Source organism: Pelophylax lessonae (assembly GCF_965119305.1).
Source record: "Pelophylax lessonae genome assembly, chromosome: 4".
In the NCBI taxonomy this organism is placed as follows: Eukaryota; Metazoa; Chordata; class Amphibia; order Anura; family Ranidae; genus Pelophylax; species Pelophylax lessonae.
The window spans coordinates 55,323,223-55,467,401 of NC_138771.1; the positions used below are offsets into that span (position 1 = coordinate 55,323,223).

A 144,179-nucleotide genomic window follows, 5' to 3' on the forward strand; every position below is an offset into this window, starting at 1 on the left:
AGGGTGGCCCCCAGATCCCAGACCCCAATCACTATGTGAATGGGTATGGGGTACATAGTACCCCTACACATTAACCACATAAATGGAAGTGTATGTGAATAACGACAGGAGACGTTTATGAAATGTTCTTAAAGATCTTCATCCGGTCTTCTCCACTCTGCTCTTTGGATCTTCTCCTCTCCAGTCTTCTGCTGTCCAATCTTCTGCTCTCATGTTGCCTGCTCTTTTGCCCTAGGCTCTTCTTCTTCCTCCTGTCCTCCTCCGATGCTGTTGCCGTGCATTCTGCCCGTCTCTGGTCTCTGCATCTTAATATATATACATTACGACCATGCCCTCACAATGACGTCATCATGCGTTCACACCCCTAATGAATATATAGTAAGCTCAGGAGACCGGCAGAATCATCAGCAACAGCATTGGAGGAGGACAGGAGGAAGAAGAAGAGCCTAGGGCAAAAGAGCATAAGAACAGGGTAGGTATTAACTCGAGAGGATTTTAAGATTACCTGCACACCAAATGTTTCTCTATTATGACCTCATGTAGGTTATTCACATTGACTCCGTTGTATTTTATTTTCCAGATCATGTATTACATAGTTGCACTTTGGCCAAATTGACCCGTGAGGCTCTTCAATGCTGCTCAGACCTAGAGCAAATAAAGGAGACTGCAACGGCATTGCAAACCAAAATGCGTGATTTTGTGGACATGCTTGGCAAATTCTAAAAAAAAAATTTTAAAAGTTTTTAATGTTTGTATTGGGATGTTCCTGATGTTCAAAATTTTATATAATCTTTTATGCCAGTTTTATGACACTCAGATGTTAAAGAGTGTACCCAAGTTTGGGAAAAGCACTTTACAACACCCTAACCCTAACCCTGTGAATGTTTGATACTAAAACATTTTTACATTCAACAATGTGTGTTCAATTCTTTATTAGACTTTCGTTGGGGGGGTCGAGGTCTAAAGCTGTGTAAAGAAGCACTAAATGTATGATGGCTGGCCTATTCCCATATTTACATGTTAATGAAAGCATTTTGGACACTGCCATATGCAAGTTGTTGGAGGTGTCAATGAAATGTTAAAGATACCCCCAGTTTTAACGCATATCACAGTGCGATCTGACATTTCACACAGGATCGGATCACACAAGTTTGAACGACTGTGCGATCCTATCCTGATGCGGCTGAATAAATGCATCATGTGCGACTTTTGTGCGAGTGCAGTGCGAATTGAGCCATACAAACTGTATAGATGATTTTCGCATGAACATCTGATCGCATGTAATAAAGGAGCAGTGCGCTACGATATTACATGCCATCAGATGTGCAGTGTGAATTGAGACATATACACTTTGTATGGCTACATTCGCAATGAACACGCATACAAGTCGCACATGACCCTTTATTTCGGATGTATCTGGATTGGATCGCACAGTGCTTAACACTTGTGGAATACAATCCTGTGCAAAAAGTAAGTGGCGGGTCACCCTTATGCAATGCTGGAAGGCTGCAAAGTCGCAGACTTCCCACATCGCATAAGTGTGACTCAACACTCAAGGTACTAGCAGTCCTAAGATTCAATATGGCATTGATATTGCCAGTAGCAATCAGTGTAGGGAGATCAGTGTAATCTATAGTGTATTGCTTGTTCGTTGCTCTAGTTCACTTTCCATTACCTATATATATATATATATAACACTTTGAGATGAACAATGATCAAGTTTCACATAACACTGAAATATCCTAACATTGGTGGGCAGTGAGAAGGATGTCATAAATGAACACAACATAACAGGTGTAGGTACGTTGTTAATACCCTAATGTATTATATGAAATATATAGTATGGGCACCTTCTGGACAATGACCACCAATGTAAGATGACATTAGATGAACCTTGGGTGTGACCTAGTTCTCAATGTGAGAGGGTTTGTGGAAATTTTATGGGGTGCAGAAGGCCCTTGTATTTACACCACTGGCTAAAAAATAACACATGGCCATCATCACTTTGGAGCAGCTGGTGAGAGACTACAGCAAAGAAACCCAATGATGAATGTATTAACCCTTCCAAAGTCACACATATATAACACATGATTTACACCAAAAATTATGTTGGCCATATGTGCCCAAATGATTAGAATCCACAATACAGAATCATAGCAATTTTTGTTTAATGTGTTCTAAAATAATAGATCGCTGACATTTATCTTGTGTGTCAAATCTTTAACAACATTAATGTGTGTGTGACATTGATTGCTGCCATGACACAGCTCCTCTCCCCAAGAAATAGTCCAGATATTCCTGGCGGATCTGACGGGCCCTGTGTGATGCCAATCCTGACCGTCCAACTTGCATTGACGTCATGGACTCCACTTGGTCTGGAGGTTGGGCCTCTCCACTTGTACCTGGCATAGCAGGGTCTGTATCCAGTTGCTGCAAAACATAATTGTGTACATTCCTGCGTAGGAAGTTGTGCAAAATGCAGCAACACAAGACCACATTATCCACTTTGTACAGTGCCAGGTGTATGGACGTCAGGAATATCCGGAACCGGTTGGCCATTATCCCGAAGGCATTCTCCACAACTCTGCGAGCTCTGGACAACCGGTAGTTGTAAATCCTTTGGTCGGGGGTGAGGTTCCTCTGAGGATAGGGCTTCATGGGATGCTCCCCAAGCGCAAAAGCATCATCTGCGATAAACACAAAGCTCATACCCTCAACAGTTTGCTCCCTGGATGGCAGGTTCAGAGTGCCGTTCTTTAGACGACGAGCGAACTCCGTCTGCTCAATAACTCCCCCATCCGAATTGCGGCCATTTTTGCCAATATCCAAATAAATAAACTCATAGTTTGCATTAACTATGGCTAGCATGACTATACTAAAAAAACCTTTATAATTATAATAAAATGTGCCGGAATTCGGAGGGGGGACAATGCGGACGTGCTTCCCATCAATAGCACCCCCACAATTGGGAAAATTCCACTTCTCAAGAAATTGAGCAGAAATCTCCAGCCATTGCTCTGCGTTTGAAGGAAACTGTGGGGAAACAAAAAAAAAAAAAAAATTAGTGCTTGAGCACATCACATTATTAATTACACACACAGTTGTCTGTTAAATGCTTATGCAACTTGTTAAAAATATAAACAACAGGAAGGCAAACGTTTGGATTAGGGGATGTAACATATACATACATTTATTTTCAACCTCCTATTGTTCTTATATTGTAAAGGGCCATACACACTATAAGATTCTCTGAAGACTTTTTCCTGCAGATTTACCTTTTCTATGTAGTGCAAGGGCCTACCAGATTGCATAGGATTTGAAAGTGTTTGTTGGACCTCATATTATTTGGTTTAGGTAAATCGGAAGGATAAATTGTTCTGACAATCTTATAGTGTGTATGGCCCATTATACTCACCAGCTAGAGCAGAGATTTACAAACTATGGCCCTCCAGCTGTTGCAGAACTACACATCCCATGAGGCCTTGTAATTCTATGACATTCACAGACATGACTAGGCATGATGGAAATTGTAGTTCCTGAACAACTGGAGGGCCGTAGTTTGAAGACCTCAGAGCTTGAGCTTTGGTATATGCTGACTTTGAGATTTAGCATGTGGGTGGGGGATGGGTAAGTAAAACTGGGCATTTATACATCAATAAGGGCTTGTGGTCAGTGAAGGTTTAAACATCATTACATAAACATACACAATCATAGGTGGGAATGGATGGACTGATGTATTTTAGATAAATCATAAACTAGGTAATAAAACATTGGCCAAGGAATAATTGTTTGAGAAAAAGTAATAAAATGACCCAAATTAAAAATACTGTTAACAGGCAATGCGTTTAGGGACACATAGGAGAAAATGCTGGGGTGGTTAGTGGGTAATTTTACAAATGGTTAAGATAATCTACATCTTTACTACTATGTGCATGCGGACAGAGGGTAGTTACAAAATAATGGCCTGTGTCAATTGCTGTACATCCAAAAACCTAATAATTCTGGTGAAACAACTAATACATGTAATGTAAAAAATCAAACATACCTTGATATAGTCCTTCTGCAAGACCTTGATGATGGCAGAGCAGGTCTCAGGGATGATGACTCCAAGTGCTTGGGGGGAGATGCCTGTGGTGAACTTCAGATCCTGCAGGCTTCTCCCTGTCGCAAGATACCTCAACGTCGCAATTAACCTTTGCTCAGGAGTAATTGCAAGCCGCATACAAGTATCCTGCTTCAGAATATAGGGGGACACCAGGGCAAGAAGACGGTAAAAGATGGGATCCGTCATCCTCAAATAATTCCTGAAGTCATCAGGATTATTTTCCTGGAGCTCCCTCAGCAAGGACATATGAGAAAATTGATCACGGTTAAGCAACCAATTTTTCGTCCAGGAGGTCCGCTTCTTCTTCCTATTGCTCGTACGTCGTCTCAGAGCCAAAACTCCAACACTAAAGACAGCAACGGACGAATTCACGGTCGCCATAATGAATTCTCGAACGATGTCTTGGAAAATAGCGAAATGTCGTCAACCAAACAAATGCTACCGAAATCAGTGCGAGATGCCCAGAAGGGTCACGACCAAACACTCACTTCCTCTTTTGTAGCGGCAAACGTGCGTGGAACGTAGTGACGTCATTTTCTGGCGGCAGACAAATGTCCTGGGCAAGTTTTGAGCACTTTTCAACAGACAAACAACAAACACGCCAGCCGCGAACATTTGTAGGACGTTCTGTCGGCTGACGATCGGTACATGTGTACGGGCCTTTAGGTAACAAAATGTTTAGGCGTCAGTATCACTCCCTCTCCTTGCCTTTTACTTACATGAACCCTCATTCGATCCAGCACTGGGCCTGTCTGCAGCTCTTCTCTCCCTTCACTTCCTGGTCTCACTGGCTTTGCTGAGGCAGGGGGAGCTTTTGGCTCTTGCTCCTGTTAATCAAAGCTTTTGATAAGGGAGCGGGGCCCAGGACAGCTGTCTGAGTCTATAGACACAGACAGCTGTCTGTCTCTTTAGACGCAGACAGCGGGGCTCAGGAGAGAGCCCACATGAGTGCCCCATAGAAAGAGGTCTTCTACGGGGGCACTCACCAGAGAGGAGGAGCGCCAGCGGGTACCCAAGAAGAGGCAGTTCGGGACCCCGAGGAAAATTCTCTTGCAAAGTGAACAGCCTATTTGCTTTTAGTAAATCAACCCCATAGAGCACAGAAGAGGTCCATGCATCTGACACTCTTGAAAGTGCTGGATAATGAAGATTGTTCAGCAAGCTTAGCTCTTCAAGAGACTGCAGATCACAGAGCTGGAGGTGGGACAGCTGAGTTTTCATTATTTTATTTTATTTTATTTGCCTTTTGTAATGTTGTTTTCAGCAACAGAGTTACCTTAGCCCACGTTCACATTAGGTTGCTCCGACTTAGGGGGCGACCTGAAGTTGCGTGCAGTGCGACTTCGGCGCGACTTGCACGGACTTCACATAATGGAAGTCAATGCAAGTCGCCTCCAGGTCGCCCCAAAGTAGTACAGGACCCTTTTTCTATTTCGGAGCGACTTGTGTCGCTCCTATTAGAACCGGCCCTATACTACACTATGGGAGCGACGGTGCACGACATGTCAGGCTGACCAAATCGCCTGACAAGTCGTACCAGTGTGAATGGACACTAATGCAAAAAGCTTAGTGATAGTGATATACCTACATTTATTAGTGTGAGGATATGAATCTTATAAAAGTCACAATGGTAAACCCTACATCAATAAATGAAAATATATGCTCACTCTTTACTCACTATACTATGACGTGCTTCCACAGGAACAGTGGAGGTTGTGTATGATGACAAAAGCCACAGTAAGCAAAGCATTTCTTTTCTGTAAATTGAAGACAAGCATTATTCATAGCAGAGTGAATTTAGCATTATACTGCAATACCAAGACAAATCCTAACACTGACAGACACGAATAAATCATTCTGCATGACCTAATTAAAGAATTGCCACGTGTCAAGGAGCTCTTTTCTTTATGACAGATTCCATTTAAAGCTGAACCCCGGCACAAAAAAATTCCTCCCTCTCTGCACAGCTGGCATCAGAATGAGTTTTGCATTTACTGCTGTCTAGATTTTTTGCCTTTCTGGTATGGTGACATTATTCTAAGGCTCAGAAAACCCCAGTGGAAGCAAGGAGGAGGAGGGACCAAAATCATTTGCAGTCATATAGACACACTCTATGTTGGCTCTTAGAAGTCCAAAGCAGTGCTGTAGGCTGGAGGGTTGGTGTTGACAGGGGAGCAGATAATTCCTCTTGTCTGCCTCCTCCCCCCTCCACTGCCACATTTGGAACCTTTTGGGGGAGAGCAGGTACCTGGTTTTGACAGGCGAATAGCACAGCGGTGAACTGAGCCAGAAGTTTGCCCCCCCCCCCCTACCCCTACCCACTCCTTACACTGCAGCCTTCTGGGACACTTCACAGATCCCAGAAGACTGAGGCCCATTCAAAAAGTTCAGCGCTCTTCGTGTATACACAGTAGGAACCTGGCTGTGAAGCCGCAAGGTTTCCCCTAATCAAGATGGTGCCGCCAGCACCCACTAGCTGATTGAAGAATCGGCTTGGGTGAGGACACTGCTGGATGCCTGGACATGTAAGTGCCCTAATTTTAAAAAGCAGCAGCTACAGTATTTATAGCAGCTGACCTTTAATTATTATTTTTTTTATGGTGGGGGGGCTGGAGCTCCTCTTTAACCACTTACCGCAAAGTGACGTAGGACTACGTCGGCAAATTTTGCGGTAGTATACCGGGATGATGCCTCTAGCTAGAGACACCATCCCGGTACCGTGGTTTACAGCCGACGGTCGGCTTTCCAGGAGCCGCTCAAACGTTACCCGGGTGAGCGGGAGGCGACGTCCCCCCCCTCCCGCCGCCTTCCATGACTTTGCTCGGGGCTCCAGTCCCACCGGGAGCCCCGAGCACCCAGCCGGCATGTCCGCCGGCTAGATGGAGCCCCGATCAATGCCGGAAACGGCTTCGATCGGGTCTCCGATGACGTAACCCGGAGTATTTTTTCTAGGAAAAAATACTGGTTTTAACAAAAAATAAAATAAATAGGAAAAAAAAATAAAATAAATAGGAAAAAAAAATATATTTTAGCCGCCCCCATCACCATTAGCTCGCGCACAAAAAAAACGTATAAGGAAGTCGAGCCGCGAATGAAATCGCTGTTCAAACCACACATGTGAGGTATCGCCGCGATCGCCAGAGCGTGGGCAATAATTTAAAAAAAAAAGAGCTACACTCTAACTCTAAACTGGTAACCGTTAAAACAATTTAAATTGTCGCCTATTGAGATCTCTATTGACCGTAGTTTGTTGCCATCCCACGGGGGGGGGGCGCAATTTTAAACCATAACATGTTGGGTATCTATTTACTCGGCATGACATCATCTTTCACAATATACAAAAAAATGGGCTAACTTTACTGTTTAGTATTTTTTAAATGCAGTGAAATGTGATTTTTCAAAATTTTTCCAAAAAAATGGCGTTTTAAAGACGGCTGCGCAAATACCGCGTGACAAAAAATATTGCAATGACCGCCATTTTATTCTCCAGAGTCTTTGCTAAAAAAATATATATAATGTTTGGGGCTTCTAAGTAGTTTTCTAGGAAAAAATACTGGTTTTAACAAAAAGTGTCCGAAATAGGGCTGGGGCTAAAGTGGTTAAGCTGGCTAAACACAGTTAGGTATCAGGCTGGACAAAAAAAAAAAAAAAATTTACAGATTCCTCCATCCACAAAAATGAAGTTGATGAAGGAATCCCCCCCACCTGGACATTGTATTTTGATGCCATCACCGGTTGCGGTTGGAATACACTGATCAGAAGCTGCAGCTGATTGGACACAGCCACTGATCAAGAAAACATTTTCAACATGACCTTTAAACTGAAGTTGGTCAAACGATTGGCTTCTGTCAAGTGGGGACAGCCACACACTTGGCTCCTGTTGAACCAGCTAAAGTACAATCAGTGTATGGCCAGTTTAAACTGTGCCAGGCTGATTGAATGGAGTCCAAATTGGTGCAGTAGACAGTAAGAGGGGAGTTGCTCACCCCTCACATCAGAGTAGAACTTCTATGATGTGAGCAGGCAGTGGAAAAGTCAAATAAAATTCTAGGATGCATCACAAGAGGGATCACCAGCTGGTGGAAGGAGGTTGTGATTAAAGGCACTCCAAAGCAACCTGCAATAGGATCCATATGTACTAGAACTACCTGGGTGCCAGCCCGATCCGCAGACGCAATGAATGAAGATGAAGGATGAAGGTAGCGGCACTCCAAAGTGGAAAAAGAAACTTCATTATTGAACAAATCCAGATAAAAAGACAGTTCCAGGACAGCCAGTAAATTCATTTCACAGGTCAGTGCTTATTCATTACTGAATAAATAAGCACTGTTGTGTGAAACGAGTTTATTGGCTGTCCTGGAACTGTATGTTTTTTGTCTTGTTATCTGGATTTGTTCAATAAAGAAGTTTATTTTTCTACTTTGGAGTGCTGCTACCATCATCATTCATCTTCAAGGAGGTCCTGATTCACTTATATAGATCTTTAGTGCGACCTCAATTAGATTACTGTGTGCAGTTCTGGAGACATCACTTATAAAAAGATATTGATGAGATGGAAGGAGTCCAGAGACAGGTGACAAAAATGGTGAAAGGTTTGGGGGATAAAACATATCAAGAGTGAGTTCAAGAACTTAATATGTACAGTCTGGAGAAAAGAAGGGAAAGAGGAGAAATGATTGAAACCTTTAAATATATCAAGGGGGTGAATAAGGTTTAACCACTTGCCAACCGCTCACATTGAGCGTACTGCGGCAAAGTGGTTCGTTATCGTCCAGCGACGTAGACCTACGTCGCTGGACTCCTCCCCTTGTGGGCGGCGCCGGAGGCTCGCTCCCGCTGTATTCAGACACAGCGGGAGTCGGGCCAGGGGAGGAGAGGCAGTGATCACCGCCGCTCTTCCCCGATCGTCAGGATCGAGTGAGGAGATCCGCCCGCTTGTGTAAACAATGCGGGCGGATCTCCTATGTGACAGACAGGGACAGATTACAGGATTCAGCATAGCTGAACCTGCGATCTGTCCCTGTGTCACACAGTCCCCTCCCCCCACACACGTCAGTAAGCACCAGGCATACATTAACCCCTTGATCACCAATAAAGTTAACCCCTTCCCGCCAGTGTCATTATTACAGTAACAGTGCATATTTATAGCACTGATTACTGTAGTAATGTCACTGGTACCCCCAAAAGTGTCAAAAATGTCAGTTAGGGGTTCGATCTGTCCGCCGCAATGTTGCAGTCCCGCAAAAAAAAAAAAATTGCAGATCGCCATTACTAGTTAAAAAAAAAAAACAATAAAAATGACATAAATTTCCCGTAGTTAGTAGCTGCAATAACTTTTGCGCAAACTAATCAAAATACGCATATTGCGATTTTTTTTTACCAAACATATGTAGCAGAAAACAAATTGGTCTAAAATGGTAAAAAAAAAAATGATTTTTACATTTTTTGGGGGGGGGGGGGTTTCATATAAAAAAAAAATGTGAAAAATATTGTTATTTTTTCCAAATATTTTTGTTTATAGTGCAAAAAGTAAAAATCGCACAGGTGATCAAATACCACCAAAAAAAAGCTCTATATGTGGGGAAAAAAAGGATATAAATTTAGTTTGGGTACAGTGTCGCATGACCGTGCAATTGTCCATTAAAGTAATGCATTTTGGCCTAAATTTTGGATATTTTTTAACTGTCAAAGTAGAAAAATATTGTTATTTTTTCAATATTGTCGCTGTTTTTTCATTAATATCGCAAAAAATGAAAAGCGCAGAGGTGATTAAATACCACCAAAAGAAAGCTCTGTTTGTGGGAAAAAAAAGATGTAAATTTCGTTTGGGTATGGCGTTGAAAGACCGGGCAATTGTCAGTTAAAGTCGCACAGTGCCGAATCGCAAAAAGTGGCCTGGACGTAAAGCAGGAAAATCCTCCGGATCTAAAGTGGTTAAGAGAGCAATTTTTTCAATATGAAACCAAGATCAAGAACACGGGGACATGACATAAAACTAACTGGAGGAAAGTTCAAAACTAATCTTAGAAAGTATTATTTCACTGAAATGGTAGTTTATGCTTGGAATAAACTTCTAGCAGAGATAGTGGGTCAGTCACTTTATGTAGGTAGAGTGGACTCAAACATGCATGGGACAAACACAGATCTATACTCAGACACAAAAGTTTACAAAAAAAATAAAATAAAAAATACAAAACATGAAAAAAAAAAAAAAAAAAAACAACGTACATACTCGATGGACCACTAGGTCTTTTTTCTGCCATCACTTTTCTATATTTCTATGTTCTAGCACTGACACAACTATCAGATCTACATTGTTCTACTAAGAAGAACTGGGAGACTCCTTCTCCAGCAAGGCTGACATCATCCCATCAGCATTGGCTGTTTAGATCTAGAAAGGGGCAGGGAGAGGACCGGCTGGTATCAGGACGGAATCAGATGCTTAAAGTGGTTGTTAACCACTTGCCGACCGCCGCACGACTATTTACAGCGGCGGTCAGCCCCACACAGGCAAAGCGACGTAGGGCTACGTCGGTAGCCTGTGAGGCTCTAGGGAGCGAGCGCGCGCCGCCGGAGGCGTGCTCCCGCTCGGTCACGGACTCTCCCGCACTCGCGATCGTCCGTTACACCGGGAGAAAGGCAGGCGGCTAATGTAAACAAAGCCGCCTGTCATTCTCCCCTGTGAAAGAATGGAGATCATACGGTTCTGCTATGTAGGACCGTTGATCTCTGTTCTTACACCAGTAGCCACATCCAATCACAGTTAGAATCACGCACCTAGGGACCCCTCCCTCTCAAAAAAAAAGTTAACCCCTTCACTGCCAGTGTCATTTTTACAGTAACAGTGCATATGTATAGCACTGATTACTGTAGTAATGTCACTGGTAACCCCAAAAGTGTCAAAAATGTCAGTCAAGGGTCCGATCTGTCCGCCCCAATGTCGCAGTCCCGCAAAAAAAAAAAAATCGCAGGTCGCCGCCATTACTCGTTAAAAAAAAAAAACAACAAAAATGACAAAAATATTTCCCTTAATTAGTAAACGCAATAACTTTTGCGCAAACCAATCAAAATACGCTTTTTGCAATTTTTTTTACCAAACATATGTAGCATAAAACAAATTGGCCTAAAAAATTTTGATTTTTAAATTATTTTTTTGGGGAATTTCATTTAAAAAAATGTGAAAAATATTGTTATTTTTGGAAAATTGACGCTCTTTTTTTGTTTATAGCGCATGATCAAAAAATCGCACAGGTGATCAAATACCACCAAAAGAAAGCTCTGTTTGTGGGAAAAAAGGACATCAAATTCGTTTAGGTACAGCGTCGCACGACCGCGCAATTGTCCATTAAAATCACGCAGTGCCGAATCGCAAAATAGGCCCTGGTCAGGAAGGGGGTAAAATCTTCCGGGGCTTAAGTGGTTAAGCCACTTATTGTTGGTGCTACAATACCCGCTGTTATAGTAAATTATTTGCCCCAGTGTATGTGTTATGTAAAAAATATGTCTCTAAATACCTTATTTCATAGCACAACGTGACCAGCCTCCTCTCTTTATTTGACAGCAAAGTGGGCGGGGCTGAGAATCCCTCACTGACGTCAGCCAGGAAGGGGAGAGGAGAAGAGGAGAGGAAGAGAGGAAAGTAGAAGAGAGGTGGCCGGTAACGTGAGCGCCAAGCGGCGCTATAAAATAAGGTATATAGCGCCATATTTTTTACAAAACACATACACTGGGGCAAATCATTTATTATAACAGAGGGGATTGTAGCACCAACACTGAGTTATGATACCAGCAGGAAGGGAAGGCCGGTAAGTTATCGGAGCTGGCAGGGAGCGGGGAGAGGAGGACAGAGGAGAGCTGCGAATGATGAAGGCATGTAAACTGACCACGGTGGCAAGGCTCAGCAGCCATGATAAACCATGGACAGTTTACAGGGGGGGAGGGAAGAACCAGGCAGGATCAGCCAGGTATTTTATGTGATACAAGGGGCCAAATGACACAGCACAAGCACTGTGCTGTATAACATGCAATAAAGGAACGAGATCTATTTTATTTTTTTAGGGTTACAAACGCTTCAATCTAGTCTAGATCTTATTTATCTAGTCTACAGTGCCTTGCGAAAGTATTCGGCCCCCTTGAACTTTGCAACCTTTTGTCACATTTCAGGCTTTAAACAACAAGTGGGACACAATCATGAAGTGGAACGAAATTTATTGGATATTTCAAACTTTAACAAATAAAAAACTGAAAAATTGGGCGTGCAAAATTATTCAGCCCCCTTAAGTTAATACTTTGTAGCGCCACCTTTTGCTGCGTGGCAAAAGGTTGCAAAGTTCAAGGGGGCCGAATACTTTCGCAGGGCACTGTAGATCTCATTAAAGTCGTCAGAAATATGACAGATTGCTATGGGCTGCTGCCGTTGGCAGTGCCTGTAGTCATACCATGACACCAGCCTTCCCAGCTAAATTTATTTTTTTTCCTTTGTAATTGTTCCTCTATGTGAATAAAAAAAGGATACTTACTAGTCCATGGAGTCCGGTGTTCTCCTCTTTCAGCCCAAAATTCTTCCTTGGGGCTCTGCTTTTGCACCTCCATCTTGGATTAAAATCCCACACCTCCTCGGGCATGTTGCGGGTCTATAGGTCTTTGGTGGTCCTACGCATTCATGAGATTGCACAGATATCATTAAGCATAAGTCATGCTTGCCTAGTGTGGCAGAAGTAAAAATTACAAGAATAATAAAAAAGATATAAAAGAAACAATAAAAAAAAAAAAAACACATTTTTACCGGTTGCTTAAGAGGGAGGTGGTGGGGTCAGAGGAAAGGAAGTGCTTTTAATGGGTGAATGTCTGGAGGAAGACAATGAACTCTGCACCCCTTCTTTGTTTCGATGTGCAATGTTGCATTACTGATTATAATAACAGATAATAACATTAATAGATGATTAGAACTCATCTGGGTTGGAAAAGGAAATGGAAAAACGATTGAAATTTTTGGCAAAAGCTGTATATTAATTAATAGTTCATGCATACATTGGTGTATAAAATGATTATCTCATTTGTCGGTGTTATTGATGGTTATATTGTACTATAGTCAGCACATTGCAAGGACATAACATCATTGTTTTGAATCTGATTGCAACTTACTAAGAATGGAGAACTTGGAAGATGAAATGTGGACTTGGCAAACCAAAGTGTAGTCATGTCTTCACTTGTTTACCATAAATTATATTCAGTGTCGGTATATCATTACATACTGGATAGTAGGGTTCTAGACACCTGGAATACACATGGTTTATATCATTAGCTTAGGATTTCATGATCCTGAGATTCAAGCGTCTGAGCATTACAGCTCATGTTCTGCGTATTTTATGTGTCATTAAATGTTCATCATTCGGTATCCTCAAGGTGAAAAATGGAATGTATAAATAAAGCATTTATGGTACGCTGTTTTTCATTGTTCTAATTACTATAAAACAAGTAGACATAAGCAGTTATTAGAGACATTCCTATGTCATTAACAATCATGCAAGCCATTAGGTATCATGCACTTATTTTAGCTTACCTCGCTCCACGTGCTGAAAATACTTCTCACGTGAAGGCACATGTTTAGCGCACTTTATGTTATAATGGAGGAGAGCATTAGAAGAAGCCATGTCAGGAAGGACAAGATCTTATCACGTTATGCTGTATGATCACATTGGAAAAATACTCCAAAACTAAACATTTTATGCAACGAGCCAGAAATATTTTACTGAAAGGCACCTTAAACTTGTCATGTTATGGAGGTACAGCATAAACAGATTCTCATACAGTACCCGCAAGTCCCTCATAGTTATGGTATACATTTTGCAAATTATTTTGTTCTAAAATTTTATTTTTTTCCAATAGAAAGCCATTAGGGACACTTATAAAACACAGTTGAGGGTGAAAACAGGTCAATAGAATTGATTTAATAAAGGCAAATAGGCTGTTCACGTTGGAGAGGAATTTTCAGGTTGCAAAGAAATTTTCCCTTAGCTTAGTGAATGTGGTGAAAATTCACTTTGCAAAGAATAGCCAATCACATTCAAAGAAAATAAAAAACTGAGTATTTATTCTTGCACAATTGGATTATAGCAGTTTGCAGAGTTTCACCCATGCACTAAGCTAAAGAAAAATTATCTTGCAAAGTGAACTGCCTATTTGTCAACCCCAGTGGCTGTGGTTTGTGTACTTCTGTCCAAGTGCTTATAACCAGGGGGTTGATTTACAAATAGGCTGTTAACTTTGCAAATGAATCTTCCCTTAGCTTAGCGAGTGAGGGTAAGTTTTAGATGATTTCCATCATCCAATCATGTGCAAGCAAAAATATTGCCAGATCAATTTAAGTAATTTGTGCCACTTTTCTGGTGGTCTGGCTCTTTTAAAGGTCCAAGAGAAATGGATGGTACCATCCATTTTGCTGTACCTTGCATCCTTGTTAAATAAAGCCTTTCATCGTGAGCCATCGCTTGGCGTGCGGCCATTCCTCTTGTATCCTGTCTGCGGTGGCGATTCGAGGTCCTGCACCCATGGCTGGCTGTGAAGTTCCAACTGTCTGAGCGGTGTACATCCCTTTCTCTGTCTTTAAAAGGTCCTACACCAGATTATAATTGCCCCGATAACAGGTTTAACAAAACGTGCAGCAGAATCAGGTGGTTCTTAATAGCATCACTTTTACAAAGTGACACTATTACTGCACAAAATTAAAAACTAATTACCTCCAGTTCATAGTCCTTTAAATTCAACATAATTAGGGACCAACTGTAAGTTGGTGTGTAGAGATAAGCAGAGTGCCTGTCTCTGCACTCTGTCTCTGCACTCTGTCTCTGCACTCTGTAGCAGGGCAGCATGTTTGCCACTCCTATCCCCTCCTCTCAATCTGTCACTTGTCGTTAAAGCAGTAGTAAACACCACTTGTTCACTTGTACCTATAGGTAAGCCTATAATAAAGCTTACCTGTAGGTACAAGGAATATCTCCTAAATGCGCACCGTGTAGGAGATATTTACTACTTCTAAAGTAGGTGACGTCACCAGCACATGCCCATTGAAGGGACAGCATGCCACCCCTTCAGTATGCTGTGATTGTGGCTCCTGTGAGCATGTGCAGGAGTGACATCACTGCTGCTCGGCCATTCAGACGGCCAGGGCCTGTGAGCGCGGAAAGAAGACGGGTGAAGATGGAAGCCCTGTCCATGGTGACAGTGTGCCGCTGGAGGGGTTTGTTTTAAGGTAAGTCTTTCATATTGTGCTAGTATAAGATGAACTACTAACACATTATGACATTAACCTGCAGAGGCAAAGTTTTTCTTTTTTTTTTGTGGAAACTTTACTACTACTTTAAGCCTACAGCCTCCTAGTCCTAGCAACAAATGGCGCTGACAGTGGGCAGAGCCTGATGAGAATGCTGAGACACCAATTCCCCATCAGGTCTGCTCTCTCCTTCTGATTGACAGCACACAGTGGATGAATTCTACAGCCAATAGGAGGCTGTCTATTAGCTATGGATCTGCCCATTTTTAATCATAAGGGTAGCGGACCTGATACGGAACTAGTGTCTCTGAATCCCCACCAGGCTCCGCCCACACAGCTACAAAACTCTGCACTGTCTATGTGGCCGCTGCAGCGGTGGGGGTGAGCTCAGATGCACTGAGGAGCAGAGTGTCCATATGGAGTTTCTGGTCTCAGGGCACCTCAGCTAGTGGTGGTTGCCACAAACTCGCGTACCTCTTTCCATTAGTTCCAACTGAACAATTTGGACATAAGACAATTTGCCTTATCCATGTATTGGGACTGCGGTGGGCAAGACTGGCCAGCACAGCCCAATGTACTTGGTGTGAATTGGCCTAGTAGATGATAAACAACAAAAAAATTTTTTTAGTAGTCTTTGGAACAAGAATTTGATGGAAAATCTTCAAATTACAAATGTCAAACACAGGGGTGCTCAACCCTTGGCCTGCGGAGCCCTCTAATGTAGCCTGCAACCACAAACCAGGGAATCCCATGCCAGGGGTCAGGCAACCTGTTGATCATGATCTGGGCTTGCCAACCTGCCATCCCAGAGCATCAGTGTGCAGTGAGCCGACGCTGGCAGAGGAGAGAGCAGGAGCGGCATAAGCCAATGTTTACTCTGTAGCGCCGACTCCTGTCCCAGGTGGAGTGATAGCAAAAGCACTTCACCTGGGACCTTTCTAGCTGCCTGGAGAGCAATGCCAGCAGTAGCTGCAAAAGCAAAGGAGGTCAGTATAATAAATAACACATACACTGGGCATTATAGCTTTTGCATTGGGCATAATAGCACCTGTAAAAGGGTTAACAACTATTAGGCTGCTTTTATACTGATCCGTGGGTGCAGCGCAGTGCACCTGTGGATTATTTGTGGGTTAGCTGCACTGAGCCCCAGACTTGAATTATATCCTGCGGGTTTGGTGCGCTTTCTGAAAGTGCACCACACCCCCAAGATATAATAAAAGTCTATGGCAAAGTGCAGATAACCTGCAGGAAAGCCACAGGTGCACCATGCTGCGGGTAATCTGAAGTGCATCAATGTGAGAGCAGCCTTATAGGGGCTCAGGACAGTAAGGGCTCGTTTATGTTTGCAGTTTGGGAGGCGGTAAAAACTCAGAGTTCATTGTTGCCCGTGGCTGGTTACCAAATCATGTAAGTGGCCCTCAATCTTCAAAGGGTTGAGCACCAGACCAGGGGGTTTTCCCTCACTTTCCTCTCCCTAATGTTTGGATCTAGAAACTTCAAGTCCTGTAAACCTTTTTCTTTTTTATTATTATTTGTATTGTTTGCTCAGATTACAAAAATACATTAAATTAAGAAACTATCCAGCCTAGCCAACATACAGTGCAACCATAGGCCTGTTGCAAAATACAACCCTGCTATGTACCAACAAGCCAATAATTTCTGAAGGGCATACTTATGGGTTGTATTATAGTATAGGTTTAGAATTAGTTGATATACAGTAGGTACAGTTTTACCATACTATAGTTATGGTTTGTGCTATGGTAGAACAGGGGTCTCTAAACTTTCTAAGCAAAGGGCCAGTTTACTGTCCTTCGTGGTGGCTGGACTGTGACCAGTGGGAGTAGAAAATGCCCCAACATCAGTGCCCCATCATTGGTTTTATTGGGAGGCATAGTGCCCTACTGTCAGGGCTGCTGTTAGAAATCGTGGGGTCCTGTACAGACTACCTGGCAGGGCCCCCCCAAGAAAATATTAAAGATATATTTAGCTAAAATTACAACAAAATCACTGTTATCAGACACAAATATAACATACCTCGCATAATTCCTGCTAAATCTAAAAAAAAAACTATGTTAAATAAAAAAGAAGATGAGAAAAATATACAGGCTGGGCAGTTGGAGCTCAGTGATCAGAGAGACAGAGAGAGAGAAACAAAGTTACAATTTACAAATAAACTCCTGAGCAGAGATAAGTGCTGGGAGGGGGGCCCACACAGGGAGGGGGATTAGTGAGGGACGACTTTCTCTTTCTCAACAGATAAAAGCTGATAGCAGGGAGAGGGACAGAGATCAGATTCCGGTGCTGGAGGAAGATTTCTGTATTTGTTGTCCATCACTAATCCCCCTCTCTGTGTGGGCCCCCCTGTGTGCTCGGCCCCCCTACAAGAGGGCTGGTGGTCCCCCCCTATCAGCGGCCCTGCCTACTGTTGATATCAACAAGGAGAATAGTACCCCATTGATGATCTCAGTAGGTGGAATGGTGCTCCATCATTGGTGTCATTTATTGGAATAGTGACTCAAGGGCCAGAAAAGGGAAGCAAAGGGCCACATCTGGCCCCCTGGCTGCAGTTTGGAGACCACAGTGGTAGAAGTTTATAATTAGTTGCTAGAGGCACATTTTTAACATAGTCTTGATTTGTTTTATGGTAGAGATTTATAATTAATTGGTACAGGGCACATTTTAACCTATCGACAAAAGTTCCTCCAGTAGATAATGTCAGTTTCCACTGACCTGCCAGGCACCGTCCTGGAGATCTTCCTCAGTCTGGGTGGCACAATATTTTTTGTTTTTGGAAATTAAACATATTTCCCTAATTCAGGGACGCTTTGCTCCAGTTAGCTATTTAATCTTTTCAGCACAACATACATCAAGATGCTTTATTGCAAGCATGTGGGGAATGTCTGTTTGCGTAAAAGCTATGTTCATAAGATAATGTAAACATTTCTCCAAGATATGGAATGTTTTCCTTTAATAAGCAGATTCCTCGGTTATGCTACAGAGGCGGATTTCGCACAGCGGTGCCGTTACTTTAACTGTACAGTACGCCGCTTGTAAGGTCTGTACATCCAGTGCTGGAAACATTACTTTTCATTAATTTACTCCTGTTACAAGGAGGAGAAAGTCAATTAATTTCTCTATTTTAATTGGCTGACATCTCGCCCTTTACCAGTTGGAGAAAATGAAGGTTGCACACTGTGCCAGCTGGGATCAGCTGTGCCTTTGCAGCATGCCGTCAGTGTAGGCTTAATGAGTGGCTGCCTGTGCAGAAAATAAAGGGAACCCCAACATAATGACAGTTGCAGTCCAAAAGCAACATGATCCAAATGTACCTAGAAACTTTAATGCATCGTTTAATCTCGCAGTGCTCTCTGAGGAGCAATGCACGTTCAGATCACAGGGTAGAAGAGGCAGATTGTGGAATTTCCACTTTTTAGTGAATTCTTTGAATTAAGCTGTCTGACGGCTATGAAAGTGGCAAGAAGGGAGGATTTTTAATAAAAAAAACTAGTAGCCTGCAGGACATGCAGTGGTGTAGCGTGGGGGGTGCAGGGTGGGGGCGGCCGCACCGGGCGCAACATTTTGCGTATCCGCAGTGTCACTCTGTCTGTCTGACTCTGACATACACAGTTCACACACTGTCTGCGGCTGCCTCCATCTTAGGCTGGGAGAAAAATGGTGGGCTGGGGCGGGGCTGGACTGTGCCTCACCTGTCCATTGGTGTAGGGTGGGGTGGCGTTGCAAGCCAAGCCCTGCCTATGCCTCCTCTCCTCACTGCTCAGTCAGTTTAGCAGCGAGTGAGTCAGCAGCCTGGTGCTGTCACAGAGTGTTTTTTTTTTTTTAATCACCTGATTAGAGCCAGAGGCTCTAATAGGCTTCAAAAAAGGGTGGACCCGGGGCACAGAGCAGTGTACCCCGAGCCCACCCATTGTGTGACAATAGCAAATGAAAATTCACTATTGTCACACGGATCCTCCTCCTGATTGGCCGAAAGGCGAACGCATGCCATTGGCCAAGGTGGAGGCGGGAGGACTTGAGGAGACGTGGGGAACTGAGGAGAAGCCGCCGCTGCAGGTAAGTCTCACTGCATTGAAAGGGGCTGTAATGTTCTGGTACCTTTGGGTACCCTAATTACTCTTTCATAAGTGTATGCGCCCCACCATTCTCTTTTGGTAAGGTGCGCATACACCTTTAAGACTGATGCTGTCATCACTGAGCGCCGGACTGGATGGCTATTTAGATCGCCGGCTCTCACTCACATGTGTTCGTTCAAACTGCTTTGTGCCTTGATGCTAACCTGTCTTGAAGCTCACATGCTTGCAAGCATACCTCGCTGTCGGAACCACGCTGCGCTGATCCCTGTATCCCGCTACCGGATCATCCGCTCTTGCCGAACCTCTCCTCTGCTACATTGCTATTAGTGATAAGTACCCCACAGGGGAAACCTCTATAACCTTTATACTAAAGCTTACACTATCTAGCTCTGCATACTAAGGACTATTACTACATCTGCATTATCTAAGATTGCTAGCTCTTGAGCCTACTACCACCTGTTCTTGCACTGGGTTGATCTCTCTTGTATGTCCACCTGCTACTCTGTCATCTACTACCATACATGATTGCTAAACCTATCTGCATCCCATCTGCTACTATCTTACTTTCAAGAACATTTCCTTTCAAGTGTCTGTCATCTACCATCTCTACCCAACCTGTCTCTTCAGCCTATCATCACTGTGTTACTATATACATAAGTCACTCAGCCTATCATCACTGTGTTACTATATACATAAGTCACTCTAGGAAACATCTTATTGAGTGTGTGTATTTACTTGCTGAATTGAGATCATCCACACATGATGAGTCATTGAGAGTTGGGAATGGTGTCTCAGCGTTTCTCTACATGACTACTGAAGTGGAATATTTCTGCAGCTGAAAATCCACATCATACGTAAAACGCAGGAGCGTTACAGGGGCACGCTGGTCTGTCTGCATTGAATGGGGGCACGATAATCTCTCTGCATTGAAGGGGTGCACGCTGGTCTCTCTGCATTGAAGGGGGGCACGCTGGTCATTCTGCATAGAAAGGGGGCACGCTGGTCATTCTGCATTGAAAGGGGGCACGCTGGTCTCTCTGCATTGAAAAGGGGCACACTGGTCTCTCTGCGTTGAAAGGGGACACGCTGGTCTCTCTGCATTGAAAGGGGGCACGCTGGTCTCTCTGCATTGAAGGGGGGCACGCTGGTCTCTCTGCATTGAAAGGGGGCACGCTGGTCTCTCTGCATTGAAAGGGGGCACGCTGGTCATTCTGCATGGAAAGGGGGCACGCTGGTCTCTCTACATTGAATGGGGGCAGGCTGGTCATTCTGCATTGAAAGGGGGCACGCTGGTCTCTCTGCATTGAAAGGGGGCACGCTGGTCGTTCTGCATTGAAAGGGGGCACGCTGGTCACTCTGCATTGAATGGGAGCATGCTGGTCTCTCTGCATTGAATGGGGGCACGCTGGTCTCTCTGCATTGAAAGGGGGCACGCTGGTCTCTCTGCATTGAATGGGGGCACGCTGGTCTCTCTGCATTGAAAGGGGGCACGCTGGTCTCTCTGCATTGAATGGGGGCACGCTGGTCTCTCTGCATTGAAAGGGGGCACGCTGGTCTCTCTGCATTGAAGGGGGCACGCTGGTCTCTCTGCATTGAAAGGGGGCACGCTGGTCATTCTGCATGGAAAGGGGGCACGCTGGTCATTCTGCATGGAAAGGGGGCACGCTGGTCTCTCTACATTGAATGGGGGCACCCTGGTCATTCTGCATTGAAAGGGGGCACGCTGGTCTCTCTGCATTGAAAGGGGGCACGCTGGTCATTCTGCATTGAAAGGGGGCACGCTGGTCATTCTGCATTGAAAGGGGGCACGCTGGTCACTCTGCATTGAATGGGGGCACGCTGGTCTCTCTGCATTGAAAGGGGGCACGCTGGTCTCTCTGCATTGAAAGGGGGCACGCTGGTCATTCTGCATTGAAAGGGGGCACGCTGGTCTCTCTGCATTGAAAGGGGGCACGCTGGTCATTCTGCATTGAAAGGGGGCACGCTGGTCATTCTGCATTGAAAGGGGGCACGCTGGTCACTCTGCATTGAATGGGAGCACGCTGGTCTCTCTGCATTGAATGGGGGCACGCTGGTCTCTCTGCATTGAAAGGGGGCACGCTGGTCTCTCTGCATTGAAAGGGGGCACGCTGGTCATTCTGCATTGAAAGGGGGCACGCTGGTCTCTCTGCATTGAAAGGGGGCACGCTGGTCATTCTGCATTGAAAGGGGGCACGCTGGTCATTCTGCATTGAAAGGGGGCACGCTGGTCACTCTGCATTGAATGGGAGCACGCTGGTCTCTCTGCATTGAATGGGGGCACGCTGGTCTCTCTGCATTAAAAGGGGGCACGCTGGTCTCTCTGCATTGAAAGGGGGCACACTGGTCATTCAAACTTATATTTAGATGCATTTTACTTTATATACATCAGTATTTTCATAACAAACAATACATGTGCTTAGGGGGTAAGACTTTCTTTAACTAATCTAGTGTAAGAGACTCGAGTGCTAAAATCCCGTGGGTTAGGGGGCGCAAATTACTTGCCTTGCCCCGGGTGCTGACAACCCACGCTACGCCACTGAGGACATGGGATACACACCATTACACATTAGTAATGTGTTTAGTGCTGTAATCCCAGAAAAATATTAAACTTCAACTTTGGGTTTCAACTTTTGGTTGGTAACAAGGTTTTTATCGACTCTTGTCCTTTCCCATCCACTAAACCACTTCTGGACCAGAAGGATTTGCCCCCTTTATGAGCAGGCAATTTTTGGAGATTCGGCACTGCGTTAATTTAACGGACAATTGCGCGGTCGTGCGCCACTGTACCTAAAAAAAAAAATTGATGTCCTTTCTTTTCCACAGATAGAGCTTTCTTTTGGTGGTATTCGATCACCTGTGCAATTTTTATTTTTTTGCGCTATAAACAAAAAAAGAGCGGCAATTCTGAAAAAAAAAAAAAAAAACAATATTTTTCACATTCTGCTATATAACATTCCAAATCAAATTGTTTTTAACATTTTAGGCCAATTTATTTTCTGCTACATATTTTTGGTAAAAAAAAAAAAGAAAATCGTAATAAGCGTATTTTGATTGGTTTGCACAAAAGTTACCACGTCTACTAACTACGGGAAAGATTTATGTCATTTTTATTGTTTTTTTTTTTTACTAGTAATGGCGGCGATCTGTGATTTTTAGCGGGACTGCGACATTGCGGCGGACAGATCGGACCCCTAACTGACATTTTTGACACTTTTGGGAGAACCAGTGACATTACTACAGTAATCAGTGCTAACAATATGCACTGTTGCTGTAATAATTACACTGGTAGGGAAGGGGCTAACACTGTGGGTGATCAAGGGGTTAAATGTGTACCTAGGGGTGTGTTTTTAACTGTATGGGGGTTGGTCTTTTGAAATGATCATAGAGACCTGTGATCCTATATAGAAGGATCACAGGCGCTCTGTGATCATTCCAGGGAGAAGAACGGTCGGCTGTGTTTACAACATCTGACCGTCCTTCTCTCTCAGCGGGGAGCGATTGCGGATGGCTGGCAGCAATCGGAGCCGCCTGACCCATGCATCGGAGTCCCCGCTGCTGAGTGGGGGGCGGGAGCACGCCGCTGGCGGGATGCGCTCGCTCCCTAGCTGCAGGTGGCGACAGAGGCGTAACTAGAACCTTCAGGGCCCTGATGCAAGAAACCATGAAGGGCCCCTCAGACCCCTGGCCAGGGCCCTTCCCTTCAAGCCCAGGGCTCTTCCCACTAATCCTGGGGCTCTTTGCACTTGTTGCATGGCCTTTTATTACGGTCCCGCAGCAGGATTCTTTCACAAGTTCTGCAGTGGGCCCCCTTCCTGCAATCTTGGGGCCTCCCCACAGTGGTGCAATGCCAGGGCCCGGTTGCAAGTGTGACCCTTGCGATCCTGGAAGTTCACCCACTGGTTTGCTACCGGGCCCCCTGGAGCATGGGGCCCGGTAGCGATTGCAACCCCTGCAACCCCTGTAGTTACGCCCCTGGGTGGCGACCAACGTAGGGCTACGTCAATTCGCGCAGGAGGGCCAGCTTGCCGCAGTATATCTACGACGGGTGGTCAGAAAGAGGTTAAAGGGTAACTCCACCTTCATAGGGAAAAAAAAATCAGCAAATAAAGAAAAAAACAATATAGCGTATACACTGCACTCCCTCTCCATCATTTTCCCAGCAGTGTTCTCTTTCCAGCACTCCCTACACTGGTACTCCCCATTTACCATCCCTCTGAGCTCTGCTCCCTCCCCCATAGGGTGCAGTACCGTCTCCGCCGTGCTAGGTGGCAGCACCTCCCTTCTCGCTCTGTCTCCCCTCGGCTGGTCTCCGTGGTTTCCCCGGAAGCAGGCAGTAGGCCGGGCGGGAGACCGATGTCCGGCTGTCAGGCCCGGTGTTAGTGACATTGCCGGGGGTGGCCGGGCTCCTGTGTCCCCTCTTCTTTCTCCCCAATGCCCGAGCAGGGTCCGAGGATGAACGGCTTCTCTCTGGGGGAGCTGTGTTGGCTCTTCTGCTGCCCGCCGTGCCCGAGCCGTATCGCCGCCAAGCTGGCCTTCCTCCCCCCGGAGCCCACCTACACGGTGCGGGAGACGGAGGTGGCGGCGGCGGGGGGAGGTCAGCAGGCGGAGGGTGAGGCGGCGGTGGTGGGGGGAGGAGGAGGAGAGGCGGCGGTGCCCCCCCCGTGTAGTTTGCACCTGACGGAGCGGGCGGACTGGCAGTATTCTCAGCGGGAGTTGGATGCGGTGGAGGTTTTCCGGTGGAGGACGGAGAGGGGGAGCTGCCTGGGCTGTATGTTCGTCCGCTGTGCCCCGGGGAGCCGCTATACTCTGCTCTTCTCACACGGGAACGCCGTGGATTTGGGACAGATGTGTTCCTTCTACATCGGCCTGGGCTCCCGCATCAACTGCAACGTCTTCTCCTATGACTACTCCGGCTATGGGGTGAGCTCCGGCCGGCCCAGCGAGAAGAACCTCTACGCCGACATCGAGGCCGCCTGGCATGCCCTCCGCACCCGGTGTGTATACAGGGGGGGATCCGGGGGGAGGGGGTGTATACAAGGGGGATCCAGACAGGGGGGACGGGGTGTATACAAGGGGGATCCAGGGGGAGGGGTGTATACAGGGGGAGGGGTGTATACAAGGGGGGGATCCAGGGGGGAGGGGTGCATACAAGGGGGGGATCCAGGGGGGAGGGGTGTATACAAGGGGGGGGACACAGGGGGAGGGGTGTATACAGGAGAGGGGGACAAGGTGGGATCCAGGGTGGGAGGGGTGTAAACAGGGGGGGGGGGGAGTATACACAGGACCAGGGGGGATTGTGTAAACAGGGTATGACCGAAACCAGGGCATGTATACTGGAGGGGAGGGGGGACCGAACCCGGAGCGTGAAAGCCGGAGGGGAGGGGAGACCGCACCCGGGGCGTGTATACCAGAGGAGGGGAGACCGAACCCGGGGCGTGTATACCTGAGGAGGAGGGGGGGACCTAACCCAGGGCGTGTATACCTGAGGAGGAGGGGGGGACCTAACCCAGGGCGTGTATACCTGAGGAGGAGGGGGGGACCGAACCCGGGGCGTGTATACCTGAGGAGGAGGGGGGGACCTAACCCAGGGCGTGTATACCTGAGGAGGAGGGGGGACCGAACCTGGGGCGTGTATGCCAGCGGAGGGGGGGAACCGAACTCGGGGCGTGTATACCGGAGGAAGGGGGGACCAAACCCGGGGCGTGTATACCTGAGGAGGAGGAGGGGGGACTGAACCCGGGGTGTGTATACCTGAGGAGGAGGGGGGACTGAACCCGGGGCGTGTATACCTGAGGAGGAGGGGGGACTGAACCCGGGGCGTGTATACCTGAGGAGGAGGGGGGACTGAACCCGGGGCGTGTATACCTGAGGAGGAGGGGGGACTGAACCCGGGGTGTGTATACCTGAGGAGGAGGGGGGACTGAACCCGGGGCGTGTATACCTGAGGAGGAGGGGGGACTGAACCCGGGGCGTGTATACCTGAGGAGGAGGAGGAGGGGGGGACCGAACCCGGGGCGTGAAAGCCGGAGGGGAGGGGGGACCGCACCCGGGGCGTGTATACCAGAGGAGGGGAGACCGAACCCGGGGCGTGTATACCTGAGGAGGAGGGGGGGACCTAACCCAGGGCGTGTATACCTGAGGAGGAGGGGGGGACCTAACCCAGGGCGTGTATACCTGAGGAGGAGGGGGGGACCGAACCCGGGGCGTGTATACCTGAGGAGGAGGGGGGGACCTAACCCAGGGCGTGTATACCTGAGGAGGAGGGGGGACCGAACCTGGGGCGTGTATGCCAGCGGAGGGGGGGAACCGAACTCGGGGCGTGTATACCGGAGGAAGGGGGGACCAAACCCGGGGCGTGTATACCTGAGGAGGAGGAGGGGGGACTGAACCCGGGGTGTGTATACCTGAGGAGGAGGGGGGACTGAACCCGGGGCGTGTATACCTGAGGAGGAGGGGGGACTGAACCCGGGGCGTGTATACCTGAGGAGGAGGGGGGACTGAACCCGGGGTGTGTATACCTGAGGAGGAGGGGGGACTGAACCCGGGGCGTGTATACCTGAGGAGGAGGGGGGACTGAACCCGGGGCGTGTATACCTGAGGAGGAGGGGGGACTGAACCCGGGGCGTGTATACCTGAGGAGGAGGGGGGACTGAACCCGGGGCGTGTATACCTGAGGAGGAGGAGGGGGGGACCGAACCCGGGGCGTGTATACCTGAGGAGGAGGAGGGGGGGACCGAACCCGGGGCGTGTATACCTGAGGAGGAGGAGGAGGGGGGGACCGAACCCGGGGCGTGTATACCTGAGGAGGAGGAGGAGGGGGGGACCGAACCCGGGGCGTGTATACCTGAGGAGGAGGAGGGGGGGACCAAACCCGGGGCGTGTATACCTGAGGAGGAGGGGGGGACCGAACCCGGGGCGTGTATATCTGAGGAGGAGGGGGGGACCGAACCCGGGGCGTGTATACCTGAGGCGGAGGGGGGGGGACCGAACCCGGGGCGTGTATACCTGAGAAGGAGGGGGGGACCGAACCCGGGGCGTGTATATCTGAGGAGGAGGGGGGGACCGAACCCGGGGCGTGTATACCTGAGGCGGAGGGGGGGGGACCGAACCCGGGGCGTGTATGCCGGCGGAGGGTGGGGACCGAACCTGGGGCGTGTATACCTGAGAAGGAGGGGGGACCGAACCTGGGGCGTGTATGCCGGCGGAGAGGGGGGAACCGAACCCGGGGCGTGTATACCGGAGGAAGGGGGGGAGCATACCCGAGGCGTGTATACGGAGGGGGTGGGGTCCGTACCTGGGGCATGTATACAGGGCATGACCAAAGCCGGGGGGTTGGATCGAACCAGACTCGGGGTGTGTATATAGAAGGGGACTGGACCCAGGGTGTATATACCGGGGGGGGGAACCGGTGTGTGTATATATGGGGGGGTTCTGTTATATAGAGGGAAGGGGGGTATACAGGGATTCTTGGGACCGGTGTATATGGGGGAGAACCTGAAGAGACTGGTGTGTATATATAGAGGGGGGACATGACTGTACCAGGGTGTGTATACAGGGGGAACCCAGTGTGTATATCGAAGGAAGGGGGCGTGGATCAGAGTGTATATAGATGAGGGGGGGGGACCTGATGGGAGAAGCACGTACTTAGAGGGGGGACCTGACAGTACCAGGGGGGCAGGGGTGCAGGGAGGGGCCCAGAGTATATATAGAAAATGGGGACTGGGCCCAGTGTGTAATGGGGGTGGGGGTAGAGTGTGATGTAGCTGTGCTTCCAGGGTGGCGCTGATCATTATGGTGTCATTTCCTGTTGCAGCTCTAAAGTGGAACTTCAATCTCTCAATCAACATTGACTGATTTTATTCCTTATGCTGCTGCTATTAGTAAATGGATAGTAACGGATGTCATATTTACTTGTTTTATACTTTTTTTTTTATACATTTCTTCAGTTACTTCCTGGTTTCCTTTCCTAGGCAAATGATGTCATACATCCCAGGAGACTTTGGGGGGGGGGGGGGGGCTTTTTCAGCTAAGCACGCCCTCCTGCCTTCATGCCTGGGCTAAGGGCAGATGGATTCCAAGCAGTAAAGGCTATGTGAGTCATCTGCCCTTACTCAAGATGACCACAGCTAGAAATACTAGAGGGTGTTTTTTTTTAAAGTGATTTCACTACAAAATAAAGCAAAGAGAGATGGATGGGGGAGTTTGCTTTGAATACTATAAAACAATTGAATGGTGTTTTTGTGGTGCTCGGATGCAGTGTAGATGAATAAAGCAAAATCCCCAAATTTGGGTCATCACCAGAACAGGAACAGAGGACATCTGCCAATGGGGATTCTAGTTGTGGTGACAACAAAGGATTTCCTCTCCTTGGAGGGATTTCCTTGCAGTTATGGGGCAGGAACTTGAAAGTGGAACTAAACCCAACTTCCACAGCAGCTGTGGAACTGTTCATTATTTCTGGAGATGAGTAAATTGTGAGTTTAAAAAAAAAAACAGTTGAGGCCTAAATCTGCTTTGTGATTTTTCTGTTGCTCTCAGTTATAGGTTCTGACGCCTTCAGATTATCTGTTGGCTTCATTACAATAAAGATGGATACACACTAGGGCTGGGCGATATGGCTGAAAACTGTATCACGATATCAGTGTTTCATATCGGTCGATATCGATATATATTGATATTTTTTATTACCCATTTAAAATAAGGACCCTAGGGTGAGAATGCAGGGCGGCGGGCATGGTGCAGGAGAATGCAGGGTACTGGCATGGTGCAGGAGAATGCAGGGTGACTGGCATGGTACAAGAGGATCCGGGGTTGTGGGCATACTACGGGAGATGCAGTGCTGTGGGCATGGTACAGGTAGACCATGCCACAGCACTGCATCCCTTGTAGTGTGCCCGCAGCCCTGCATAATGGCCATAATGGCAGGTAGTGAAGCTGTTTCACTTACCTGTTCCAGAGGCGCCTTTGTTTTAAAAATGGCGCCGCCCGGCGCCGATACGTCATTGCGCACCCGCCGCCACCGCTCGTGTAATTTCAGCTATTCTCGGCCTCTCCCGAGCGGCGGCGGCGCGTGCGCAATGACGTGTTGGCGCCGGGCGGCGCCATTTTTAAAAGTTTAAACCCGTCGGAGCGGACTTTTCGATTTATCGTTCAAGTTTTCTTATTGCTATCGAGCACGGGACTATCGCAATACCTATCGGTATCGTTTTATCGCCCAGCCCTAATACACACTATACAACTTTTATTGTTTTCCTTTAGCTTTACCTTCAGCTGTGTAGTGCAAGGGCCGGCCTGATTGCATACAAGTTAAGTGTTTAGGTCTGACCTCATATTATATGGTTTTGGTAAATCTAAAGGAAAAAATCTAAAGACAATTGTATAGCGTGTATGGCCCATAAGTGTCTCTTAGAGAAACAAATTGTTTTCATCAGTTTAATTTTAGTTTAGGTTTCTACATCTATTTATAGAGATTACAAGTGAACATTCAGGCTGGGTTCACGATTTTAATGGCATCCAATTTGCATGACATGAATGTGACCGGCTCTCAATGGAGCCGGTTCACAAATTTCTGGGGTGGCTGTGATGCGGTTTAGAAAAGAGTCCTGTGCATTTTTGGGTGCGAATTCAGGTTAAGTTTGCACCTGAAGCGGTGAACAGAAACTCACCGGACCCCGGACTGCAAACTGCAGCCAGTTTTATGAACCCAGGCTTTACTGTATGACGAAGGATTCTCAGAGCAGCACAGCTTAGCCAGAGGCTGCCTAGCTTTAAAGCGATTGTAAATTCTAAAACCTTTGTTTGCTTCTCCTCCCACAGTGCCCCCCCCCCCGCGTATACTTACCTCTCGATATCCATTGGTGTGCATGACAGCCTCAGCTCTCCCGGGACTCCCTCTCCTCATTGGCTGAGACAACAGTGGGAGCCATGCCTGGAGCGTGCTGGGCTATTGATCGCAATTCATCCAATATACGACCCCTCAGCGCTAAGGCCCAGGCACCGAGAGGCCGTGTGTGTGTGCGTGCTGCCGACGCCAAGGGTTTAAACCTTACAAATTCTCTTGTTTCCTAAAATTTGCTTAACGTGGTTGTAAAGGTTTAAGGTTTTTTACCTTCATGCATTCTCTGTGCTGAAGCTCCCCCAATACTTACCTGAGCCCCATCACGATCCAGCGATGTGCACTAGGGCCTGGACTCTCATTGGCTTCTGTCAAGCACAACCAGTAAGCCAATGATAGAAGGCGAGGGCGAGCCGCAGCTCTGTGTCTAAATGGACACCCAGAGCAGGAGGGTGCTTGCTGTGGGGGCAGGAGGGAGGGGCCAGGAGGGCGCCAGCAGGGGAACCAAAAAAAGGGGATAGGGGCCGTTCTGTGCAAACCGGCTACACAGAGCAGGTAAGTAATGTGTTTGTTATTATACAATAAATAAATAAATAAAATAAAATGCATTTTAATATCACTTTAATATTTAAAGCAGTAGTAAACTCTGCCCCTGGTCTGATCCTTCTCAATACAAATGTGGGCAGATTTCTGCGCTAAAGAAAAAAAGTAAAGAATATTGGTTTAAAAAGATTGTATATAGTGGAGGGAGTGAAAAGAAAAGGGAAGCTGCACACATGGATCTATAGAAAATCCTGCAGAATTGGTAATAATATATGTGTAACGCTTAACCCAAAAACGAACGAAATATTGGTATCTGTGAATATGTGACAAATAGTATCAAACAAATTAATTTATTTGTCACATATTCACAGATACCAATATTTTGTTTGTTTTTGGGTTAAGTGCTACACATATATTATTACCAGCTCCTTCTCAATGCAGGCAGTATGATAAAGCTTTCCATTACATTCTGCCCAATTATTGACCCTTTTGCATGTTTCTTAGGGCTCTTTCACACGGGCGTTCCGATCAGATCCGCCTGTCAGTCTTTTAGGTGGATCTGATCGGATGCCCATTCAGCCCTATGGAGCAGCGGATGTCAGCGGAGACATGTCCGCTGACACCCGCTGTCATCCGCATCCGATCCTGTCCGTGAAATCCGGACGGATGGAAACCCTATTTTCCATCCGTCCTGGGGATCGGATGAGAGTGGACAGGCGGTCCGCTCTCATCCAATCCCCCATAGAGAGCAGCAGGGGCTGTGACACCTCCCTCTCCGCACTGCAAGCGGAGACGGAGCTGTCATCTGCCAGCTCAGCGGGGATCGGAGGCCCTTACTGTTATTCTGCGTGTTTTTATTTTATTTTCTTCTTTCCTGGCAGAAGCCATGTTGGGTTCTGTCTTCCGAGTCAGCAGTGGTCTGGGCTTCGGCCCTTCTGCTTCTCCCAGCCATAATCTCCCACATGCCCAGTGATTTGTTTATTTTTTTCTAGCCAAGCCTTGTTTTTGTTCCGGATTACTATGGCAGCCCTGTCTGCCAATCTGTGTCATGCTATGCACTAAAGTTTACACCCCCTGGGACGTTGCAGTAAACTGGAAATTGTGAATGGGCCTGTACTCTTGCGGGATTGCAGAGCAGGTACTGCAGAGAGGACATGGCGGAGCCACGGTATAATACTGAATAGACTTACGGCATAAGTGTGCTGTGAACAGGTACCGCAGAGAGGACATGGCAGAGCTATGGCATAATACCGAATAGACTAACGGCATGATGAGCGTGCCGTGAACAGGGGACGTTATGCGCATGCGCATGCGCCAGTGACATCATAGAGGTGAACAGACGGATTGCAAGAAAGCTATCCAGGTCAGAAGAGATCTGGAGACAGTGATTTGTAGAGAATGTTTTTATTATTTATATGGGGAAAATTGATCAGGGAGCGTTTACTACCACTTTAAATTGTGGGATCAGATCTGTCTGTCTGTCTGACAGCTGTGATCTTTGATATGCTGCAGTCTTGAGACATTTTTTTTTTTCTTGCATTCTTTGTCAGTCTTCCAGTATACCTGTTTTGGGGTTGTTTCTGGTATTGTCACTAGTTGGACATATTTTGTGGTGTGAGCTGCTTTGGTCTTTGATCTGTGGTACAAATATCATTTTTACTGCTGGAACAGGCAGATGTGACCAGGATTACCAATGCTTTCACTTAGGTGGTGATTTGTGTATGTTGTGTTCATGTTGTGTGATATTTCTTTTTGCTGAATATGTCAAACAAATTGCATTTTGGTCTAAAGGGATTGTAAGGTATCTTTTTCTTTCTTTAAAAAAAAAAAAAAAAATTAACAAATATTTTGTTATACTTACCTCCTTTGTGCAGAGTGTCACGGATCCTCCTTCTCGGGTCCCTCTTCTATGCTCCTGGCTCCTCCCACCTGTTGAGTGCCCCCACAGCAAGCAGCTTGCTATAGGGACACCTGAGCCGAGTCACAACTCCGTGTCCATTCAGACACAGAGCCGTGACCTGCCCCTGCCTCCTCTCTCTTCTGATTGACTGACTTTGACAGCAGCAGGAGCCAATCGTGCCAATGAGGAGGGGAGTCTCAGGCAGCTGAGACACTCCTGCAACACTGCTGGATAGAGATGGGGCTCAGATAAGTATTAGGGGGGGCTGCTACACACAGGTTTTTTTATCTTAATGCATAGAATACATAAAAATAAACTTCTGTCTTTACAATCACTTTAAAGTGATGTATAGTCAAAGCTTGTTTAGCTGTACATCTCTCATGGATCACAGGAGTACAATTAGTTTTGCAGTCATGTGACCCGTTTTCAGCAGGGAGCGGCTGAAGTCCGCTCTCTGCTGGCCTCACAAAGTTGGTCCAGGCACCGCATCATCGCGACAATGGAAGTCGGGATCCGCCAGGTACCTGGACCGACCCTTGGCTCAGCCTGCCAGCGAGCCGCTGAGAATCTGAGTCGTTCACTCCCTGTGCCTCCACAGCCCAGCGATCCAGTGAGCGAGGAGGGGGAGAGCGGTGACTGACAGTCGGCAGCTCTCTGCTAGGGGAGCTGTCAGAACCGAGCGATTGGCTGTGTTTGATCGTTCGGTTCTCAGTGCAGAGGCGCCACCTAGGTAAGTATGTATCTGGGGAAAAAACAAAGCCATACTTCTTTTAATTTCTCCCAGCATTCAGCACTTTATTTAAAAAAAAAAAAAAAAAAAGGACAAAGGTTGACTTTGTAAAGATCTTCTTACACTAAATTCCCATGACTTTGCTTTGTGTGTCCCTTAGGTATGAGTAATTGTTTTAATGACGTTAATAGGATGTGCAAGCCTTTTCATGGAAGGAAGCACATTTATTGTATCCACATATCCATCATTGTGAATAAGAGGAGCATCCTGACCTACTGACCACATTTTACATCACAAAGAGGTCACAGGATGACCTACAACATATTGACTAGCAAAGGTGCCTCATATGCTGCTGTGTATTCTTTACTGCTGGTTATACTTTCCTGCTTCTGAGCCGACTTAACCACTTGACCTCTGAAAGGTTTACCCCCCCCTTATGACCAGGCCGTTTTTTGCGATATGGCACTGCGTTACCTTAACTGACAATTGCGCAGTCGTGCAACACTGTACCCAAATAAAATTTGTCTTTTTTTTCCCCCCCACAAATAGAGCTTTTTTTTTTGGGTGGTATTTAATCACCTCTGTGTGTGTTTATTTTTAGCGCTGTAAAAAAAAAAATCCCACAATTTAAAAAAAAAAATATTTAAACAATTACTTTTGCTGTAAGTCCCGGTTCACACTGAGGCGACCTGGTCGCCTCACAGGTCGCCTCACAGGTCGCCTCCCATAGGGAAGCTGCGGACCCGTTCTAATAGGAGCGACACAAGCTCCGACTTAGAAAAAGGGTCCGGAGCTTCTTTTGGGCGACCAGGAGCGACCGTCATAGACTTCAATGTTATGAAGTCCGTGGCGGCCGATCCGAGGTCGCGGCGCGAAGTAGCGTCGCTCGTATGTGAACGGGCACTAAAACACCTCTAATAAAAAAAAATATGAAATCGAATTTCTTCATCGATTTAGGCCAATATGTATTTTGTTACATATTTTTGGTAAAAATCCAAATAAGTGTGTATTGATTGGTGTGCGCAAAAGTTATAATGTCTACAAACTATGGGATATTTTTATTGAATTTTTATTTATTTTTTACTTTTAATTGCGGCAATCATTGACTTATAGCGGGACTGCGATATTGTGTCGGACAAATTGGACACTGACACTTTTGACACTTTTTGGGGACCAGTGACACTAATGGTGATCAGTTCTAAAAAAATATGCACTGTCACTGTACTAATGACACTGACCGGGAAGGGTGTTAACATCAGGGGTGATCAAAGAGTTGAATGTGTGCCTAGCCAGTGCTTGTGTACTGTGTGTGTGTGTGTGGGGGTGATTTAACTAGGGAAAGGCATTGATCCATGTCCCTGCTTTGCAGAAACACAAGATCAATGCTTTTCCTATTGACAGATCGGTGATCTGCCTCGTTTACATAGGCAGACCGCCGTTCTGTTTCTCTGCCTAATGATCGGCAGATGCCTGCAGACATTGAGTCCGTGGTACTGGCAGATCCGCTCCCGCTGTGTAAAATCAGTGTGAGCGGGTTGCTGGCAGCGAGCATGCAGGCCCCAGACCCGGAAGTAGAGGATCGCGTACTAGGTATTTAATCCTGCACAGGATAGCAGCCTTGCTGCCGTATATGTAAGTTATACGGTTGGCAAGCAGTTAAAGCGGCACTTGATGATATCCCTTTTCTCCAAAAATAATCTATGACACATCCACTACTTAATGGCTCTGTAATCTATTTTTTTTCATGACCTCCTTGTAATGTCATCTGTGAGCTCCCGAACCTCTTCTTTTCTCCCTCCATTTGGAGCAAGCAGTGCACGTTAGTTGGAGTCATGTACACCGCTCGGTGCACACTACACATCCCATAGTCTGTCTCAGGAGCAAGCATTAGAGCAGGGGTGTCAATTTTATCGCGGGCCGCATCAGCATTATGGTTGCCCTCAAAGGGCCGGTTATATCTGTTGGATTAGATGTCCAGAGCGCCCCCTTACACCCTTACATGGGATGTCAAGAACCCCCCACCATCCGATGTCAAGAGTCACCCACCCTTCCTTGCATCACAATGCATCCCCTTACCTTGTGCTGCTGCCAGTAAGAAGATGCAAGTGCTTCTGGGAACAAGTGCAGGGTCTGGAGGATAACCAGAGGAGGGCTGGAGTCTGCTGAATGCTGAGACCAGGGGGAGGCAAAGGCAAGGTGGTGTTGCAGCTGCACAGAGAGGTGCAGGATCTGCTGGAGGAGTTCTGCCCTTCTCTCTGCTGCAGGCTGCTGAGAAGGGGGCAAAGATGAGCCTTTTTGCAGCTGCACAGAGCAATGCAGGTTCTGGCAAAGGAGTTCTGTCCTCTCTGCTGCCCACTACAGAGACAAGGGGGTGCCGCAGCTGCAGGAGAGGTGCGAGGGCCACATGACATGGCCTGGGTGGGCCACATTCGGCCCACGGGCCTTATGTTTGACACCTGTGCATTAGAGAGTGGCTACATTCCTACATGGATGATGAACGTAGCCACCTTGTAACAGCAGCAAAAGCAGGAATTCGGAGGAGGCTGAAAGCAGTAGGTATTTTGTAAGTAAGGAAATCACGCTTGAAATTATTATTTTTTAAACCACAATTTAGTGTCACTTTAAGTCCATAGCTTTGTGTCCTTTCAGTTTACTGTAAATGTTTTATAGCTCCTTGTTTATATTTGCTGATGGTATCTGTCCTATAGCAGCTGTTAAACCTGTGCAGTGATAGCTGTATTGTCTGTGTCATCCGTGTTACACCTTCAATAATATGCAGGGATAGATAATTGCATGGATGGAAAACACCCACTGCACCTATCGCTAGTGATTCATAGAGAAATCTGACTCTGAGCAATGTCATCTGTTCAGCATTTATTGTACAGCAAGGTGATCTCCTGCAACTAAATCTAACTGTCTGCTGACTCGGTTTCCCCCATCCACACGTTTGAGGTAGGTGTGGGAATCCTCCTGTTGAGCTATTGTATTCTGACAGCGTTGCAGTCTATTGCCATCAGCAAAAATCCAACAGGGTGGTTTTACAGAAGTTGATCAGACAATATTGTCAGGATCCTTCTGAATGTGGTGCAGCGCTGCCCCATCTACAGATAGCGGCATTAGAATGCTACCGGCTGACTCTGGGTCACAGGTGAACAAAAGTGAATGTATTCCAGTGACTCAAAAGAGAAGTACAGCCAAAAAGGGTTTGGTCATACTTCTACTTTTCTATTCTACAATAATGGGAGGGGAAAGCATCACACGAGGCTCCCAAATATTTAAAAGAAAATATTTAGAGAGTAACTCCAATTTTGTTGAAAGAAAAAAAAAAAGCATTCCCCTCTGGGTGATCTCTGTACATTGCAAGGATTTTAACAAACTTACTTGCAGATTCCTACCTTTTGTTATTCTAAAGAAATAGCTGTTCCTCTGTGCCCATGTGCAGAGTCTAATGGGAGAGGTTTCCTAATTATCAATCAGATGCAGGGCTCTAATGAGGGAAGCTGCTGGGCCTGCATCCCTTTAGATGTGATTTCCTATTGGGAGTATCTCACCAAAAATGAAATTTGTTGCAGGGGATGCCAAAAATCTGACTTGTATCTTAGGTAGACTTCTGGGAAAATTGGTGAGCCAATCACACAAGCAGGAAATTATGTTTCTGGGGGTGTGGTCAGTATACATTCTGTGTACAGAACACCTCCAGGCGGCCATATTGCATTATATTTTCAGAAAATTAGAACAGCTGCAGATTGAAAAGGAAAGGTCATTTTTAATAACATTCTATTACAATATGATTTGTCGCAATTGTATATGCTATATTTTTTCTTTGATTGTAATTTTTTTTCCCATGAAAGTGGAGTAAATGTCAAAAAACACATATTCTTGCTTGGCTTGTTTAAAATTAGACAGACACGGATGATGGTCCACAATTTAGAGCAGTGGTCCTCAACTCCGGTCCTCAGGGCCCACTAACAGGCCAGATTTTAAGTATTACCTTGGGGAGATGCAGACTAGAATACTGCAATCACTGAGCAGCAAATGATATCGCCTGGGATGTATTTCAGTTATCTTGCAAACCTGGCCTGTTAGTGGGCCCTGTAGGCCAGGGTTGAGGACCACTGATTTAGAAGATATTGTGGACCAGAATCTTCAAATCACTGAAAATTTTTATTGAAATAGAAAGTAGCAGCAAACCGTCTACCTGATCTCAGACTATCCAGGGCATCCCGGTATCTCACTTTTGTCTCCAGTTCACACTCACTCCCTATGTATATATATCTGTAAACCAAAAATAATAGACAGACTGGGGGGAGAGTCAGGTTTTCTCCCAATTCTGTGCCATAGCTATCTTTGTTTCCTCTTCACTCAGCTCCAGCCCTGCCTGTACATAACACAGGGGGGAAGGGTTACTCTTCATATATGCCCAACATCACACTATATAGAAGACAGGAAGGAAGTTCTTTTGTGATTTTTGGCAATCCAGAAATCCTTTGTCAGTTTGGAACTAAGAGCTCCTTGTTGTGGGAAATCCTTGGTGCTGGGAATAGTATCGGCGTTGCACATGTGCTAGGAGGACTGACCTGGAATTTATTTTCATGAACACAAATGAATACTTTTTGAACGTCCAGATCTCGTAAATGTAATTGTTTATCATTTAAAACTGTATATGTGACTAGACCTGGCTTGGAGGCATTCTGTGTGTGACACACCGAGGAGCAGAACTTTAATTAGCTTTATGGTTCGCTTTGATGGGTAAACATTGCTTTAAAGCGGAGTTCCACCCTGGGACATTTTTTTTTAAATAAAAATAGCCCCGGGACAGTCAGGGCTAGTACATTCCACAATGGATAGCCTCTGAACTGCCCCGGGTTGCACTTACCTGCAAGAAGAAATACTTACCTTGAAAAAGTATTCTCCAGCGCTGCCATCTCAGGTGTGGGCAGCTTGAAGCCAGCGTGATCCTCTTCTGTGTCCTCTTACATCTTCGGTCCCACGATGCACTGCACCGGCCCCGCCGTCACTTCCGGTGCCGCAGCGTCATCCCTGCACAGCTTCTGGGCATGCCCAGAAGCTGTTTAGCAAGGTATGACGGCGCCTGCACCGGAACTGACGTCGGGGCCGGTGCAGGCGCATTGATTCCTGGGAGGGATGACGTTCAGCTCCCAGGAATCATTGCAAAGCCAGGAAGTGACGAATCGCCGTGGCCGCCGAGGGGAGGAAGTAAGGCAAGTATATTTTCTTCTAAAACAAGGTAAGTAAAAAAAAAAAAAAATTGCGATTATCCATTTGTTTTTCAGGTGACCCGGAGCAAGAAGATGGAGGTAAGTATCATTTTAGGGTGGAACTCCACTTTAAAGCCTCCCTTCCCCTCCTCCTAAATTGCACTTTTTTTGCTGGAGGAGGGGGCAGGCGAGTACTTTGTTTTGACAGGTAATTCCCTTTCCCTCCCTCCCTCCCTCCCTGCGGTCATCTGGGACAGGTCCCAATAGACTTCATGACCAATCCCAATGTGTAGCGCGATTTGCACATGCAGTGGGCAGCCAGGTGTGACAGCAGCGAGGGAAGGGATGGCTCGGATGGGTACATTTCTGGATCCTGGGAGAAGGAAGTGGATGTTTACTAAAAGTCAGCAGCTACAATTGTTGTAGCTTCTGATTTTCAATGAGCAAAAAATTGACTGGAGCTCCTCTTTGTGTTCACCTCTGCAGAAAAAAATTAAAAGTGAACTAACCCTTTACACCCTGCCCACCCAAACCCCCCTCCTGATCTCCATCGTACTTACCTCCGGGGATGTTGAGCTGTCAGTGCCCATGCAGCCGCTCTTCTCTTTCTCTGCGATGGAGAAGAGCGACGCTGATTTGTCAGCGCTGTCACAGATCCATCCTGGAGATGCAGCAAGAGGGAGAAGAGTGGGGATTTCAAATACCTGGACCGGTTACGTGGGCGCTAACAGCTCAACGTCTCCAGAGGTTTTTGGGGGGGGGCAGTTGGTATGGTGTTCTCCTTTTTATTTGCTAACACTTATGCCCCTTTCACACAGGCGGACCGTTCAGATCCACCTGTCCGTTTTTTGGCAGATCTCAACGGTCCCCCCCCCATGCATCTCTATGGGGCATCGAATGTCCGCTGACATCCGATCCATCAAATCTGGACAGATGGAAACCCTATTTTCCATCCGTCCAGCGGATAGGATCGGATGAGAACGGACAGACGATCCGTTCCCATCCGATTTCCCCAATAGAGATGCATGGGGACCTGACAGCTGTGTCTCCACACACAGCGCAGAGAACAGCTTTCATCCTCCTGCTCAGCGGGGGATCGGCGGATCGATCCCCCACTAAGATAAATGGACTCCTAGTGTGAAAGAGCCCTTAAAGGCAAAAGGCAGAGCAAACAAAATACATATACTAGAGCTTTTCTGCCTGCCAAAGGATCTTTCCATAGAGACAGATCTTGGCTTAAGTTCAGTTCTACTCACAGGTCTTGTCCCTCCCCCAGGCTGTGACTGGACAGTGAAAGGAGAAGCAGCAGACTGATGAGTTTATTGCTGCCGCTCTGCACTCTCCTCCTATCTGTGTAATCTTTGCACTGTAGTGCTAAATGGCTTCTGGTGCTGCTTCTGTTTCTTCATCTGAGCTCTGCTTCTGTTGGTTGAACTAGATGGACTTGTGTCTTTTTATTCAACCTGACTATGTAATGTGCTGCAGGTGCTTATCCTGTTTGCATTTAGAAATAAATCTAAAGATGTATTAATACAGAAATGCATTAATGTATGTGTAATATATCTGCCCAGGGTTCAGCTTTATTATTGATTGGATATCTAAGATTGAGCTGTGTAATGTGTTGGGATGAGCAAGTATTTGGTACATGTGAAGGGATGCTGAGGGAGGTGAGTTCCATGCAAGAGTGGAAAGACATGCCGTCTGTCTCCTGTCCCCCCCTCAGGACATTTCCTTGTGTTTAATTGTTCAGCTCGCAGCCACTGCTGTCCCCAGGGAAGTCCTATACTAGAGAAATAATGATTTAAGGGCCGCCAGATGCTGAACACACACTTTGCAAAACAAGTGACTGGGCTACTGAAACGTCCAGCGCCATCCTAATGTTTGAATGGAGAAAATGTTTATCTTTTTTGCGACACCCTTTCTTCTCTTGCTTATCCTAGTGACACAAAATTAGGGGAATAGTAGCGAACATGACACCAACAGCAATAAAAATAAACTAGAGCTGCACCGAATGGAAACTTTGTTACCAAAAATGCATAAAGCACTTTGCCGAAAATGTAATTTTTTTAAAAAATAGAAATTTTCTTATAATTGTATTCTACTTTTTATTTAATCTGAATTTGTCGGCCATTATCGCCATCTTTAGTGCAAGAAAATGCAAGCCCTTGTTCCTCACTGTAAATGCCATGAGCTAAGTGTGACACTGAAGACCGTAGCTGACTTCCCCCCCCCCCCCCCTATATCTGTGAAGGGGTAGTAGTGTTTCTGTACCTCCGCCTTTGGCGTGGAGCTTGCCCAGCACTGGCTTTGTGTTTCAGAGAAATATGCATTTACTAATAATGTTCTAAAATATTTCTGCAAGGATGCAGAGGGGAGCCTGTTTCTGATAAATTATCTAGAAGGAGAGGAATGAAATGTCATTTTTTGTTTCTTTACAATCTTTTTTTCTTCTTCCTTCCCGTTGTCTTGTCAAGTTACCTTTTGATAAAGGTATTTCATTCCGGTTTCCTTCCCCAACTTTCATTACATATGAATTTTTATTCAAGTCTTTTGATGCATATTCATTCTCTGTAGTAAAATTGGCATGTAAGGCATTGCTAAACTTGCGCTTTCTATTTTCTCTTTACAAATGTAAAATCTTCTGTCGACTTTTTGGGTCCTTTCACACGAAGGATCCGATCAGATCCTCCTGTCAGTTTTTTAGGCGGATCTGATTGGATCCTCCATGCATCCCTATGGGGCAGCGGATGTCATCGGAGAGATGTCCGCTGACACCCGCATCCGTTCAGGTCCATGAAATCCAGACGGATGGAAACCCTATTTTCCATCCGTTCAGGGGATCGGATGAGAATAGACAGGTGGTCCGCTCTCATCCGATTCCCCCATCGCGAGCAGCGGGGCTCTGACACCTCCCTCTCTGCACACAGTGCGGAGACGGAGCTGTCATCCGCCTGCTCAGCTGGGATCAGCGGATCGATCCCCGCTGAGCAGAGAACAGAGCTCATCGGAAGGCGGATCGTGTGAAAGGACACTAAGTGTTGGATTCGCTTCTCAGCCCATACAAGGTAATGAGAATGCATAAGCAGCTCAGTAGGTCATCAGCTGCTGGTCGAATGTATATGTCAATAGACTGCAAGGGTGGGTTCACACTGGAACACATGCTGTTTCTGCGTGGTCTGATTTTGCAGCCTATTGCAATGTGTAAAAAGTAGCGCATGCACTACTTGTACAGAATGTGTGTTGTACCATATAATTTGGTGCCAGCCAACACACTGCATGTGTGAGATGCATTTGGGGTGCCATTAGGAATGAATTTGCACCTGCACACACTTATAAGGGCAACACATTCACCTACGGTGCAGGGAACGCTCCTCTCCCACACTGTTTTTGTGTAAACTAGCCCTAAATGATTTCAAAGCATCACAAACTGATCTTAAAGAGGAGCTTCGGGCCCCCCCCCCCCCCAAAAAAAAAGTCAGCAGCTACAAATACTGTAAGTACTGATTTTTATTGTAAGGACACTTGCCTGTATAGGGATCCTGCGCTGTTCTTGCCCGGGCCGGTTCTACAATGGCTTTGGGGTCCTTTTTGCTGGTATCTTCCCTAAGGGAAACCACAAGGCTTCACAGCCAGCTTCCTACTACATGTGCGAGCTGCATTGCGCTTTGTTTATGGCCCTGCGGCCTATTCGGACCCATGATGTGTCCCAGAAAGCCGCGGGCGAAGAGGGGGTGGGGTGAACTTCCACTTGGGTCGCCTAGGTGATCCAGATGTCAAAACAAGGTACCCCCCCCCCCCCAAAAAAAAAAAAAAGTGGTTAGAGAAGTGGGGGAGGTGGCAAACCAGCAGAATGTCCTCTTGGGTGAAGTTCTGCTTTAAAGGATAATAATATAGCGAAACGTATACAATTGCAAAACAAGTCATATTGTAATTAAATGTTATTAAAAATTACCTTTTCTTTTCAAAGAGAGAAAATATAATGCAATATGGCTACCTGGAGTTCTGTACACAGAATGTATACTGACCACACCCCAGAAACATTTCCTGCTTGTGCGATTGGCTCACCGATTTTTCCCAGACGTCTGCCTAAGATACATTAGCTAGATTTCAGACATCCCCTGGAAAAAAAGTCATTTTTGGTGAGAGAACTCCCAATAGGAAAACATCTAAAGGGATGCAGGCCCAGCAGATTTCTTCATTAGTGTTCTGCAGCTGCACAGCTGATAGATAATTATGAAACCACTCCCATTTGACCCACTCAGCACAGAGGAACAAATAATAATTTCTTCAGAATAACAAAAAGTAGGAATCTGCAACAAAGGTTGTTATCCTTGCAATGTACTAATCGTTAAAAAAAAAATCACGATCTCGATTCACCCCCCACAATTTAAAACAGCATGTTCTCGATTCTTAGAGCTGGTCTCTGTTCACTCGCAGCTGTCAGAAAAAAAAAAAAAGAGCCCCAGATGTTTATCAACATTAATGCTGCTAAGATAACTATAAACACAATGCTTTACAATGTATCTTTTCCTTCTTTTAGATCAAAGGAATGAACTTCCGTCTAAGTGAGGGCAGTTTAACCTCTTAAAGCGGAGTTCCACCCTAATTTTATACTTACCTCCATCTTCTCGCTCCGGGTCACCTGAAAAAGAAATGGATAATCGCATTTTTTTTACTTCGTATAGAAGAAAATATACTTACCTTACTTCCTTCTTCCTCCCCTCGGCGGCCACGGCCCATCGTCACTTCCTGGCTTTGCAATGATTCCTGGGAGCTGAACGTCATCGCTCCCAGGAATCATTGCGCCTGCACCGGCCCAGACGTCAGTTCCAGGGAGCACCGGAAGTGACGGCGGGGCCGGCGCAGTGCATCGTGGGACCGAAGAAGACGGAAGAGGATGCAGAAGAGGATTGCGCTGGCTTCAAGCTGCCCACACCTGAGATGGCAGCGCTGGAGAATACTTTTTTAAGGTAAGTATTTCTTCTTGCAGGTAAGTGCAACCCGGGACAGTTCAGAGGCTAGCCATTGTGGAATGCACTAGCCCTGACTGTCCCGGGGGTATTTTTATTAAAAAAAACTATTTCCAGGGTGGAACTCCGCTTTAAAGACTAGGCCTATTTCTGACAATTGCTGTTTACAAGTTAAAATCAGTATTTTTTGCTAGAAAATGACTGAGCCCCCAAACATTTTATATATATATATATATATATATATATATATATATATATATATATATATATATATATATATAATTAGCAGAGACCCTGGAGAATAAAATGGCAATTGTTGCAGTCTTTTATGTCACACTGTATTTACACAGAAGCCTGTGAAACACAGTTTTTGAAGGAAAAAATACACTTTAATGAATTTTACAAAATTAAACAGTAAAGTTAGCCAAATTTTTTGGTATAATGTAAAAGATGTTACTCCGAGAATCGTGATCTTTATTCAAAGCCAAAAAATCGTGATTTTTATTTTAGCCAGAATTGTGCAGCTCTACAATGTACAGAGATCACCCAGAGGAGAATGTTGTTGTTTTTTTTTTTCTCAACAAAAGTGGAGTTACGCTTTAAATGCAGCACACCTGAAATCGGTCTGCATTTGCCAAATTCACACAGTAAAAACGGGGGGCCAAGTCGTAGTTTTACTGCTCACCTAAAAGAGACCGCGCAGCCTCATCTGGGTTGTGCACATGCTGCAAATTTTGTAGCACAATTGGGCCTTATTGCAGCAAATTTTTCCCAAATGTTGATTCTTTTTACCCCTCTGCTGTGAATAATGTAAATATAGCCGAATATTAAAAGAGCCATTTATTCCAAACTGCACCTTGAGGAAAAGTCAGAAGTACATATCTGTGTATTGTTCTATGTAACTTGTGATTATTCATGTGTCGGACTCAAGGAGTCATCTTTGGCGGGATGGCATCACTTCTATGCATGTGCAGTTCAGTCACCCCAGGACACAGGATCTGTTCCGGAATGTAAACTGAGTTGCACGTATCAAGGTTTTGCCCAGTGCAACTCCATCTCTCTCAGCAAAACATAAGTAACCTGGGCAGTTTACTTTTGTTCATCTCCAAGAAAGATGTAGTCGGCAACTCCAGAATCCCATGAAAATCTTTATTAGCTACATAAAAGTGGAGTTTAAAAATAGCTGATGCGTTTCGGCATACTTTTGTTCAACTTTGATTTCTCTAGTTTCCAAATTTTCCAGTATTGCTCATAATAACCAAACAAACTTGGTGCCGGAGACCTAAAGGATCATTATTGCTATGGAAAGCAAACACTTCCCCCCCCCCCCCCCCCCCCTACAGACACTTGGATGTCAGTATTTTAGGCGGTGCGTGCAAGAGGCTCTTCTCTCATCTATCTTGTTAAATGAGAAAATGACACGTCTGCTAAATCAAAGAAAGGTGACAGATCAGTTCTGAGGAGTGATATAGAGACCGTAGAAAAATATTCACATTTCGTTTTTATTCTTTTGAAAGATACTTGTGTGAAATGTTGTGTTTTTTCATTTAATAAATTGTTTTGTAAGGCCCCATTTACAATTTGTTTCCTAAACGTGCAACAGAATGCAAAGTAAAAACATGTTCTGAGAACCCGCTGTAAACGCACAATATGCTTGCGGCGTTATTATTTAATGACACTCCTTAATTGCGACTAGTAGATGCATGTTTTGATGCACTGCAAATGTGCCACAATGCATGCTGGAAAACCGCGTGACACTTCACGTCAGCAAAGGTGAAGGAGTTTTTTTGGGCACTTTTGTAATGCATAAGGTAGCCCAGTCAAGTGAATGGACTGCCCCATGCGTGATGCGTCGCAACACAAAAAACAACCTGTGAGTGGGGAACGCGCGTTTCTACTATGCAAAGTGGGGATGGGGCCTTCATGTTTGAGAGAAAATACACAGTAGGTACACAATGCAGTGCTTGAAAAAAAACAAAAACCTTTCAAACAGAGATGCACTGAAATTTTGGTGGCTGAAAATGATGTTATTGGCATTTTGCCGCTAAAGAAAAAGGCGCCAAAAACGATTTTGCTGCGATTTCATCACAATTTACTGTGTTTATGGCTTTTTTCATAGGTCATGTGACTCAAAAACCATGTATAGAAAATAAAATCGCTTATCCAAAACCGCTTCAAAATCATAACACTGGTGTGTTATTCGTGCTGCATTTTCCATTTATTTCAGCGAGGAGGTGCAGATTTGCTGCTTTTTTTTTTTTTTTTTAAGTGACCAAAAATGCAGCATTTTTAATGCCACAAAGGAAGCGCAACGGACCAGTGTGAAGACATACATAGAATTTTAAAGGAATGCATTTTTCTTGAGCTTTTCTTGCACTAAAGGTGCGGATAATGTCTGACAATTCATTTAAATTCATGATATTAAAAAGTCAAATATAATACAATTTATATATATAACTGTCAGTTTCGGTTTTGGCTCCAAAATATCCGTTCAGTGCACCTCCTACTTTCAAAAGTCTGGGACTCCTTTTGAAGTTACATTTTTTTGTTTGACTCTCATATTGTGGTTGTCTTTGGTAAAATGAATGCAAATGCAACATTTTTTGTTTAGTTTTTGGATAGTAAAGACGGCTTGGACCCTCTGTTAAGTTTTTTTATTACTGTTTTCTTTCACTGCTGGGGAGAATCCCCTTCTTTGCTGTGCTGATTGTTGTCATTAAAGAATTCCGAGTATGGATATTATATATGTAGTTACGTTGGTCCAGCTTTGACCAATGTAACTATGTATTTACTAGACATGTGCAATTCTTTTCATTAATGCCCCGTACACACGTACCGATTGTCGGCCGTAAATATTCGGCCGACGACCGTTCGGCCGATTGTAGGCTTGTTAGTATGCTTCCGACAGCGCATTTTCGGCCGAACAGAATCTGTCGTGCAAGCATTCAAGTTTTTGTTGGCCAACACCAGAACGTCCGATTGTTCGCCAGTCAGTACAGATTTCGGCCGACAGACAGCAGATTAGCAAGACTGGGCATGCTCAGAAAAGAAAAGACAAGGAAAGTTAACCATCACATGACATCACTTCTGCAGTCGGCTGTTGTTGGCCGACAAAATTCGTGTGCAGTCTTTTGCCGTTTTCAACAGACACGACAGCCGTGGACAAAAGACGGCCGATCGTTCGGCCGACGATCAGTACATGTGTACGGGGCTTAAGAATCAAAATTTGGATGAAATTTTCGTTATTCGGATGTATCTGAATCACAAAAGTAACAATTTTCAGCAAATCCGAAGTCAGTTTATAACTAAAACAAAATCATTCATATTCATTTGTTTTTTTTCGAATGACATGATGCGATAGTTGGGACCTTTTTATAAAAGAGGTTGTAAACCCGATTTTTTTTTCACCCTGAAAGAAAAACATAATGAGCTAGTATGCATCGCATACTAGCTCATTATGAAATACTTACCTTAGAACGAGCCCCCGCCGTGCCGCCCGCTTACCTCTGACGGGCGACATGTTCAGTCACCCGTCTTCCAGGATCGCGGCATCCGGCCATATGATTGGCCAGAGCCGCGGTGACGTCACTCCCGCACACGCACGTGGGAGCCGACGGTCACGGGGCTCTGAAGGAACGGCACCAGGAACGGTTCCTTCAGAGCGCATGCGCCAGTGACGTCACTGGCTGCTTGTAAGGTAATTATCTCCTAAACGGTACATGTTTAGGAGATATTTACAGTACCTATAGGTAAGCCTTATCATAGGCTTACCTATAGGTACAACTTGCAGAGGAGGGATTACTTCCTCTTTAATGTTTGATGCATCCGAAATGATGTAACAGACAACCTGTGTTCAGAATGCAGCAGGACAGCCTCTCGGCACAGGACTAGGAATATAGTGGGAATCACTGGAGTAGTGGTGTTTACTACAGTGATTTCCCGGTATGTTATACAGTATACATAATTACATTGGTTCGGCAAGTTAATAAGTAATATATCCATACCTGAAATTCATCTTTTACCAGTCTGATCAATCTGTTAAAGGAGGAATAGTGAAGCACAGTCAGTGTAGTCCTATAAAGCATGAAGCATCAGTTGCTTTTTATAATAAGCAAATGTAAGTGTCCCTTGATACGCCACTTCATTTAAGTGATATTAAAGCCTTTTCTTTTTTTTTTTCTTAGCACCGAGGGAACGCAAATATGCGGCCTCGGCTTCAGGGGGATGTAGCCAGGGGGGGGGGGGGGGGTTATGCCTGCAGCTAGAGGCATCACCCTGGTACTGTTTTTTAGAGCCAACGGTCAGCTTTCTTGTAATGATAACCGATGTGGCTGAGCAGCAGCTCAGCTGTCATTACAAGGAGCGGGAGGGGATGTTTAAATTCCTTGTGACAGCAATAAAAGTGATCAAAAAAATTGCATTTGAAAGGCCGCTGTGCAAAAATCATGTGACATAAAATATTGCAACGATCGCCATTTTATGCTTTAGGGCAAGGGTCTTCAAACTTTGGCCTTCCAGCTGTTCAGGAACTACAATTCCCATCATGCCAAGTCATGTCTGTGAATGTCAGAACGTCACCGCCTTATGGGATGTGTAGTTCCGCAAAAGCTGGAGGGCCGTAGTTTGAGGATCCCTGCTTTAGGGTCTCTGCTAAAAAAAAATATGATGTTTGGGGGTTCTAAGTAATTTTCTAGCAAAAAATACTGATTTTAACTTGTAAGCAACACAGAAAAAGACTTCCGCTCCAAGGGGTTATACTTACCTGCTCAGTGTAATGGTTTTGCACAGAGCAGCCTTGATCCTCCTATTCTTGGGTCCCCTGCTAGCTCTCCTGGTTTAACCCCCCCAGCAAATTGCCCCCTGTAGCAAGCCACTTGCTATGAGGGTTCTCATGCATGTTCCCTCCCGAGCCCTGCTTTGAATTTGAATGGCCATAAGAAGCACACAGCATGGTAAAGCCCTGCCCCCTCCTCACTTGACAGCAGCGGGAGCCAATGAGGGGGGAGAGAGCCTCTTCTCTCCCACACATATTGCTGGATCGGGTTCAGGTATGCATTTGGGGGGGCGGCATGCAGAAGGTGTGTATTTTTTTTTTTTTTTTGCTACCGTACCGTGTAGAATGCAAAAAGGTACAAAACCTGGCTTTACAAACACTTCAAGCCAGTCTCATTATGTGTTTCTAAGACCCCGTTCAGACAGGGGCGACACGACTTGATGGGGCGACCTGTGAAGTCGCGGTGTGACTTGCACGGACTTCATATCATTGAAGTCAATGCAAGTCGCTCCAGGTCGCCCTAAGGTAGCTCAGGACTCTTTTTCTAAGTCGGAGCGACTTGTCGCTCCTATTAGAACGGGTCCTGTGCTAATCAATGGCAAGCGACCCACCGCGACTTGTCAGGCGACCAAGTCGCGCTAGTGTGAATGAGGACTAAAGGACGATTTGATCTTTGTTGATAACCATCCTATAGCATCCTTGCATACCATGAGGCTGAGGATTGTTCTGGATATGAAGTTGGACTTAGGTTCAGGTAATATTGCGATGTGAGTAGTAGAGGAATGTGTTGGTGTGATGGAAGTCCGGGAACAGGCAGTCTGGCACTGTTGGCTGTGTGTGTTACAGATACAGGGCAGGTAAGGTGAGAGGAGCAGACAAGGCTCCAGGCTCATTTCGCTCTCCAACTGTGTCCTAAGTAGCTGCCCATCGGGGTATGTGCTAATAACATTTCATGGCTTGTTAGTCGCTTGGGTAGCCTAAGGCGCCTATGAAATCCTAAGGAGCAGCGAGGACACGGAGATTTCTATTTCTTGAAACATTTACTTAGTGTGTTTGTGTAGTGATCCTAACTACCTTCTTTCTTCATCTCTCGCCCTGTCGCATAGAATTACGGGGGCCCAAGAAATTGCTTTCCTTCCTCGTGTTTTTAATTTAGGAGTTCTTCATTGTTATGTGCTTTGTGTCCTTAGATGTTTTCTACTCTTCTTCTGTCTCGGTGTTGTGAGAAATGATTCTTGTGCTCAGGAAGGTGGCAGCACTTGAAACCATTATGTTTAACCCCTCTGCAGGAGCAATTCTACATGTTTGTATCTCCAGTACTGCACTGCAGTCCCATCAAACTATAACATATTGTTCTCTCTTCATTATAAACATATGTACAGTGGATTACCCAGAGGGGATTTAGAATCCTGCATAGTCCCTTATGACTCGGTTGGACGTAATGACATGAAATATCACTTTCCATAGATATCTGCAAGCTTCTGTTATTAATCCCTTACCCTTCTAGAACAGTCCTAAATCTGTTTTCTGATTGTAGCTTTTTTCAAGGATTTCATTTATGCTATTTTAAATTATCGTCCGCTCTAGGCTGCCTGCAGTGAGTGTGGTCTCTGCTCTTTTATTACATCCCTACAGCTAGCTGCCTTTCTGTATAGCTCTACTCCTAGCTACATTTTACTGCAAATCTCCTGCTGGCTGCATTTTACTGCAAATCTCCTGCTGGCTGCATTTTACTGCAAATCTCCTGCTGGCTGCATTTTACTGCAAATTACTAGAGCAGGCTGCATTTTACTTCAAATTACTAGAGCTGGCTGCATTTTACTTCAAATTACTAGAGCTGGCTGCATTTTACTGCAAATTACTAGAGCTGGCTGCATTTTACTGCAAATTACTAGAGCTGGCTGCATTTTACTGCAAATTACTAGAGCTGGCTGCATTTTACTGCAAATTACTAGAGCTGGCTGCATTTTACTGCAAATTACTAGAGCTGGCTGCATTTTACTGCAAATTACTAGAGCTGGCTGCATTTTACTGCAAATTACTAGAGCTGGCTGCATTTTACTGCAAATTACTAGAGCTGGCTGCATTTCACTGCAAATCTCCTGCTGGCTGAATTTCACTGCAAATCTCCTGCTGGCTGCATTTCACTGCAAATCTCCTGCTGGCTGCATTTCACTGCAAATCTCCTGCAGCCAGCATTTTACTGCAAATCTCCTGCAGCCAGCATTTTACTGCAAATCTCCTGCAGCCAGCATTTTACTGCAAATCTCCTGCAGCCAGCATTTTACTGCAAATCTCCTGCAGCCAGCATTTTCCTGCAAATCTCCTGTAGCTGGCTGCATTTTCCTGCAAATCTACTACAGCTGGCTTTTTTATGTATAACAAAGCTGCTTTTTCATTTTTAGTGCATTTTATTTAGCTGAGCTAAATTCATAAAGTGTTGGTTAAAGTACTTTGACAACGTTACATTTTCATTGTGTGATATATTAGGCCTTGCATTCATCATTTGAAATTTCATTAAAGACTATGAGGAATAAGTTGTCATCGCTGCAATCATAATAACGTGCCTACAAGCTTTGCCAAGTCTGCATAGTTTATTCCCATTACAGGAGTCCCGTGATGCTGAGAATTAACGTGCCCCTGGGTTCCTTTTGTTTAGTAGATTTCCACAGAACATATCTATGAAGCTTTGTAAGTGTTACGGCTTATAGAATTGTCAAGTGGCTTCAAGCTTCTCATGACTAACCCGGAGTGACATCAGCCTGTTCTGATGACATCCTTGTTTTTGTCTTGAGTTAATGATTGCTGTAATTGGGTTTATTGATCGGGCACAGCTACAATTGCCATATTTCCCTTTTGTGGGTATTGACTGAGAAATACTGAAATCAGCTGACCAAATATTACTCTTGGAATATTTTCCCATTGGAATGTGCTGTTTTTCTTCAGATACACTCATGACGCATACAGGCTTTGAGTCAGCTTTCCATCTAATCTTATATTGTGTAACATTTGCTTTCAGAATAGGTACCTGACCTGCCTTTGATGCAAGGAGCGCTTAAAGAGGAGCTCCAGGCTCCTTCAGAAACAAATCCTTTAGCTGCTGACTTTTAATACTAGGACACTTGCCTGTCCAGGGATCCCGAGGTGCCTTCACCTCATCCGATCTTCCCATCCGTTCTCAGGTAGTGCCGCTGCCATTGTTTGTAAGGGAAACCGCAAGGCTTCATTGCTAGTTCCCTACTGTGCATGTGTGAAGCACGCTCTGCTTTGTGAATGGCCCAGCGGCAGGGGAAGGAGGAAGGGGGCGGAACTTCTGTGTAATCTCTCCGGCAAGATTACCCAGAAGTGGGAGCGGGTACCTGTCAAAACTTCACCCCCGAAAGATGCATAATGTGGTACTGAAGGGGGGGGCAGATAAGCGTAGCTTCCTCTTTTGGGTGGAGCTCTGCTTTAAAGTAGGTGTAAATTCCCTTTGTTGATTTTTACCCATAGTTAAGCCTATAAGGCTTACCTATAGGTTTAGTAAATATCTCCTAAACATGCACCCTTAAGGAGATATTTACTTTCATGCGCTCTGAAGGAATGGCTTACCTGTGTCGTTCCTTCAGAACTGTGCCGTAAACAGCGACTTCATCATCGATTGCTCAGTCATACATATCGCTGGAGCCCGCGAACCCGTGAAGATTGAAGAGCCTTCAGTATTGACAGAGCTGCTGGAGGGCTTTGTTTTCAGGTAAGTCTGTCATAATATGCTAGTATCCAATTTTTTTTCTTTTTTTGATGTGGTTTACTACCGCTTTAATACCTGCTTTCACCTTTCGTTACTTAGGCCATATTCACGCTTGCGAATGGAGCAGCATGCAATCCTATGTGAGAACCCCAGCAGTGTTTCGCAGCTGCTCGCATGTAACCGCTCATGGACCAATTACCTGCATTTAATTGGCCCTGGATGCAGACTGTCTACTTCGAGTCTGATCAGCAGATCGTAGGTGCTGTGTCAGGCTTCTGCCTGATCCTCGCATGAGCAGGCAGTTACTAAATGGCAGAAAAAAATCATCAGTGCCCTCATAGTTCATTGAGAGCTAACAAGCCATCAGCCACAATGGTTGACAGTAGTTGTATTTCTCTCATTCACAGATCTCTCTCAATGAATGACCCGGTCAGAGTGGAGCCCCGCACAGCTGCACTTTTTTAAATTGTGAGAAGATTCCCCACCCGCTGTCACAACGGAATCTCAGGGAGGTGCAGGGGCTGCTGATTTCGTCAGATGTGAAACATGTTATGAAAGGTGATTTTATCCTTTAACCAGTTGCCGACCGCCATCTTGCTACGGGTGGTCGCTGATGTCCCTTGGCAACTCCCTCTCGGGGAAGACCTGTTGGCTCAAGGGCCGATCTTCCATCCTGCTTTACAGCCTAACATCTGTTGAAAGCCAGGTGCTGAAGGATAGGGGGGTTGTCTGACTCAGTGGTTCCCACGTTGTTATAAGCTAGGAAATCTACCTCCTAGGAAGATTTACCATCGCGTCTGGAAGTCGTACATTGCGTGGTGGGAGTCTCTGGGGTTTCCCTCCATTCCTTTTCGGTGGCTTGAATTTTGGCGATTCTCCAAAGAGATGTGGAACATCTCCTGGCCTTGGGTACAATCAAGGACCAGGTTCCGGCCTTGGCAATTTTTTTTCTTTCAACGTACTTTGGCTACGCATTCCTTGGTTCACACCTTTTGTTCAAGGGGTTCGCCACTTGGCTCCGCCTGTGCAGTCCCCGTTGCCTCCATGGGACTTCTAATTTGGTATGTCGGTTCTTCAGAAACCGCCTTTTGAAAATATTAGCGTGATTCCTCTGCTTACATTGTCCCAGAAGGTAGCCTTCTTGGTGTTGATTACTTCCGCACGCAGGGTGTCTGAGCTGGCAGCTTTTGTCTTGTCCACCTTATTTGGTGGTTCACAGAGATAAGGTTGCGCTTCGCCCTTGTCAGTCGTTCCCTCCTAAGGTTGTCTCTGGTTTCTATCTGAATGAATGCATTGTGTTGCCTTCCCTGTGTCGTGGCCTAAGCATCCTAAGGCCTTGCTTTCTCTGGGGGTGGTTTGGGTGAGCAGGGTGTACCTGGCGGCAACCGGGTCATTTAGAAAATCCGACTCACTTTTTGTCCTTATGGATGGACCTCGCAAGGGGTTGCCTGCGTCTGCTGCGACCATTTCCAGATGGATCAAACAGACGGTAGTGCAGGCCTATTCAATCAAGGGTCAGGTTCCTCTTTTCCCTGTTAAGGCGCATTCTATGCAGGCGCTCAGTGCCTCTTGGGCCTCCCGCCATCAGGCGTCAGTGATGCAGGTTTGCAAGGCAGCCACCGGTTGTCTGTGCACACAAATTTTACAAAGTAGATGTGTTGGCATCTGGCGATGCTGCTTTTGTCTGCAAAGTTTTGCAGGCCGTTTGGGAGGAGCTGGTCCTCTTTGTGGGTGTATTGTTTTCAGGTGAGCTCCAGTTGTTCCTGGTTAACTAGGTTTAGCCTTTGGGAATTTTTTCTGCTGTTTTTTCCCACCCCTCATGTTGGACACTGCTTTTGGATGTCCCACTGGTCAATAAGATTCTGGCACTGTGTCTGTCAATGAACAAAAGAGTTTGATTTTGTCTTAGCATAAAATCCTTTTCTCTGTTCATTGACGAACACTGTACCCACCCCTCTATTGAGTTGGGTTATTTTTTTCTGCTGACACTGCTTGCAACAAAAATGCCTATAGCAGGAGGGGGGGGGGTATACCCCCTGGGACTGCCCCATAGGTAAAGCTTTTTCCTGCCTAGTGTCCTACTCCTGTAGAGAGCAGCATAACCCAATGGTCAAGGTTCTGGAGGTGTCTGTCAATGAACATCAGAGAAAACGATTTTACGGTAAGACAAATTTTTTTTTTTTGTTTACTTTCTGCTGCAACACATTCAGTAAAAATAATAAAATTAATTTTCATAAATAGGCCTAATGTGTATTTTGCTACATTACTTTGATATATACTACTAATGGCGGTGACTACCAACTTATAATGGGACTGTGATAGTGCGGAGGGAACTAACTACTGTTACCAGTGACATTAATGCAGTGATCAGTAATGCTATACACGGTCACTGTACTGACACTGGCTGGGTAGGGGTTAACTAGGGCATTAAAGGGGTTAAATTTGTGCCTAATAATGTGTAAGGCGTGCTGATTTTTTCTATAGATTTTTGTTTCTTATCCCTGCTTTGCAGAGACAAACAGAGACATTCCCTCTGTACAGAGCTTTGTTGATTGTCAATCCAGGGCTCTGGGCTGTGATTGGACATGGGGTGATCAGCAGGTCCCGGCCGTTAATCATTGGCCGATACTTGCTGCCAAGCACCTGCTGTGTACTATCACAGCGCATGTCCTAAACCCTGAAGCAGGAGGCTACATACAGGTATATTGCTTTTCCTGTGCGGACTTCTTGCCAGTAGTACATTGCAGGCAATTGGGTGGTCTGCAAGTAGTTAAAAAGACGTGTGCCATTTAGTAAAGCATGTAATATTGCATGTAATATTTAGTAAAGCAATATGCATGTCATTTTTCATATTTTAGTAAAATGGCAATGTAGCTTTTCCATCATAAATAACAGCGAATATTCAGAAAAACATCTAGAGATGCATCCAAATTTCGGCAGCTGAAGCCTATTGGCTGAAAATGGTGTTTTTGCCATTTTGCCGATAAAAGAAAAAGGTGGGAATAATAGCGGCGAAAACGCACGCGATTTTTGCCTCGATTTTTACTGTGCTTATGTTTTTTTTCAATGGGTCGCTCCTTAAAAACTGTATAAAAAAAGTAACACGGGTGTGTAATTAGTTCTTGCTGCGTTTTTCAATACATTTCAACTAGGGATGCACCGAAATTTCGGCCACCGAAATTATCAGCCGAAAATGGGCCTATCCCATTTTGGCCGATAATGGGTTAAAAATGCAGAAATTAGCAGGTTTAAAAAGTCCCGCCTCTGGCCGGCCACCCACCTCTCAATGATGTCCCTACTACTATGATCTGTTCATGAATGAAGTGACATACCGGGCGGGCGAGCGGCTGCTAATACGGTAGCTGTAACTGTGAGCGCTTCACTTCCCTGTCAGTGGGGGACGATGAGCATGAATGAACTGACATACCAGGCGGGGGGAGCAGCCGCTAATGGCTATAACTATGTGAGCCTCCACTTCCCTGTCAGGCGGGTATCTCCTCTGACAGGGAAGTGAAGCGCTCATATAGTTATAGCTATTAGCGGCCGCTCCCCCCGCCCTCCCACCCGGTGTCAGGTCAGTTCATTCTTTCTCATCGTCTCCCGCTGACAGTGAAGTGAAGCTCACATAGTTACAGCTACCGTATTAGCGGCGGCTCGCCCGCCCTTCCGCCCGGTGTGTCACTTCATTCATACACAGATCGTAGTAGTAGTGACATCACCGGGAGGCGGGCGGCCGGCCAGAGGCGCGTCTTTTGAATGAAGGACACCGGAGGAGCACTCAGCAGAGTGACACTACAGTAAGGAGATTGAATCGTTGGGATGGGGAGGGACGCTGAGGGGGAGGGGAGGGTGTACTGCCGAGGGGGACGCTGAGGCAGTGAGGGGGGGTTAGCTGAGGCAGCTTACCAATGGTATTAGTATTATGCAGCATGAGGGGGTTAATGTATTGTCACTGCTGGTCACTGATGCATTAGTGACCGATAAGTGGCAGTTAATTAACCCCTTTGTGCTGCATTAGTGCAACCAGTGTTAATTAACACTGACACTGGTTGCACTAATGCAGAACAAAGGGGTTAATTAACTGCCACTGGTCGGTCACTAATAGATAAGTGACCAGCAGTGGCAATACATTAACCCCCTCATGCTGCATAATAGAAATACCAATGGTAATTAAATTAACCACTTGCCAACCCATCACAGTACATATACTGTGGCAGCGACAGGTGTACGTCGCTGCCTGTTTTTGGTGTATGCCCCTCTATCTATTTTAAAATTATTTGGGGGAGAAAGTCATTTTCTTTTTCGGTTTCAGCCAAGGCCATCCTGCATTTTCAGTTTCGGCCCAAAATGTTCATTTCGGTGCATCCCTAATTTCAACAGGGTGGTGCGTCTTTGGTGCATTTTTTTTTTTTTTTTTAACATTTTTAACACCACAATAGAAGCACAACGGACCGGTGTGAGGACATACTTGGAATTTAAAGGGATGCATTTTTCTTGAGCTTTTCTTGTGCTAAAGGTGCCAATAATGGCTGAAAATTAATTTAAATTCATATTAACTAGTTCCCATCCGCGCTACAGCCTATATACGGCTGCAGCGCGGACTCGAATTTTCGGGATGCCGTTTTTAAACGGCCTCCCAGTGACACGCCCCCCGCGCGCTCCCGCGAGCGCGCAGCGGGGAGAATCTGTGTCGGCCGTGTCCCTTGGACACGGCCGATCACAGATCGTGGTGAATGGCCTCATCAGTGCCGCCTCATCAGCGCCCTTCAGTGAAGGAGAAAAATGTATTTTCAAAATTTACTCACAGAAAATAAGAAACTTTTTTTTTTTTTCAAAATTTTCTGTCTTTATTCTTTTTTTTTTTTTGTAAAAAATAAAAAACCCAGAGATGATTAAATACCACCAAAAGAAAGCTCTATTTGTGTGAAAAAAATGATAAAAATTTCATATGGGTACAGTGTAGCATGACCGCGCAATTGTCAGTCAAAGTGTGACAGCGCTGAAAATTGGCCTGGATGGGAAGGGTGTTTAAGTGCACAGAAGGCAAGTGGTTAAAAAGTGGAATATAATAGTTATATATACGTTTTTAAAAAAACTCATTTTTTTTTTTTTGGTTTCAGTTAAGTGGCATCCTAAACTTGCAGAATGTCGGTCCATTTCTTATGTATCTCAGCAATGTTATCCAATGCTACAAGATCAATATGTATCTTTCTAATGTTTACATGAGATTATTGGTGGTGATCTTTGTGTCATGCATGTTCAGAGTCAATGTTGATTTTTGGTGGTTATCCGATAAGCGTTGCTCTCATTTTCCCTGACAAGTGAAAGCCTGTTTAAAGCGTCTTATGTCCTTGGCCTAATCATTGTTACATAGTTTATTGTGGATTGTAATTATGAATTGTTTACAATACCCCCCTGTGTTGTATTGCTGGCCAAGCACACAGAATGAGCCCTTTCATGGGTGATCCTGAGAAGCGGTCAGTTATCCAAATGTCACCGAGTGTTTATCTTGTAACATAATGCAGTTCCTATGCATAGTTAATACTGTGAGCAGACAAAAAGGCAGTGACTAATATCTTTTCTGTATGTTGATGAACAGACCTAGTTCCGAAGGATGGACCGCTAGTGCTTTTGAAGCCTGCTGTAATCGCATTGAATTACACCAGTCATAAATAATTGGTCGGAAGACTGTTCTAAAACGGTGATTAATTGTACTTCATTAAATCACGTGTTATTGGGTTGAGAGAATATATTATGGGAAGTCAACAATCTGGTTTTGCCTGTTGTAATGGGTCAAGGCAAAAAAATGAAATTCAGAGTGTCAAAACATGTTGGTTTAGCCAAGTAACATTCACAGCTTCATTCTCTGAATGGATGTCTCATGCTGCAGACCTATTTAGGTTTTAAAAACGGTGGTAAACTCGTAAGGGCGGTTCACACCACATGCAGTCCAGTGCATTTTTTTTCTGCATCAAAAACACATGGAAAGTAGGTTATGGCATAGATCACACCAGTGCGGTCAGTTCCAGGAAAGAAAGTTGAACATGCTGCATTTTCCCTGCAGTGTACTGGAATGCTGTAAAACACATTAAAAACGCACTGGAACACGTCCTTATTTAAGGTTAAAAAAAAAAAGAGGGGACAAATACACTGGTCTGCATTAAAAATGCACTGGAGCGCTTCAAAAATGTGCATGCAGAAAAGCATTTGGAACGCATCCAGACTGCGTTTCTATGGTGTGAACTGGCCCTTAAAAAATATTAAGAAGGACTTGCCTTAACCACTTGCTGGCCGCCTTATAGCAATTTTACTGCTACTGGGCGGCAGATGTGTGCTGGAATATGAATTATATATATTTCACCAGAAGAAGCTCCAAATAGCTTAATTCATTTTTTACTGAATCCTTTATTCCCCATATGTCGGGTAAAATAGGTTAAAAGATAATGTCACATCACTGGTGGTCAAGCGGTACGGGCTGCTCGTCCTCCTCGCAGTGAGACAAGCTACCAGTCCGTACCGTAGTCCGTAAAGGATTAAGTAAAAATTGAATTACGCTATTTGGAGCTTCTTTTTTTTCTTCCACATACCGTCATCGATATCCCGGACTAAAATACCTGCCATTGGGGACCACCCAAAGGGGATACCTATTAAGCCCAGGGGGCTTTTTAAGCTTGAAAGGTTCTAATGGTATATAGAACCCATTACATCTGGTAAGTGACCCAGCCTATTTACCCACAAAGGAATTGATGTCACAGCGAATTATGATAAAGCACGTGCACTATTTGAATTGAAGATTCACAGTTTTTGTCATCAAGGACACTTATTATTTATTCATTTATTTTTAGAGCACTGAAGTCACTTTTATAATCTTTTTTGGATTGTGTATATATATATATATATATATATATATCTTTTGGAATATTCACGGATAATTTTATTGAAGCAATTTTCATTTATATTTGTTTTTTATATATTTATATTTTAACCACCAATTATCTGCACAATATTTATTAGATATTCATTCACAGTTGTATTAATTTTGCAATATATATACTGGTATCATACTTACCATTGAAATATAGGTAATACATATACAGGTATTCATTGCATTGAGCAAGCGCTGTAATTTGGTCTTAAACTAAGGCCATAGATATCCCATACACCATTTTTTATACAGCAGCTGCTATTTATTTATTTTAGGCTCTTCCTTTATATAAAAATACCCACCAATATTTTAATTCACAATTTTGGCCCCGTTCACATAGGGGCGATCCGACTTCGGGGGGCGACCTCCAAGGTCGCGGTGCGAGCAGCGCGCCGCGACCTCGGAGCGGCCGCCATGAACTTCATAACATTGAAGTCTATGGCGGTCGCCTCCGGGTTGCCCCAAAGAAGCTCCGGACCCTTTTTCTAAGTCGGAGCGACTTGTGTCGCTTCTATTAGAACGGGTCCGCAGCTTCCCTATGGAAGGCGACCTGTGAGGCGACCAGGTCGCCTCACAGGTCGCCTTAGTGTGAACGGGGGCTTATAGTACTCTCCCATTGGCACGAGGAATATACTTTGTATATATATTTTATACAAACTATAGACTATATAGCTGCCATGCACAGTTGCACCAGATTTTTCTCTCCAGTTTTAGTAACCCCTAAGTGTCAGAACAGGCCTGGTCTTGAAGTGGGTTAAACAGTCCTGCGCCCGATTCATAAAAGTCCTGCCGCCAGTTTTGGTAGCTTTAATAATCTGAAACATGTGAAGTTATTTGCTTACACAGTTATATTGCAGTGTACAGATCTGCAATCTTTTATTAAATGAAGATGTTTGAAAGGTAGAAAATATTGTGATTCTTGTAGGCGCTTTGCCAGAATATTTTATATCTGGAGTAGAGTTTAGCAGATGTGAAAATCTGAATATATTTGATACACAGCATGTACAATTCTCTGGGCTGTATATGTAAATCATGTATGAGCTATGGAGACACGCAAAATATTGCATAGATAGTGTATATAATTCAAGTAACGTTAACAGACCATTTTTAAACGATTGGCACTCAGTGGGGTAGAGTTCGGCCCCTTCTGAGCTCCATTAATGGAGCATTTCATGACATATTTACAATGAGCATATGTTTGTAGTTAAAGTGGTTGTAAAGTCAGAAGGTTTTTTTATCTTAATGCATTCTATGCTCTAAGATAAAAAGCCGCCTGTGTGTATCAGCCTCCCCAGCACCCCTAATACTTGAGTCTCATCTCTATCCATGATGTGCACGACTTCATCAGCTGTCCGGGACTCTCCCTCTTGATTGGCTGATACACAGCAGTGGCGTTATTGGCTGTCTCTCAATATCAGTTAGCCTGGAGAGTGGAGGGGGCAGGGCAGAACCGCGGCTCTGTGTCTGGATACACAGAGCAGCGGTTTGGTTTCCCCAGTAGCAAGCTATTTGCTGTGGGGGCACTCTGGCCAGGAGCTCCGAAGAGCGACCCGAAAAGGAGGGTCCTGGGCTGCTCTGTGCAAATCCATTACACAAAGGAGGTAAGTATACCCTATTTGTTAATTTTAAAGAAAAAAAAAAAGACTTTACCATCACTTCAATCACTTTACAATACAATAAAGCATGCCCTTCACTTCAGAATGGTAAAGTTTGGCAGGCTCCAATGTATCTGTATCCCAATGAAATTCTGACAATCTGCAAGATCGTCCTTCGGTTTACATACCTGTTTGTATAAGGTACTCATAATAACTAATCCCCTGATGTGTACATACTGTGGGCATTGCAAACTTGTAACCTAAAGCAATGACTTACCAAGGAAATGTCATCCTTGTCATCTATCTGAGAATCACATTTACGTATAAACTTAATATAAGGCCTCTTGCAGTCTGCAGCCTTTTTACTGATCTAAAGTGCAGCCCATTGTTTACAATGTGCCTGTACACACAGATATGTAAACAAGCGCTGCTTATTCTTGAGTACAAAAAATAAAATAGAAAAATCTGCGTTCCCGTCAGTATTTTTCACCGTTATGAGCATAATGGAGGGGTGCACTGGGCAAATCCCAACAGCCTACTAACCAGCTTGTACCTAATGTTTGCTAATGTTTCTACTGACATTTGGTCTGTGATTTACTAAGCTTAAGGGAGTATTAAAACTCCTTTTAGGGTTTTTTCATCTGTGTCTTATTGGTGAAATTTCCCTTCACTTCCTGTCCCATAGCCACAGCAGAAGGTGTGAGGAAATCCCTTGTAGTCACCAGAACTAATGCGCCAATTGAAAGATTTCCCCTCTCCCTGTTCTGGCGAGCCGTCACAATTTGAAATGTGCATGTACTTACAAGGGGTTATCTGCTTGCTTGTTCTAGGGGAGTGTAAAAGCACTTTTACCTCCCCTATCCTCTGCTCACATGGCAGAAGATGTTCCCCCCCCCACGCTCTGGAAGTGGACTCTCCCTTGGCGGAGTCATATCCAAAGCATGACTGTGAACCCCGTATTCTTGATGAGGCCATACCTTCGAACATCGATCTTTCATGGGGGAGAAGACACTGCATGGATCATTCTAGCAGTACAGAGGATCGGGTAAGTAAATTATATTTTCTATACCACCTAGACCTTAACGAGCAGTTAACCCTTGCAATGTAGGCACTCCCCCCCCATTACACAGGAAAATGAATCTGCTGGTTTTCCTCTTTTTAGTTGAAGTGGTCCAGGCTGTAAAGCCACCTGATTGCTTCCATACATACCAACACCTCATTGTTGTTGGTCACTGAACCCCCCCCCCCCCCCCCCAATAACAGTGATGGATCAAAAGGGATATGTGGAAGGGAATGGCCTGGACTCACATGGCTGGTTGTTTGGTATCTCCTGTCTCCGTATTCATTAGAGGCTTGTATGCAGTACAAACCTATACAGCGTTCTAGATCAATAATTAAGTGGGTTAGCGGACACATGTAAAATTCTAGAGCAGCGTGGCTCATGTATGCGCAGTGAGCAACAGGCTATGAAACTGCACACGGTCACAGCCAGATGCCCATGGTTAGTATAGCGGTCACAGCCAGATGCCCATGGTTAGTATAGCGTACACAGCCAGATGCCCATACTTAGTATAGCGGTCACAGCCAGATGCCCATGGTTAGTATAGCGGTCACAGCCAGATGCCCATGGTTAGTATAGCGGTCACAGCCAGATGCCCATGGTTAGTATAGCGGTCACAGCCAGATGCCCATGGTTAGTATAGCGGACACAGCCAGATGCCCATGGTTAGTATAGCGGTCACAGCCAGATGCCCATGGTTAGTATAGCGGACACAGCCAGATGCCCATGGTTAGTATAGCGGTCACAGCCAGATGCCCATTGTTAGTATAGCGGTCACAGCCAGATGCCCATTGTTAGTATAGCGGTCACAGCCAGATGCCCATTGTTAGTATAGCGGTCACAGCCAGATGCCCATTGTTAGTATAGCGGTCACAGCCAGATGCCCATGGTTAGTATAGCGGACACAGCCAGATGCCCATGGTTAGTATAGCGGACACAGCCAGATGCCCATGGTTAGTATAGCGGACACAGCCAGATGCCCATGGTTAGTATAGCGGACACAGCCAGATGCCCATGGTTAGTATAGCGGTCACAGCCAGATGCCCATGGTTAGTATAGCGGACACAGCCAGATGCCCATGGTTAGTATAGCGGACACAGCCAGATGCCCATGGTTAGTATAGCGGACACAGCCAGATTCCCATGGTTAGTATAGCGGACACAGCCAGATGCCCATGGTTAGTATAGCGGACACAGCCCAGATGCCCATGGTTAGTATAGCGGACACAGCCCAGATGCCCATGGTTAGTATAGCGGACACAGCCCAGATGCCCATGGTTAGTATAGCGGACACAGCCCAGATGCCCATGGTTAGTATAGCGGACACAGCCAGATGCCCATGGTTAGTATAGCGGACACAGCCAGATGCCCATGGTTAGTATAGCGGACACAGCCAGATGCCCATGGTTAGTATAGTGGACACAGCCAGATGCCCATGGTTAGTATAGCGGACACAGCCAGATGCCCATGGTTAGTATAGCGGACACAGCCAGATGCCCATGGTTAGTATAGCGGACACAGCCAGATGCCCATGGTTAGTATAGCGGACACAGCCAGATGCCCATGGTTAGTATAGCGGACACAGCCAGATGCCCATGGTTAGTATAGCGGACACAGCCAGATGCCCATGGTTAGTATAGCGGACACAGCCAGATGCCCATGGTTAGTATAGCGGACACAGCCAGATGCCCATGGTTAGTATAGCGGACACAGCCAGATGCCCATGGTTAGTATAGCGGACACAGCCAGATGCCCATGGTTAGTATAGCGGACACAGCCAGATGCCCATGGTTAGTATAGCGGACACAGCCAGATGCCCATGGTTAGTATAGCGGACACAGCCAGATGCCCATGGTTAGTATAGCGGACACAGCCAGATGCCCATGGTTAGTATAGCGGACACAGCCAGATGCCCATGGTTAGTATAGCGGACACAGCCAGATGCCCATGGTTAGTATAGCGGACACAGCCAGATGCCCATGGTTAGTATAGCGGACACAGCCAGATGCCCATGGTTAGTATAGCGGACACAGCCAGATGCCCATGGTTAGTATAGCGGACACAGCCCAGATGCCCATGGTTAGTATAGCGGACACAGCCAGATGCCCATGGTTAGTATAGCGGACACAGCCAGATGCCCATGGTTAGTATAGCGGACACAGCCAGATGCCCATGGTTAGTATAGCGGACACAGCCAGATGCCCATGGTTAGTATAGCGGACACAGCCAGATGCCCATGGTTAGTATAGCGGACACAGCCAGATGCCCATGGTTAGTATAGCGGACACAGCCAGATGCCCATGGTTAGTATAGCGGACACAGCCAGATGCCCATGGTTAGTATAGCGGACACAGCCAGATGCCCATGGTTAGTATAGCGGACACAGCCCAGATGCCCATGGTTAGTATAGCGGACACAGCCAGATGCCCATGGTTAGTATAGCGGACACAGCCAGATGCCCATGGTTAGTATAGCGGACACAGCCAGATGCCCATGGTTAGTATAGCGGACACAGCCAGATGCCCATGGTTAGTATAGCGGTCACAGCCAGATGCCCATGGTTAGTATAGCGGACACAGCCAGATGCCCATGGTTAGTATAGCGGACACAGCCAGATGCCCATGGTTAGTATAGCGGACACAGCCAGATGCCCATGGTTAGTATAGCGGACACAGCCAGATGCCCATGGTTAGTATAGCGGTCACAGCCAGATGCCCATGGTTAGTATAGCGGACACAGCCAGATGCCCATGGTTAGTATAGCGGACACAGCCAGATGCCCATGGTTAGTATAGCGGACACAGCCAGATTCCCATGGTTAGTATAGCGGACACAGCCAGATGCCCATGGTTAGTATAGCGGACACAGCCCAGATGCCCATGGTTAGTATAGCGGACACAGCCCAGATGCCCATGGTTAGTATAGCGGACACAGCCCAGATGCCCATGGTTAGTATAGCGGACACAGCCCAGATGCCCATGGTTAGTATAGCGGACACAGCCAGATGCCCATGGTTAGTATAGCGGACACAGCCAGATGCCCATGGTTAGTATAGCGGACACAGCCAGATGCCCATGGTTAGTATAGTGGACACAGCCAGATGCCCATGGTTAGTATAGCGGACACAGCCAGATGCCCATGGTTAGTATAGCGGACACAGCCAGATGCCCATGGTTAGTATAGCGGACACAGCCAGATGCCCATGGTTAGTATAGCGGACACAGCCAGATGCCCATGGTTAGTATAGCGGACACAGCCAGATGCCCATGGTTAGTATAGCGGACACAGCCAGATGCCCATGGTTAGTATAGCGGACACAGCCAGATGCCCATGGTTAGTATAGCGGACACAGCCAGATGCCCATGGTTAGTATAGCGGACACAGCCAGATGCCCATGGTTAGTATAGCGGACACAGCCAGATGCCCATGGTTAGTATAGCGGACACAGCCAGATGCCCATGGTTAGTATAGCGGACACAGCCAGATGCCCATGGTTAGTATAGCGGACACAGCCAGATGCCCATGGTTAGTATAGCGGACACAGCCAGATGCCCATGGTTAGTATAGCGGACACAGCCAGATGCCCATGGTTAGTATAGCGGACACAGCCAGATGCCCATGGTTAGTATAGCGGACACAGCCAGATGCCCATGGTTAGTATAGCGGACACAGCCAGATGCCCATGGTTAGTATAGCGGACACAGCCAGATGCCCATGGTTAGTATAGCGGACACAGCCCAGATGCCCATGGTTAGTATAGCGGACACAGCCAGATGCCCATGGTTAGTATAGCGGACACAGCCAGATGCCCATGGTTAGTATAGCGGACACAGCCAGATGCCCATGGTTAGTATAGCGGACACAGCCAGATGCCCATGGTTAGTATAGCGGACACAGCCAGATGCCCATGGTTAGTATAGCGGACACAGCCAGATGCCCATGGTTAGTATAGCGGACACAGCCAGATGCCCATGGTTAGTATAGCGGACACAGCCAGATGCCCATGGTTAGTATAGCGGACACAGCCAGATGCCCATGGTTAGTATAGCGGACACAGCCAGATGCCCATGGTTAGTATAGCGGACACAGCCAGATGCCCATGGTTAGTATAGCGGACACAGCCAGATGCCCATGGTTAGTATAGCGGACACAGCCAGATGCCCATGGTTAGTATAGCGGACACAGCCAGATGCCCATGGTTAGTATAGCGGACACAGCCAGATGCCCATGGTTAGTATAGCGGACACAGCCAGATGCCCATGGTTAGTATAGCGGACACAGCCAGATGCCCATGGTTAGTATAGCGGACACAGCCCAGATGCCCATGGTTAGTATAGCGGACACAGCCAGATGCCCATGGTTAGTATAGCGGACACAGCCAGATGCCCATGGTTAGTATAGCGGACACAGCCAGATGCCCATGGTTAGTATAGCGGACACAGCCAGATGCCCATGGTTAGTATAGCGGACACAGCCAGATGCCCATGGTTAGTATAGCGGACACAGCCAGATGCCCATGGTTAGTATAGCGGACACAGCCAGATGCCCATGGTTAGTATAGCGGACACAGCCAGATGCCCATGGTTAGTATAGCGGACACAGCCAGATGCCCATGGTTAGTATAGCGGACACAGCCCAGATGCCCATGGTTAGTATAGCGGACACAGCCAGATGCCCATGGTTAGTATAGCGGACACAGCCAGATGCCCATGGTTAGTATAGCGGACACAGCCAGATGCCCATGGTTAGTATAGCGGACACAGCCAGATGCCCATGGTTAGTATAGCGGACACAGCCAGATGCCCATGGTTAGTATAGCGGACACAGCCAGATGCCCATGGTTAGTATAGCGGACACAGCCAGATGCCCATGGTTAGTATAGCGGACACAGCCAGATGCCCATGGTTAGTATAGCGGACACAGCCAGATGCCCATGGTTAGTATAGCGGACACAGCCAGATGCCCATGGTTAGTATAGCGGACACAGCCAGATGCCCATGGTTAGTATGCCGGCACTGGGTACCGAAGCCCAGTGAAGATACCGACCAGATGAGGACATCGCTGGATCCTGGGGCAGGTGAGTGTCCTATTAAAGTTAACAGCAACAGTTTTTATAGCTGCTGACTTTTTAATTTTTCAATTTTTTCACAAAAGTTATAGCGTCTACAAACTATGGGATATTTTTATTTGATTTTTTTTACTAGTAATGACATTGATCAGCAACTTATAGCGGGACTGCGATATTGCGGCTGACGCTCGGACACTGTCACTTGACACTTTTTGGGGACCAGTGACATAATACAGTGATCAGTAATAAAAAATATGCAATGTCACTGTACTAATGACATTGGCTGGGAAAGGGTTATAATTGGGAGCGATCAAAGGGTTAACTGTGTGCCTAGCCTATATTTTACTACTTTGTGGAAGGCTCTTTTACTAGGGGAAGGCATGGATCCATGTCCCTACTTTGCAGAAACACAGGATCCATGGCTTCCCTCCTGCCAGAACGGCACTCTGCCCTGTTTACATAGACAGACCGCCATTCTGTGGCTCTGCAGGATGGTTGGCGGGTGCCGGCAGACAGTCTGCAGCTCCCGCTGTTTTTAATCACAGCGGGAGCAAGCTGCCGGAAGTACGCATTTGCGCCTAGTACCCGGAAGGGCCAGATCATGTATATACAGTATATGTGATCTGGGGCACAGCTGCCACCCTGTAGCAGTAAAACTGCCATATGGCGGTCAGCAACTGGTTAGGAGGCAGGTTTATGGAAATGGAACAGAAATACAAAACCACAGTAAATTGGCATAAGCAGCATACCTGGCCCCTGGGGTACATTATCATGAGGTTTCTGTGTATTTTTTTCTTTACCTCTTGACAAAGTGATCTTACACCAAAGCGACTTTTTTAAGTCTGCTTCTCAATATAGTTCTCTATCCTTTTGGAAGTCTTTGTGTGCAATTTCCTAAAAAGGGAGAAAACGTCAACTGGGCAGAGCAGGGCCGTGTTCCCGGCACATGACTTCAGTGTCATGTCCTGTACAAGACAGATTAATGCAGTAATTCTTTAATGGGAAGGATTTCTGGATCTCAATGTGATGCTTGTTTGAAAGGGATAGTTATAGTGGACGTTGATTAAAGTTTTTTTCTTTCTCATAGTTTACATTATAAAATGTACATAGTGCGATGGACTTGAGTTTTATATAATGCGATAGCTGTGTGAAATCTGCGTGTTTGGTCTGTAGGTCCTTTGCATTCCCTTTTTAGTTGAGCAGCCCAGACAATAGTGGACACCCAAGGTCTTTCTTATGGCATGCTTAACCACTTTACCGCTAAGTACTGTAATAGTACTGCAGCAAAGTGGCTCGTTCCCGTCTGACGACGTAGACCTACGTCGTCAGACTCCTCCCCTGTAGGCGGCGCTCGCCTACAGGGGAGGAGGAGCAAAATGCTCTAGTGGTAAAGTGGTTAAAGCACATGTAAACCCTCACCTTATTAAAGGGTAACTCCACTTTCCTGCGGAAAAAAATAGCAAATAAAGAAAACACAATATAGCGTATACAATTGCGACACAAATCATATTGTAATTGAATGTTATTAAAATTGACCTTTCCTTTTCAATCTGCAGCTGTTGTAATTTTCTGAAAATGCAATGCAATATGGCCGCCTGGGTCTGGTCTGTACACAGAATGTATACTGACCACACCCCAGAAACATCATTTCCTGCTTGTGTGATTGGCTCAGCAATTTTCCCAGAAGTCTTCCCAAGATACAAGTCAGATTTCTGGCATCCCCTGCAACAAACATTTTTTGGGGAGATACTCCCAATAGGAACACATCTAAAGGGATGCAGGCCCAGCAGCTTCCCTCATTAGGGCCCTGCAGCTGCCACAGCTGATAGATAATTATGAAACCACTCCCATTAGACCCACTCAGCACAGGAGAACAAACAGTGATTTATTCAGAATAACAGAAGGTAGGAATCTGCAACGAAGGTTGTTATAGTCCTTGGAATGCACAGAGATCACCCAGAGGGGAATGTTTTTTTCCCAACAAAAGTGGAGTTTCGCTTTAAACAACCCGTTCAGTTTAAAATAGAAATGAAAGTCAAAACATTTGTGTATAGATATTAAAAAAGATATTTGTGTTTTTTCATAGGTGATAACAAACCCTCTTGTTCTCAGCTGCATAAGGAGCTCAGAGGTTGGGGGAGGAAAAAGAACAGCACGCTGATCTTCCCAGTGAATGGTCGGAGGGCGGGGGGGGGCAGTACAAGTCCTATCTTTGGAGGAGAGCAGGTTGATAGCCAAGCACAGCTAGAGAACTGACCACAGTGTGCTCTCATGCCTAGCGTGGTCAGTTTATAACAGGGTGGAGTTGATTTATATCACTAGTAAAAAGGTCTAATTTAAATCGACTCGATTTAAATCATAATTTTTAAAGAGCAGCTGTCATCTTTGACCTGCAGCGGCTCCTCCTCTGACCCGCTGTTGACTCGCCAACAGTCCCATTCACTTTAATGGGATGGCTGGTGATGCGGCAGTGACACAACAAGGTGAGGGACGTGGCGGCAGTAGGTGAGTGGATGCCCGCCAACAGGCGTTGCGATTAAAAATCTGAAATGACGCGCTCTTTAAATGGAAGGACTCATTCTTGCTGGTGGTAGTTAGTGTAAAATTGTGTGAATTCATCCATACAATTGCAGAGCTTGGATTCATTGAATGAGTTTACCAAAAAATTTAAATATTGCAGAATATACAGCCTCCTGCTCCATAACTAAGCTCCATTTCATGCTGAATAAATTAAATTATTAATGTATCCTAAATAGAAAACTACTTTTAGATAGATTTTTACTCCAAAAGTATTTTATTAAAATTAAATTTAAAAAAAAAAATCAGAATTAAATAAACAATTAGATTTATATTTATTTTGTATTAATTTTTATCCACACCGTTTTATAATAGGAAAGCAGAGGGACTGGCAGGAACACCAGAGATTTCACACAAAGGAAGCAAAATAAGAGAACAGGAGATTTGTTCATAGAAGTACATGGTACAGCAGGCTCATATCAGGAATATGAAATGTTGGGTTTACATATTTAACCAAAAATCGCATCTTTCCTGCCAAATATAGACTTGGGATACTAATAGTTAGGAAAGTGAAAAGGTATATTTAGGGGGGAAATATAATTGAAAACTGTTGTGGAATTTTCCTGAAGTGCAGTGGGCTTCCCTGCAGTTTGCCACAGATCTTGTGGAAAAGTCTGTCTGACTGTTTAGATTTCTTGAAGGAAACCTGGCATGAGAACATTATTCAGACTGACTCCTCCAGCTTCTCCATCTGAAGAGGTTTGTTGCCTGGCTGTCATCTTGTATTGACATCAATACTTTTAACCACTTGCCGACTGCCGCACGACTATTTACATCGGCAGTCAGCCCCTCACAGGCAGAGCGACGTAGATCTACGTCGCTAGCCTGTGAGGGCCTAGGGAGCGAGCGCGCACCCCTGCACGGTCACGGACCCCCCCCCCCGCGTGTGACCAGCGGACCCGATGTCCGCCGGTCACTCGGCGATCGTCGGAGCAGAGGGAGAAAGGCAGGCGGCTAATGTAAACAAGCCGCCTGTCATTCTCCCCTGTGTAGAAACAGTGATCATACGGTTCTACTATGTAGGACCGTTGATCATTGTTCCTACACCTCAAGCCACAGCCAATCACAGTTAGAATCACGCCCCTAGGGACACACGCAATCCCTCCCTCTCAAAAAAAAGTTAACCCCTTCACTGCCAGTGTAATTTTACAGTAACAGTGCATATTTATAGCACTGATTACTGTAGTAATGTCACAGGTAAAAAATGTCAGTCCAGGGTCCGATCTGTCCGCCGCAATGTCGCAGTACCGCAAAAGAAAACGCAGATCGCCGCCATTACGCGTTAAAAAAAAATGACAAAAATCTTTCCCTTAGTTAGTAAACGCGATAACTTTTGCGCAAACCAATCAAAATACGCTTTTTGCGATTTTTTTCTTTTTTTTTTTTTTTTTTACCAAACATATGTAGCATAAAACAAATTGGCTGGAAATGTTAAAAAATTTTGATTTTTACATTTTTTTTTTTGGGAATTTCATATAAAAAAATTTTAAAAATATTGTTATTTTTGCAAAATTGACACACTTTTTTTTAATAGCGCATGATCAAAAAATCGCACAGGTGATCAAATACCACCAAAAGAACGCTCTGTTTGTGGTAAAAAAAAAAAAGACGTCAAATTCGTTTAGGTACAGCGTCGCACGACCGCGCAATTGTCCGTTAAAGTCACGCAGTGCCGAATTGCAAAATAGGCCCTGGTCAGGAAGGGGGTAAAATCTTCCGGGGCTTAAGTGGTTAAGCCTTATTCACACTGAAAAAAATGTTCCTGCTGTGGCAAGAATCCAGCAGATTCCTGGGGCTGGATATAAAGGAGTCTGTAGAAAGCAATGACAGACTGATGGCAGCAGTAGCTGTCCGCTGGTGTTCACATATAAGAGCAAAGCCAGCGATCACCTACAAATCGGTACAAATGGTTGCTCTTGGACTCAAGCTGTTTGGGTCCCGGGGCAATCATCTGTCCATAACAGCAGGTAATCCGTGCTTTCCTATATAAACACCAGGTTTATATTTTGTACAGACTCTGTGGCCACAACTATCCACACACACCTACGTGTCCTAACCGCCACAGTTACTTGCTGGACTCTTGCCACAGCTCAAATATTTTTTGCCATGTGAATGAGGCCTAAGCCTCCGACCTGGAACAGGTATACTAAAGATTTGTTTTCTTTGGCACTCATTTTCTGCATGCCTGTGCTGGGTGTGAGACTGAGATGTACAAGTCAGGTGCAGCAAGGCAACTAACTGACTTTTTTTTTTTTTTTTTAACGGTGGATTTGATTTAGATCACTAATAAAAAGGCTTAAATTAAATCAACTAGAGCAACTGTCATCTCTGTCCCGCAGCGGCTCCTCCTCTGACCGGCTGTTGACTCACCGGCAGTCCCATTAAATTAAATGAGTCGGCTGGTGATGTGGCACTGACACAAGGTGAGGGACGTGGTGGCATCAGGTGAGTGGATGCCCGCCAACAGGCGCTGCCATGATGGATCTGAAATGACAGGTGTTTAAGTACTCATTCTTGCTGGTAGTGTGAAATTGTGTGAATGCATCAATGCCGTTGCATGTTTTCTCAGCTTGGATTAATTGAAGGAGTTTACCAACAATCGCTGGATAAAGATGGGCTCAGGTAAGTGTTAGAGCATGGGTGTCCAACCTTTTGGCTTCTCTGGGCCACATTGAGTGTAGAGAAATTTTCTCGGGCCGCATATAAAATATATACTTTAGCTAAGGTATATAAGTAATAAAATGCCGCTGCGCCCTTCCCGCGCTGCCACCCCCCCAGCACTAATTTAACACAACTAGAGGATGATCCCTTCCGAGGCTGCCTCTGCCTACAGTTAGTTGGAAGCCACTGTGGCCGTGCCCCAGACCCGGCTTCCTTCCTTCCCAGCAAAAAAAATAATTGTCAGGGGGCAGTGGGCCGCATTGCCTGCGGTTCTGGGCCGCATGCGGCCCCCGGGCCGCAGGTTGGACATGCCTGTGTTAGAGGGTCTGAGGGGGGGGTTGCTGCACACAGGTTTTTTTTTTCCTTGGAATGCATTAGGATTAAAAAAAAAAAACTGCCTTTACACTCCTTTAACCACTTGCCGACTGCTGCATGACTATTTACGTCGGCAGTCAGCCCCTCACAGGCAGAGTGACGTACATCTACGCCACTAGCCTGTAAGGGTCTAGGGAGCGAGCGTGTGCCCCCGGAGGCGGGCTCCCGCGTGGTCACGGACCCCCCCCCCCCCGCGCGCGTCACTCAGCGATCGTCGCTGCAGAGGGAGAAAGGCAGGCGGCTGATGTAAACAAGCCGCCTGTCATTCTCCCCTGTGTAGAAACACTGATCATACGGTTCTACTATGTAGGACCATTGATCACTGTTCCTACACCTCAAGCCACAGCCAATCACAGTTAGAATCACGCCCCTAGGGACACACACCACCCCTCCCTCTCAAAAAAAAGTTAACCCCTTCACTGCCAGTGTAATTTTACAGTAACAGTGCATATGTATAGCACTGATTACTGTAGAAATGTCACTGGTAACCCCAAAAGTGTCAAAAATGTCAGTCCAGGGTCCGATCTGTCCGCCGCAATGTCACAGTACCTCAAAAAAAAATCGCAGATCGCCGCCATTACGCATTAAAAAAAAACAACAAAAATGACAAATCTTTCCCTTTGTTAGTAAACGTGATAACTTTTGCGCAAACCAATCAAAACACGCTTTTTGCGATTTTTTTTTTTTTTTTTTTTTTTTTTTTTTTCCCCCAAACATATGTAGCATAAAACAAATTGGCCGAAAATGTTAAAAAACTTTGATTTTTTACATTTTTTTGGGGGGGAATTTCATATAAAAGTGAAAAATATTGTTATTTTTGCAAAATTGACGCTCTTTTTTTGTTTATAGCGCATGATCAAAAAATCACACAGGTGATCAAATACCACCAAAAGAAAGCTCTGTTTGGGGGAAAAAAAGGACGTCAAATTCGTTTAGGTACAGCGTCGTACGACCGCGCGATTGTCCATTAAAATCACGCAGTGCAGAATCGCAAAATAGGCCCTGGTCAGGAAGGGGGTAAAATCTTCCGGGGCTTAAGTGGTTAAGGCTTGACATGTTGGATATAGAATTACAACCCCATCTTTTATATTGGGTGATATCATGATTTGTGTGCCTTTACAGCTGAACTCCCATCTTTCTTTTCCCTAGAGCTTAATGGAATGATCATTCCTCTGTACCATGTTGCTCTGTTGTCTGCAGATATTCTGGGTTTAGTGTTGACTTTGTACCATGCGACATTCTGTATAGTTAAGATGTAGACTGAGGGATTTCCAGCCGCTTCCTGCTTCATCTCTAGCCTAGAACACACCTCTCTGTAGCCTCTGAGTCTGCAAATGATGTAACTTCCTTCATAGCTCTAATGCTGGGTGGGATGGAATGCATCCTAATTAGCTTTCAGTCCTGCCCAGTCCCACCTACAGGAAGAGTTCAAACCTCTCAAGTCCCACCTCGAAGATCCCAACATTATTCAAAAGGAAACCCCTTCATACGCAGTCTGTTCTGATAGCCAGCTGTGCTGCTGCTGGGCAGGATTAAATGAATCACAATTTGAAGTCAATCTTGCCCGGATAATATGCCGACCATTGTGAACAGGGAGAGTCACTCCTTAACATTCCTGCTCTCTGTGAAGTGATTCAGTTATATATGAAGAAAACTTCATAATAACCTCCCATAGCCCTTCTTAACCACTTGCCGACTGCCTAACGCCGATCTACGTCGGCAGTCAGCCCCTCACAGGCAAAGTGACGTAGGGCTACGTCACTAGCTTGTGAGGGTCTAGGGAGCGAGCGCGCGCGCGCCCCCCCCCGTGTGGTCATGGACCCCCCCCCCCGCGCGTGTGACCAGCGGACCCGATGTCCGCCGGTCACTCGGCGGGCGATCGGCGGGGGAGAGGGAGAATGTCAGGCAGCTTGTGTAAACAAGCCACCTGTCATTCTCCTCGCTGTAAAGACACTGATCAAACGGATCTAGTATGTAGATCCGTTGATCAGTGTCCTTACAGCTCAAGCCACAGCCAATCACAGTAGAAAGCACGCCCCTAGGGATACACACAGCCCCTCCCTCCCAAATAAAGTTAACCCCTTCACAACCAGTGTATTTTTACAGTAACAGTGCATATGTATAGCACTGATTACTGTAGAAATGTCACTGGTAACCCCAAAAGTGTCACAAATGTCAGTCAAGGGTCCGATCTGTCCGCCCCAATGTCGCAGTACCGCAAAAAAATCGCAGATCGCCGCCATTACGCGTTAAAAAAAAAAAAACAACAAAAATGACAAAAATCTTTCCCTTTGTTAGTAAACGCGATAACTTTTGCGCAAACCAATCAAAATACGCTTTTTGCGATTTTTTTTTTTTTTTTTTTTTTTTTTTTTTTACCAAACCTATGTAGCATAAAACAAATTGGCCGAAATTTTTTAAAAATTTGATTTTTACTTTTTTTTGGGGGGGGGAATTTCATATAAAAAAATGTGAAAAATATTGTTATTTTTGCAATAGCGCGTGATCAAAAAATCGCACAGGTGATCAAATATCACCAAAAGAAAGCTCTGTTTGTGGGAAAAAAAGGACGTCAAATTCGTTTAGGTACAGCGTCGCACGACCGCGCAATTGTCCGTTAAAGTCACGCAGTGCCGAATCGCAAAATACCCCCTGGTCAGGAAGGAGGTAAAATCTTCCGGGGCTTAAGTGGTTAATAACCTCCCATAGCCCTTCATAATAACCTCCCATAGCCCTTCATAATAACCTCCCATAGCCCTTCATAATAACCTCCCATAGCCCTTCATAATAACCTCCCATAGCCCTTCATAATAACCTCCCATAGCCCTTCATAATAACCTCCCATAGCCCTTCATAATAACCTCCCATAGCCCTTCCTCTGTAGACTCCCAAAGCCTGCCCTGAAACTACAGAGACTCAAAGCATGATGGGACATGTAGTACCAGTTCTGGTAAAGGAAGGAAACAGGAAGTCAGAGAACTTTGAAATTCATCCAGAAGGAGTGACATCACAAGACACACAAACATGCTTTTTACAGCTAATTAAGGTAACATGCAGATAAAATGACAGTGGTTTTATTCTTCATTCACATGCACAATGCACCTGTTGGTTTGGGAAGGAAAAGCTGGAGTTCTGCTTTAAAATTAACTTTAGCATATTTTTTACTGAAATTTTGCATTAATTTTGCTATTACTGTCTGACATAAATTGGAACTACTAGAGGTTTATTCTCTAGGACGTTTGCTTTTAGAAAATGTTTTAGGGATTTCATGTAATCAGGCCTGAAATGTTTTTTTTTTTTTTTTTTTAAACATGTACAAAAAAAAATGCAAAAGCTGCTCTGGCAGTGAAAGGGTTAGGTTTGGTTCATACCAAATGCAGTCCAGTGCCTTTCTGTTCTGTATCAGAAACGCATGGATAGGGTTTAACATGGATTCCAATGGCCATAGTTCACCCCAGTGCAGTGCATTCCAGTGCAGTCAAGAAAAGTAGAACACGCTGCATTCTTTCGGTATGAAACGCGTCAAAAGGCACCAGAATGAGTCCTCAATTGAGATGAAAGGGGGAAACAAACCCCCCCCCCCCCCACTGCTGCTGTGTGCAAAACCAACTGCACAGAGGAGGGAAGTATAACATGTTTTTTGGCTCCTGCTGCTGTCAGTCAAATCCTATAATGAAGGAGCTTGAGACAGGGCAAAGCTCCGCTGTCTGTGTCAATGGATGCAGGCAGCTCCTGAACCCGAATGAGTACCCCCTTAGCAAATGGCTTGGTATGGGGGAGAAGCCAGGAGCGTCGGCGGGGCCCCCAGAAGTGGAGAATTGGGGCTGCTCTGTGCAAAACCATTACACAGAGCAGGTAGGTGTAATATTTATTATCACTTAAAAATGTCTGCTTTCAATTCTATTCCTTCACCGTTTAAGTTAGAAGCCTCAGCTCAATGTGGAATTCACTTCCTCATGACAGAAGTAGATTTCCTGGCTACCTGATTTCCTATGGTGTTTAAAATAAACCCTGTGTACCACACACTGGGAAATCTTGGTCTCCTTCATTGTTTACAGGATATCCTGCAATATCCTCAGGGATTTCCCTTGCTTTAGGAAGGATCACATAGGGTCTGAGATATGTTATAGATAATATGATGCACATTTGTCTATTTAGTGTAGTGTTTTAAGATACAAGGAACAGATTGACTTGATGCAGATCAAATCAATATGTGTTGGTATACTACAGATTTATGTTACAGAATTTGTAATTTCTATAAACACAAGTACAGATACAGAATAGGTTAATAAACCCAAAGGAAAATTGTTGTGACACCGACACACTTAACAAATACAATACAAGATCACAACAATAAACTGAACAAGATACAAAAACACAACAAACTTCCAGTAACAGCCATTGGCACCAAAAAAAAAAAAAAAAAAAACTAAAACTACACTACAAATAAAACATTCATACAATTAAAATAAAACAGAATAAAATAAAATAACAAACTACTAAATGCAAATACACCACTTTCTCCAACACCACCCCAAATAATACCTACACAATAATAAAAACAAATTATACTGTGCTTGATCAAAATAGAAAAATAGATTACAATATCAGCTGCTAGCATAAAGAAGTTGTTGTACCTCAACCCAGAAAACATGAAAACAAAGTATGCAGAGCTTAATAAAGTAATCAAAGAAATTGGTCAATGATTGAAGTAATGATAAGCACAGTACATCAAAAAGTGACTATAAGCAATTGATACAGTCCATAGGGAAAGGAGTCCATAGGAAGTCCAAAACCCAAGTGTTGAATCAGAAGATATAGCCTCCACAAATCACCAGGGAGAATGGCCTCTTACCCTGATCAGATGATCCACCATTACAGGGATCTCAAACGCTAATGATAAGGACTCCTCACACCCCAGCATATGGACAAGTAGGTGATATCCGTCAACAAGAAAAGCTTCTGAGTGCTCAATCCCGATCCTCTCAGGGGAGTGTCAATGGACCCAATCAGCGTGAAAAACAGGAAAAACTCCTCATGGTGCAGTATGTTCAAATAAAGATACTTTATTGAATTGGAAAGCCAATAAAACACTCACATTTAATCGATGTATAAAGGCATCAGAAGTCGATATCCTGTGGGGGAATCACAGATGGACAGTGTGGTTGCTGTAGCCGTGCAGTCTCTAACTGCAAAAAAATAAGCGCTGGAAGATGTTCATGTGGCGGACGTGACCGGTCCCGATGACGTCAGGCTCTGACGAAACCGGTAGGGGACCTGTCACGTCCGCCGCATGAACATCTTCCAGCGCTTATTCTTTTGCAGTTAGAGACTGCACGGCTACAGCAACCACACTGGCCATCTGTGATTCCCCCACAGGATATCGACTTCTGATGCCTTTATACATCGATTAAATGTGAGTGTTTTATTGGCTTTCCAATTCAATAAAGTATCTTTATTTGAACATACTGCACCATGAGGAGTTTTTCCTGTTTTTCATGCTGATTGGGTCCATTGACACTCCCCTGAGAGGATCGGGATTGAGCACTCAGAAGCTTTTCTTGTTGACGGATATCACCTACTTGTCCATATGCTGGGGTGTGAGGAGTCCTTATCATTAGCGTTTGAGATCCCTGTAATGGGGATCATCTGATCAGGGTAAGAGGCCATAATCACTGGTGATTGGTGGAGGCTATATCTTCTAATTCAACACTTGGGTTTTGGACTTCCTATGGACTCCTTTCCCTATGGACTGTATCAATTGCTTATAGTCACTTTTTGATGTACTGTGCTTATTATTACTTCAATCATTGACCAATTTCTGTGATTACTTTATTAAGCGCTGTATACTTTGTTTTCAATACCTACACAATACCAACATACTATAAAAAAACAAAATCCTGATCATAAACCAGAATGAAATCTTTACCTCCAGCCCCCACAGAGAATTACAGAACTTGATGGCCACAGGCAAAAATGATTTCCTGTATCGCTCTGCGATGCATCGTGGTTGTAACAATCCGTCACTGATGGTACTGCAGACTCACCAGCATATTGTGGAGTGGGTGGGAGGAGTTGTCCAAGATTGGCCGTAACTTAAAAATTCTCTTTCCCAACAAAGTCCCCAATTTCAATCCAACATCACTGGCTTTGCAAATCAGTTTGTCTGCTGGTATAACACTCTAAGCCTGCTTCCCTAGCATGCCAGAGCGCTGGCCTCTACAAACTCCTGAAACATCTCATAAGTGAGAATCCATATTTGTTTACATATACAGGCTCTGCTTCCTGCTTTGCAGTACTATGCAATGCTTGTGCTTTAGGCTGGGTTCACACTGATGCAGTGCGGGAACGACAGCGGTTCCTATGCGTGTTCCTGAACCACATTCGAATCGCATCAAGTTCACACTGCATTCTGTGAACTGCTGCGGGTGTTAGTTTAAAGTTAATGACACTCCAAATTGGTTCACTGAACGCAGTGCGAACCGTGGAATTGGATCGCATGAGTCTCAACACCAATACGATCTGATTCTAGTGTGGACAAAAAAAGGGTCCTGTGCTTTTTTGGTACGGATCCAGTGTTTATTGAGCCATACATATAATGTATGGCTCAATCACACCGCACTGAATTGGCATGTCATTTGTTCAGGAATCCAGTGCGATTCCTGTACAAATGACATGCGATGCGGTACACCACATCAGTGTGAACCCTCAGTAACTGCTGCTCCTCACAAAGCATATCTATGAATCAGCCAGTTCATTGAAAGTAATTATCTCCCTTTGCTGATATCTTTTCTCACCAGTTAATGTGTCACAAATAATTACCTGTATACATTTTACCATTAAGATCTCATGCACACTCAACGTTTTTACAGCTGCTGTTTTTAGCTACAGGCATTTTTTTCTGCAGCCAATAAACTCCCCAGCATGTTATCCTATGTGTCCGTGCACACGCAGGCTGTTATTAGCAGTTTTTGGCAGGGGTGTTTTCTGGCTGGCAAAAAACCCCCATAACTAGTGGGTTTGAAGAGGAGTTTTTCAGCTGGAAAAATGCTCTAACTCTAAAACGCTGAAAAACGCGGCCATTTATCAACTTCCAAAGGATGGGAGAGGTTGGGGAGAAGTCCTGGAGGCGAGTATGGGAGGAGGTGACGAGGGAGCTATAGAGCAGGAGGTCTTGGGAGGAACGGAATGGAGGATTTGGTTGGTATTTTCAGACTAGGTTAGTGATGTAGCTAGGGGCTGAGTTGTGGATAGCTTTGGAAGTTGTTAGTGCTTTGAATTTGATTCGCTGGGTGAGCAAGAACCAATGGAAGGCTTGGCAGGCGCTGAGGGGTTTGTAAGGCGGAGGAGTCTGGCAGCAGCATTCATGATGGACTGAAGGGGGGAGAACCTGTTGAAAGGTAAGCCAATGAGAAGGGGGTTGCAGTACTCGGCGAGAGATAACCAGGGAGTGAATCAGGAACTTTGTGGCTTCATTGGTTAGGAAGGACGTATTTTACTATATTCAGTAAAACATAAATAAACTCGGGTGAGTTCAAACAAGACGTCCTATCCAACACACACAGACCAGTACAAATTAACCACCGGGATTCTTAGAACAGTTAAAGGCTTTCATTTTTGTTTTTCAAGGAAACTTGTGCTTTCCATAACTTTGTAAATATAAAGCAGCAGCTCCTTATTGTGGGTCTGTCTGCCAGCACTTGGATCATTAACCCCAGCACTTTTGGTATAGCAATACAGTAGATGGAAACTTGCCTGGTTGTATAAAATCACATTTTTTTTCATACGTTGCTTATAGAGACCGTTTACATTCGCACCTGCTTACGAGTTAAATAAGAATTCCAGCGAAAGGACTGAGTGGGGAAGGTTTGAAACTCCACTAGGCGTTGTGTTAATTTTTTTCCCTCTTTTGGTTAAAGTCAATAGCAAAAATAACTCCAGCCAATTGGTAATGGAGAACTGATGTCATTTTATCTGGGCATACTTTACTTTCTGAAGGTCAGATGTCTATAGCTAGAGAATAAAGAATAAAGCCCACCTGCCGAGAGGCTGCATATATGCGTATGGCCAGTGGGAGGAGGTTAAATAGTTCACTTGGGCAATCAAACTATTTACTGCAGTCATAGGTGCATTGGCTGAGTGCTCTTTATTAACTGCGTGTAGCCTAGGCCTCAGCTAAAGCAGGGTACACACTAGTAGAAAATCTGCCGAAAATTCCCGCCCGATGTGAAATCGTCCGATTTTCGCCTAGTGTGTACACAACTTGCCGATGCCGACATTTTCAACGAAAAAAAACGGAGGGACAAACACCAAAATTTTTTTCGTCCGTCCCCAGACGACCGATTTTCGTTTAATGTGTATGCAGTACGTCCGTGAAAAATCGGATACGAAAGACCACTCATGATCTGAAGTTGCTGACAACCCGGAAAAAAAAAGAAAAATCGGACGAGAAATTTCGTGAACATTTATGCACTGTCGACTAAAAACGGTAATGAACGCCGAGAAGACAGAGAAAAATCGGAGGATATTTCGTCCGATTTTCGTCAAGTGTGTACGGCCCTTTGGACTGTGTACTGCTCACCCATTCACAGGAAGCTTTGTGTTCTATGAAAGTATACTTAAAGGGGGGTGTTACCACAAACCCCTAGAAAAGAAGCCCGCATCCCAACTATTGACAGAAAAAAAGACAAACCCCCTAGGAGGTGGGACTTTGAAGGGCCAAAATGATTACAATAGGTATAGTAAAAATAGAAAGTTTATTACATATCAGTAAGACAAATAGCATAAAAATCATGTGGAGAGTGAAGCATAAACAGCGGATGACCCAATTCCTGTATATTACAGTGAAGAGGCACCAACGCGTTTCGAGAACTTAAACGGTTTTCTCCATCAGGGGGTGAAGGGTTATGGGTACAATGGTATCTATAAGAATACATACTTATCTCAAGTGCATGCTAGAACAGGCAGTTAACTCTAGATACAAAAAAAGTACACACATACTGACCCATAAAGAGTGTTCAAGCAACGCGACGCACCACATGCAAATTTAAAAGCCAATATTGGGATGGTCTGTTCGGGCGCTCGGACACACAGGACTGCCGCGGACGAAGCCTGAGCAGCCCAGAGGGTCAAAACCTTACCAAAAGGGCCAAGGTGGTGAACCCAAGTATAATAACAAAGTAAATAATGATAAAAGGACAACCCCATGTATGTTTTGCAGGGGGAAAAAAAACCCACCTACCTAGCAGGTGGCTGCAAAAGACAAGTAGTACTCACAAACAATGGTATAAACCAGCATATCAAATCAGAGGCTCTGAGGAAGAGGCAAAGCCTTGAAATGCATCAGTGACATTTACATAAATTTGGTCCGATGTTTGGATTTGATATGCCGGTTTACACCATTGTTTGTGAGTCGTCACTTTTACCTTTTACTAATAAAGCCTATATTGAGGATAATAGGCCGGTGCGCCCTTTCTTTGTTTTTTGTTTGTATACTGTATGTAGCTGAGTCTCCATATAGTTAATACAACACACCTGTTAGTACAGTAAGTATTTTGTTTGGGCCAGCTTGGATGCAGGCATTTAACAGGAAAATGCATTTTTTTTTCTTTTTCACCCAAAAAAACAAGGAAAAAAAATATGTATTCAAATTAAAGCACCATCTGTCCCCCAAAAAGAAAATACCCAAATAAATTCAGGTAAACCACAAAATCAAAAATGTGGAACCATGATATCGAAAATGATCTGAAAATAAGCATTCTGGTACTGAAGTGGTTAACATTCTCCAAGCATGGGGCTTCATTATTCTACAGATTACAGTCTGGAAGCAGTTAAAGCCAAAACTTTTCGAAGACAAACTTATTTTTGGCGTTTTTTTTTTTTTTTTGCTGTGTCCCATTAGGGGGGATTTTATCCAATTTCCTGCCCCGGAGTCCCAACAGGGAGGAGGAGAAAATCTCTCTGAAATGCGGGGTAATCTCTTGAACAAGTGCCACTGATTGGAAGATTTCTTTTCTAGTACTACAATGTTTTATTTCCCATTTTCTGTGCCAGGGACAGTGGTCACAAGTAGAGAGAAAAGATAAGAGGCTCACCCAGTATAAAAAACTTGACGGGTTTTATTCTATCCCTCTAATCCATAGCCAAGAAAAAAAAATAAAAATCTTAGTGCTCCTTCATGGGTATCTATTATGGTGTAATATAGTTAATGCATAATGCTGTATTTGATGTTTTGAATGTTTTCTTGATCATTTGATCCTTATATAAAAGTTTAGGGTAAAAAACGGCCATAGATTAAGTTATTTTCTTTCCTGCAACCACAGGTTGCAGGAAAGAAATTCGCTCAATCAACTGTGTTGATGGGAGAATGGCTCCCACGGAGCTATTGTGTTCTCCGGGGGGCAGGGAGCTGTCCCTGCTGGGAGAAACAAGATATACCTGTGCTCAGATCCCAATAGCTTGTCCCTGCCAGGAGAACTCGATCATTATAGCTAGCAGCTATATCTGCTGGCAATAATCTCATCCTGAAAATCAGCCTGCCCATACGTGGTTCAAATCTTGGCCTGTCCCTGCTGAACTAGCCAAGATTTGAATGGTCTATGGTTGACTTAAAGTAGATGTAAACCTGATACATGAAATTTGACCCGGGCACATGCATTTGTAGTGTTTACCTATCTCTCTTCAAAGCCCTGAGTCCAGTGGCTTTCTCCTGATCCGTTCTGTTATCAACATAACTTCTGACAAGTTATCCATCAACTGAGATATAACAGGCTGAATTTTGTGTTGGGGTGGGTGCTATAGATTAGCAGAGGGCTGGTCTATTCACAGCACAACTCTTAGGCTCCTTTCACACGGCCGCTCCGTGTGAAAGGTCCGCTGCGGGACTTTTTTTTTTTCCACGGAGCGGATGACATTTCTGTCATCCGCTCCGTGTGCCCGCATATCATCCCATCCGTTTGCGGATGATATACGGACATAATGTAAGTATATGGCACTGCGGATGTCAGCGGATGACACCGCTGACATCCGATTTTCCTTCCTTTCCGTTTTTTACACGGAAGGAAAAATGGGGTTCTGTTCCATTCGTAAAAACGGAACAGAACTGACAGGAGGAAAATCGGGTGTCAGCGGATGGTATTCTTACATTATGTCCGCAAATCATCCGCAAACGGATTGGATGATTTGCGGACACACGGAGCGGCCGTGTGAAAGGACCCTTACGGTTTCTGCCTATGTGGTAAGGGGGTGTGTGCCTTTCCTCCAATCAGCTGTCTAACATTGTATGGCCAGACTTCCCTCTCACTGGTGAATCAGAAAGAGAAAATTGTAAGGCTCCATTCACACCTGAGCGTATTGTTCTCAGGTTTTTTTGGGGGGTTCAGACTTTTTTTTGCAGGTGTTTGGAGGCAGGCATTGATATCTAACAAAAAGGCTTGTAATCTGCCAAAAAAGAAGCTCATGTACTTTTTTTTTTTTTTTTTTTTTTTTTCTTTTTTTAAGCTTTAGGCGACAAAACGCTCATATGTGAACAGGGGCCATTGAAATGAATGAGATTTTGCTTGTTGGGCGTTCTGAGATTTCAGAGATGAGCGTTTTACGAGCTGAAAAACGCTCAGGTGTGAACAGGGCTTCACAGGAGGTGCACTTTATAAACCGTGTAGGAAGCTGAAGACCACACATATACAAATAAAACATATGTAGGAGGATTTGTTTCATCTCTGTGTATCATCTGAGGCTGTTCACTTCACTAGGTATATGTGAAGGTTTACATCCACTTTAAGAAACTCCTATGTGTTGGAATTTGATTGTGTCTTTGTGTAACAGTTGTGTTTAGTTGCTTTCTTTGTCAATGGACCAGACAACTGTGGTGACAAATATCTGACTTGTGGAAGTTCTTATATGCAGCAGTTGCAGGTTAACCAGTTGCCTTGGCAGTGGGACGAGGGATAACATGAATGATGATGATTACCATACCAAACAACACACGTGACACGCATGTGTTTTCAGACATATTGCAGCCTTTGCTCTGACAGTATTTATAGCCTGTATAAAGTTAAAACCATTCTATTCCTCTTTATGTTGAACCTAATGGAGTAAATCGGCAGCACGCTTTTTTAATCTGGAGTTATGATGCGTGACCAATATACTATAGAACGTAATTCTAGGCAGCTGGAGGGAAGTGAAAAAAATAAAACCTGACCTTGCACAAGTTTCATACTGATTTTTATGTAACTTTCCAGTGGCCTAGTATCTCTTTAGCGTGTCCTTGGGGTGCACGGAGAGGAAATCTGCTCCTGTAAACCAACTTCTTCCGGACGTGTTTTGTGCTTTTTGTGATGATGAAATGGTGGGGATGAGCACAAACACAGCCCCACATTATTTCCAATGATGTTAAATCGCACACACTGTTTATGGTTGTCAGATCAGATACTTCCCCCCTCGCTTTAGAAACGGACATAAAGGACATGGCAATCACCTGATCAGGAACCACTCTGATGGTTCCTATTAAGACTGGAACTGTCAGTGAAGGTCGGGTCTTATAGGTAGCAGTCACCCACAGGTTTCTACCAAGTAGATTAAATTATAACTAAAGGCAATACTTGTTTTCTCTTTTGTTCGTTGACGGACTCAGCGCCATATCTTCTTTGACCCCTTGGGTTATGCTGCTCTCCATAGGAGTAGGACACTAGGCGGAAACAAGTTTGGCTACGCCTATAGGGCTGTCCTAGGGGATATACTGCCTCTTCCTGCAATAGGCACTCAGATTTTTTTCTGCCTAGTCAGGAGTAAGGACCTGGTTCCTTGCTGGGATCTCTGGTCCTAGCATTTTTTCCTTTTTAAACTGAATTTTCTTCTTTTATTATTTTCTGTTCCTGTGAGAACTACAATCAACTGCCGGACTGGGTGACCCACTGGATATCCTAGATCCCTATGGTCTTCCCAGACGACTTCTTTAACCGGTTGCCGACCGCCGCACGACTATATACTGCGGCGGTCAGCCCCGGCCAGGCAGAGTGACGTATCGGTACGTCACTCGCCTGTCACTGACTTGCGAGCCTATAGCGAGCGGGCGCGCGCCCGCCGAGGCGCGCGCCCGCCGCGGCTCGTTCACAGGCAAGTCAGTGCGTGTGACCGGCGGACTCGATGTCCGCCGGCCACACTACGATCGCTCCTGTGAAGGGAGAAAGACAGAGCAGCTTGTGTAAACAAGCTGCCTGTCAGTTCTCCCTGTGTAAAAGTAAAGATCTGACCGTTCTACTATGTAGAACGGTTGATCTTTGCTTTTACACCAATAGCAATGTCCCTACACAGTAGAAAGCACGCCCCTAGGACACACTTAACCCCTCCCTTCCCAATAAAGTTAACCCCTTCCCTGCCAGTGTCATTTTTGCAGTAACAGTGCATATGTATAGCACTGATTACTGCAGTAATGTCACTGGTAACCCCAAAAGTGTCAAAAATGTCAGTCAAGGGTCCGATCTGTCCGCCGCAATGTCGCAGTACCGAAAAAAAAATCGCAGATCGCCGCCATTACGTGTTAAAAAAAAAAACACCAAAAATGACAAAAATCTTTCTCTTTGTTAGTAAACGCGATAACTTTTGCGCAAACCAATCAAAATTACGCTTTTTGCGATTTTTTTTTACCAAACATAGGTAGCATAAAACAAATTGGCCGAAAAATGTTAAAAAATTTTGATTTTTACTTTTTTTTTTGGGGAATTTCATATAAAAAAATGTGAAAAATATTGTTATTTTTGCAAAATTTACGCTCTTTTTTTGTTTATAGCGCGTGATCAAAAAATCGCACAGGTGATCAAATACCACCAAAAGAAAGCTCTGTTTGTGGGAAAAAAAGGACGTCAAATTCGTTTAGGTACAGCGTCGCGCGACCGCGCAATTGTCCGTTAAAGTCACGCAGTAAAAAATCGCAAAAAAACCCCTGGTCCTTTAGCAGCCAAATCCTCCGGGGCTTAAGTGGTTAAAATATGTTCTGTTAAAACTGTTCACAGATCACTGAAATTACGAAGGAGTGGAGCTGACTGCAAATTGTGCTCTTGATGGCTCCATGTACCACTTCTTCTTCTCCCACTGAGCTCCCCCCTAAAATTGTACAAAACTGTGAATTTACTAATGAGTTCAGTGGGCTGAAAAATTGTACCTTTGCTCTTGATAGATCCATGTATTGCTTTATCTCCCGCTGTGTTTGAAGATTTAAGAATTCTTTTTAGCCGCTTCCCATCAAGTACATTCCTTATTATGTATGACATGCAGGGGTTGGGTTTGTAGTTGGTGAAGCAAGAAAAAGAATCTCAAGTTAATCCAGTTAGGGAAGTCTTCACTGATCAAACATGATGTTCGGGGTAGTAAGTGTTAGAGTTGGAAAATAGGTGTTGAAATCTTGAGAGGATTTTTCTCCCCCTGACCATCATGTGGTGAACACCTGTGAATGCCTATTCCTTCCTCCGGTCTGCTCGTTACGCTGCTCGCCCAGTGAGCTCCTTCTCATTAAAGGAGTTCATAACTGCAAACTAGGAAAATCACTGTAAGACCTCTCATCCTAATGTCCTGTCTGCAAAATTCCTTCTTCCCTATTAAGTTGGCTGACTAGACAAATGACTCCTGCTTGACTTTGTGTCTAGAGTTGTAGAACTTGTTCTCTTCTTACCACAAAAGAAGATAATGAACAGAATGTGAAAGGGAATAGAATGTCATTTTGTACATATTTTCTTGTTCAAACATTTTATTCAAGAATATGGGTAAATACAACGTACATAGTACAACTTACAGAGGAGAGAGAACTAGCATAATACCAATAACAGAGTTAAACTGGTTACTGTAAATGTGACAGGCCATTCCATTAATCCGGTATAGGGTTAGCAAAGTTGGTGACCGAGATGGGAGACTCATCGGCTGCAGCCAACACCCAGGCACCCCTAAAAGGGAGCTCGCTGTGCCTGTGGAATTGTACATATTTTCTTCATTATGCTCAGGGATAAAAAAAATTTACAATTGACTTTCGGTTTTTGTACATGGAATATATATATATATATATATATATATATATATATATATATATATATATATATATATATATATATATATATATATATATATATATATATATATAAATATTTTTACTAACTGACTCTTATTGATCTTTAACCACTTGTGAATCACGCTATTGTGAAAATACTGCGGTAGGATGGCCCCTCTGCGCTGGAACATGTACATGCATGTGATCCGGCATGTCCAGGTTCCGGGGACACCCCCCTGTGCCCTATCTGTGCTATGATTCAACACAGCACAAGTTGGTTAGCAGGTCCTGGCCAATGATTTATGGCTGATACCTGCTAATTGGCTTAAGGAATCACAGTACAGAGCCCTGTGTTTACTAACAACACAGGGCTCTGTACACAGAGCAGAACATCTCTTAAGCCTATAAAACACGGTCAGCTCCGGTTAGAGACACTGTACTAATGATCTGACATTAGTGCAGTGATCACCTGCTGTTGTATTTTGACGGGGTCTTTTTTTTTGTTTAATTAAAAAATAAACCCAGTGTTGAATGAATACCTCTGAAAGAAAGCTTTATTTGTGTGAAAAAAAAAAAAAGATATAGATTTGATTTGGGTACAGTGTTGCATGACTGCACAACTGCCAGTTAAAATAGTACAGTGCTAAATAGCAAAAAATGCCCAGGTCATGAAGGGGGTAAAACCTTCCGGAGCGTAAGTGGTTAAAGTTCAATAACAATGAAAAAATATCAAGTGTACGAGTGATGCGTCTCATTAACCACTTGCCGACCGCAATATGTGTTTGTGTTGTGGCTTGCAAGGTGTTTATCGGGGTTATGGCTAGAGCTATCGGCCATAACCCCGGTATTTTGTATTTTTTTTCCTTCAGCGAGTGACTGGCTTTCTGATGAAAGCAGTCTGAGCAGCTAATTAGTTGCTGGATCACTTTCAGAAGCAGCGAGCAGGATCGTTCCTCCTCTAGAGTGGGAAAAAAAGGTACACATACCAGCTTTTAAAGTGGAGCTCCACCCAAAAGGAGAAGCTCTGCTTGCTTGCCTCTGTTGCCACATTTGGCACCTTTCATGGTGAGCGGGTACCTGGTTTTAACAAGAACCCTGCTCCCACTTCCAGCTGACTTCGCCGAACCAAAGGAAACCAAAAAACAAATCACCGCTCTGAAAACAATCAGCTGAGCCAGATGGATCCCGAGCAGCTGTGGCAGTCCTGTAGGAATGGGTGCTCACCAAGGTCCGTGACCTGAGGAATCCATGTGAATGAAGAAGAAAGTGGCACTTCCAGACCCAGGAACTTGGAAACTTGAGTTTATTTCTTCAAATCATAGGTACAACATCAGACAAGACCACAAGGCAGACTGGACAGCAGACGCATTTCACACCTTGTGCTTATTCATTGCGTTTCACACCATGAATAAGCACAAGGTGTGAAACGCGTCTGCTGTCCAGTCTGTCTTGTGGTCTTGTCTGATGTTGTACCTATGATTTAAAGAAATAAACTCAAGTTTCCAAGTTCCTGGGTCTGGAATTGCCACTTTCTTCTTCATTCACATGGATTCGCCGAACCAAACTCAGCCGAAAATTCGGCTCCCCACCTTCCCCTGCCGCTGGGCTATTTACAAAGTGCAGAGCAGTTATAGTCAGGTTGAAAAAAAGACCATCTAGTTCAACCGATAAAAAAAATAAAATACAGTTCTATACCTGCAGTTGATCCAGAGGAAGGCAAAAACCCCCAGCAAAGCATGATCCAATTTACTACAGCAGGGGAAACAATTCCTTCCTGATCCTCGAGAGGCAATCTTATATTCCCTGGATCAACTTTACCTATAAACGTTAGTACCCAGTTATTCTATGTACCATTTCATGTTATGCCGTGCAAGCAAGCATTAGCCGAGATGGCAGCAGCACCCCAGAGCCGATTGAAAAATCAGCTCGGATGAAGACACCGCTGGATTTGTGGACAGGTAAGTATCCTAATATTAAAAGACAGCAGCTACAGTATTTAAAGGAGCCTCGCGCTCCGCTTTAAGTTCTTCACAAGGACAATGCCTCGCACCATTCCTGCTCATGCTTTTTAATACGCTTGCTCATTGTTGACACATTTTTTTATGCAAGTGCCTTTTTTTGTCTCCACAGATATGCTGTCAGCCCTGAGAACATTATCCTGTATGGTCAGAGTATCGGCACAGTTCCTACAGTAGACCTGGCCTCCCGCTACGAATGTGCAGCCGTCATACTGCACTCCCCTCTAATGTCTGGACTGCGTGTTGCTTTTCCTGATACAAGGAAGACCTACTGTTTTGATGCCTTTCCCAGGTAAAGGGCAATTGCCTAATCTTTACCAATGTTGTGTTGGCACTCCCACTGTTTCCAATGCCAACTTTTTATTTATGTAAGCTGTAGTAGTTTGTTCCCATTGGATCAACATTTTACGTGCTCATTATTAAGAGGCTTTGCTAACTTCAAAGGCTAAGTTGAAAGGCTGCAAAAAAAAAAATGCATATTCCTCTTTCGTTCATTGGCGGACACAGCTCCTCATCTTCTTGACTACATGGGTTATGCTGCCCCCTACAGGAGTAATACACTAGGCAGGAAAAAACTAGACTATGCCTATAGGGCGGTCCCAGGGGGTATACTCCCACTTTCTGCTATAGGTACTCAGTGTTTTTCTGCCTAGTCAGGGGTAAGGACCTAGTTCCTTGCTGGGATCTCTGGTCCTGGCAGTTTTCTTTTTAAATGGAATCCTTTTCCTCTCTTTATTATTTTGTTCCTGTGAAATCCACAATCAAGTGACGGACTAGGCGTGGGACTGGATAATCTAGATTCAGAGGGTCCCTGCAGTCTGGCCAGCGAGCACGTGCAAACTGCAGCTCTGCTCTCTAGGTCTACCGCGGGGCTCCCCTCCCTCTCAGTCAATGTCCCCCCTCCCCCCTTTCTCAGCTGTCTTCTGCAGACCCTTGCCCCCATCTGCCCTCACCCCAACCCCCCCCCCCCCCCCCCCCGGGGTGGCCATACGTTTTTAAGTCGGCCAGGGTTGTTGAGCTGGCTATGGAGGGGGGCGCACTGCCAGCGGACCGAACAATCGATCCTTGGGAGGGGGATGGGCCTGGTGGGGGCACCTGCCAGGGCCTCCCTTTTTGTTGGGATTGTTTAAAAGCTTCTGGGGCCTCCAGGACCACCATTTTCTTGTAGTTTTTTTTTATGCTACAGATCGGCGGTTACGTTTGTGTTGCCTCGTCTGCCCTTTTCTTGTGGTTTCCTATTTAAAATAGTGGCTGCAATGTTTTTGGAGCGGATCCCCTCTCAGAGGCTGTCGGGCCCTCCCGGGCCCAACAACGGACTGCACTGATGGCAGTCCTGAAGTCCTTGGAGTTCAAGGTAGATTTGGACCTGGGCAAACGGGCTAGCAAAAAGCGTTTCCCGCCTTCACCTTCTTCCTCTTGTCTCATCAGATCCAGAATCTGATTCGGCCACCGCGGATGCGAGTTACCCTTCGGGGTCTGCGTACACACACCCTGCGTGCTCAGATAGTGAGGATGATTCCTCTACTCCTCTAGCCACGCAGGAAAAGGTGCTAGTGGATGCGCTGATTCTATCAGTGCGGGAAACCTTAAATATTGGGGCTGCAACTAATGCAGCATCGGAGGCGCTGGTCACCTTTTGCACACACAGGTCCTCCAAAGCGGGGAAGGTGTTCCCCTTTCCCACCTTTTTTGACAATATTGTCACAAAATCGTGTGGTGGCCAAAACGCACTTTTACAATCCCTAAGCATTTTGCAATGTGGTACCCGTATGAGGAATCCCTCCTTAACCACCCTGACAGTCTGATTGTCAGAATTTTTTATCTCAAAGCGGTACATTGTTTTGCATGGAAATCTGTTTTATATTTTAGGCTTGTAATTCTTAGGAATAACTTAAATCTGTCCAAACAAGAGTCTAGTACACATCCCAGGTATGATAAAGTTTGAAACACAAAATCATAAATTATAATAAATGTTATTCAATAATATAATCAAACCAAAAACGCCAAAATTTGTATAAACAAGGGGTGCGATATTACTAGTCACTGTAATAATTAGGGATGTAACGATATCGAAGATATCGCGATATCGTATCGACGTGGTCGTCTCGATATCGTCGTGGTCGTGTCTCGATATCGTCGTGGTTGGGTTACAATATTAAAAGGACAGGTGTCCGTCAAAAAGCAAGAGGAATAAACACAGTCCCGCGGAACAAATCATTGTTAACTACATAGACCAGAGTTTAAGGATTTTTTTTACTGTTTTTTTTGTTTTTTTTCTTGCAATGTAGATATTTTGATCTTTCTGATGAAAAACGTGAACATAAGCTAAATGATAGGTCAGTGTTTTTTTTTTTAAAGGCTTTTTGACTGACTATTTTATTTAAGTTTAAGTTATGTTCCTAAATACCAGTTTTAAAAGGCTGCCTTTATTTGCCTTGCACATTTAAACCTGACTTAACTTGATCTTTGCACTTAAAGGGAATTGCCTATTGTTTGTTTACAATTGTTCTAGCTGCTTCTTAACTTGAACATTGCACAGAAGAATCAGTTATGCAACCAAATATTACTATACAGAATATTGATGTTCCTGACTACAACTTGCACTTTAAAAGCAGTATGTGATCAGTGTTTTATGTTGTCATGGATCCATAAATACAACAATAAATTGCCTGTTGACTGACAAAAGCAGAATATATGTCGGTATTTTTTCGCTATTATCATCACAAACACTATCATGAGCTATTTAACAATACCATGAGCTTTTCCACAATATCGCAATAAATATCGTACCGTGAGGTCAATATCGAAATTGTATCGTACCGTGAGATTTTGATATCGTTACATCCCTAGTAATAATTGTTTAGTAAACATCTCAGGTATGAAAGATTTTGAAACATGGCACTGCACAAAGTCCGACACGTCACAATCGGGACATTAGATCCGGGTTTCCTTTCCTATTTTCCTTCCACTGTCATCTCTCTTAGAGCAACAAACCATGCACATCCTTGTGGGTGCTGACTTTTTTTTCTCAGTTGGTGGGATGTAGTCCATGAAGTGACGACCAGTCAGGTGTTCTGGGTTGACAACGCCAACAGCATGATGTCCAGATCTATTCACAGCCATTGATGGTGTTTGGTGATTCAGAAAGATATGTTCGGCAACTTTCCAAATGAAGTCTGAGCTCATGAATCACAGGCTTGTCACTCTTCTTTTTTTTTTTTCTTTTTTTTTCTTTTTTTTTAGCAGAATGTAGGCATTCCACAAGCATTGCTCAAGAAGATGTCTGAAGATCTTATGGTACTTCTTTTGCTGTTTCCTCATTGCTGGGTAGAATGTCATTGCTTGTTCGGCTCTGTCGACACCTCCCATGGTGGTGTTGGAGTCTATCACTGCTTGGGGCTTCATGACTTCTTTCCCACCTTTCATGCGTACCATAACAGTGGAGGTGTTATGCACTGTACTCATTAGACACACATCTTTCTTGTCCCGCCATCGCAGGGCCATCATTTTGCCTTTCTGCCAGGCAACCATTCATGTCCATATCTGGACAATCTGCTTTTGCGAGCAGTCTTTGACCGCTCTGTTGGACAACTTGGAGATTACTCTGCGATCTCTGAGGGAGCTCGGTTGGATTCTGAATCTTCTGAAGTCTGCTCTGGTTCCGTCCTCAAGCCTGGACTATCTGGGTCTGACTCTCTGGACTCAGCCTTAGCCAAAGTGTTTTTCTCTGGAAAAAATTCAGAAATTGCTGGAGGCAATTCAGCTTCTGCTGTCCAGCAAGATGGTCATCTCTTTAGTCTTGCAAGCGCGTACTGGGCCTGATGGTGTCTACCTTTTTGAGGCGGTTCTGTTTGCACAGTTCCACACGAGAGCTCTGCAAAAAGATTCTGGTGAAATGGAAGCAGAAGCCTCAGTCTCTAGACAATGGAATTCTGTTGAGCCAGAGTACAGGGGGGGGGTCCCTGGTTTGATGGCTTCATTCCCCGGCACTTCGTCAGGGCAAATAGTTTCTTCCCCTGTACTGGACAGTTGTCCCCATGGATGCCAGACTGTCCAGATGGGGAGGCGTCCTTGGCACAGTGTGTGCTCAGGGGGTCTGGACTCTGGAGGAGTCCAGGCTACCAATCAATGTACTTGAACTCCAGGCGATCAGACTCTGGATCATTGGACATGTCGTGTCCAGTGCGGATTTAATCGGACAATGCCACAGCCGTGGCCTATGTCAATCATCAAGGGGGCACAAGAAGTGTCCTGGCGGCTCAGGAAGTTTCTGGCATTCTAAGGTTGGCAGAACAGTTCATTCCAGCCCTCTCTGCTGTGCACATTCCAGGGGTGGAAAATTGGCAGGCGGATATAGCAGAGAGTGGGAGTATACCCACCTGGGACTGCCTCATAGGCGTAGTCAAGTTTTTTTTTTTATGCCTAGTGTCCTCGTGTAGGAGACAATAACCCACGTGGTCAAGAAGATGGAGCTGTGTCTGTCAATGAACGTCAGAGAAATGGATTTTACGGTAAGTCAAAAATCCCATTTCTCTTTTGTTCAACTGACACAGAGCTCCATAAATCATAACTAATGGGTTATATGGCATCCTCCAGGAGTAGGACTAGGCATAAATTAAAAAAATACCTGGCTACGCCCATTGGCCATCCTCAGTGTATATATATATATATATATATATATATATCTATCTCCCCTCTGCTCTAGGTAATCTATTTTAATCTGTCTAGTATCTGGCAGCTACAAAGTCTTTTGGGAGGTCAGGCTCGCTTTTTGTGGTTACGGACGGACCAAGAAAAGGGCTGGTCGCTTTTTCGGCTACCATCTCCAGATGGATCAGACAGGCGGTGACTGAGGCCTATTCCATTAAAGGTCAGGTTCCACCTTTCCCTGTCATGGTGCATTCTACTCTGGCTCTGAGTGCTTTTTGGGCCTTCCATCAACATGAGGCTTCAGTATCGCAAGTTTGGACGGTGGCCACTTGGTCATCTGTGCATACCTTCAGGAAATTCTATAAGGCAGATACTTTGGCATCTGCGGATGATTCTTTTGGCCACAGAGTTTTGCAGGCTGCTGTTTTAAGAGGGGGACTGTTCCCTCTTGAGGGGTGTTTTTTCTTTAAACCTTTTTTTTTTTTTTTCAGTCGGGGCTCCTGTGTCCTGGTTAAGGGCTACTATGTTTAGCCTAGGGTTATTTTCTCCATCCCTCATTTTACTTTTGCCACTGCTTTTGGGCATCCCACTAGTTATGATTTATGGAGCGCTGTCCGTCGATGAACGAAAGAGAATGGGATTTTTGTACTTACCGTAAAATCCATTTCTCTGAGTTTGACGGACAGAGCACCCACCCATCTAATGGAGTTCTAATACTGCTTGCTACTAAACTGATTACCTAGAGCAGAGAGGGGGGTTATATACCAGCTGAGGACGCCCGTGGGCGGAGCCAGGTGTTTTTTGTTCTGCCTATTCCTACTTCTGGAGGAGGCAATATAACCCACTAGTTATAATTCATGGAGCGCTGTGTCCGTCGATGAACTCAGAGAAATGGATTTTACGGTAAGTATAAAAATCCAATTTTTTTATTTGTATACAAACTTTTTTATTAGGGTGAAAAAATTGTGGTACAAAAGCGTATATTAACAGTGAGGTAAACAACAATAAAAAATCCAATTTTTTTAACAGGCCATTTAGTTTATTTTTTGTCTTGGGAGCCTACAGAGCATTGCACTCTCGCGATCTGCAGATCACGGGTGCAATGTCAGGCTCCTGCAGACAGTCAGTAAAGCTGTCTGTCCATACCTCCCATACAGATAGTTAGTGAATTGTAAGAAGGGTCATTGCACTTGCTGACACCATAGGAACTCAAGCAGTGCTAGCTTGGAAAACGTTAAGGTCCTGAGAGGTGTTTGTTACATTGTGTGCTCTGTTCTTTTTTTCATCAGCTGGAATGCATCTAAAAATAAACTAGTGTGTTAGATCTTAACAAAAAAAAGCTAATTGATTCACCATAAACATGCACAAAAAGCATATTTCTCCTAATGGATACCAGTTCACTATTTGAATTAATTTTAGTTTCTAATTAAGGGACAATATATATACAATTTGCATAGAATTCTTTGCATCTTTATTGTTATTAAGCTCCCTGGTTTTGTCCGGATTCAATTATCTGCAGTTTCACAGACTCGATGCTACAGCTGTGGGGAACCGTCCACACACACTGCTGTTTAAATATTGCCTTCCCCAGAAGTCGGAAGCTGAGTTTGCCAAGGGAATGTTTCCAATTTTCACAAAATGCAAATATTGTGTAGTTGGAGCAAATAAAAAGCAGTGGAAGAAATGTCACCATTAAATAAAGAGTAACTTGGAGCAAAGATAGCAGTCTCCTGTACTGCTTAACTTATTCCTCAACAGATCCATTCCAGCCTGAAAATGATCTTCAAATGTAATTAAAATGGCATTACTCGAGGTGGATATGCCATGAAAGGTTTATTTATACCCGCAGTCAGCCTATGTATTGGTGAAATTCTGAATGTAAAGAATTTAGGATTTAAGGTTGTTAGCATAAGAACAAATTAACATTAACATGGTACTTTGTGATTCTCTCCATTTGCCAAAATCTTCCACTTTCAAAACCTCATGGCAGACTTCTCTGTTAATCTGTCTGATGGTTTCAGAGAAAAAAATTCCACTAAAGGCCACTGACCATGAATTGGATCCTTTTCTATTTATGCGAAAGTTGTTCAATGAAATTCATCTGTGAATATGTAATAGTTTAATTTTACTGGCACAGGAACATTTTAAGTGAAGATTGGATAACGTGCGGCAACATCTTTATGCACAGTGCTAAGGCCTTATGCCACAATTCTATGGAAGAAAACTGACAAATATTATTTTGCACCATTCTCGCCCACATGGCAGCTAAATTATAGGCAGCACAGCAAAGTGACATAAATAAACAATAATGCTCATTTCTGTAGTGCCATTGCTGCTTTCAAACATATGTACAGTATTTCACAAAAGTGAGTACACCCCTCACATTTTTGTAAATATTTTATTATATATCTTTTCATGTGACAACACTAAAGAAATTACACTTTGCTACAATGTAAAGTAGTGAGTGTACCGCTTGTATAACAGTGTACATTTGCTGTCCCCTCAAAATAACTCAACATGCAGCCATTACTGTCTAAACCCCTGGCAACAAGTGAGTACACCCCTAAGTGAAAATGTCCAAATTGTGCCCAATTAGCCATTTTCCCTCCCTGGTGTCATATGACTCGTTAGTGTTACAAGGTCTAAAGTGTGAATGGGGAGCATGTGTTAAATTTTCAGTTATCGTTCTCTCTCTTATTCTGGTCACTGGAAGTTCAACATGGCACCTCATGAGAGAGAATTCTCTGAGGATCTAAAAAAAAAAAAAAAAAGAATTGTTGCTCTATATAAAGATGGTTTAGGCTATGAGAAGATTGCCAAGACCCTGAAACTGAGCTGCAGCACAGTGGCCAAGACCATTCAGTGGTTTAACAGGACAGGTTCCACTCACAACAGGCCTCGTCATGGTCGACCAAAGAAATTGAGTACACATGCTCAGTGTCATATCCAGAGGTTGTCTTTGGGAAATAGACTTATGAGTGCTGCCAGCATTGCTGCAGAGTATAAAGGGGTGGGGGTTCAGCCTGTCTGTGCGCACGCTGCTTCAAATTGGTCTGCATGGCTGTTGGTCCCAGAAGGAAGCAGCCTCTAAAGACGATGCACAAAAAAGCCCGAAAACAGTTTGCTGAAGACAAGCAGACTAAGGACATGGACTACTGGAACTATGTCCTGTGGTCTGAGACCAAGATTCATTTATTTGGTTCAGATGGCGTTAAGCGTGTGTGGTGGCAACCAGGTGAGGAGTACAAAGACAAGTTTATCTTGCCTACAGTCAAGCATGGTTGTGGGAGTGTCATGGTGTCTGGCTGCATGAGTGCTGCCGGCACTGGGGAGCTACAGGTCATTGAGGGAAACATAATTGCTAACATGTACTGTGACATACTAAAGCAAAGTATGATCCCCTCCCTTCGGAAACTGGACGTCAGGGCAGTATTCCAACATAACGACCCAAACACACCTCCAAGACAACCACTGCCTTGCTAAAGAAGCTGAGGGTAAAGGTGATGGACTAGCCAAGTATGTCTCCAGCCCTAAACCTTATTGAGCATCTGTGGGGCATCCTCACTTTTGTTGCCAGCAGTTTAGACATTATTGGCTGTGAGTTATTTTGAGGGGACAGCAAATTTACATGGTTATACAAGCTGCACACTCACTACTTTTACATTGTTGTCACATGAAAAGATATAATAAAATGTTTACAAAAATGTCAGGGGTTTACTCACTCTTGTGAGATACTGTAGCTGCATGCAATACAAAACCCGAAAAATTAGTAAGGTTCCAATTGTATCAGCCTCCAGAAGGAACCTAGTCCCTAATACTTTTTTGGCTTAGCGAGCACATCCATTGTCAGGAGTGTTTACTTAGGCTCTTTTATTCTTTAAAACTGATGTTAAAAGTTGTGTTCTACTTACCTGCCAGCAGCTCTGAACAGCCATGGGTTATATGGCCGCTGTCAAATGAGTAATATGCAAATAAAGCCGCTAACAGTGCCCATATGACCCTTGAATGTGGTGTAGATAGGTTCTGAAATAGACCAAAGCCGAAATGAACGGACAACCAGTGAAGGAGGGGGGGGGGAGCCCACATTACGTTGGACTTTGTCTTAAAGGATAAGTATAGCCAAAGCTTTTTCGCCTTCTTCTTTGGAGTGATGTTCGATACAAGTGATGTAACCGTTTTTAGTGACAGCGGACTAAAGCTCTGTTTGGCTGTACTTCTCTTATGGATTACAGGAGTGCAGTGCGTTCTACACTCCTGTGACCTGTTTTTGTTGGTTTCGTTGGCTGACGTCACAGAGCTGGTCCAGGCTAGGGAAAGATTAAGATCATCTGGTCTGGCCGCCCACAACCCTGGACCAGCTCCTGGCTCAGCCTCTCAGTGAGCTGCTGAGCTCCTGAAACAGCCACTCCCGCCCCCTCCACAGCCCAGTGCTCCAGTGAGCACGGGGGTGGGGTTGGGCAGAGCAAACAGTGACTGACAGTCCCCAGCTCTCTGCTCACGCAGCAATGAGAACAGAGCGATCAGCGGTGTTTGATCTCTCGGTTCTCCGTCTTGGCAACATCCACCTAGGTAAGTATGATCCTTGTAGAGGGGGAACCTGAACTTCTCTTTTAGTGGTTTCCATGTCTTCCTTGATGATCCCATAGCCTTGACCGTATGTGCAGTTTAGTAGATTTTGTAATGCTTTCTAGGTGTAGCTGAATCCTATATTAAGATTCATGTTCCTTTTTATATTTGTAAGTTTTGCTTCTTAACTCTTTACTCTTCTTTTCTTTTGTAGTATCGACAAAATAACAAAGGTCACCTCTCCAGTGCTGATAATCCATGGAACAGAAGACGAAGTGATTGATTTCTCCCATGGCCTGGCAATGTACGAGCGCTGCCCACGAGCCGTAGAGCCACTCTGGGTGGAAGGAGCAGGGCACAATGACATAGAGCTGTATGCACAATATCTAGAAAGACTAAAGCAGTTCATTTCTCATGAGCTGCCCAACTCCTGAGAGATTCCTCCAGTCTTACCTCAGTTACTGTGAATGGCAGAAGCGACAAGTCTGAGAAGACATGTCCACTACGGTGCTGGGCAACCTCTTTACACTGCCCAAAGACACCCTCAATAGGGTTGGATGATGCTGATCAAGCATCTGGTGGCACCTGTCTTTCTTTATTTTTTATTGTCCATGTGCTATCAGCTGCTGTAACTTAATCTCAGCCTTTAGAAGAGTCTGGGTGGACCTGGAACCTCTTTTTCTAGAGCACACTTTATATTCTGGAACATGTTTACACAGCATCATTTTGAAGGGCGCCATTTTACCACAGGTTAACCCAATCGCAATAGCTGTGGGTCAGTCGGCTTTGTTTTCTGGATCTGGTGTACAGCCTTACCTGATAATCTGTATCCTCTTTAAGGGATGATTTCTTCTTTTTTATTTTAACTCAATCAAATCAATTGTATAATGTGGTATCTTGATGGGGCATTCTTATCATGATTTGTAATTTCCCTTTTGCTGTTTTTTTTCATGAAGATATTTATCCACAATAAATTATTTCAAGATAATATCGTGTAAGAAAACAAACTGAATAGAATTCATAGATCAATAATTTAACAAAGACATTCTGAATGCCACTTATGGGATGTTTGTGTAACGAAAATGTAATGTTAAACTGTAAATGTGAAAATGTATTTCTAGAAGAATGATCGGATTTCATCTGGCTTTCTTTTTTGTGATTTTTTTTTTTCCCCAAAGCTCTGTACCTCTCCTTTTTATGTACGTTTTTTTTTTTTTCCAACACTAGAATCTATGGTTTTGTCTTGTTCTGTCATTTTTCTTTTGTTCTTAGACACAGAAAAGACTGATCTGGTTTTTTAAACTACTTTAAAGGGTTTTCTTAAGTTTTTATCCCTAAATTAATTTTTTGCTATTAAGTGATTTTTTACAATACTTTCTGGGAGAAGAACATTTCTGAAGAAAATTCTAAATCCCCTTTGTAATATCTTTTCCCTTTTTGACACTGGAAAGGCACAAAAAAAAAAGTTTAAGTGGCAACACTACATTCTCTGGTCTGTAAATCGAGTCTTTGCTGGGGGTATAAAGGCTCAGTTGGTCTTTTGGCTGCAGAGGCCATAAGGGACTGCTTATACAATGCCTCCTGCAATAAAGAGGATTGTAGGCCTGAAATAATATACTGTGAGTCTAGGAATTTGTTTTGTCAAATGAACAGAATATACTCTGATTTGTTTCTTGTTGCTTGAGGACAGTATGTTGGAATAAAGGATGCATGGAACGGAAAAACTTGAGCTGCTTGACTCTTTATTTCTATCAACCTTTAAACTATAACTAATAGCAAAATGTTTTTTATATTTAAGTTTTGGATAGTGTAGAGCAGGATTAAAACGCTTGTCATTTTTTATTGCGGTCTGTGTCCCCTTAAGGATTTACCCTCTTTATTTTTATTACCATTATCATTGAAAGTAAGGGAAAATTCCAAATTCTGGGTTGTCCCCAAAGAAGTAAAAGAGGGGACATTTGCCAATGGGATCACTAGTTTTAGTGAACTGGAGTGGCCCATGGAATTCACTTAATTTGCAGGGATTGTCTCTCACTTCCTGTTTGACTATGGGACGGTAAGTGAAGAGAAATCTCTGCAGTTAGACACAGATGGCAAAAAAAAAAACCTGACGGGTTTATAATCCTCCCTTACTCCTATCCAAAATGAGAAAAAAAAAGTAGTTTTGCTTACAGTTCTACTTAACTTTGGCCTGATTTACAGTAATATGCGAGTAACATTTTCTACATCAATTTTATACATATTCATGTATACACTTGATACCTTGCCTGATGACCATAACCCTTGACCACTTAAGCCCCGGAAGATTTTACCCCCTTCCTGACCAGGTGGTATTTTGCGATTCGGCACTGCGTGACTTTAACGGACAATTGCGCGGTCATGCAACGCTGTACCTAAACGAATTTGACGTCCTTTTTTTCCCCACAAATAGAGCTTTCTTTTGGTGGTATTTGATCACCTGTGCGATTTTTTTTTTTTTTTTTTTTTTTTTTTTTTTTTTTTTTTTTTTTTTTTTTTTTTTTTTTGATCATGCGCTATAATCAAAGAGCGACAATTTTGCAAAAATAACAATATTTCTCTGTCGCTCATTGACAGACGTAGTCCTCTTTGATTCTCATCAATAGGGTTATGCTGCCTCCGCAGGAGTAGGACTAGGCAGAAAGAAAAACGTTCTGGCTCCACCCTAGGGGCAGTCCCAGAGGGTATATCCTCCTTCTCTCTGCTACAGGGAATAAGTTTGTTTCTGTCTAGTCAGGAGTAAGGACCTAAGTTCCTTGCTGGGATCTTTTTGGTCCTGGCAAGATTTTTTTAGAAAAAATATTTTTAGGTAGTTTCTCCAGTTTTTTTCCTGTGAGATCTTCAAGCAAATTACGCCGGATCTGGGCGACCGGCTGGATGTTGAGATCCAGTGGTCACCCCAGCCGGCCTACGAGCGCGCGCAGACCATAGCATCACGCTTGGTCGGCCGCGACACATTCAAGTAAGTATGCGGGACCGGGCGACGGGCTGGATGTTGAGATCCAGTGGTTACCCCGGTTCAGCCTACGAGCGCGTGCAGACCATAGCTCCGCGCTGGGTCGGCCGCGACAGAGTCCCATTGGAGGGACTGACCTTGCGAGTTAAAGGTCTCGCTTGGACGCCAGGAACCAGAGAGTCAAGGCGTCCGGATTGGTCAACAGCCCCCCACTTCGGTGGAGAGGGTACTGTGAAGAGAGGGTGCCTGTCGGTTCGGTATGGTGAGTAAATGTTCCCCCCTGTGGGGTCTTTGGGATACGGGCCCCTCTGTGTATGGTCGGATCCTTTCTGACATTAAAGTTCCCCCTTGTAGCCTATGACATGTTCACATATCCCCTGTGATAGTGTGATCTGGTTTGGGAGCTGACACTCCAGCAGGCTTGGTTTGGGAGCTAACACTTTAAACAAACCTCGGTTTGGGAGCTGACACTCTAGCAACCTTGGTTTAGGAGCTGACACTCCAGCAGGCTTGGTTTGGGAGCTGATACTTCAGCAAGCCTTGGGTTCTCTAGCAAGGAAGCCGAGTTCGATTTGCTATAGTAAACACATAGGAGGTATAGCCTACCTTAGATCGCCACACTCCCGCAGGCCGACAGGCCGCCATCAGCTGTTTTCAAAGCATGCAGGCCGCTGTACTGGGGGAGCCACGCTAGATCGGCAGTCCGCCGCCATTTTGTTGTAGACCGCATGTCTGCATTGTCTACACAAGCCGCCCGCAGGTCACGCAGGCCGCCATTTTTTCGTAGCCTATTGTCTCCTGCATGGGGGCGGCCATGTTTGATGTGCCCAGCAAACCTCGAGGAGCAGCTGGGAACGCCGGAAGGCGTACACAGGGGGCGGAGTCACTTCCTTTCACCTGGGAAACCTAGTGCAAGACTTCCCAGTCTGCATAAGACAACGCTGACAGCAGTTTTATTAAGAAACTTCTTTGCATCTGGTGGTGAGCCCTTGGGGTCTCTCTCTGTGGGGGTCCAAAGCAGGTACACTGAGGGGCGCTATTGCGCTGGTGAATTAAAGGTATTTTTTTATTTTAAAAAAAAAGGTATTTTTTTATTTAAAAAAATTTTTTTTTTATTTTTTACTGGCAAAGAGTCCTGGATTAACATGGACCCTGCCACACATGTATCTCCACCTGATCCCCTCGAAGTGGCTGCAGGACCCTCCAGTTCCCCACTTAATAGTGAGTCATTGTCAGCAGTTTTGGAAACTTTTTGTCTATCCCGGGTGGAATTGGCTTGTCAGGGACAGGGCGCAAGGAAGCGACCCCCGCCTACCCCCATTTTCATCTGAAACTTCAGATTCAGACTGTCTCTTCAGACAGTGAGGAAGATGTTTCGGCATCTACCATTGCCCGAGAGGAAGCGTTAGTAACGCATTAATTGTATCTGTTCGGAGGTTACACCATCAGAAGTAGCTGATACTGAGATCCTATTTGGTACTAATAAACGCACCAAAATGGCGAAAGTATTTCCCTTACCCAAGTGTTTCGGTAATGTAACTAAGGAGGAATGGGGTCATTCAAGACGAGCCCCTACTATTTCCTAAACGCATTAATAGGCGTTATCCGCTCGAGGAATCATTCCTCAAGAGATGGATAGTACCATCTGTGGTGGATTTTCCAATCTCCAGATTGAACAAAGCTACGGTTATCTTATTGGAGGATGCTCCATCCTTTAAAGATGATAGTAAGGTGGAAGCTGTGTCTCGCGCCATCTTTTCCCTAATTGGGTTAGCTTTCAGACCAGTAATTGCTATTGGTCTAGAATGGACCAAGTGGCTTAGAGGGGAGAGATATCCCCCAGGCGGTATCAGATCTGGTGGAACAGATGATACAAGAGTTAGTTTGTCTGCGACGTTGCACTAGACGCCACTCCACTATTGGGGCGAGCATCAGTTTCAGCAGTGGTCCTCAGACGTACACTGTGACTAAAATATTGGTCGGCAGACCAAGGCTCCAAGGAAGCTTTGGTTAAATCTCCCTTTTCAGGGTGTGCGCCTATCTTGGGGCCAATTTAGATGAGATTATTAAGGATCTCACTAGAGGAAAGAGCACTTTCTTGCCACAAAGTACTAAGGGTAAAGGATCCCGTCAGAGACGGGCGCCTTCTTTTCCGCTCATAAAAAGTTTTTTCGCCCCACGGGAGAAAAAAGCAAAGTCCTCCAAAACTCCTTCGGGAGGTTTTTTTAAGGGGCGTTGGTCGGGCAAGCAAAAGCCTGGCTCTTCCAGACCTGAAGATAAGACTACTAAAGCCTGAAGGTGCGCCCCCGCCCATAGCTGGGGTAGGGGGACGTCTTCGCCGGTTTCCGGATCCATGGCTTTCCAGAACCTCGGACAAATAGTTCGCGAGGTCATACGGTCAGGTTACAAGATTGTATGTCAATCTCTCCCAGTGCGATTCTTCCTTTTCAATGTTCGACTATCCCCGGATCGCTTAAGAGCTTACTGGGGGGCAGTCACGGATTTAATGCAACAAGGAGTGGTGGTCCACGTTCCTTGGACAGAGCATTTCAAGGGTTCTATTCGAACCTTTTCACAATACCCAGAAAAGAGGACAAGGTGCGTCCAATTCTGGACTTAAGAGCATTCAATCTTTTTTGTCAGGGTACAAAAATTCAAGATGGAGTCCATTCGCACAGTAGCGGCCTCCCTGCGTCAGGGAGATTTTCTGGCGTCCATAGACATCTAGGATGCCTATCTTCACTTTCTTATTTATGCAGAACATCAGCGTTTCCTGCGTTTTTCCGTAGAAAGAGTATTATTATCAGTTTCTGGCGTTACTCTTTGGTCTCGCCTCGACTCTCCGGGTCTTCACAAAGGTGATGGCCCCAGTCTTGACGTTGTTACGACAACGAGACATATCGATTCTAGGTCACCTAGACGATCTTCTGCTCCGTGCGGCTCTATTACTAAACTTAGAGATCACCATGACCTCTTTTACAAGAGTTCGGGTGGCTGGTGAACCTGCAGAAGTCATCTTCGGTTCCCACCAAGAGACTGGAATATTTGGGTCTAATTTTAGACACATCCAGGCTTGCATGAGGGTCCTGGGTTTGATGGTGGCTTCCTTTGAAGCAGTACCATTTGTCCAGTTCCATATCCGAATCCTTCAAGAAGAGATTCTTCTCAAGTGTAACCGGAATCCAGATTCCAGGACTATCGGATCCAGCTGAGCAAGTGGACCAGGGAGTTCCTGGTCTGGTGGCTTCGGTCTCCGATGCTCAGCCAGGGGAGGTCATTCCTACCAATATTTGGACGCTTATCACCACGGATGCCAGTCTATCCGGGTGAGGAGAAATTCTCGACTCGGGGGCTTGGGTCCCTGGAAAAGTCCAGGTTACCGATAAATGTATTGAAACTGAGAGCGATCAGACTTTGTCTGACTCACTGGACCGAGCAGCTCCAGGGCAGCCCGGTTTGGATCCAGTCGGACAATGCCACAGCAGTTGCTTATGTCAATCAGCTAATTGGCAACAGGAGTGTCCTGGCGGCCATAGAAGTGGCCAGCATTCTTCGTTGGGCGGAACGATTGTTCCAGCTCTCTCTGCGGTATTCATTCCGGGGGTGAATTGGCAGGCAGATTATCTCAGCCGTCAGATTCTGGATCAAGGGGAATGATCTCTTCATCCAGGGATATTCCACCAACTGTGCCTCCGTTGGGGCACCCCGAATGGGAGCTGTTGGCATCTCAGCTCAACAGGAAAGTGCAGAGGTTTGTGGCTCGCTCCCACGATCCTCTAGCAGACACCGCAGACATGCTGATCGCCCCGTGGGGGCAGTATCAGCTACTTCCCTCCTCTCAAGTTACTGCCGAAGCTTCTTCGCAGGATAGAGGTGGAGGGAATCCCAGTTATCCTGGTAGATCAGGACTGGCCTAGTCGGGTCTAGTACGCCGACCTGGTCAGGCTGGTCGCAGACGTTCCTTGGCGACTTCCTCTTAGGGAGGATCTGCTTTCGCAGGGACCGATCTTCCATCCTGCTTTACGATCGCTGGCTTTAACGGCCTGGCTATTGAGACCCAGGTGCTGAAGGACAAGGGATTGTCAGCTTCAGTTATTCCTGCTCTAGTTAAAGCAAGGAAAGCGACTTCCAGAAAGATTTATCATCGCACTTGGAAGTTTTATATTGCGTGGTGTGAATCCCTTGGGTTCCCTCCACGTTCTTACTCGGTGGCCCGAATATTGTGTTTTTCTGCAACAGGGAGTTGAGCAGAAGCTGGCCTTGAGTGTTATCAAGGGTCTGTTTTCAGCATTAGCTATCTTCTTTCAGAAGTTTTTGGCTACTCATTCCTTGGTGCGGAATTTCATCCAGGGGGTGCGACACCATGCTCCGCCAGTGCGCGCGCCGTTACCATCCTGGGATCTTAATTTGGTGCTGTCGGTTCTTCAGACACCTCCCTTTGAAAATATCAGGGAGATTCCCTTTCTTACTTTTATCCCAGAAGGTGGCCTTCTTGGTGGCTATCACTTCTGCACGCAGGGTGTCAGAACTGGCTGCATTATCCTGTTGTTCCCCAGATCTGGTGGTTCATAGGGATAAGGTTGTTCTTCATCCGAATCCATCCTTCCTTCCTAAGGTGGCTTCAAAGCTTCATTTGAATGAGGACGTATTGTCTTTCCTATGTCCTAAGCCCTATCATCCTCGAGAATTGCGTTGCATTCCTTGGATGTAGTTCGGGCGATCAGGATATATTTGAATACTACGGATTAATTTTGTAAGACGGATTCACTGTTTGTGATCACGAATGGCCCTAAGAAGGGGTTGCCTGTTTCTGCCGCGACCATCTTAGATGGATCAGACAGACGGTGGTATAGGCTTATTCTATCTAAGGGTTGGGATCCCCCGTTCCCTGGTAAGGCGCATTCTACTCGGGCGCTTAGTGTTTCCTGGGCCTTCCGCCATCAGGCGTCAGTGGTTCAGGTTTTCAAGGCGACTACCTAGTCGTCGGTTCATACCTTTACAAGATTGTATAAGGTTTATGTGAGGGCATGGTCAGATGCCTCTTCTGGCCGCAAGGTTCCTGCAGACCGCTGTTTGAGGAGACTGTTGGTCTACCTCGAGGGTTTGTTGGGTAGGTCTCATCTGTTTGCTCGATGAGTCCTTTGATACTTCTGGTTGGCTCTGGTTGGCTCCGGTTGGGCCTTCTAGATTGGATTTTGATTTCTGTCAATCCCACCCCTCATTTGTGGCACTGCTTTGGGACGTCCCTATTGATGAGAATCAAAGAGGACTACGTCTGTCAATGAGCGACAGAGAAAATTGGATTTTTGTAAGATCTTACCGTAAAATCCTTTTCTCTTAGCTCATTGACAGACGTAGTACCCGCCCCTCTATCATTAAATTGGGTTGGGTTAAATTCTCTGACACTGCTTTGTAACAGAACTGATTCCCTGTAGCAGAGAGAGGGAGGATATACCCTCTGGGACTGCCCCTAGGGTGGAGCCAGAACGTTTTTCTTTCTGCCTAGTCCTACTCCTGCGGAGGCAGCATAACCCTATTGATGAGAATCAAAGAGGACTACGTCTGTCAATGAGCTAAGAGAAAAGGATTTTACGGTAAGATCTTACAAAAATCCAATTTTTTCACATTTTTTTATATGAAATTCCCCCCAAAAAAATGTATAAATCAAAATTTTTTAACATTTTTGGCCATTTTGTTTTCTGCTAAATATGCTTGGTAAAATACATTGCAATAAGCGTATTTTGATTGGTTTGCGCAAAAGTTATTGCGTTTACAAACTAAGGGAAAGATTTTTGTAATTTTTGTTGTTTTTTTTTTTTTTTTTAACGAGTAATGGAGGCGATCTGTGATTTTTTTTTTTTTTTTGCGGGACTGCGACATTGTGGCGGACAGATCGGACCCTTGACTGACATTTTTAACACTTTTGGGGGTACCAGTGACATTACTACAGTAATCAGTGCTATAAATATGCACTGTTACTGTAAAAATTACACTGCCAGTGAAGGGGTTAACTTTATTGGGGAAGGAGGGGTTAAGTATGTCCCTAGGGGCATGTTTCTAACTGTCATTGGACATGGCTACTGGTGTAAGAACAGAGATAAATGGTCCTACATATTAGAACCGTGTGATCTCCATTTTTACACAGGGGAGAATGACAGGCGGCTTTGTTTACATTAGCTTCCTGCCTTTCTCCCTTCACGGCAAATGATCGCGAGGGATCGGCGGACATCGGATCCGCCGGTCACACGCACTGACTTGTTAGGAAACGAGCCGGGGCGGGTGCGCGCTCGCCCGCTTTTTGCTCACAAGCTAGCGTCAGGCTAGTGATGTACCGGTAAGTCACTTTGCCTGGCCGGGGCTGACCGCCGCAGTATATGTACTTGCGGCGGTCGGCAACCGGTTAAGGGTCCAATTTCAGTAACCCTTTACCCCATTTTATATACAGGTGCATCTCAAAAATTTAGGAATACTAAAACATTTTTTCCTCTATTGTCCATTGACAGACGCAGCAGCAATGCTTCTTTACCCTTGGGTTATGTGCCATCTACAGGAGTAGACTAGGCAGTGAAAAAAAATTCACTGACGCCTATAGGGGCTATCCTTCTCGGCATAACCCCCCTACACACTGTGCTCTCAAATCAGTTTCTTTCTACCTAGTGAAGGAGTAGGACCTAGGTTTCCTGCTGGGACGTTGCTCTCAGTTTTTTTTATTCTTTTCAGAACATTTATCTTTAATCACTTTAATCAATATTGCTAGCTAGTGTCAGGGGGATCCTCCTGGTGATTTACAAGCGACAGCCGACTGCGGTTTCACACTGGATAATCTAGATCTTTACGGTCTCTCAGCCTGGCCAAGGACCGTGAGCAGGTTAGGGTCCAACTAGGCCTTGCCACGAAAGAGCCCCTGTGGATGGGGACGAGCCTGCGAGCGGCGGTCTCGCCGACCTGGAACGCCCTGAGTCGCAACATACCCCTTTGCTTGCAGCATCCCCACTCAGTGTTGGAGGAGGTCTGCCCGGAGCACAGCCCACCCGGTCCATGGTATGGTGAGTAATACTATACCCCTCCTGTCCCTAGTGGCCTCTGGGGGGGGGGGAGATGTGGGCCCACTCCTGGGAATAACAGGACTCAGTTTTTTCCTGAAAGATCCCCTAGGTTTATCAGGACCAGACCCTCCCCTCCCTGCTCCTGTATGGGGGGCTATATTCAGCTCCCGGGGGTTGTACATTGTTATCTTGTCCTCTGGGGTCTTTTTAGGTAGATCCCTGTGGTGGCCTCATGTCTGGGTCTTGAAGGCATAGCAGCGTTTTCAGCTTGCATTTTAAGTGTGGGCATCGGTTCTCTGTGTGTAAGGTACAGCGGCCATTTTCCCTGAGCTTCCTATACTTTTACATTGGCACCATTTTTTTGTAGCCTGGAGCTACATAGGCAGTCTTCGGCCTCTTGTGATTCTGTCACTTCCTGTGAGACGTTTCATGCTGAATCTCCATGCTGCAGAGCTGCTGATTACACTGGGAGGTGCTAAAGTATAGGGGGTCTTCTTTTGGGCCTGGCTCTGGGACACTCTGCTCCTGCCATTATTTAAAGGTGACTCCAGTTACAGCCCACACGGTCAGGAAAGCGGGTAGTTTTTGGCTCCCGCAAAGCCCAGAAGTCGGGTCAGGTGTTCCCTTGTCCCGAGGACTTTCACAATAATGTGAATAAGCAATGGCTGCACAGTAAGCACGTGCTAGTGGTGCCAAAGCACTTTAGACACCGTTATCCCTTTGCTAACTTGGTCTCGAACCGCTGGACGGTTTCACCTAGGGTAGATCACCCTGTTTCCAGGTGAAACGCATCTACTGTGGTGCCCATGGAAGACTCCCTGGCGTTTTACGGACCCGGTGGACAGACGGGTGGAATCCCTTTCCTGCCACCTACATCTTTTGGCGGGCTCGATGCCAAAACCTATCTTTGTGTCCGTCCTGATTTCTCAGATGGTAATGGAATGGGTTAAAGTGCTTAGGGGTAACTTGAACAATGAGATGGTTTCCCCAACTCTGATTAAGCTCACGGACCAGATGGCCCAAGCCCTGGTGTTCCTGTGTGATGCAGCCCCCCTGGTTGCCCTGGTTGAGTGTCAGCAGTAGGGATTGCCATACGCCGCATGGTGTGGCTGAAGAGCTCGTCAGCGGACCAGGCTTCTAAGAAGGCCTTAACAGATCTCCCTTTTGTGGGTGAACGTCTGTTTGGAGAATTCTTGGATGAATTGATCAAAGGATTAATGGTGTGTAAGAGTACTATTCTTCCCCAATCCTCAAAAGGTAAGATGCCCCAAAGTAAGCGGGGGCCCTCTTTCACGGCTCATAGGTGTTTTTTTTCGCGTGCCTCAGGGGACCTAGAAAAAGGTAAACCGTTCAGAGCCTTTGGAGGGATCAAGAAGGCTTGGTCGGGTAAGCCCAAGACTAGCCAGTCCAGTTTGGCGGACAAATCCTTTTCGGCATGAAGGGGCACCCTCACCCGTTCGGGGGTGGGGGGATGTCTTCGTTACTTTCAGGAACCCTGGACATCTCTGATTCAGGACAAATGGGTTCAAGAACTATTTTTTTTTTTTTTTTTAGGGTACAAGATCAAATTTCGGTCTCGCCTAGCAGACAGATTTTTTTTTTTCCCTAAAATCTTCGTCTGGTTCCAGATCACTTGAAGGATCTCAGGAAAGCAGTCCAGGATCTCCTTGTGCAGGATCTCCTTGCACCACTCCTTCCACAGTGGGAACGGTTTTGAGGTTTTTATTCAAACCTGTTCACGGTGCCCAGAAAGGAGGGCAAGGTGCGTCCAACTTTGGACCTCAAGTCTCTGAACCGCTTTGCGCGGGTGCAGAAGTTTCGGATGGAGTCCATTAGGGCGGTGGTAGCATCTTTAAATCAAGGGGACTTTCTAGCATCCATCGATATTAAAGATGTGTATCTGCACATCCCTATCTACGAGGGTCATTGGAGGTATCTCCGTTCTGTGGTGGCACACTTTCAATTTGTGGCATTACCCTTTTGTCTAGCCTCTTCTCCCAGAGTCTTCACCAAGGTTTTGGACCCGGTTTTGGCTTTGCTCCGCAAAAGAGGGATTGCGATCCTCGGATATCTGGATGATCTCCTGTTGAGAGCAAACTCTCACCCAACCTTGTTGGGGTGACCTGTCAATCACGGTCCAGACCCTTCAGGAGTTCGGGTTGACCATTAACTTAAAAAAAAAAAAAAATCTACACTCACCCTGTCGGTGTGACTGAATTACCTGGGTCTGACTTTAGACGCCCCTCTGACGAGGGTCTTTCTTCCCAGGGACAAACTTCAGACATTGCAGGGAGAGATCAGGTTGCTGATTGAAAACGATCTCTCATCTGCGGACTTGCATGAGAGCCTTGGGGCTGATGGTGTTGACCTTCGAGGCAGTTACCTTTGCCCAGTTTCATTCCAGGTCTCTGCAAAAGGAGATTCTTGTCAAGTGGGACAAGGATCCGCAGTCCTTGGACAGAATGTTTCAGCCGACTCACGAGGTCGGTGCTCTCGTGGTGGCTTCTATCGCCTGCCCTTAGCCAGGGCATGTCCCTTCTACCACTGTTGTGGACCGTGGTCACCACGGATGCCAGCCTGTCGGGACAGATTGGGCCCTAACTGACATTTGACAGACTTGGGGGGGACCAGTGACATTGCTACAGTGGTGACCACTTGAATCTCTGACTATATGCTCACCAGATGGCAGCAGGTCACTAGGACCTAGATCGCTTTTCAGAATCCTCTGGATTATAAATTGTAAGGGTGACGTCCTCTCCTCTATCACCAAGGTCACCAATAATAACCAGATTCCTCCAATCCCAGGTTGTACAGGTGTTGGATAAACTCCTCTCTACCAATCGAGGTAAAAAAGGGGGCAAAGAACAGGGTGCAAAGATAGTGTAACTCCGTTTTATTGAATGAGTAAATCAAAAAATTATATAAATATGCTTACAAAGGACAGTGCCCCGCCTGGCACAGGTAAGAACCGTCAAACATTTGAAATCGTGTCCCCCTCCGTTACCAGTAGACTCGGTCACCCTTCTCCTATCAGTACAAGGTCACGGCCGGCGTGTGCTCCATGGCAGAGAGGAAGTGACGTCACTGGTTAACAGGAGTCTAGATGGTGTTCAGACCACAATGCATTTCACTATTCGCGTCATCAGGAAGTCTTCAGGTTCAAATGTTTGGCGGTTCTTACCTGTGCTGTATGGTCTTGGCCACAGTGCTGCAGCCCAGATTCAGGGTCTTGGCAATCTTCTTATAGACTAGGCCATCTTTATGTAGAGCAACAATTATTTCTCTTACGTCCTCCGACAGTCGCCGCCGCCTCTAAGTCATCACTGTTGGGTATTGACTTCCGCTCCACAGGAGTAGCTAGGCATAAAGAACAAAGGCGTTTGCATATACACACCCATGGGGGCTGTCCCATCTGGTCAATACCCCCCTGCATGACCACTCCCAACTCAGTTTCTTTCTGCCTAGCATCAGGAGTAGTTAGGATTCCATGTGCTGGGGCTACAGTCTCAGCCTAAGTAATCTTTTATTTGATTTTCTTTGAAAATGTCAGTTTTTTCTTACTTTACTAGCTGTTTATTTTGTCAGCTTTTAGTTCTTAGTCGGATCTTCGGATGAAGATGGATCATGCTGTGCTGGGATTCGGACTGACCGCCCTGGTTCTCCAGGGCAGAGGGTCAGATGGACCCCCAGCCCACCATCGAGCGTTCAGCCGTGGTTCGTCCTGGCACTATGAACGACCCATCCCTGCTCGAAGCAGGGATGCAGCCGTGAGGTGGCTACCTCACAGGACACATCTGCGATGCTGCAGTGTCATGTCCTTGGCTAACGGCACTCCCTGTCAGATGAGGACAGCGGTTTTCCATTCTGAGAGGCTTCCCACACCATCTGGTACAGGTAAGTACTTCTGTGTGGAGCCTCTGTCTGGGGTGGCAGTCCTGTGTTGCTGTGTGTCCCCCATGTCTGTGCCTGTGTGACTCCCATGTCTGTGCCTGTGTGACTCCCTGATGCGGTCCCTGCGGGGATTGTTTGTGCATGCGCTGTGGTGCTGTATGTTTTTGGGGGTCCCCTTCCCTGTGTCACTTCGGAGCTTGTTGGGGGTGCAGTCAGTGTGTGTGGCGGCCGCAGCGGGATGGAACCGCGCGGTCCGTCATTTTGGGCATGGGAAGGCATGTTTGCTTCACTATGGGCAATACTACATGCTGTTTTGGCGCCATCCGCCGCCATTTTGCGGTAGCAGAACGATCGTTCCGACCGCATGTTCGGCGGCCATTTTGCAGGAGCCTTCCCATTCATTCCTATGGGGCAGCCATTTTCCCTGAGTCATGCAGTTTATAGTTCAGCCTACTCTGACAGCACTTCGTTTTCCAATATGGAAATGCTGATGGCTGAACATGCTGTAAAGAAGAGGCCCAGATTGTCTCTCTCTTCTGATTCAGATGGTGATATGGCTGCTGCAGCGAATGTGCCCTTTTCAGGGTCCCGCTCATCCTTGGACCCGCTGGGAGGTGGAGGGGGTTGATACTTCCTCCCCGGGGTCGCCTGAAGTGTGCGCGACCATGGATGAATTGATTCTGTGAAGGAAACACTACATTTGGATGATGAGCCCAGTCCTCCGGGCATTGTGTCCTCGTTTGGGACACACAGGACCCGCAAGTCGGCACAGGTTTTTCCCTGTCCCGCTGAGTTTCATTACACTTAATGAAATGTGGCGCACTTTAAAATGTCCATTCCTGGTACCTAGTCGGTTCAAATTGCTTTATCCTTTTGCGCCGGCTAGGGAATCGCGATGGTGTGTGCCTCCGCAGGTGGATCACACTGTGGCAGTCTTAAACAAGGCTACCTTGGTTCCTTCAGATGATACCCTGGTTTTTCGGGATCCCACAGACCGGCGGTTTGAATCCCCAGCACGCCATTCCTATACGGTGGCGGGCTCGTTGCTCAAACCCATTTTCGCGTCCGTTTTGGTGGCTCAGGCGGTGGCTGATTGGACTAAGGTGTTTAGGAGCAACCTCGTGTCTGATGCTGTTCCACCTGCCCGGCTGGATATGGTGGATCAAATTTACCAAGGGATCATGTATTTGTGTGATGCTGCCTTAAATGAGGCCCCTTTGGCCGCACGCCTGTCTAGTGTCGCGGTACTTAACTGGTCGGCTGACCAGTCCTCGTGGAAAACAGTTGCTAATTTTCCCTATGCTGGTTCTCGCCTTTTTGGCGAGGCGTTGGATACCCTGGTAAAAGGCGTCACAGGGGGCAAGAGCATTATGCTGCCCCAGAACCCGAAGAACAAGTCCTTTCGTGACGAGCGGGGTTCGGCGTCTCGATCCAGTCAGGGGTCCTTTCGTGACATTCGGAACCAATCGAAGGGCAAGCCCTTCAAGGGCCAGGGTAACCAGAAGAAGCCCTGGGCGGGCAAGCAGGAGTTGGGCAATGCTGGCTCGGCGGGTCAGCCCGCCTCTGCCTGAAGGGGCGCCCTCACCCAATTCCGGGGTGGGGGGACGTTTGCGCGGTTTCCTCCAACCTTTGCTGCTCCGGATTTTGGACAGGTGCGTTCAGGAAATCGTTCGATCAGGATACAAGATCTAATTCCTATCCCGTCCAAGGAACAGATTTTTTGCCTCCTGGGCGTCTGCGGGATCTGCATCAAGCGGTGCCGGACCTTCTTGCTCAGGGGGTGATTGTCTCGGTGCCTCATCGGGACAGATTTCGGGGATTTTATTCAAATCTGTTCACTGTGCCCAGGAAGGAGGGCAAAGTACGTCCAATTCTAGACCTGAAAGCGCTGAACCGCTTCGTGCGAGTTCGAAAGTTTCGAATGGAGTCTCTCCGTTCGGTGGTGGCCTCCCTGAGTCCAGGAGAATTCCTGGCCTCGATAGCTCTGAAGGATGCGTATCTGCGCATCCCCATTTTCGAGGGTCACCAGAGGTACCTTCGGTTTGCTATCGCAGGGGTCCACTATCAGTTTGTGGCGTTACCCTTCGGTCTCGCTTCGGCTCCAAGGTTTTTTACCCAAGGTGCTGGCGTTGGTTCTGGGCCTGTTGAGGGCACAGGGCATTGCGGTCTTGGGGTACCTAGACGTGTCAGCCAAGACCTTCTGCGCGATCTGTCCACCACGGTACAGACGCTACAGGAGTTCAGGTGGACCATCAACGTTCGGAAATCGACGTTGTCGCCATTGGTTCGTCTTCCCTATCTGGGAATGATCCTGGACTCTGCTCAGGCAAAGGTGTTGATGGTTTCGGCCTTCGAGGCGATACCCTTTGCTCAGTTTCACACGTGGGCTCTCCAGGCGGAGATCCTGGCCAGGTGGGACAGACTGCCTCAGTCCCTGGATCTGGTTGTCTCATTGAGTCATCAGACCAGATTGGCTCTTCTGTGGTGGATCCAGTCCCCGACGGTGTCGGCAGGCAAGTCATTCCGTCCGTTACTGTGGACGGTGATTACCACGGATGCCAGCCTGTCGGGCTGGGGTGGCGTCCTGGGCAACCTGTCTGCCCAGGGCACTTGGTCGAAGGAGGAGTCCTCTCTCCCGATAAATGTGCTGGAATTGCGAGCGATAAAACTGTCTCTTCCAGTGGTCGGACCGACTTCGGGGCCATCCTGTTCGGGTACAGACGGACAATGCTACCGCGGTGGCTTACATCAACCACCAAGGGGGCACCAGGAGTGCCCGGGTGGCCCGGGAGGTGACCGACATTCCGTCGTGGGCCGAGACTCATGTCCCGGCGATTTCAGCAGTTCACATTCCGGGTGTGGAGAACTGGCAGGCCGCCTATCTGAGCCGCCAGACCCTGGACCAGGGGGAATGGTCCCTGCACCCGGAGGTCTTCCAAATGCTGTGTGCGAAGTGGGGATCCCCGGACGTGGATCTGTTCGCATCTCGGTTAAACCAAAAGGTGGAAAGGTTTGTGGCAAGAGAGCGCCATCCTCTGGCAGATGCCTGGGATGCGTTGGTGGCCCCTTGGCATCAGTATCGTCTGATGTATGCCTTTCCCCCCGATCCAGTTACTATCCAGGTTCCTCCACAGGTTAGCCTCGGTGATTCTGGTGGCGCCGGACTGGCCGCGCCGGTCCTGGTACGCAGACGTTGTTCACCTGGCAGTGGCGCCTCCTGTCTCAGGGTCCGATCTTCCATCCTGCTTTACAGTCACTGGCTTTAATGGCCTGGCTGTTGAGACCCAGGTCCTGAGGGACAGGGGTCTCTCCCCTGAGGTCATCCCTACCCTTGTCAAGGCTAGAAAGACCTCCTCTGGTAAAATCTATTACCGTACCTGAAAGGCCTATTTCGCCTGGTGTGAGTCCAGGGGGTTCTCCCCTCGCTCATACTCGGTGTCAGGAGTGTTGGCCTTCCTCCAGTCTGGGGTGGATCAGCGCCTGGCGCTGGCCACGATAAAAGGCCAGGTGTCCGCACTGGCTGTTCTTTTCCAACGCCCTGTGGCGTCTCATTCCCTGGTTTGCACCTTCATTCAAGGTGTGCGACATTTGGCTCCTCCCAGGAAGGAGCCTCTACCTCCATGGGACTTGAACTTGGTTCTGTCCGTGTTACAGAGTGCTCCGTTTGAAAACATACGGCAGCTATCGTTGCCTCTGCTGTTCAAGAAGGTTGCCTTTTTGGTGGCGATCACTTCGGCTCGCAGGGTATCGGAACTGGCGGCGTTATCTTGCCGGTCTCCGTACTTGGTGATTCCCAAGGATAAGGTGGTTTTGCGTCCGTAACCCTCCTTCCTTCCTAAGGTGATTTCGGAGTTCCACATTAATGAGGACATTGTCCTGCCTTCGCTTTGTACGAAGCCTAAGCATCCAAAGGAGATTGCTCTGCATTCCCTGGATGTTGTCAGGGCGATCAGGGTTTACCTGTCTACGGAATCTTTTCGGAAGACGGATTCCCTCTTTGTCCTTCTTGAGGGACCTCAGAAGGGCATGGCTGCGTCTGCAGCGACTATTGCCAAAAGAATCAGACAGACCATTGAACAAGCTTATGCTTTGAAGGAACGGGTTCCACCCTTCCCTGTTAAAGCGCACTCTACCAGTTCTGTTAGTGCGTCCTGGGCCTATTGGCATCGGGCCTCAGTGGCCCAGGTGTGCAAAGCTGCGACTTGGTCGTCGGTGCACACTTTTTCCAAATTCTACAAAGTAGATGGTCTGGCATCAGCTGATGCCTCCTTTGGCCACAAGGTTCTCAGTGCGGCAGTGCCATGAAGGACCCTTGTTTTTTTTCTATGGGTCCCTGGCTGTTGGTGTTTGCTTTCCTGGGCTGTTGCTCCTGTTGAGCATTGTTTTTCTGTTGCCCAGCAGGGTCTCTTACTGTGCATGTAAGATTCCTTTCTCTGATGTGGGTACTGCGTTGCCTTTTCTACGGTTGCGTCTCCCACCCCTCATGTCTATGCTGCTTTGGGACATCCCAACAGTGATGACTTAGAGGCGGCGGCGACTGGCGGAGGACGTAAGAGAAAACTGAATTTTTGTAAAATCTTACCTGGTAAAATTCCTTTCTCTGAGTCCTCCGACAGTCGCCGCCCCCGCCCCTCTTTTGGGGTTGTGTTCTTATTACCTACTGCTATGCTACCAAACTGAGTTGGGAGTGGTCATGCAGGGGGGTATTGACCAGATGGGACAGCCCCCATGGGTGTGTATATGCAAACGCCTTTGTTCTTTTGACTAAGTCTTTATGCCTAGCTACTCCTGTGGAGCGGAAGTCAATACCCAACAGTGATGACTTAGAGGCGGCGGCGACTGTCGGAGGACTCAAAGGAATTTTACAGGTAAGATTTTACAAAAATTCAGTTTTTTTCAGATCCTCAGAGAGGTGCTATATTGAACTTCCAGTGACCAGTATGAGAGAGTGAGAGCGATAACACCAAATTTAACACACCTGCTCCCCATTTACACCTGAGACCTTGAAACACTGAGTCACATGGCACTGGGGAGGGAAAATAGCTAATCGGGCCCAATTTGGACATTTTCATTTAGGGGTGTACACACTTTTGTTGCCATTGGTTTAGACATTAACCTCCCTGGCGGTATGATTGTTTCCTATTTTAGGTGCTAAAGGGTTCCATTATTTTGCTAGTAATTCTTAAGGACGAGGAGCCCAAACCAACTATTTACATATGATAATGAAAAAAAGGTGCGCAAATCAATATGAAAGTGTAAAAGCAGCACTGTGATGAAGTGAATTTGTGAAAAAAAAAATTGTAACTGAAAATTACAAAAGTGCGCTATTACTAAACAATAAAACAATAAACATTGTCCATATGTGAAAAAAATCCAAAAAACAATGCAGAAAACAATGAGGAGTCTATTCCATCTGAAGTGGAGTGTTCCGAAGGTGATGCATGTAAAACGGACAAACTTGATTGGTGATAGGTGGACAGTCATTTAAGGAGAGAGATTAGCAGCGCGGCTTTTAGCTCCAATCCCAGAAGCCGACTCTTCAGTAAAAACGCGTCGGGGAAGCCAGCCGTGCTGCTACAGGTCCCGGATCGCACTGTAGGCGACCGCGACTTCTTCTGAGCATTTTGCTGTCAACCTCAAAGGATGTTTGTAAGTGTTTTTACCATTTTTTATTCAATAAACCGTGGGTAACGCACTATCAGTCCCTTCCTCTTCTTTATTGTGGCCCTTCTGCTGGCATTTCTACCTGTGGAAGCCTCCAGACCCATCAGAAGATACCGGGAAGCTCCGTCCATCCATCCATCCCTCTGGATATTTTATCAAGTGTGGCCGTTTGACTGGACTCCCTGGTACCACAGCATATGCTCCATTCTCTCTTCATTGTGGTAAGAGTCCATTCACATCACTGGGTGTCACCTTAAGTTTTCAGTTTTTGCACCGCAACGTTTTACTGGATTATTGTTTTGGTAAGAGGTTAATTCACCTATCAGCAATCAAGTTGGTACGTTTTACATGCATCACCTTGGGAACACCCCCCTTCAGATGGAATAGACTCTTCATTGTTTTCTGCATTGTTTTTTGGAATTTTTCACATATGGACAATGTTTATTGTTTTATTGTTTAGTAATAGTGCACTTTTGTAATTTCCAGTTACAATTTTTTTTTTCAACTATTTACATATGTTTTTTTTTTTTTTTTTTACTGTGCGTTCTTTATAACTTCTCGGGTATGATAAAGTTTGAAACACAAAATCATAAATTAGAATATAATAAATACCTATAAATAAGTTAGTGTGTGTATATATATATATATATATTATGCATATGTATAAAAAGTACAGAAAAACTGCAGGAAAGGGCACTGGGGGGCAAACTAATGTCAATTTATTTTATTTTGTAATGTAATCCAATAGGATTACAATATATCAGTGTGTTTTACTTTTCAATTTTGCCGCCGGTTCCACCCCCCTGCGAGTGTCACGTCGCAGGAGACGGAAGCCAGGGCTCACAGCATCGGGCAGAAGATCCGGCTGCCGTATGCTGCAGGGACACATTGAGGGATCCTGGGGACAAGGTAAGTACCCTCTACCAGGATCCAGCGATGCTCCCTGGCGGTACCCCGAGTGTGGCTCGGGGTTACCGCTAATGGCACTAAAATTCTACCCCGAGCCACACTCAGGAATACCGCTAAGGAGGTTAATGGCTGTGCGTTGAGTTATTTTGAGGGGACAGCAAATTTACACTGTTATACAAGCTGTACACTCACTATATTGTAGCAACGTGTCATTTCTTCAGTGTTGTCACATGAAAAGATATAATAAAATATTTACAAAAATGTGAGGGTGTACTCACTATTGTGAGATACTGTATATACTCTATATTACCAAAAGTATTGGGACATCTGCCTTTACACACACACAACTTTAATGGCATTCCCGTTTTAGTCTGTAGGGTTCAATATTGAGTTGGCCCACCCTTTGCAGCTTTATATATTCATTCTTCTGGGAAGGCTGTCCACAAGGTTTAGGTGTGTGTCTATGGGAATGTTTGACCATTCTTCCAGAAGCACATTCGTGAGGTCAGGCACTGATGTTGGACAAGAAGGCCTGGCTCGCAGTCTCCACTCTAATTTATTCCAGAGGTCAGGACCCTGTGCAGGCCAGTCAAGTTCCTTCACCCAAAACTCGCTCATCCATGTCTTTATGGACCTTGCTTTATGCACTGGTCCAAATCTTTTTTTTCTTCAGGGGGTTGGACTTGGCCCCTTAGTTTCAGTGAAGGGAACTCTTAAGCCGTCGATATACCAAGACATTTTAGACACTTTTTTTATGCTCCCAACTTTGTGGGAACAGTTGGGGGATGACCCTTCCTGACTGCGCACCAGTGCACAAAGCAAGGTCCATAAAGACATGGATGAGCAACTTTGTGGGGGAGGAACTTGACTGGCCTGCACAGAGTCCGGATCTCAATCCGATAGAACACCTTTGGAATGAATAAGAGCGCAGACTGCGAGCCAGGCTTCTCTCCAACATCAGTGCCTGACCACACAAGTGCACTTCTGGAAGAATGGTCAAACATTCCCATAGACACCCTCCTAAACCTTGTGGACAGCCTTCCCAGGAATGTTGAAGCTGTTATAGCTGCAACTTCATGAATGGAGTGACATACCGGGCGGGAGGGCAGGCGAGCGGCCGCTAATACGGTAGCTGTAACTATGTGAGCGCTTCACTTCCCTGTCGGAATGAGCTGACACACCAGGCGGGAGGGCGGGCGAGCGGCCGCTAATAGCTATAACTATGTGAGCCTTCACTTCCCTGTCAGGCGGGTATCTCCTCTGACAGGGAAGTGAAGCGCTCACATAGTTATAGCTATTAGCGGCCGCTCCCCCCGCCCTCCCGCCCGGTGTCAGGTCAGTTCATTCATGCTCATCGTCTCCCGCTGACAGGGAAGTGAAGTGAAGCTCACATAGTTACAGCTACCGTATTAGCGGCTGCTCGCCCCCATTCCCGCCCGGTGTGTCACTTCATTTATACACAGATCGTAGTAGTAGTGACATCACCGGGAGGCGGGCGGCCGGCCAGAGGCGTGTCTTTTGAATGAAGGGCACCGGAGAAGCACTCAGCAGAGTGACACTACAGTAAGGAGATTGAATCGTTGGGATGGGGAGGGACGCTGAGGCGGGGGGGGGGATGTACTGCCGAGGGGGACGCTGAGGCAGTGGGGGGGGGGGGGGTTAGCTGAGGCAGCTTACCAATGGTATTAGTATTATGCAGCATGAGGGGGTTAATGTATTGTCACTGCTGGTCACTGATGCATTAGTGACCGACAAGTGGCAGTTAATTAACCCCTTTGTGCTGCATTAGTGCAACCAGTGTTAATTAACACTGATACTGGTTGCACTAATGCAGCACAAAGGGGTTAATTAACTGCCACTGGTCGGTCACTAATAGATCAGTGACCAGCAGTGGCAATACATTAACCCCCTCATGCTGCATAATAGAAATACCATTGGTAATTAAATTAACCACTTGCCAACCCATTTTCATTTCGGTGCATCCCTAGTATATATGTATATATATATATATATATATATATATATATATATATATATATATATATATATATACACTCACACACTCTATACCATCTTGTACATCCGTATACCATCATATTCATCCATATACCTCTCTTATGTACTATTCTATTCATCCATATACCTCTCATATATCATCCTGTAAATCCATATACCATCCATATACAGTGGCATAAGTAATTTTTCTTCTTCTCGGACGTGTGCTGATGAGGCTGCTCTGATGGGCACTGATAATCAGGGCACTGACCTTGATTCTCAGTGTAAACAATGTACTTACAGCCTTGCCGGTTATCAGGTCTCCTTTTCTAGCACAGACACAGCGCGTGAGGAAAGGAGAGCTGATAACCGTTAAGTCTACTAAGGGTAGTCTTAGATGAACATTTCATTTTAAATGGATGGTTAGTGAGCGATAAAAACGTAAAAGCGTAAATTGCGTCGACGTGTTTAGCCCTCTAGGGCGTTAACAAAGACCTTTGATGGGCATAACGCGTCCACGCAATTTACAGCTCACGTTTGAAGCTTACATCACTTCCGGTCTCGGTGGAAAGCTAGCCGGGACCATCGCAACCCGTGCAGTCACCGCAAGTCCGGAAGTCCTTTCTGCATAGGAGATTGTATCTTCACTGAGGGCTTGTTATCACTCCTGAAATGTGAGTTTTTTTCTGCATTATTTAATAAAGCTTATGAAACAGGATTACACTATCTTGAGTTTTTCCCTCCTATGGTCCCACATTCTTGGCCTTATTGAGGAAAACTTGGGTATTGGAGTCCAAAAGACTAGTCTCAAAGGAAAAGAAAAGACCCTCACCGGACTAAGTGCATTTGACCCACATGCAATATTGCTAAGGGGTCCTGGCAGTCTGGTAAGTGGAAGTATCCACGGGGAGTGGACCCCCTCAACATTGCACCTTATCTTTTTGGCACGGATTGTCACCAGTTTGTACAATAAAGAGCATTTAAGCACATTGCACCTTCACTGGCTACTAGCTTAAGGACTTTTTTGGCACTTTATTTATTTATTCATATTTAAATTATTTATGCACCATTGTATAGTATATTGATTTGCCTTCTATCACGCATATGTATTTGCACTTGATTTCACAGCACTGTATGATTGAAATTAAGATGAATTATTGAATTTATTAATTTACTATTCATTTATTTATTTGCAATATTGCACAGTTTTCACCCACCTACAAAATAATTTTGGCACCAGTCACTTTATATATTCCGATTTGCGCTGTGTGTCCTTTTTTGTTATTTTTTTAATTACTTTTGAACAGCAGCATTTTGGATTGAGGGTAAACATCATACATCCATAGCGCAGTATTAGTACACATTTTTGACTTAAAAAACATATAATTGCCCAAAAAAATAGACATCAAATAAACGTTAAAATGTTAACCAATAGAATTAATAATAACAGGGATGATCATAAGAATCAATAAAAATGAATAAATGTTAATACCATTACTAAAGAAATTGAATAGAAAGATCGTGTTGAAAACAAAACCGCAAATAAACATCCCTATTTATGTTGTGTTTTTTGAAAGGTTCCTCAACAGCTGACCCTAATCCAGCAGCTTTGGAAAGACTATCTCCCAACAGCAGGGGGGGTGGGGCGCTCTGCACGCCCCAAACTGGAGCAGGCAGAATGGTGTATATGTACTTGATTTTGCCTGCACATGCTGCCCAGCCGCAGCTCATGTACTGTGGTTGGTCAGCAAGTGGTTTAAAACAGTCAATGTTGAGTGAAGTTCCACTTTAATGTTTTCCTGTTGCCGAAGTTGCACCCCCTCTGATCAAATTATTACTAGCTACAAGACTGGATTTACAGTTTTTTTTTTTTTTTTTGTGCAGCATTGTGTTCAATTGAACAGACTGCCAACAGACATTAAGAGACAAAAAAACAGAGTGCGCCATTTCTTCTGACTTTTGAGTGCAACACGCTCCACTGCAATGTAGGTGTATCAGGGGTAAGTTGGGTTACCCCAATGGATGGCACTCCAACATGCTAATGCATAGAACATGTGTCCACCTACATTGCAGTAATGCACATTACTGCAACACTAAAATGTGATTGGGTGCTTAAAGTAAGATGTGCATGGGCAGCCAGCCAGCAAAATAAGAAAAAGTCTAAAATGTTTCAGCAATTTGTATTGGGTTTATGTTGGATGCATTTGTAAAATATATGTGAAGCCGCACTGCCGTGTCAAGGCCCCTCTGCAAAGTGCGGTCCCTAACTCTACTCTATTGTCATTTCCAAATTGTGACATACAGAGTAAAAAAAACATTCCGAATCTAAACTAGTTCAATAATTTCATTCAAAACAGAGGTTTTGGTTACATATATTTCCAATCATATATGAAATTACCTTCCATTACAGGCTGTTCCAAACCTAAGAAAAATACCAGCCTCCAACCTCCCCTTATAGCAGGTCCAACACCCACCTGGAAAAAAATGTACCAACCTCCCCTCATAGCCGGTCCAACACATGCCTGAAAAAAATATAGGCCTCCAACCTCCTCTCATAACCGGTCCACCACACTGCTAAAAAAATACTGGTCTCTGACCTCTCCTCATAGCCGGTCCAAAACATGCCTAAAAAACACCGGCCTCCAACCTCCCCTCATAGCCGGTCCAACACACACCTGAAAAAATACCAGCCTCCAACCTCCCCTCCTAGCCGGTCCAACACGCCTAAAAAAAATACCGGCCTCCAACCTCCCCTCATAGCCAGTCCAACACACACCAGAAAAAATTAACGGCCTCCAACCTCCACTCATAGCCGGTCCAACACACCTGAAAAAAATACCAGCTTCAAAGCTCCCCTTATAACCGGTCCATCACACGTGTGGTATGTTATATTATTGCAGACAACACACCACAAAACACACAGCACATCACTAAACTTACCACACAGCACACCACTAAACTTACCACACAGCAGGCTACTAAACAAAGCACACAGCACAACACACCACAGACACAAACAACAAGCACCGCACACACATTTGCTATTGCCGTCTCCATGTTTTGAGCCAGATTATTCTGTCACAATCAGGAGTCAGGCTCTGAGACCAGTAGCTATAGCAGTAGTTGGCCCCCACCCACCAGTAAGAGGTATACAAGCAGGTCACCCTGGCAAATGACATGGGTTAACATAAGGTGCAGAGTCTTAAGTACTAACTGGTGTTCACCAGAGCTCCTGATAGCGGAAATGGGTTTTGCTGCATGTTAGTACCAGGTCGCTGTCCTCAGGATTGCCCCACCAGGAGGTGAGCAAGCCGATGTCCAGTAGCATAGATAGCAGGTAAAGATCAAACAGATCTGTAGTTGGTAAACAAGCTCAGTGAGAAGAGTCGTTGCCAGACACAGCAAAGGTCCCAGGTTCAAGTTCAGGCCCTGACACCTAGTTTAAAATTTCATCCAACGTTTCACTCCCAAAAAAGCTGCACCCCTTCCATTTAACTGCATTCCATCAATGCCATAGAGATGGTAATTGACTGAAAAGTCAGCCCAGTTCTCCATGAAGCCAAACCCCTCCTCCCTGCACCAGTTCCTCAGCCACTTATTAAGCTCCTGCTGCCTCTCTGGTGTTGTTCGAGGTACAGGCAGTATTTCTGAAAATACTGCCTTGGAGATCCTTTTCTTCAATATAGCTCCTAAGTCCCTGAAATCACATATTAGGGTGTTCCATCTTCCTCTAACTTTGCCGTTAGTACCAATATGTACCATGACAGCTGGGTTCTCCCCAGCCCCATCCAACAATCTGTCCCTGCAGTCTACAATGTCCTGAACCCGAGAGCCCGGTAAACAACATACTGTTCAGTGATAATGGTCTTTGTGACAGATTGCTCTCTCTGTTCCTCTAATAATTGAATCCCCTAACACCAGTATCTGCCGATCCTTTCTTGTAACTATGGCCTCAACTTCACTGGAGATGTTCCCCTGGCATTTTGATGGAGTCTCAACATGAACATTACATTCTGGTGGAGTCGCGAAGTGAATGTCGCATGCAGGTGGAGTCGCAATGTGAACATCACATTGTGGTAGAGTTTCAATGTGAATTGAACATTCTGCCAATGTATCAATGGGAATGTCACATTCTGCCGGAGTCTCATTGGGAATGTCACATTCTGGCGGAGTCTCGTTGGAAATGTCGCATTCTGCTGGAGTCTCATTGGAAATGTCGCATTCTGCTGGAGTCTCAACTAGGGATGCACCGATCTGACTTTTTTGGTCCCGATCCCGATGCCGATCTTTTGCTTTGTGAAATCGCAGGTCCTGAGTCCGATCCGGAAGTACTGTTTTGTGAGCTTATAACAAAATAATACTTCCAGATCGGTATCGGCAGATACCTTATAACAATTGTGCATTTAAGAGGTTAAACTTCCCTCCTCCGGCAGACGGAACGAAAAGATACATTGTATTAATTGTGTTTACTTAACTGGTAGACTGACAGGCATTTGCAGGAGGCTCTTTTTTTTTATTTGACAGCTGTTCTCTGCTCCCTCACAGCTATGTAAAGAGCAAACCGGATCGGCCCGTGGATGTGTTAATTTTACCGATCCCCCGATCCAGCTATTATGGCCATATCGGCGCCGATATCTGATCCCAATATCGGATCGGTGCATCCCTAGTCTCAACGGGAACCTCACATTCTGTCGGCGTCTCAACAGGAACATCACAATTTGTCGGAGACTCAGTGGGAACTTCACATTCTTCCGAAGTCTCAATGTAAACTTCACATTCTGACGATGTCTCGTTAGGAACGTTGCATTCTTCTCGAGTCTCAGCGGGAACATCACATTCTACTGGAGTCTCAGCGGTTATGTCACATGCTGCTGAAGTCTCAATGGGAACGTCACATTCTGCTGGAGTCTCAACAGGATCCTCACATACTGCAGGAGTCCTAGTGGGAACGTCATAATCTGCTGGAGTGTCAGCGGAAATGTCACAATCTGCTGGAGTCTTAGCGGGAACATCACATTCTGCCGGAGTCTTCGTGGGAACGTTACATTCTGGAGAAGTATCAACGTGAACAACACATTTTGGTGAATTCAACATTTTTTTCCATCTTTTTGGCAACTTTCTTTCCTAACAGAGCTGCACCCTGCTCATTTAAGTGAAATACGTCCCTGCTGTAGAGCAGGTAATTAATTGAAAAGTCAGTCCAGTTCTCCATGAAGCCAAAACCCTCCTTCTTCAGCCACCTGTTAAGCTCCTGCTGCCTCCTTGTGGCTCAAGGTACAGGCAGTATTTCTGGAAATACTACCTTGGAGGTCCTTTTCTTCAATATAGCCCCTAAGGCCCTGAAATCATTTTGTAGGACGCTTCATCTTCTTCTAATGTTATCATTGGTGCCAATATGTGCCACGACAGCTAATTTGCCCATCTGTTCTGCAATGTCCCGAACCCGTGCACCCAGGAAACAACATACTCTTCGCTGATCACGGTCTTTCTGACAGATTGCGCACTCTGTCCCTTTAATAACTAAATCCCCTACCACCAGTATCTGCCTATCTATTTTGGTAAGCTTGCCCCCATCTTCACTGGAGGAAGTGATCCCATGGCTCCCCTGGTATTTTGGTGGATTTTCAATTTGAACATCACATTGTGCTGGAGTCTCAATGTGAACATCACATTGTTCTACAGTCTCAACATGAACATCACATTCTGGTGGTGTTTCAAAGTGAATGTCACATTCTGGGGTAGTCTCAATGTTAATGTGACATTCTGGTGGATTCTTTTTGTGAACCTAATATTCTGAAGAAGTCTCAGTGTGAACCTCACATGCTGGAGGTGTCTCAGTGTCACATTATTTTGGAGTCTCAATGTGAACATCACATTCTTCCGGAGTGTCAGTGGGAAAATCCCATTCTTCCAAAGTGTATGCGGGAACATCAGCGGGAATGTCACATTCTGGAGGAGACTCATTGTGATTGTGAAGTCTCAATGTGAACCTCATATTGTGATGACGTTTCAACATAAACGTCTGCTTCTTCTGCAGTCACAATGGGAACATAACATTCTGGTGCAGTCAAAACAGGAATGTCACATTCTGCCTGAGTCTCCGTGGGAATATCAAATTTTTCCTGAGTCTCAGCAGGAACATCACATTCTGGAGGAGACTCATTGTGATGGTGAAGACCTTGTAAGACCTTTGATAATGTCATCAAGGGTAGCCACAAACAGGCGATCACCTTGAAAAGGTAGATCAGACAAGGCCTTCTTTGAGGTCTGATCCGCAGACCAGCATTTTAACCAAAGTATAGCGATCTGAGATCAGGATGAAACCTGAGTGTCATTGCTAGGTAAAAAGGATGAGCTCCACCACCAAAAAAACGCCTCTAGTGACTTCAAAAATATGGCCGCCAGTGATTTTCAATGGGAATCCACCACAAAATGGCCTCCGGGTGTACCAACATGGCCGCCGATCTTTCTCAGCACATGGGCTACAAGAAAATGGCAGCCCCACGCGCCCTGCTGAGTTTCTGGGGACCCTCAAGGGGACCCCCCAGCCTCCTGGATGGGATAGACAGGATGGGGGCCTTGGTAGTGACCGGTAAGTCCCCCCCGGCACGATCGATTGTCGTTGGCGGCGCACCCCCCTACCCCCACCCTCGGCCTCACGCCTGGTCCTGACCCAAGTGCCCCATAGCCCCAGTAAGTGAGGGGGGGACAGGAACAGAGGTGAAACCCGGGGGTCCAACTATCCTAAGGAGGGGCCCGTGTCCACCTCAAAACCCGCCAGGGGAGAGGGGGAACAATTACTCACCATACCTGGAACAGGCGGGTGCCATCTCCTGACAGAACCCCTCTCCACTAAAGTGGGGGGGCTGTTGGCCAATAGGTACGCTGCAACTAGAGCCTAGACCCGATCGTGTGCGACCTGGCGAGACGTTTAACTCGCAGGGCCAGTCCCCGTCTGGTGGGACTATGTCGCGGCCCGACCTAGCGCGGAGCTAGGGTCTACACGTGCTCACTGGCTGGCTGGGGTGACCACTGGATCTATATATCCAGCCCATTTCCCAGATCCAGGCTTAGTTGCTTGTAGATCTCAAAGGAAAAAAATAACTGATGTAGCCTGGCTGCAGGTTTCATCTAAAGTGTTCGGGGTTGTTCTGTGTTTTTACTATTAAAGTTTCTGCAGGTCAACAGAACATTGGATTATGGTAAATGTAGTCCCGGAAGGAATGAAGATTGTGGATCACCTGATTGATTGGACTATTCTCCCAGGGGGCATTGAGACTCGCAAGGGCAGATGAGAGTGTCTATAAAAAGGGGCGGGACCAGGATTTTCTCTCTTGCCTTGAGGACAGCGCGCTGTGAGGAGGGAAAGAGCTGCTGCGGAGTGCAGAGGAGATAGGTTGGAGGCCTAGCGGAGAGACATCGGAGAGAGAGAGGTGTGCGGGCAGAGCTCCGTGACGGACCGAGTGGAGTGACAATCAGAGAGACTGCGAGTGCTTCTGAGGAGAGCGGGAGGCTGGCAGTGTGGACAGCGAGACGCGGAGTCCATCATATTGGGTGAGAGAGATCCGATCTAGAGTATATACTGTAATGACTGGACTGGTGGATTGCAATTAATCATCATCTTTACCGTGGATTACAAATACTTTCCCTGGGATGACTAAGGATACCTTTGCCGGGGAAGACTAGCAAGGCCTTGCTCATTCAGGAGATTCTTGCAATCTAAAGTAACAGGGGGCCCCTTATAGGATACAGAGTGCCTAGTTTCAGGTTTATAGAGTCACTGAGATAGCTTAGTAATATGGTGGTGTTATTCTTTATTACAGTAAAGCATTGATTTCTATGGTCACTCTCGCATTACATTTGAGGAGTAGTCTATTAACAGAGTATTGATACATTAATCCTCAATTATATAGCACAATATATATATATATATATATATATATATGCATTTGTGTTGCTCTTTCAGATCCTGAGTGCTGAATCTTATACCATTCTGGGTTGAGGATTCAAGATCTCTCTTGCATTATTGATCTTTTATATTGATTGTTTTATTGAAACTGTTTGTTCATTCTTCTAATCCCAAGTTAAAAATAGTAAACTTGATCTTCTATCGCAATCTGGTCCTGTCTAATTATTTAATATGTCTGAACCTATAGTGTCAAGTGGGTTGGAAAGTGTTCAGGGCAACAGAAGTGAGGAGGATGTGTTTACACTTAGCCACTCCCCAGGGGGCAGGGCTACACTAGAAAAACTTTTTGCCAGGACCACAGATCCCAGCAAGGAACTAGGTCCTTACTCCTGACTAGGCAGACTAAAACTGACATCTTATAGCAGAGAGAGGGAGTATACAGTGCCTTGCGAAAGTATTCGGCCCCCTTGAACTTTGTGACATTTTGCCACATTTCAGGCTTCAAACATAAAGATATAAAACTGTCATTTTTTGTGAAGAATCAACAACAAGTGGGACACAATCATGAAGTGGAACAAAATTTATTGGATATTTCAAACTTTTTTAACAAATAAAAAACTGAAAAATTGGGCGTGCAAAATTATTCAGCCCCCTTAAGTTGAAGAATAGGAACAAAGGGGGTGCCAGGATGGGCCCTGAAGATTGTTCAGCAGTACAGTACAGTTTACCTCAGAAAGTTCACTTAATACTACTTCACTGCTACTGACAAGGTGAAGCAGTGGCCTAGCCGCACTCAGCATTATTCAGTGTCCCAGCCTATTGTGCATAGTTATACAAGTTGGAGTATCCCACTCACTCCCTTCTCCCATCCAAGTTCTCAATAAAACACAAAACCAAAGCTCCAACCATCTTCCCTGACCCTGCTGAAGAAAAGCAGGCCCAAACCATGATGCTGACTCCTAGACTGTTTCCTGACTGAGCCAAAAACACTTTGAACATGTGGAACTGTTATGCTGTTGCTAATGGTAACCCAGGGGAACCTGTATTCAGCAGCTCCCAAGGGAGTAGTGCTACACAAGCAGAGTAGGAGATAGTCGGACAGATTGGGGTAGGGAGTTCCGAGCTTCTCCTATGGAACTCCCTACCCCAATCCACCTGACTATCTCCTACTCTGCTTGCTTTTTAAACAATTCCTGAAAAAACTTCAGTGGCCTAGCCGCACTCAGCATTATTCAGTGTCCCGGCCTATTGTGCATAGTTATACAAGTTGGAGTATCCCACTCACTCCCTTCTCCCATCCAAGTTCTCAATAAAACACAAAACCAAAGCTCCAACCATCTTCCCTGACCCTGCTGAAGAAAAGCCGGCCCAAACCATGATGCTGCCACCACCATGTTTGACAGTGGGGATGGTGTGTTCAGGGTGATGAGCTGTGTTGCTTTTACGCCAAACATAACGTTTTTGCATTGTTGCCAAAAAGTTTGATTTTGGTTTCATCTGACCAGAGCACCTTCTTCCACATGTTTGGTGTGTCTCCCAGGTGGCTTGTGGCAAACTTTAAACGACACTTTTTATGGATATCTTTAAGAAATGGCTTTCTTCTTGCCACTCTTCCATAAAGGCCAGATTTGTGCAGTATACGACTGATTGTTGTCCTATGGACAGTCTCCCACCTCAGCTGTAGATCTCTGCAGTTCATCCAGAGTGATCATGGGCCTCTTGGCTGCATCTCTGATCAGTCTTCTCCTTGTATGAGCTGAAAGTTTAGAGGGACAGCCAGGTCTTCGTAGATTTGCAGTGGTCTGATACTCCTTCCATTTCAATATTATCGCTTGCGCAGTGCTCCTTGGGATGTTTAAAGCTTGGGAAATCTTTTTGTATCCAAATCCGGCTTTAAACTTCTCCACAACAGTATCTCGGACCTGCTTGGTGTGTTCCTTGTTCTTCATGATGCTCTCTGCGCTTTAAACGGACCTCTGAGACTATCACAGTGCAGGTGCATTTATACGAAGACTTGATTACATACAGGTTGATTCTATTTATCATCATTAGTCATTTAGGTCAACATTGGATCATTCAGAGATCCTCACTAAACTTCTGGAGAGAGTTTGCTGCACTGAAAGTAAAGGGGATGAATAATTTTGCATGCCCAATTTTTCAGTTTTTTATTTGTTTTCAAAGTTTGAAATATCCAATAAATTTCGTTCCGCTTCATGATTGTGTCCCACTTGTTGTTGATTCTTCACAAAAAATTACAGTTTAATATCTTTATGTTTGAAGCCTGAAATGTGGCAAAAGGTCGAAACGTTCAAGGGGGCTGAATACTTTTGCAAAGCACTGTACCTCCTGGGACTGCCAATAGGCGTAGCCAGAACTTTTTTTCTGCCTAGTGTCCTACTCCTGTAGGGGGCAGTATAACCCTACTGTTATGAAGAACAGAGACTGAGTCCGTCAATGAACTTCAGAGAAAAGGATTTTACGGTAAGAAAAAAAATCATATTTTTGCCTATAGTTCTACTTTAAGCACATTACATGGGGCCAACCAGCTTGCAGCTGTTCTTCAGCTGGTTTGTTAAAAAGACACCATGTAGCGTTTTATACATTTTTAAATATGATTTGTACTCAATAAAACGGAAATAATGGAAATTGTAAAGTTATTTCTATTATTATACAGGATTTATATAGCGCCAACAGTTTGCACAGCGCTCTACAACATGAAAGCAGACAGTACAGTTACTATAAAATTCAACACAGTAGGAATCAGAGGGCCCACCCAGCTCATTAGAGCTTACAATCTAGAAGGGACAAGTGATACAAAAGGTGATAACTGTGGAAGATGATCTGATGGAAAAAAATAAAAGTACAGTTGTTAGGGGCAGAATAGGCTTCTCTGAGAAGTTTTTTCAGGAATTGTTTAAAAAGCAAGCAGAGTAGGAGATAGTCAGGTGGATTGGGGTAGGGAGTTCCATAGGAGAAGCTCGGAACTCCCTACCCCAATCTGTCCGACTATCTCCTACTCTGCTTGTGTAGCACTACTCCCTTGGGAGCTGCTGAATACAGGTTCCCCTGGGTTACCATTAGCAACAGCATAACAGTTCCACATGTTCAAAGTGTTTTTGGCTCAGTCAGGAAACAGTCTAGGAGTCAGCATCATGGTTTGGGCCTGCTTTTCTTCAGCAGGGACAGGGAAGATGGTTGGAGCTTTGGTTTTCTGTTTTATTGAGAACTTGGATGGGAGAAGGGAATGAGTGGGATACTCCAACTTGTATAACTATGCACAATAGGCTGGGACACTGAATAATGCTGAGTGCGGCTAGGCCACTGCTTCACCTTGTCAGTAGCAGTGAAGTAGTATTAAGTGAACTTTCTGAGGTAAACTGTACTGTACTGCTGAACAATCTTCAGGGCCCATCCTGGCACCCCCTTTGTTTATATTCTTCAGGGTCAACTACACGGCACCCCCTTTACTGTTACACTTCCTGTGTGAGCTAGCTCCTTGATCCCCTGACTTCTCTGGAGTGGTCCCCTTTCCTTTGGCAAATCTCCTGGTACTTACGGACACTGTTTTTCCCGAGAGATTCTGTCAGCAGCTCCACTGTTAGCACTCTGGATCCTCTGCAGCTCAGCTCCACACAGCTGGTTCACTAGGCCGACTGCCTGAACCACCTTCCTCACATCTGCAGGAGGTGAGACAGCCGTCTGCCTCCTCCTGGGACCTGGCTTCCCGTCCAAAGACACCCTGTCACATGTCTCTTCAGCTTTTATCAGCAATCCCAGGATGCATTGCAAGAATGCCCTCCCACTAGGACTCCCACAAAAGCTAATGTGTCACTGGTTGGGTTTCCTCCACTGTCCAACAAGCTCACTCATTGGATGCAGTGGGGACACTCCCTCAGACCCAGTGAATCACACCTGGAAACATGTAACAGGCAAACTAATAGATCAGGCTCCCCTGATAAGCAGCAGGAGCATTAGATGCTTTTACCTAGCACCTACCTAACTAGGAGGGTGCTACATTAGCTTTTAGACTATCCCTGAAAACCCTTTTCTTCAGAGAAGCCTACTCTACCCCTACCTAACAACTGTACTTTTATTTTCTCCATCAGATCATCCCCTACAGCTATTACCTTTTGTATCACCTGACCCTCCCTTCTAGATTGTAAGCTCTAAGGATCAGGGCTCTCTGATTCCTCCTGTATTGAATTGTATTTAGGCGGTATTCCTGACATACAGATAGAATATTTTTTTCCTGGATAAAACTGGGTTTCATCTTTTGCTCTAACAAATGAGACAAGGAAAATAAAATAGATTAAATGCCCGATTGGCAAAGCGAGAAGTGTGCAAAGGAAAAAGAAATACATTTTAACCACTTGCCGACTGCTCACAGTATATTTACTGTGGCAGTCAGCCCCTCACAGGCAGAGTGAGGGGCTGACTGCGTCGCTAGCCTGTGAGGGTCTAGGGAGTGAGCGCGCGCCCCCGCGTGGTCACGGATCCCCCCGCGCGTGTGACCGACGGACCCGATGCCGCTGCAGAGGGAGAAAGTCAGGCGGCTAGTGTAAACAAGCCGCCTGTCATTCTCCCCGGTGTAGAAACAGTGATCACACGGTTCTACTATGTAGGACCATTGATCACTGTTTCTACAGCTCAAGCCACAGCCAATCACAGTTAGAATCACGCCCCCAGGGACACACACAGCCCCTCCCTCTCAAATAAAGTTAACCCTTTCACTACCAGTGTCATTTTGCAGTAACAGTGCATATGTATAGCACTCATTACTGCAGTAATGTCACTGGTAACCCCAAAAGTGTCAAAAATGTCAGTCAAGGGTCCGATCTGTCCGCCGCAATGTCGCAGTACCGCAACAAAATCGCAGATCGCCGCCATTACTCATTAAAAAAAACAACAAAAATGACAAAAATCTTTTCCTTTGTTAGTAAACGCAATAACTTTTGCGCAAACCAATCAAAATACGCTTTTTGCGATTTTTTTTTACCAAACATATGTAGCATAAAACAAATTGACCAAAAATGTGTCAAAAATTTTGATTTTTACATTTTTTTGGGGGGGAATTTCATATTAAAAAATGTGAAAAATATTGTTATTTTTGCAAAATTGACGCTATTTTTTTGTTTATAGCGCATGATCAAAAAATCGCACAGGTGATCAAATACCACCAAAAGAAAGCTCTGTTTGTGGGAAAAAAAAGGACGTCAAATTCGTTTGGGTACAGCGTCGCACGACCGCGCAATTGTCCGTTAAAGTCACGCAGTGCCGAATCGCAAAATAGGCCCTGGTCAGGAAGGGGGTAAAATCTTCCGGGGCTTAAGTGGTTAAAAAAGTGTTTTTTTTTTTTTTCTTCAAATCAGCCCAAGGACCCTAGCCTATTGTACACAGTCTAGAGCAGTGTTTCTCAACCCATTATCAGTTAGGCCCCCGTTATAATTGTGCACAATCTCGAAGCACCCTTTTATAAATATAATTAATAATTTTACATATTGCAGCAGCACATCCAAGCACATAGGACACCTAACATTAGAGGTGATTTATTCTTACAAAGCAAATACACCTTTGTACTCTGATACTGTCTAGTAGTCCAGAGTTTCTCTTCTCCCTCACTTAACTAATAGGACCCCAGTGCTGATGTAGAGGGGAGAGGAGGGTAGACAAGAAGGCTTTGCAGGTGCCCAACGTTCTCCTTATCAACCAAGTTTGTAATTCTGCTCAATGAAAACCTGTGGCTTTGTGCAACAAAATGGCAGGCTTGATCCACCCTCTGGCTTGTACACAATTTTTGGGCAGTTTTTAGGCATTTTGCCAAGGCAACCTGGTTGAAAAAAAAAAAAAAAAGCTGGTCTAGACTTTGAACATTGTGTCCCATTTTTTGCCTTATTGTGAGGAATACTTGAAACTTGAATTTATTGAATAGGAAAAATCAGCACAAGGGACAGTAATTATATTTAATCCAAAGTGTCCCTTGTGCTGGTTCTGGCTGTCATATCTGGCTGAAATCTGAAGTCCTCCTGCCCTCTTTCCCATACCTAGCAGCTGTATTCTTCTGGTATCAGGGAGGGCAATAGAGCTGAGGGACCTGTCACAGATCCCCTTCTCCATTCATAGAATCTGTACTGTAGCTTCCATGAATGAAAAGCAATTTATAAATGGAGGAAGGGTGGATGAATAAAAGGGCTGCCTCCTCCATTCATAGAGCACTTTTCACCAGCACAAGGTACACTTTGGATTAAATGCAAGTACTATCCCTACATTTGTGGGATATTGAAAAAGGGAAGGCAATTAAGTGCAGGACAGTGTGTGTATAATGCCCCATACACACGTGCAGATTATCTGCAGACTTACCAAAACCATATAATATGAGGTCAAACCTAAACACTTTCAATTTGTATGCAATCCGGCAGGCCCTTGCACTACATAGAAAAGGTAAGTCTGCAGACAAAAGTCTGCAGATAATCTGCACGTGTGTATGGGGCATAAGAGTCCAGACTGCTGGAGGATTCAGCTGGACAAGTACCTGGTATAATGGGTTGGGGGAGGATATAGGTGTGGCAGACACATATACAGTGCATCTCTAGAAAGTGTTCACCGCCCTTCATTTTTTCCACATTTTGTTATGTTACAGCTTTTTTCCAAAACTGATTAAATGCATTTTTTTCCTCAGAATTCTACAAACAATACCCCATAATGACAACGTGAAAGAAGTTTGTTTGAAATCTTTGCAAATTTATTAAAAATGAAAAAAAAAATCACATATACATAAATATTCTCAGCCTTTGCCATGACACTCAAACTTGACCTTCAGTGCATCCTGTTTCCACTGATAATCCTTGAGATGTTTCTACAACTTCATTGGAGTACACCTATGGTAAATTCAGATGATTGGACGTGATTTGGAAAGGCACACACCTGTCAATATAAGGTCCCACAGAGCATGTCAGAGAACAAACCAAGCCATGAAGTCCAAGGAATTGTCTGTAGACCTCCGAGACAGGATTGTATTGAGGCACAGATCTGGGGAAGGATACAGAAACTTTTCTGCAGCATTAAAGGTCCCAATGAGCACAGTGGCCTCCATCATCTGTAAACGGAAGAAGTTTGGAACCACCAGGACTTTTCGTTGAGCGGGCCATCCGGTCAAACTGAGCGATCGAGGGAGAAGGAGGTTAGACAGGAAGGTGACCAAGAACTTGATGGTCACTCTGACAGAGCTTCAGTGTTTCTATAAGGAGAGAGGAGAACCTTGCAGAAGAACAACCATCTCTGCATCACTCCAGACCTGTGTGGTAGAGTAGCCAAATGGAAACCACTCCTTAGTAAAAGGCACATGAAAGCCCACCTAGAATTTACTTAAAGGCACCTGAAGGACTCTCAGACCATGAGAAACAAAATTCTCTGGTCTGAGGAAACAAAGATTGTACTCTTTGGTCTCAATGGCAAGCATCATGTCTGGGGGAAATCAGGCACCGCTCATATCCTGGCCAATACCACCCCTACAGTGAAGCATGGTGGTAGCAGCATCATGCTGTGGGGATGTTTTTCAGCGGCAGGAGCCGGGAGACTAGTCAGGATCGAGGGAAAGATGAATGCAGCAATGTACAGAGACATCCTTGATGGAAAACTGCTCCAGAGTTCTCTGGACCTCAGACTGGGGGGACGCTTCATCCTCCAACAGAACAACAACTCTAAGCACATAGCCAAAATTACAAAGGAGTGGCTCCAGGACAAGTCTGTGAATGTCCTTGAGTGGCCTAGCCAGAGCCCAGACTTGAACCCAACTGAACATCTCTCAAGAGATCATAAAATGGCTGTGTTATTATACTCCCTGTCCAACCTGATGGAGCTTGAGAGGTCCTGCAAAGAAGAATGGGAGAAACTGTCCAAAAATAGGTGTGCCAAGCTTGTAGCATCATACTCAAAAAGACTTGAGGCTGTAAGGGTGCCAAAGGTGCCTCAAGAAAGGATTGAGCAAAGGCTGTGAATAATTATGTACATGGGATTTTTTTAATTTTTTTATTTTGAATAAATTTGTAAAGATTTCAAACAAATTTCTTTCATGTTGTCATTATGGGGTATTGTTTGTACAATTTTGAGGAAAATAATGAATTTAATCCATTTTGGATTAAGGCTGTAACATAATAAAATGTGGAAAAAGCAAAGCGCTGTGAATACTTTCTGGATGTACTGTACAAATCTAAGCAAGGTTCTAACCCTTCTCTGTGCTAAAAATCCGACAAAATGTTTTACCTGGAGTTGGTCTTGGAGCACATTTCCATTCTGCTCAGGTTTTTGTATATGAGATCTAATTTTTCTGATGGAATGACTTATGATGTGTAATACATTCAGAGTAAATCCTTCTTCCATAGCTGGTGAAAATGTTATGTCATCTTGGGCTAAATAGCATTATAGTACTTTGACAAACTGCGATTGATGGGATCTAAGGTGTTACTAGATCTGAAGGCAATAATTCTTAACCACTTCACACTAGACCTCATTTCTGTCATCAGCCAATGCACTTAGGTCTAACTGCAACACACTTAACATGGATTTAGGATAATAAGCAGAGATGTATAGTAACTAAGTAGAACTACTTCACTACTGTACTTAAGTACCGAAAGTCGGTATCTGTACTTTCCTGGAGTAGAATTTTTTTCTCCTACTTCCACTTTTACTTCACTACATTTTTTCGATGATTTCAATACTTCTACTCCGATATTTTTTTTTTGTGCTGCATAGTTACTCGTTACAATTATAAAAATTACCACTGCCAGAACAGTAGATGGCAGGTTTCATGAAGTTCAAAAAAATGTGTATAATGTCATGTGTATTATCAGCGCATACGAAAATAAATGCTACTGTATGTATAAATAAAATGGTCTACATATCTGCTGTTAAGGGGAAAGAGAACCTCCCCCAACCAAGGAGAGTCACAAGCGTACATAGACCTTTTTCTGGTAAGAGGCTGATTTTGCTTTTTTCACTGGAAGTTGAGAGCACAGGTTTTGCAGTTTTGTTTCACTGGAAGAGTCTATTTGGATATTATTTTGCACTTACCTTCATCCGCCGGGTAAGGGGGAAATCCACAAGGTGGTGGGAGTCGGCACCTATTATTTGGAATAGCACCTGTTTGATTCCTGCACCTTTGAAAATATATTCATCTTGTTTTGTCACATATATATGGTATTATGGCATTATATATACAGACTTTTTATTGACTTTGATTTCATACACTCTTCCTTTATTTCATTATTGGAATATATTGTTGTATATCACATTGGTTTATATATGATTTTGCGCACCAATAAGCGGTGGAGAAAAAAAAAAACATGCAGGGAAGAGAAGGAGGGATGCTTTAAAGGGGAAAGGGAGGGACATACTTTATCTGTTTTTGTTTACAAAAAGTTACAGCCAAAGGAATTGTGATTGTCCTTTAGGTTAATCATTTGAAGTAATAAAAAACAATATGATGTTCAAACTTTTGACTTCTTTCTTTAATAACTACATAACACAGTACTTGTACTTTTACTTTCAGTACTTGAGTAGCAAATTTTTTTTAAAAACTACTGGTACTTTTACTTTCAGTACTTGAGTAGCAAAATTGAAAAAAAAAACTACTTGCAATACTTAAGTACAAAAAATGTTGAATACTTTAGTACTTCTACTCAAGTCACTTTTTGATCGAGCACTTCCACTTCTACTCAAGTCACTTTTTGATCGAGCACTTCCACTTCTACTCAAGTCACTTTTTGATCGAGCACTTGTACTTTTACTCAAGTATGGGTTTTGAGTACTTTATACAAGTGTGATAATAAGACAGATAACTGTGGTCTATCCATCTCCCATGGGCTGTGGAAATGACTTTCAACTTCCAACTTGTATTGGTATGACACAAAAAAGTGGAGAACCAAAAAGTCAAATCCGACACATTCCATGCAAAACTCCAAAAGTGGACTATACTGACTGTATGAGCAGTAATGTGACCAGATTCTGTAGACTTTAGAATTCATACTAACCTGTAGGTTCAGGTCCTTTAGGCCCTGTAGGGGGTCATGTGCTACAATGTACTTACATTCAATAACAAGGTCTAGCAGAAATGCTATAAATTCATGATATGAAAAACAGATTACTTAAACTGATTGTAAAGTCTCATGTTTTTGTTTTGTTTTTTAAATAACAAACATGTTATACTTACCTGCTCTGTGCAGTTGGTTTTGCACAGAGCAGCCTGGATCCTCCTCTTCTTGGGTCCCTCTTTGCTGCTCCTGGCCCCTCCCTCCTGTCGAGTGCCCCCACAGCAAGCAGCCTGCTATGGGGGCACCTGAGCCTAGCTGCAGCTCTGTATAGCCTTCAGACACGGAGCTGCTGATCGGCCCCACCCCCTCTCTCTCCTGATTGGCCATTGACTTTGACAGCAGCTGGTGCCAATGGCGCCCGCCGCTGTGTTTCAGCCACTCAGGAGGGAGAGTACCGGATGGCCGAGGGACTCGTGGAAATCGCTGGTTAGAGATGGGGCTCAGGCAAGTATTAAGGGGTGCTGGGGCAGCTGCTACACACAGAAGGCTTTTTATCTTAATTCATAGTATGCTCTAAGATAAAAAAAACCTTCTAACTTTAGAATCCTATTAAGCTGCCCATGGATAGTGTGATTTTCTTTCCTGCAAACCAAGCGCTCAATTCCCCCATCAACACAGTCAGTGTTTATGGGAGAATCTCTCCTGCAGAGCTCGTGTTCTCCCAGCATGGGGAGCCGTCCCTACCGGGAGAACACAGTGCTTATTGCTAGCGGCTATATCGGCTAGCAATATTCACATGTAAAAATCCAGCATGACAGTTGTACCAAAGTTGATCGATCGATTGACTTGGGTACAATCAGCCCGCACATTGGTGGTTCGAATCTCAAATGAACCCTGCTGAACCAGCCGAGATTCAAACCATCTATGGTCGGCTTTAGGCAGAGTTCCTAAAGCACTCGCATTTAGTAATTCTCTGACCCTACACACAGTGTTGTTTTTTTCTGCATCAAAAATGGATGTCGGTTATATGGTGTTCAATGGCATAGTTCACACCAATGCGGTCAGTTCCAGTGCATTCCAATTCCAGAAAAAAAAAGTAGAACATGCTGCATTTTTTCTGAACTGAACTGTACTGCAACTTGGTAAAACTCATCAAAAATGCACTGGAACGCAGCTAAACGCACCAAAACTGCACTGGAACACACATGTCCTTATCTAAGGTGAAGATAAAAGAGGGAGAAAAAAAGCACTGGAACACACCAAAAACGCATCAAAAATGCGCATGCAGAAAAGCATCCGGAACGCATCCAGACTGCTTTTCTATGGTGTGAACTGGACCTAAGAGACTGAACTTCAATCTGCCGAGAATAAAAAACTGTGACAACATTTTTAAGAAACCTGTTGGATAACACTTGCTGATATACAAACCTTAAGGCTACATTCACATGTAGGCGTTTTGGGGAGTTTTTGGGGAGTTTTTCTGCTCTAGGATCAGCTCTCAAAACGCCCAACAAGACAAATCCTATTCATTTCAATGGCCCCTGTTCACATCTGAGCGTTTTGACGCTGTGAGCAAAACGCCCAACGCTCAAAAAAGTACATGAGCTTCTTTTTGGGCAGATTACAGGCGTTTTCCATTGGTCTCTATTCAATCTAAAAACGCCTGCACAAAAAACGACTGTAAATCGCGGGAAAAATCGCGGGAAAATCGCGGTAAAAACCGCGGTAAAAACCGCCCGAAAACGCTGCGCTCAGGTGTGAATGTAGCCTTAGGGCCAGATCACACTACTTGCAGTCCAGTGTGTTTTTTTATGCATCAAAAAGCATGGACAGTAGGTTATATGGTTTCCAATGGCAAAGTTCCCACCAGTGCAGTCAGTTTCAGGGTGTTCCAGTTCCAGAACAAAAAGTAGAACATGCTGCATTTTTCCTGCACTTGACTGTACTGGAGCACTGTAAAACGCACTAAAAACGTACCGGAACGCACCAAAAACTCACGAACGCACGTCACTTTTTAAGGTTAAAGAAAAAGGAGGGGGGTATGCATGCAGAAAAGCATCTGGACTTCGCTTCTATGGTGTGAACTGACCCTTATACCCTGCCAAACACTACTTATTGATTAGGAGCATGACTGAGGACATCATATAGACAGCCACTTTATGCAATTCCAACAGAGGATTGAATCCCTAATAAAAACCAGTTCCATCACTGAGGCCATAATATGCAGACAAATTCTTTCCATTGTAAAACCACACGGACATATGATTTTAGTAAGGATCATCTGCACACTCGTCTCCCATGTGAATTATAGCATTTATTGAACAATAGAACTATAACATTAATTGTTTTATATATTTAAACAAAATTGTCACATTCACACGTTAGGGCAATGGAAAGTTTGAGTAATACATTTGCACAGTTTAAGGACTCACTCACACCAGGAGGTGCGTTTGCGCACCCTTTTTTTGCGCCTGTCACAGTTTAGGTCAGCTCATTATTAAAAAAAAATGTTAAAAACGTTTTTTTTACAATTTTTGATGTTATTTTGCACTATCGGTTAAAGGCAAAATTTTACCCTTTCAGGGCAAATTTACATTGAAACGTCATTAAATAGCAGAGCAGCCGGAGCAATTCATCGCTGCGGCCATCCTGCATTATGGGCTGCGCCAGGGGGCAGTGTGGTGCATGATTCAGCGGCTGACAGGGCTCCCTTTTTTAAATGTACCAGCTTTATTTGAAATGTATGAAACGTAGACTTCATTCTCTGCAGTGTCGGGCAGCTCGATGTGCTGTGCTGCCCAACATTGCAGTGCGATTTGGCCCTGTGCTCTGTGATAAAATGCAGCATGTGTGCATTTTAGTACTACACTAGGCTGCAGCGCAGTGTAAATGAGACACATAAAAATAATTGTTTCCTGTGTGTCCAATGTGGTAAAACGTCTGTCACTGCTTAATGTGTGAATTGTGCCTCAAGAAAGTTGCCTGTGCAGTTAAGGTTTTCAAGTAGGTAAAAAAAAAAATCTTTAAAAAAAAGTGTTTATTACTGTAATCAGGGGTGTAACTACAGGGGTTGCAATTGCAACCAGGCCCCATGGTCCCCTGTAGACCTGGATAGGAGAGGCGGCGGGGGTAGCATGTAGAGAAATCACTGTCCTCCTTTTTCCTCCTGTAGCTGCAGGAGGAAAATGGAGGAGATTGGTTCCTCTTTGCTGCCGCCACCACTCCTCCTATCCAGTTCACTTGTGTTCTGCTGTCCCTGGGCCCCAGTGTGCTCCCCTGGTGCCCCCCCCCCCCCCACTGTGCTCCCTTCCCTCTCCTGATGGCTGCTGCAGGGGATGTGTCACAATAGAGAACCAGGAAGGGGTCGGTAATAGCGATCGACCAATATCATTTTTTTACCGCCGATACCGATATTTTGGTCATCGGATATCGGTATCTGCCGATATTTTCCAACATTAAAAAAAATGTTGTTTTTAATGTCTACAAGTACTGTGGTGGAGGGATCTGGGGGTTCTAAAAGACCCCAAACCCCTCCTCTGCACTTAAAGCATTCAAAATGCCAAGTTTGGCTGTTTTAAATGCTGTAAGATTTTGAATTTGGCGCCGCCAGTACCCGGAAGTGATGTCATGACATGACATCGCTTCCAGGTACTTGGCGGCGCCAAATTCAAAGAAATGGAGACTCAGTCACACGGCAGCGGTGCAGATGGAGACCCGGTCAGACGGGGGCGGTGAAGGTAGGATGCCTGGGTTTCCCGGTGGGACAGGAGACCCAGGCGAGCCGCGGAAGGCGGCGGGAGGGGGGACGTCCCCTCCCGCTCCTTGGAATGACAGCCGAGTGGCTTCTCAGCCGCATCGGTTGTCATTACAAGACAGCCGACCATTGGCTATGGACACTGGTACCGGGGTGATGCCTGCAGGCATCACTTCGGTACATGCACTTTCCCAAAATATCGGCAATATCGGTAAATCAAAAGGCCGATTCCGATATATTGGGGAAAGTGCATATCGGCCCTCGATATATCGGCTTTGCCGATAATCGGTCAATCCCTAGTCGGTAAATAGGTAATTTACCAGCTCCTTCCTTTTCTGAATGGACAGAGTCATAGTCAGTGACATTGTAAAAAAATAAATAAAATGATAAAAAATAATACAATTCAAATACCAAAAAATAAAAACTACTGACACCAGTGGGTGAACTTCCAGGATCGCAAAGGTCACACTTAGGACCGGGCCCTGGCATTCCACCACTGTGGGAGGTCCCAAGATGGCAGGAAGGGGGCCCACTGCAGAACTTGTGAAAGGGTCCCGCTGGGGGACCATAATAATAGGGCCCTGCAACAAGAGTAAAGGGCCCCCGGATCAGTGGGAAGAGCCCCGGGCTTGAAGGGAAGGACCCCGGCCAGGGGTCCGGGGGGCCCTTCATGGTTTCTGACACCGGGGCCCTGAAGTTTCTACTTACGCCTCTGACTGTAATCGTCATACCTCTAAGCCATTTGATCCTCCTGAAGGCTGGCCAAAAAACTCCCTTAGTCAGCATTCCCCTGTCCTGCTTCATTGCTTGGGCGCTCTAGCCGTTGGGTACAAGTCTCCAGCATCACAGGGGTGAGCACTGTTTCCCCGTTAAAAATCTGGAGTGTGCGGTTTGTGTTTTTTCTCCTCGTGTCACAGCAGGGGGGGAGAGGGTGGGGAGCTAGGGTAACCAAATGTCCTAAGGGTATGGCAATTACATTAATCAACACTTTTCAAAGTTTCAATTTTCTTCTTTATTTTTTACCTATTGGGGCCCCTTAACTGCAAAGACAATTTTCTTGAAAGGTGAACTTAAAATGTTAGTAACGTCCAGAGTGCAGTTAAAAATTCTTCTTGTACATGTGTACTTCCCAGTGGGGTGTCCATATAAACATTTCCAGGGTTTTCCATGAGGCAAAATAAATCTAGCATGAGCAAGCTGTAGTAAAAAATGAAGAAAAAAAAAAAGGTCTCTTCCAGACCACCACAGCAACAACCACCCAAAGAATTTCTGCAATTAGCGTAGTAAGTCGGCGTCTCTGCAAGCAAATAATGCTACGGTAATGAATTGAGCTCACACAAAGGTGTTAATAGAAGGGATTCAGAAGAGAGGGGGCTCATAATACATGTAGTTCAACTACACTTAGGCTGATGGACCTACAATAGTATATGCCATAGACTTAACATATAAAGCTCACATTGCAAAGACTTGTTTCTAAAAACGTAAACAGTGCAGATGTTTCCCATAGTAATAAAAATCAATGAAGTGTATCTAAACTCTAAACCAAAAAAAAAAAAGATAATATATTGCAGCTTATTGGTCCTTGCTGTGGTGGTGGCAGGGCAGCCATCAGAAAACTTGGGGCCCCTTACACAGCTTTAGGCCTGGGATGAGGATAGCGAGGGACCCCTGGGATGAGGACAGCGAGGGGCCCCTGGGATGAGGACAGAGAGGGATGCCAAGGGATGAGGATAGAGAGGGACTCTGTGGGATGAGGACAGAGAGGGACTCTGTAGGATGAGGACAGAGAGGGACACCAAGGGATGAGGATAGAGAGGGACGCCATGGGATGAGGACAGAGAGGAGCTCCGCAGGATGAGGACAGAGAGGGACGCCAAGGGATGAGGATAGAGAGGGACTCTGTGGGATGAGGATAGAGAGGGACTCTGTGGGATGAGGACAGAGAGGGACACCAAGGGATGAGGATAGAGAGGGACGCCGTGGGATGAGGACAGAGAGGAGCTCCACAGGATGAGGACAGAGAGGGACGCCAAGGGATGAGGATAGAGAGGAACGCCGTGGGATGAGGACAGAGAGGAGCTCCGCAGGATGAGGACAGAGAGGGACTATGTGGGATAAGGACAGAAAAGGACGCCGTGGGATGAGGACAGAGAGGGACTATGTGGGATAAGGACAGAAAAGGACGCCGTGGGATGAGGACAGAGAGGGACTCTGTGCAATGAGGACAGAGAGGGATCCCATGGTAGGAGGACAGAGATGAACGCTGTGGAATGAGGATAGAGAGGGACTCGGTGG

General features: G+C 45.3%; 1 protein-coding gene across 1 annotated transcript; it reads left to right on the forward strand.

Moving 5' to 3' along the window:
- The first annotated feature begins 23,779 nt into the window (after nucleotides 1-23,779).
- Nucleotides 23,780-98,901, forward strand: ABHD17C (abhydrolase domain containing 17C, depalmitoylase). Its single transcript, XM_082256674.1, has 3 exons — nucleotides 23,780-24,483; nucleotides 88,614-88,793; nucleotides 97,932-98,901. Exons 1-3 carry the CDS (start codon nucleotides 23,921-23,923, stop codon nucleotides 98,149-98,151), a joined length of 963 nt encoding a protein of 320 aa, XP_082112800.1. The 5' UTR covers nucleotides 23,780-23,920; the 3' UTR covers nucleotides 98,152-98,901.
- Nucleotides 98,902-144,179: the final 45,278 nt, after the last annotated feature.

Bases quoted from the DNA above. Each gene is read 5' to 3' on its own strand.
- ABHD17C (XM_082256674.1), top strand. From the start codon at position 23,921: ATGCCCGAGCAGGGTCCGAGGATGAACGGCTTCTCTCTGGGGGAGCTG. The intron at 24,484-88,613 runs GTGTGTATACAG...TTGTCTCCACAG, and splicing joins TGGCATGCCCTCCGCACCCG to ATATGCTGTCAGCCCTGAGA. The intron at 88,794-97,931 runs GTAAAGGGCAAT...TTTCTTTTGTAG, and splicing joins TGTTTTGATGCCTTTCCCAG to TATCGACAAAATAACAAAGG.